Source organism: Cuculus canorus, chromosome 16, assembly GCF_017976375.1.
Source record: "Cuculus canorus isolate bCucCan1 chromosome 16, bCucCan1.pri, whole genome shotgun sequence".
Taxonomy (NCBI): domain Eukaryota; kingdom Metazoa; phylum Chordata; class Aves; order Cuculiformes; family Cuculidae; genus Cuculus; species Cuculus canorus.
The window spans coordinates 10,727,304-10,871,482 of NC_071416.1; the positions used below are offsets into that span (position 1 = coordinate 10,727,304).

The following is a 144,179-nucleotide window of genomic DNA, read 5'->3' on the forward strand; positions in this document are numbered from 1 at the left end:
TACAGGTTGGTGAGTGTCTGTAGCTGCCACCCCTGTGCCATTCAGCTCACTTTGAGCTACCTGGGGCTGTGGATGAAGGACCCCAACCACCACCGTGGCTCCTGCACCGAGGAGCATCATGGCCAGCTCAGAGGTGATCAATGAAGCGCCCAGGGACGATACAAAAATGAAAGTCTACCAGCCACCCTGGTGACATTCAGCCTGTCCCACCAGCTATTTCTTCTTACCTACCTTTTATTAGGTTTTCCTTTTCTGCCTAAGGTAAATAACCCCCCAGAATGAAACACTGGGCAAGATAATTTGAAATATTTTGAGTGCTACAGCAGGTTTTAGCTTTTACAGCTCCCATCCCTGGTGGAGGAACATAGCAACTCTGCCCAGAAATGGTGCAAAAATGTACATTGGCTTTGCCTGGATGACCCAGCAGCAACTCCACCACATCTCTCTCCCCTTACCTTGGGCAGGGGCATATTCCAGCCTAGTAAGGGTGGTATTTTTAAACCAATTTTCTTTAATACACACTGCATAGCCAGTTCACAAAGGCAGCTTTGAATTCCCCTGACTGAAATGCACTTAAGCAGCTTTTGTGCAACTTTAGCTCTGATGATCCATGATCAGACGGGTAATGCAAAGTGCCTGTTTTTTCTCCAGACTGGAAGGCAGCTATTTTCTTAGCTGAAGTGTCGTGTGTGTATCCAATATGTACGGAGAGCTGTTTAAGCATCAGTTGCCAGAACCTGCCAAACAAGGAATAGATTTGCCTTCTACATTCAAGTGAATTTTTATTTTTGTCAATCTTTCCTCTCTTATAACTTGTCCCCCTGTGAAATGTGTTGAACGGAGATAACCAGGCATAATGTATCCTCAGGGATTTGCAGTGGCAAGAAAGCAATCTTGATGTTCACAATGAAAAATGTCAAGTAGTTTTATGCCACTTATAGCATCAAATAATGATGGCTTTTATATTCTGAAAAAGCCAGACTATGCGAATTTATGTACGCCTGTGTTTATTTACTGCAACAACTGAGCAGATCAAGAAAGCAATGAGAAATCACAAACAAACATCGTCATTTTCCCTGCACACACCAGGAATTCTTTCTGTGTGGGTTTTTTTCTCCTTCTATTTACAGTGATGCCGTTAACCAAATTAACAGCTGAGAGCTCACAGCACTGTAGGGAAACACACAGGAGAACCTCTGCAGGATCAGGTTGGATGGCAGTGAGACAAGTGCCACCAAGAACTGCTAAGGTGCTGTCACAGCCAGGAGGACAAAACACATGGGATTTGGGGAGTATCTTCTGTTCCCTACAGCTACAGGATCCCCCCAAAATGTGGACCATAATTTAGCTGCAGCTTGGAATTCAGATCAACTCAGAAGAGCCCAGGCTTAAGAAAGACATTGGGAGGAAGGTTTACCTACCAAAGGGGAATAATTAGGAGAAAAGCAGCTGATGAACGTTGGATCAATAGGAACTTAAGGGCATGAATGAGTAAGAACGAGACAAGCCATTTCCCTCTCAGCTACTGGTTTCACTCTATGTCTTCTGATACCTGGCATCCTTTTTTTTCAGCAGGGATACTGCTTAACAACCCCAGGTTAGTAAAACTAAGCCCATTTTCCAAATATGTGTTGTTGGCCTGGAAAAACGACTTGTTTTAATTCAATCTCTCATGTTGATTTTTTGAATGACCAGGAAAATTCTCATTTTCCAGGAGATTTGTGCTGAACCTGCAATTTTGGGGTGGTGGGGTGATGGTCAGGAATGGACCTGAGCTCAAAAAGGCAGGTAAAGCAGAGCCCATAGGTGCAGTGGGGATTGAGTTCAGCCGGATTGCTCAGGTGCTGAGCAATGAGATGTAAGAGCTACCCCTCCTCACATTTTAATTCAGACCTAATGCTCTGAAAATTCAGCAAAAGCACAAAGGCTTGCTTTATCTAATCTGAATTCAAAACTGTCAAGGCTTGCCAGCTTTTGAGCCTGATACAGAGCTTTAAGTTAATCTGCCTGGTCTTCATTTTATATTGTATCAAAATTGAGCTCACTTTGATCTTTTCCAAGGTAAATTTCAGTCTGGGTCCATTCAAAGTCATTGTCCAGGCTTTTATCACTTAATTAGCCAGTGGGATAGCGGGAGGATGGAATTTTAGGCTGTTCCTATTGTCCATGACTCTGCTAAAGTAGGGCTGCACCACTGCATTAACCCACAGAGACACCTGCCAGTGCACTCTCTGAACTTCATGCCTTGATGTGTGTGAAGGAAAAAAAGCTTTAGGCAGTGAGATAGGGAATGCTGTAGAGCAGAGAAGGGTAAGGAAAGCCCGTAACATTAGTGTTGTCAGAGCAGTGCACAGAGAAAAGGTTAACATGAATGATCTCTCTCTGGTGTCTTATTAATTGCCTCCTTTCCACTATACCCTTCGATCGGCTGCAGGTAGGCAACGGTGTATTTTCACCTCTTCCAACAGCTGTTTAGGAGTTTTAATTACATTTGGCATATTAAGAGAAGCCTAAATCAAAACACTTGGCATGGGGGAGGTTAAATGTTGCTCTTTTGAAACAGCGTATTGTGCTTGGATTTATATCTATAAACACGATATTATGCCAGCAAACGTGGCAATGCTCAGCGTGCACTCCCTCCTTAATCCACTTCAGCATTTGCATGCTCTCAGTTGCTTTCTATGATAATTACATTTCCTTTACCTTGAATTCACAGCCGGATCTTTCATTTGAAGTTCTTCTTTCTTCCTCTCTGTGTGTAGTATATTCCTGCTCACAGTTCTTGTAATACACAATAGAAAGCAAAAACCTAATGCCAGAGGGAGTCAAGGCGGATTTTTTTTGCAGTGTGAAGTTTCCAAAAGCAGCTGACACTTGTGGGGGAATTCGGGTGCCTGAACATAAAATGTGTACTGCTTTGGACCTCCATGGTATCTGAGACATTTCCAGAAGGGCTGGAAGATGTAACAGAAAACCTTTGGCACACCCAGTTCCTCGTGGGGACCACAGCCCCCAAGGTTGGCTTAATAGAGGACACAGAAAATCATGTTGTCATGGCAATTATTCCTGCTGTTGAGCAAACCCAGGGGATGATGAAAACCTCTTGTCTCTCTTCTTGTTTCCAGTGATTTCAGGAAGGTGAAGGTGAGAGCTAGCAGCCTCCTTTGTGCTGTAAGAGGGTGAGATACTTGGAGAGGGTCATCCCCCTTCTTGGGCTACGCAAAGGATGCTCTACACTCAGGACCAGGAGCGCTGATCCTGCAGTGTAGAGGGGATAAGCTGCTGAGACCCGGGTTTAATCCACAGACAGGATTTGTATAAGAATTCCATGAAAGCTGGTAACTAAAGCTCTCAAGAGGTAGAGGATTTGCTGTGATCCTGAGCAGGATAAGCTAAGATACTGTTTCTGTAAAAAACAAAGCTAGTATGGATGCAGGCTGGAATCTCCAAATCCAGGGAAGCCCTGTTTTAGGCTGAAAACATCCCAAAAGATGTGTTTGAAAAGAACTGAGGCTTCAGGTCTGAGGAGTGATGCTTTCCTGAGTTGCAGAGACATAAAGTGAATTTGCCTCTTTTAATACAGCATTGGAGATCGCTCCATCACAGTCTGAGCCTTGTGGCTATGGAGAGGTGGGAGAAGGAGACGAAGATGTTAGAGACCTCCAGGGTCCTCGTCGGCAAAGAAGAGTGCACAAAGCACCTCCCAAAGCTGCTCCTTGAAACCCATCTGTCCCCATCTCCTAACACACTAACTGCATTCCATATCCAGGCAGGAAAATGAGTTTCCCAGATGGGTTTTGCTGCGGTGAGCTCCATCACTTTGGGAATGAATAGCCAGAAAAGAGAAAGAGAATAGATTTTTATAACATGCAGCTGCCTCCGAGCACGGGCAACGTTTGCAACAAGATCTTTCTTTAACCTGTTGAGCCTTGGGTTTGTCTTTCCTGCTGAAATGAAAAGTGCAGGCGAAGCCAGGAAGGCGGGTGTTGAAGAGGAAATGTGCAAAATGAAAGGAAAAAAATAAACAAATGCCAAACTAAAATAGCAGCAGTCGGGGAAGTGGATCCATTGAGCAGTTTATCTGTGAGTCAGATCACAATGAACCCGGTCCTGGTGCCTTTCCCACTACTTCCCCTGAGAGCCCATGAATGCAAAAATGATTGTAAACACAATTATTTGCAAATGCAATTATTTGCAAATGCTTCTTTGCTGTAACATTTTTTACCCCCTCAAGGAAACAGAAACAAAATTCAACAACAACTTCGTAGGAAGTGAGTATAAAACTCTTATCGGTTGCATTAATCTCCTTTGCAAAATTTTTAATGTACATTCCTGAAGATTAAAGCCATTTTTCACAACCTGAAGAGGGGCTGACCGCAAGCAAAAGCTGAAGCACACACGGTCTGTGCCACTCATTTTGCACTGTCCTTGTGTGACCCAGATTCACGTGGGATTTGTCACTGTTCTGGGGGATGAGACCAAACGCTACCAGGGAAGGCAATGCCTGTGCTGTGATTACAGAGGTGTTTGTATTGCTGGCTGTGCTCTGGGCTTCTCTTTGCCCTGACTGGGCTCAGGTGGGCTCTGTGTATCTTGCAGGTTGTTTTCTGCTCCGGGGAAAACTGGACCAGGTAGATATGGCTGCAGTTTCTTGCTTCGTAAGCCCCTCTGCTTATTCTGTACATGAGGCTTTTCTCCTCCCTTTCCCCTCATCACTAATAGTCATATAAATATCCTAAGCATTTTCCAATGATAGAAATGAGATGCACCTTTTAGATATGCAACAGATTTGCAACTTCAGGCATTTGCATTTATGAAGCTCCGCTAGTGAGAGCAACCTCGTGCTTAGTGGAAATATTAATCAATTAGAAACGCAGAGCATTAATAATGTTTCTTTTGCCTAATTAGATTAGCAAAACATGAGTACAGCCACTTTTTTTTATCCCTTCCAGCTCTCCAGTTTGCACATCCCAAGGAGCACCACCCATCTGGCTCTGGGATGCTCCAGAGGGAGGCATTTCCCCAGATGCCCCGAGGCTGAGAACAGCTGGGTCATGCTTATACCCGCACCCCCCAGCCCACCCTGGGGATGGGCAGGAGAGCATTGTGGGAAGATTTCTAGTTCTCCCTACAGCTTTAAATTTTTGAGGCTGGAGGTAGAGGTTTAGCAGCTTGTCAGTCTCCTCTGGGCTGCAGCAGGGACTCCCCGAAGCCCCAGCACCCACAGAGCTGGAGCACGTTGTTAGGTGAATCTTGGAGAGGACCAGATGTTCTCCTGCTTTTCCGGCGTTTGCAGGATTCACAAGAAATGTAAAACCCATCTGGGCATTCCCATAAGCCATCCCACACAGAGCTACCAAGATCTCCAGGATAACAATAATAACAGGGCTAAGAAAAAATGAGATGAGGCTTATCTCTAAGAGAAGAGCATCATTTGATTCAGAGCAAGACAAGAAGCAGATAAGATGCCAGAAACGCTCACAAATCCAGAATAATTCTGACCTACAAAAGTGTGGGATCCCTGAAAAACACTGATAAACTGTCTCAATTCTTCATCAGTTTCTGTCCTGGTTATCTGATTTATGCAGATGCAGGTAACGGAGAGAGAGAAAATGAAAGAAATATGCTGCAGTGTTTTACCAGAGAGTATTCTTAGAACAGATGCAAACGAACTGTTAAAAGGACTACACAAAACCAAATAATCTTCCCAGTTTGCTGGTTAGGAATTGTAGATTGTCATGTAAAAAAAAAAAAAATAAAAGAGGAAAAAACAGTTTTCACGTACTTTTAAAGAACAATTAACCACACACCAGAAAGCCCCAAACTGGGTTTCTTTAGCAACTTGGGCTGTTTCTCATGAGAAGATGCTCTTCTGCACAGGGAGCAGCAAGACTTTAGGAAGAGAGTTTGATGGACAGGGAGGTGGTGGAGTCCCCATCGGTGGAGGGGTTTAACAGGGTGGTAGATGAGGTGCTCAGGAATGGTTTAGTAGTGGACAGGTACGGTTGGACTCTATGATCTCCAAGGTCTTTTCCAACCAAATGATTGTATGATTCTATTCTATGATTCTATAATCGATCCTGATGGATGTAAAAAAGCACAAAATGAACAGTGCGCAACAGCCTTTCGCCCTGAGTCTACATGATTCAGAGTAATTCCCTGCATTTCCATGCAACAACAGCTCGCCCGTAGCAACAGCAAAGGGGCACAACTTAACATGACTCACTTGAGTGTTGCCTTCAGCGAGGGGTACAGATAGTGAGGGCCACAACCTGCACTTGAGCTGCTAGGGACCAATTGCTCAGTGAAGGAAATTAATTGCCCACCCTAGTTAAGTTAATAATCGACCCTTTTCGTGCATAAAGCTCAACCCTATTGCTTTTTTTTCCCCAAAGAAAATAAAAATTTACTGTCTGCATCTCCCAAGGCAAATCCACCACCAATCCATCGTTAGGAATGAAGGCATGCAAAGATCGCAGGTAGTTTACTTTTTCTATTAAAGATATTTTTCATCGATATTGCTTAGGTGACAACTCCTGGGCAGATTTTATCTGTAATGCCATGAAGACTAAGATAATTCATGATTTTTAATTTTTAACTCTGCTGAGGTAGAAGGCTGGCATTTCATCAGCTTTCACAGTGTTGCTCCCTTTGGAACAGATTTTGTATTTTTAAACCAGATGATAGCTACAATAGTAAGAGATCCCATTTTTCTTATGACTTTAAACCAGTCCACATCGCTGCGTTGAACATGCACCTCTAGACCTACAGTTTCTATAGTTCCTAGTGCATTAGTGTGACACTGAACTACTGCAGTTTTGTTGGTGCAAATCTGGAATCCAAGGCACTGCTCTGCCTTTTCCCTTCCAGAAAGCAGGAAGAGCTCTCTCCTAGCCTGAGGATGCTCGCTCTGCTGTCTCCATTGCCATCTAGTGGTACAGGGAGCATGGTCCTGCAGGCTGGAAAAGGGTATAGTTCTTCCTTTTGATGCAATCCAAACATGCCAAGTAGTTGAGTTTTTTTTTCCTTCCTGAATCAGATGAATCTAAGTACAAAAAGTGATTTATCAGTATTTACTCCTGTTCCCACCTTCAGCAATAAGGAAGCCCAGGCTGCAGGGAAGGGAGCATGGGAACAGGGTAGGAAGCTCTGAAAAACCATCTAGGTATTGCATTCGGAGCTTTTATTTGCTGTCATTTTAAAACCTCAAGGAAGTTTCCAAATAAACTCTTCATGAGAGAAAAAAAGCTCGTTGACTGCCTGCGTTTTGTCTACAATAAAAAATGTTCAGTTCATCCTGCTAGGACTCCCTTCTGGGTGCTCATTTTACTTCCCTGTGGCTTTTCCTCAACACCAGCCACTGTTTGTTTGTGTTCTTTAAAAGAATGAATCACCCTGTCAGCAAACCATAGGTGACACAGGACTTTGACCTCATTTACATAGTGTAGGTCTGGGAAGAACTCCATGGCTTTAATGGGATTGGTAGGTGGACAAAGTAGGGCAGCAAAGGTATTGCCTTGCCCTCTTCGTTCTTCTTTCCCAGCAACCAAAAGCCTCGTTTCGCCTTCAATAGCAATTATCCTGTCTCAGGAAGAAGGTGTAACTCAGTAGGAGACATCAAGTCACAGGATCTCAACGTCATCTGCTGTCCCACCAATCTGATGATGCTGTCCGCAGCTCCTGCATTCACGAAAGGCTTTAACACCACAATTTAAACACAAACCTAAATCCAAACCCTCATACTTGGAGAAAATACGACGACCTGCAGAGAAGCCTAGACCACCATGGGGTGGTCCTGACCCCAGTAGCAGGAGGCCCTGCAGGATGAGCTTCCTGGGCAGCACAGATCCAACCCACGCCTGCCAAGAGAGCAGCAAGGAAAGGGCGACAACTGATGAAAAACACACACACAAGTACCTGTGAAATACTGATTATATTTCTATGCTTTTATAGCAATATAATACTTCATATGAGACTGAGAAACATACTTTCAAATATTTTAAGTTACCTGTACACCTATATAATCTTTTTATAGAACAGGAAAGCCATGTTGCTGCTTGCTTAAATCCATGAATTATTGGTCCCACGGCAACATAACAAATGCCCAGAATCTGCGAGTTTTCTTTTGCTCTCAAAGCACCACACTTGGATAAGCTCATTTTATAAACATCAGAATTGCATTGCAATATCCATATATATATATATATTAAGGAAAACTTCTACCTTTCATAAATACCTCAATACATAAAATATGTTTCCAAGATACATTCATGTGTTTTCCCCATCTAAGGTCCCTGCTTGTACCTGAAATGTCTGTTAGCTGAGAAGAGCAATCGCTGGGCAGGACTTGGAGACAGGCTCCAAACCCAGGTGAAAATTACAAAGAAGCCTTTGGTGTTTGGGTGGTGTTGAGGTTAATTCCTGTGTCTGTGGGTCTAACCCCTGAAAAACAGGGCTGTACTGCGTGCTGTGCCCCAAAGCTGCACCAGCTGCCCATGTTCCAGCAGCCAAAAGCCACCCTCCCTCTCACCCTTAGCACTTCTAATTTTTCCTGGAGATGCTCAAGCCTCTCCCAGTACTCGCCAGAGGCTGGGAAACAAGGGCTTTGGAAATGAGAAGGTCACTATGTGGAAAGCAATCTGCAAATGGAAGAAGCTTCTTTCTCAACCGCTGTTTGAGGAGTAATGATCAACCTGGAGATCGACCACGCTCCCAGTGCCACTGTCCCCATCTGCCAGGGGAACAGCTTCACCTCCACTCTGAGAGTTGGTCCTTTGATAATGATGGAAGCAAATGCTAATCCTGTGTCCATTTATGAAAGCATAAATACACAAAATATACAAAAACATCTACAAAGTAATGTTAAGTAGCAGCTGCCAGAAAAGCACCACCAGTTTTGCAGCTCAATGGAGGTCCCATCCCGGTGAACATGGTTTATACAGTGTCAGACTCCAGGGCTGGCCACAGCCCTCCCCCAGAGCTGTACCTGGATTGTGTGGCTGTGTAAATACAGGTATATTAAGCACTAACCTCGCCTGATCCGCGTTGAAGGGGAAGCCAGACATAACACCTGCCCACACTCCACTTTTCCCCCTCGGCAAAGTCCTGGTCAGTATTGCAAGTGCACATTCAAAAGTCATTGTGGGAACGCTGCCTTCTCTACTTGCAAGCAGGCCAGTTACAAGTCAGCATCCCCCTTTCCCAAGGCAGTCTGTCACTAGGGCAAGCAATCTCTTAAACTAGCTGTCTAGAGACAAATTAAAATCATTCTGACTTTCCTCATCTACCCAAACTCAATGTCTTTACAGAGCAAGCAAAGAAAAGCATTGCATAGATCTGTACCTCATGTCTTCCCGCACCCAACAAACAGCAAGAAAGAAGTTCAAGTTTTGCACAGTACATTACAAAAGGCATCACCTTCAAATAACGCAAGAAAAAATAAAGAAAGAAGTGCCATCACGATGTAAACCCTGCAAAGAAATGAGGCAGTGAACATACAGGGCTTGGCAGCTCTCAGAGAAGGTTACCTGTAGTGTCCTGATGAATTTGTTAGACAAATCTCATGGCAAACCTCTCTCTCATTGCCCAGTAATGTGAATTTGCATAATGAAATAACCTGCTCCTGAACAAAATGAGCAACGCAGTGTGTCACAGGAAGGAGGAGGACACTGTTGGGGCTGTCTGCTTTGCATACAGTAGTTTAAGGGCCAGTCGTCCTCTTCGCAATGCAGACTTCAGGGCAGCAGAGCTCTTTTCAGGCATGGGAAGTCTCAATAGAAGTTTTGCTACAGTTGGCTTTACAATTGAGATGTGAGGGTCCAGGTCCTCTGGTGGTTTAAAGCCCACGTGCTCCATTGGAGTTACCGGTGCTTATTTCCACGAGTGGAGAATGCAGTCCTTGCTTGTCACAGACAGAATAAAGCTAAGGTAGCCCTTTCTTTAAATAGAATTAAATAACTGCATATGGCATCAGCACACAATTTTCCATGTGCTCCTGCTGTTAAGAAAATAGCAAGCACATCAGTGGTTAATTAAATTATTTCTCTTGAACTACAAAAGTGATATTACTATTAATTTAAAAACCCCTTAGGACTTTATAATGCCTTCTCATCTTATCTTTGAGACTAAGAAAGTCACTTCCATGCGTACAAGCGCTATATATCCTCTTCAGCTGGCAGCGAAGGTTTGTGTTCCTGGAGGTCACAGTTGCCATTTTCAGATGCATCTGAGCTGCCTGGAACAGATTCTGGTGGTGGGGGTTTGTAGAGTAAACAGGCGACTATAAAGAAGGCCGTCCCGAGCACCTGCAGCCATGAAGACATCTCATTACTCTCTGCTCCCACCAAACCCATGTGCTTAGCGCTCATTTACTATGAGATTTGCAGACCAGGCTTTGGGGAAGAGATGATGCTGAAGGCACCGGTGTACAGAGCCAGAGCAGGTAAAAATTTCAATTTAACCAGCCTCACAATGATGGGCCAGTGAGAATTTGAAAGCTATTCAGCCCTACATGGACACATGGAGCACAGTGATGTGTGGACCAACACCATTTGGGCCATTTGCTGGAAGGCTTTTGAAAGCTTCTTTATCACAGCAACACTATTATCTATGGCAAGTACTTGCTCGGGAGCAGTTAAAATGATGGCTTTCAGCTAATAAATAAAAAACACAGAGCTAAGCTCTCTTATTTTCAAGCAGCGATCAGGGAATGGTTATTTACAGCCTGCCCACAATGCCATCCCTCACTCTCACTAACACACTGCAGTTATATATTTTACTCCATTTCTAGCAAATATCACATTGGTAACTGTAGGGAGAGGAAATAATTCATATGGTGCAACAGAAGCTGTAGGCCTAGAAAGTAACGTGAATTTAAGACAATGATGGTGCCTGGAGCACCATTACCTGGCAAGAAGCAAATGGAGCTTTTCCCTTCCCTGAGAACTTTTCTTGTGTGAAGGTCTAATTTGGGTTGAGGGGGTAGATCAGGACAACCCAGTTTTGTAAAATTCTCTCCCAAAGCAAAATGCTGTCTCCTAAAAACCTGTTTGCTTTGTCAGAGAGTGAAGTTATCAGGCAGCATCACCTTGTAGACCAGTCCAGCGACGAGGGTGTATCGGCTCATGGCCGAGTTCTGGTAAACGTAGCAAGAACCTTGCTCGCCGCACTGGTCCTGCCAGAGCAGGCAGGATTTATCGATCATGGACCCAAAGGCAATGGGGCCAGGAATGCCTCCTGTGGGAAGAGAGAGTAGATCTTCAGTTTGGGCAGCATCTATGCATCAACACTGCAAGACGCAAGGTGCTTGCAGAAAAGCATCATGCTCTGCTGCTACCATGATTAAGCAAACTCATCCCGCAACATCTAGAGCCACAAAGTGTCCCAAATATACTGAATTTCAAGATCTGAGAGTCCAGTGGGTCTTTTGACTGTACTGACCTACATGCTGCACAAGAGTCAAGAGACGTACAATGCCTCCTTTTTTCTTAAAATAAGGACACAGTGCCAGGATGTTGTTCCTCTACCCCACCCGTGATGTTTACAGAACACTTCACTCAGTTTGCAAATGATATGCAAAGGGAATTAGTTTTTTCTGAATGACAGCAAACAAGAGAAAGCATCTTCCTTTCAACAGTTTACGTCCTACCCCCTTCTCTTCCCACTCAACGTGTTTTTTTCCTAGGTAACAGTTTGGCACACGCCTCACAAAGCCAACGGATCATACGATGTACAAATTCACTGCTCCATACCTAGTGTTCGTACTACAATCCACTGGATCCCGAGCGCGAATGATCTTTGCCTGTCGGAGACACACCTGGGGAACAAATGGAGACTGTTTAAAAATGCTGCCGGGCTGCATTGCACCTCCCTGTCCCTGTCACGCACTTGGGCCCATCACGTTCAGGATCTCCATCTGCTCTGGAGATCTAAGGTTCACCCCAGTGCAATGTCCCCTCCGCACACTGCTGCAAACTGGGACACTCTTGTGTGTTCCATGTCAGAGGATAGAGCTGCCAATGCTAAAATTTGCTTTCCTATCTAGATAGGGAAAGGAATTAGTCCTGATATCTCCAGGCTGTCAGTAACAAGACGGTTCCCGTCACACCTTCCCCATCGCTTGAGCCAGCAGAGAGGTGGATTTTGTAGTGCTGGTGGAGGATGATGTGATCCTGTGCTTACCGCAGAGTGGCAGTCAGTGCAGGAATACTGCTCAGGAATGTGAAGAGGATCACCACGAACATGAAGAACAGGAGCAGAGGCTTTTTCGCACAAGAGGAGGTGCATTTCCCTGCCTCTGCATGGCCAGGGCTGGACTGGAGGGTTTTGTCAACACAGCTACACTCATAATAGACCTGAAAAAGAAAGGTCAGAGGGTGATTTGCCAGGGAGGGCATGGGGATAGTCAAAGCTCTGAAAGGAAAGAAATTCAGGGTGGGTAGAAACCAGCTGGTTTCACTCCTGGAGTGGAGGGAAGTAAAAATCAAGCTGCATTCTTGACCTCTGTTTCAAAAAAAAAAGATTAACTTTGCCATGCAGCCTTTGAATGCTGAATGTCACCATTACCCTTCTTGAGTCTTTGCCTGTCCCTAGGAGTGGCATGCTGGAAAGATGAGGAGGTGCATCATGTTCATTGAAGACCCAAATCAAGCACTGGGACGGGACTTAGGTGCCCACTGACCTTTCTCCACTTGCCTGGGTGATTTACCACAGATTTCAGCACAGTTTGACCCAGAGTGAGGCAAAACCAAAGTTGGTTTGGTTAATTCCCAATTAAGGGAATTGAAGCAGGGCAACCTCAGAATATCCTTTGCCGTCATCCCAGGCGGTGCCTGAGAGCATCCATCCTGCACCGGTATTTTACATCAATTTGCAGCAAAGCTCAACCCTGCAGACACTTTTGCTGAGTTGGCCAAAACACGCCAAAGAAGTGTCACTGCCTTGTCAATATGCAGTGTTTTCAGACATACCTTCTTGCCATTTCTGAGCTTTTCGGACACTTTTTTGCAGCCAGCATGGCAGGGAGAGTAATACATAATGTCATCACTCCCACAGACAGGGCTGTAGGTCTCCTGTAGACAGCCACACTCGGCGTTGCAGGCTGCTGTCAGGTTTAGGTGGCCACCAGGCAAAGCACTAAGGGAAACACAAGACCAGTCAGTGGAGAGACACTGAACAGTATTTTCTAGGAGGAAATGGGTAGAGCAAGAGAGGAGAAGGCAGGTTGGTAGGAGATGTGGTGGACTCCCAGGTAGCATAAAGCCAAACCTGGGAAGGGTTTAATCTCGCCCAATTTTAACCACGAACAGGAATCGTGACCTGGAGCTTTCTATTTACCACAGCTACCTGGGGAGTTTAAGTGACCAGCTCATAGGGAAATACCACCATTTGGAGATGAGATTCCCACTGTTAGTCCATTTTATCTCACTGGATAGAGATAGAGGACTCTGGGAAGGCAGCTGAAGAGTGGAGTATCTTGCACTCAGGTACTGCTGTCTCCCTTCCTTCACTAAAGAAGGAGTCTCTTCCATAAACTCCAGCTAGATGCAAAAATTCAGACACCTCTGTTCCGAGTTTCACCCTCAGTATCTGCTGGCAAGACTGGGCATCATCTTCCACCACCACCACCACATTAACACAACTACCACCAGCACCATGTATTTGGATTTATCCTTCTATTGTAACAAGGATCATGCAGCACAAGACAGATGGGATGATTATTACCTTCCCCCATACATCTGGGTTACTCCTGCCATCGGCATGTTAGGGCAGTGAATAAAAAAAATGAAAATAGCCAGCAGACTTGACACCGTGCAAAGTAAACACAATTTGATGATTCCTGAACAGCGGAGTTTAAATTTATTCACAAGGAATCCTCCCAGGAATGTGCCTCCCCCTCCGGCTGGCACGACAAGATAACCTGAATAAAAGGAAAAAAAAAAAACCCACAAGCAAGTGGTTAGCAAGGAGTTTTCATGTCTGAATACATTAACTGCAGTGTGTCTATATGAGAATAACCCCTTGGTTGCTGCATGGCTTCTTGGTAGGAGTTCAGTGGATTTTGCTATAGTAGGTGGTCCTCTGTAACAGCTCAATAACGTAGCAGGAGCCTGGTAAAGCAGCTTTTCCTACACAGAGATCTTAAAAGAGACTCTGAGAAGCTCATAATGATGCTTATTGGACATCCCTTCCTCAGTACACAATGTGGCAGTGAGGATCTTCCCAGTTTTTGGATGCTGACAAAATATATCCCCCAGTTCAGACACTCCACTTACTTAAGGCTTCCGGAGAACGCACTAGAAGGAACAGACTACAATTATTTTGCCTTCCTCTAGAGGTTAACAGATGGTTACAGAAGTGACACATTTCTTCCTGACGTCAGTAGATACAGCTCTGGAAATGCACTTGGTACAGATGTGCTGTTGGGAAACGATCCTATCTAATAGCTGAGGATGATAATTGTTCTGTAAATGAACTGCGAAGAGTCTTTATTCTAAATAAGCTACAGTGCTCTTCTATTTCTAAGCAAAATGAAAAAAAAAAGTAGCAAAAACCTGTTTTCTTACCAAAAAATGTAGCAGCTTCAGAGGCACTTAAACTAAACTGAGACTCCAGGAACTTGGGTCCAAAGGTGGACATCCCAGCAATGAGGGTGGCTTCGGTTGCTCCTGCTAAGCAGAGGAAGATGAAGGTGGGGTTCTTCAGAAGCAGCAGTACTGACCTGGGAAGGACAAATATCCTACAGTTGAGTCACTGTGACAGTTTGATTCCAGGTCTGTCCTCTACCTTCAAGTCAGAAGAACTACAAGACAAGGCAGCACCCCACCACTTTTGTTCCTTAAGACAAAAATCTAAAACGGAGTTAACTGCAGTTTAAAAGATCAGTGAGCTTCTCCACATAACAGCCAAGGAAGGATGCTGAGGATACCCTCACCTCTCCCTGTCTACCTGCACAGAGTAGGTGTTGCTGTTTCATAGAGATGTGTCTCCACTGCAGGTGGGGATCAACGAGTTTGCTCTCAAACTCTGCCTTTATACATAACGCTTCCCATGTGCCAGCCTGCTCTGGCTCTTGTTCCTACTGGGCATTGCCGTGACTATCTTCAGGTGCCTAAGAAATGTGTTTATCCCAACAATCTTTTATACAACTGTTGGCTACAGCCAACCACCTCAGGAATCTAAGGAACGTCAACCAAACATCTAAACCAGGAGGGAATAATCTGGGACTTTTCTCTGTGGACCTCGTAAGGGCACCAGATGGGTCAGTTTATCTCATGTGCATGTTCAAAATCAGGCCTGGATACCAGCACCGTATGATATAATTCAAACTCAGGGTGCCCATGACTTCTATATGGAGGATTTCAGCAGTAATTTTTCAACATTGAAAATCAGGCTGAGTATTTTCCATTCCAAAACAGGGTAATACTGAAAGGACACTACTCCTGATCAAACTGCAACCATTTCAAGGTTTTATTAGTCCCTGATGGCAGTTATCGTGGGACTCTTGACTAAGAGCAAGGAACAAAGCTGTGTTACATACTCACGTACACACATGCTACTCACGCACCCATGTCTTCGTGAGAATAACACTCTCTGATAACCATGAGTGTTTTGCAGCTCAGAAAAAATACCAAGCAAGCCTTTCTATATGGAGGAAACACCTTCAAGACACCTTATATCCCACTGGAAAACCAAAAGCAATCTTTCTCCCATAATCTAAGCACAGTTTTACTTTGAGCTTGATGTATAAGTTGAGCAAATACATTTTATTTTCAACCCACTGGGATTTAGTAGAGCTATAGATATGCCTGAAAAACTGCCATGTGTCATTTATATGCAGAAAGACAATCCAGCTACAATTCCAGCTCTGAGACACAGAAACACCCTCAGGCACACGGGATGGTCTCAATTATCTCTTGCTATCTTGGATATTGGACTAAGAGGGTTAACACTGCTTTGCGAAGAGAATTTCAAGCTCGTTACAAAATGCCACGGTGTGACTCTCCTTAAGCCTAGCCCAGACCAGTATTAGAGGTCACCCCACCTCTGAGACAGGCACAAACCCATCACCCTCAGCAACAGCAACAACACGGATGCCATGGGATGCTCGTTGAATTGAAAGCAAGGTCCCTTAGCACCTACTGCTTTGGAAGCAATGTAAAATCAGAGAAAACCTACTGTAGTACGACTGAGCAAGAGCCTTGCTGCAGCTCGGCACCAGACTTAAGCGACTTTACCCATATAAAGCAGAGAATTTCATTATACCAAAAGAACAAAGAAGCTGAAAGACAGAAATACCACACATTCTTACACTCCGATTACAGGGGGCTTTATACAAACCATGGTCTAGTTGTTGGCATTAGTTTGCTAAACTATTTTCCAGGAATGATATTTTCAACTATGCTTTATTTAAGAGGCACAAAGCCTAATCTCTTAGCAAGAAAAATGCTTGTGGACTTTGTGGCTGATGTAGAAAATATACAATGCCTTCACATTTTTACAGTTCAAGAAAAAAAGAGAGAAGTCATCCCCTGGCACTAGCCTGACTTCATGCCTGTTGGCCAAAGTTACAAGTTAGACTTGCAAGTAGGAAAATGTAGAGGAACTCCTTTCAGTGCTAACAATAAGGATTTACTTACGTAATTTAATTTGTTTGTAGACAGAAGATGTAGTTGTGAGGAGCTACAGCACATAAAACCTTACTAAAGTCAACACAGACCTTTTCATTGCTATCAGTAGGACTTTCAACACAGCCAGAAACCACCTAACTCTTGAACAGTCTTGACTGTCCTCAGTTCTTGCATCCAAAGGGATTTCAGGAGGCTCAGCACTGCCAAGAGAGGAATCTCACTATCTATAAAAGCCTGATCCTGTAAACCTTTACTGATATGGCCACATATTCGTGCTCTTTCCTCACGTAATGGTCCTGCTGAGTAGGTTGGTACCACCTTTACCATCGAAGCCGCTGAGAAATGCTTGTATGCCCAGGACAGCCCAGACTGTAACAGTATGGACACAAGCTAATGGATCATTAACAATAGACAGATATTTATACAACCTTAGAGTGTGTGAATAGGGGCTTTTGCAGCACAAAATTGACACCTACTGTCACCACCACCAAGAGAAGGGAGGATATTCCTGTACATCCCACAGGGACGTAAACCGACGTCCCCTTACAACACACGAAGCCACAGTAAAGCCATGAAACAATCCAAGAGGGATGAGTGAAATATTGACTGTAGCTTCTCATGTTGAAGATCAGGGCCTGACAGAAGGGTTAGTGATTCTCACAAATTTTGGTGCATAAGCTTGCTAGGATAAAGCATCCTCTCCTGGCACAGCTCTATGTCTTCTGTTTGAATCCCTCTGCACTGACAGCAGGGGTTATTTCATGAAAGCAATCATCTGGAGCAAGAGAAAGGAAAATGCTATTTTATCAGGCCTTTTTCAACCCGAGAATTAAGACAGAAGTCTCTTCAGGGCAGAGGATTAAGCTGTATGGGCTGCATTCCTGTAAGCTCCTGCTATTAGGGAGCACTGTGAATACAGCAGTTCATTAAGCTCACTTAGAAAGGACCTGATAGCATGGAACAGTATTCTATTCCATCAGTATTTCTGCTTATCTTTGTGAGACTCTTACTGTCCATGCTGTGAGAAAATGTGTAGCACTTGATCCCTTACTAAAACAAAAGCAATAGTGTCCTTTGGCCTCGCTCTCCAGCCTGGCCCACGTGTCCCCAAGAGCTGCACGCACAGATGTGATCTCCTCTTTAATGCAAGTTTCCAGAATAGCAAGCCTTTAAGGCACTTCCCTTTTATTAATCAAAACCAGGGTACACAAAAGTCTGTTGGGTTTTTGTTTTCAAGCGAAAACCATGTTAAAGTCTGGACTGATCCGGATTATTTGATATGAGTTGCCCACTTTCGGGCATTTGTTCTTCAGGAACAAGGGGTGAAAGAAGATGCTCCTGAAGGAATACTGCCTCCGTACCTGCTGTCAGACAGCCTTCACCAAGAAACAGTGGGTACTTTGTTCCAAATAAGCAAGAAAAGCATCAAACACTGAACTCCACCCCTCTCTGCTACCCTGTTCATATTAGTTTTAGTCATAACCTTATCATTATTGAAATGCAGGTTTTGAATTTAATTTCCGTGCGGAGAATAAGCCATGACCTCGGCAAATGGCGCCCAGTCAAGAATTCTATTTAATAACAGTACCAAAACCTGTTCAATGTAATGGTCTTCATAAAAGTGCCTTAACCCCTGGTAAACTTCCTATGAGGTCTTGGAGAATTTCAGACCAATGTGAGTAGTTGTGTTGACACAACACAGCTCGACTGCTGCTGAAAACTCCCATACTGAGCACCTGCTTCATTCCTCCTCTGCCAGTGCAAAGGCAAACTCTGCAACCGAAGTTCAGAAGCGATTGCTGGCAGCAGCACGGGGTTTGGCAGCGTTGAATGTTTGCCTTTGCATTGGGCAGCAATCACACGTGGATGCAAACTCCTCCCTAAGAGCGGTCCTAGGAGAAACATAAAAAAGAAAAATTCCCTTTTCGACCATAAGTTCTGAAAGGAATTGGTACACAGGTACCTCTGTAACATCCAGAGCTTGCGTACCACCTAAACCCGAGCTATACAAGAAAACCCCAGCCTACAAGCAAGCTGGGGAGGCACTGTTTACAAAGGCTTGTAGTGATAGGACGAGAAGCAATGGGTATAAACTGGAGAGGGGCAGATTTAGACTAGACATAAGGAAGAATTTCTTCACGACAAGAGTGGTGAGGCACTGGAACTGGTTGCTCGGGGAAGTGGTGGCTGCCCCAACCCTGGAGAGGTTCAAGGCCAGGTTGGATGGGCCTGGGGCAGCCTGATCCAGTGGGAGGTGTCCCTGCCCATGGCAGGGGGATTGGAACTAGATGATCTTTAAGATCCCTTCCAACCCAAACTATTTTGTGATTCTATAAATAAAACAGTACCTCTCCCCCTGCCCTCCATACAACTCAACACAAAAGCAAATCATAAAAGATTTCAAAGACCCATAGCAAATGTTTCCAGGTTTAAAGATCACATTTTACTTTGTCCTTTCGCTTGCTCCCATCCAGGATCCCTTTCAACCATTTCCTACCAAACCTCCTCTGGTGCGAGTATACCTGCCAAGCAGCAGCCCTGGGATTAAGCACACTGCTGTGTCACTGCTTCGCAGGAGAGATAAGAAGTAGGAACACATAAAAGGAGGCTGCAAGATGCAAAGGCAAAAGAAAAAAAAAAAGGAAACTAAGTATAAAAGAGAAAGGGAACTGAAAGCCACTGTGCCGGATTTCTTGTTCTGTGGTTTTGCAATGGAGCTGTAAGAGTTGGGGTTTTCGTTTCCTTTCTTTTCTCATCAAAAGGACAAAACAGGAATCTAACATGAGCAAAAATGGAGGAAAGGAAGATAAGTCCCAAGAGGATAGTGAGGAGGAGCCGCTGGATAACATCTAATTGGGCCAGGTGAGGCCAGACACAGGCAGACAGGAAGAAATAATGCCACTGGGGAGAGAGCATGAGACGGGAATGCCTGGGCATCTCCTGTCACCTAAAGGTTGGCACCAAGCCACTCTCGGTGAAACTCATCATGTTGTGTATGACTGCAGGTGGATCTTCACACGGATGTGAGCTTCTGAAAACCACAGGCAGCACCAGCCCCTTGTCCCTTGCTCTCCACACAATCCCCAGCACAATTTCTAGTTCAACCCATTTGCTGAGAGCCTGCAGCTGCTGACAAGACCAGCATTTTGCAACCTTATAATCTCCCCTGCAAGAAAGTGTCATTCACTAAGTTTGAAGATGGGCAAAACCTTTCAGCTAGCATCACAGAAAGCTCAGTTCGGGCCGATTGCTCCCACTTCAGGCTTGGGGCAGTTTTCTCACCGAGGCAGATCTTTAACTGTTTTCCCAAAGTCTGGATCCGATGCTTTTTTGTGGCTCCCATCTTTCAGCTGATGAGCCTCGGACACCCTCATAACAATATACCGCTGGGATCCTGAAAATGGAGGCAAACAGGAACAAGGAGCATGTGAGACATGGGATATGGATGCTACCAAAGCAGTAGATCTGCAGGTGGAAAATGTGAAGTGACATCCTCCCTCCAGGGCTTGGCTGCAGCAGGGGAAGAGGCAGCTGGAAAGCTGCAGGGGTGAAATCCATGCAGGACTTACAATTTAAACCCTGGAAGCTCTCTCCTAGCCCTTGTATCCCCAGCCACAGGTGAGCACAAGGATGCAATCCCCAAAGCTAGTGTGAGTGCTGTGCATCCCAGCCCCACTTCCCTCGAGCCGCAGTGGGGCCGTGTACCTGGGAGGCGGTGTGGGTACCCCAGGATGGGGATGGAGATGAGGAGGGAGGCTGCTCCAGCCCCGAGAAAGCCAATCCACCATGCTCCCACCCACAGCGTGTTCTCCGGGGCTATGTCAATCCTGTAAGAAACAAAACCAAAAGGACACAAAGGAGAGAAGAGGTGGTTTGAGAGTGAGCAGAACAGCTTGGTGTGTCTCTTGCTGAAGCTGGCAGGGCAAGGGGGACACAGGAGAGGTATCAGCGAAGGAAGCCAAGCTCTGGCTTCTCCCACGGCAATCTGCTGGAGGTGCCACATCCACCATCCCTCCTGTCACACCACAGCACTGCCTGCCTTACCGGAGAGTGCAAAGCTTAATGAGCGCAGGGAATTACAGCATTTAATTCTCCTTTAATCTCTAGCTTGCACATTCACCTCTCCCCATTTCATTTCCTATGATCTTTGTTCCACCCCAGAGCTGCCCTTTGCAAGAAAACTGGTAGAAATAACCTATTCCATTCCCTGGAAACCTGTTCCCCCTTTTTAACCTATTTATTTGCCCAGAATCCTGTAAGGAGATAGGAAAAAATTACAAATAGTAAAAAGCAAGGAGGGACTAAGCATGCCGGGTAGATGCCCAGGAGGACAAGCAGCACTGCTGGTAGCACTGCCTCATCAGGGAACTCATTCAAAAAATTCACCTGCTGCTCAGAGCCTCATTAGCACAGCCAGTGCAGCGTGAGGAAGGATTTAAGCTGACAGGTTTGTCAGCAATTTTCTTCCAGCAACAGCACTAATACAAGCCACCCTTCCAGCCTCAGCCCCCCACCAAAACACAGCTGAACACCACAGGTATGCTTCCACCCAGCCCTCAGGTCATTGCTCCGGATTATTATTGTTATTTCCCCCCCCCCCAAAGGAAGCAGCATATAGCATAAAGGAAAAGGAACAAGATTATTTTTTAGCGACTTACTCTCTGCCAATTTCAGTATAAATATTTAGAAACATTCCTCCTACCAGATAACCCGCTGCAGGGCCAAGGATTGCAGCAGTGTAGAAAACAGCTGAAAGGGAAAACAAGCGGTGTTAGAGGAACAGCAGCGTTTCAGCCAGCGGAGCAGTGCTGGTGCCCGGCATCCTCACCCCACCGCCGCGGCCCCACGCCCTCCGGGACCCGGGATGCTCAGCCTCCTGCCACCTCACGCCCCTCTCCCTGAGCCACTGAGAAACTAAGCCAGACAGTTGTAATGAGTTTTCATCTCACACTTACGTCCCAGGGAAACCTTCGCATTCAACCTGGGGATTTTTAGAGCATGGAGCAGGCAAAATCGGTTCAGTGGAAAAACAGAATCATAGAATGGTTTAGGTTGGAAGGGACCTTAAAGATCATTCAGTTCCAACCCTCGTGCCATGGGCAGGGACATCTCCCGCTGGATCAGGCTGCTCAAAGGCCCATCCAACCTGGCCTGGAACCCCTCCAGGGATGGGGCAGCCACCACCACTCTGGGCAACCTGGGCCAGGGCCTCCTCATCCTCCCAGGAAAACATTTCTTCCTGATATCATCTACATCTTCTCTCTTTCCATCTTAAAACCATTCCCCCTGGGCCTGTCCCTGTACCACTAGATAAAGAGCCCCTCCCCAGCTTTCCTATAGGCCATTTCAGTACTGGAAGGCCACCATAAAGCCTCCCTGGAGCCTTCTCTTCTCCAGGCTGAACAGGCCCAACTCTCTTGGCCTGTCCTCTCACGGGAGATGCCTCAGCCCTTGGATCATCAACTACATATTTATGTAGTTACTGTTTTCTTATCTAGCAGGGATGCAGCTGACCCTGCTGCCACATCCCAACTGCCAGTGCGATGAGCAGCAGTGTTGTCCCCTCACTGACAATACACAATGTCTGTGTTAAACACGGCACCACTGGCACTTATTTTGGTTTGCTGCTGCGGAAAGATCACCAGCTTACTGATCCCAGCCTTGTGACCTCCTCCTCTCCCCGCACAGCCTTCTGATACAACAGCACGGGCAGACTGCTAAATTCTGAAATTGCTAAAAGGTCAGTCCTTTTAACAATCTCATCCAATAGAACTATAAATATTTGGCAATTCCTAAGTGATCGGTGCTACAGAGCAGAGAAGTGAGCTGAGCCTCTTCTCTTGGTGAAGCTTGGCCATGCTTTGCACCAGCAGTTTCTGAGCAGCCCTGTGACCGCTAAAGTGGCATTAAAAGTAGTGGTGTCCTCTCACACGGTTGGGCATGGCCTTTAGGGTTGTTTGCCAGAGATGCTAATGCCACACACATGCTGGGGCACGCAGGAGGGCTCTCCTCAGCTGGCGCATAGCTGGGAGCAGAAGGCACCTCCTGATCCACACAGCATGTGTGGCAGAAGTGAAAATACCCAGCTGCACTTACAGTTCCTGCCCGTAAATAATTAAAACCTCCCCAAGAGCTGTCAATTCCCTCCGATTACCACCTCAACCGTTATTGGGAATCAAAGACTGAGGGCACCTCTTGTGAAACTGCTCAGTGTGGCCTGATCGGTGCCAAGGCAGATGGACCAGCAATCCCTCCCATTGCCCAGCTCATGGCTTTGAGCTGCCACTCTGGCTTGACTCACCGATGTACACAGGGGAGTAGTTAGTCTTGACGTTTTCATCTAAATAGGTGACGCCAAGCGTGTAGAGCGGCGTGGCTCCCATCCCGTGCAGGAACTGCCCCAGCATGAAGACAAACCTGTAGCTGGAGAGGCTGGAGGCAGCCTGGGTGCAGGGCAGGCTCTGGTTCCCCCCACAGATGCCCAACTCTGCTGCCGAATGTGCCTCATATGGTCCCGTGGTGAAGTGGGGCAAGGCGAAGAGCAGGGAGCCCAAGCCCATGACCAGCACACCCCAACCCAGCCATCGCGGTTTGTGGCCGTTCCCCCCAAAATAGCTGACGAAGGTCAAGCAGATGCATGCTGCGATGTCATAGGAGCTGGCGATCAGCCCACTCTGGTAGCTGCGGAGGTCAAAGCGCCGCTCGATGGAGGTGATGACCGTGTTGATGAAGCCATTCACCGTCATGCCTTGCAGGAAGGAGGCCACACAGAGGAAGAACAAGATACCCTTGGACGTGTTAAAAAGCTGTAAGCATCCAGGGGTGAATCGCCCCCAGCCGCATGCCAGTTCCTCCTCTTCGGCCGAGACGTATTTAATCCCTTTGTTGAACTGGGTCTCCTGTCCCAGGGTGGTGGAGCAGAGGGGTTCGGCACATGAGTCAGAGGGGCTGGGTGCGCTGGAAGATGCGGTGCCGTTACTCAGCGGGGTGCTGCATGCCTCTCGCCCACTCAGGGCATCACAGGTCCAGTCAGCCTCACCAGGAGGAGGAGATGGGTGGGAGAAGTTGAGTGTCTGAGTGAAACAAAAGCTATTTTCTCCTGTTGAATTCTGGGGCATTTCCATGAACGGGAACACAGAGCCAAGCAGCAGGTCGAGGTGGGGCTGGCGGCCAGAGCGGCTTCACAGGGCAGTGAGGACCTGCTTATCCAGGAGATGCAATTTTCGTTGCTTACATCAGTAGAGAGATGGTGAAGGTCTGAGTCAGGACCATTCTGATCTGTGAAGAGAGAACTTTTACACACGGCTTTATATAAAACCATGTTCAAAACCTTCAAATAGCGTTCTTTTATTTTTTTAATAATAAGTACTAACATTTCACTGCGCAGTTCAGCTGGATGTGTGCCCTCCACCACAGGGAGTGTTGGTACTCCAGGTACTAGGGCATCACTAATGTTACAGAAAAAAAAACACCTCTAAAGGCAGTCTCCCTGCCAGCTGAAGCCACTATCCCTCCTCTAAAAGAACCCCTGGTTAGACATCAGACCCTCACTCCACCAGCCACAACCTCTGTCCCCCTCCTTCCCCCTGCGGAGAATGGTGTGCACAGCTACAAGTTTCCCACTGCTAAAAGTCCTTTGGTCTCCCTTTCACACTCTGCCAGTAACAGTTTATAATTATCCTGAAAAGTTTCCACAGTCAGATTGATTTTATTCCAAGCCCTCAGATCTGTTTACAACTATTCAGTAAAATCCTTTCTATAACTAATTAAACTACATGCCATTGCAGAGCGAGCTGGAGGGCAGAGGCAGCTGACTTTAACCTGATTACCGATGCAGACTGCCTTCTTTCAAGCCGTTCCTGTGCATCTCAGCACCTGATCAAGCTGGCAAACAAGAGCATTTTTTCCTCAAATACCTTGGGTGAACTATAAATATGAAAACAATAAGGTTTTCCCTTAAACGCTGGTCCTAAGTGCTCAACAAATGCTAGGCAAGAACGGTTTCATTAGAGAGCATCTTCAAAGCATTCTGTGTTTCCCAATGTTTTTGCCAATATCCGTTTGAGAGGTTCCCATAAAACTGTTCCTCTTGAGATGACAACCGGCCTTTTCAACAGGGAATGGGATAAACAGGCACTTGTTTTCCCAATAAAACGAACCTTGTTCAGATCAGTGTAATGCTGCTGCCTTTGATGAATAAATTAACTGATCCGTGTGTTGCTGGAAAAACTTACATTTGCTTGGTAGATAATGGTGTGACCGAGCATTGATGTGCTTCCCTGTGCCAGCAGGTCTTGCAGGGACCAGGGCAGGACCTGGCTGACTGTGATGCTCAGCGCAGCATCGAGGTCCTGCTCCCACCCCAGAAGGGCAGAGCTCAGATCATGTCGTGCAAGCAAACTTCAAACATCCATGTCAGTAGTGCTACAACAGGTCTAGTCCTCAAGTCAAGTTAAACAAATGACATCCACCTTTTGTGGCAAATAATTCTATCTTTACCCCACCTGCGGAGCAGAGCACACGGAATGTTTCAGGGTCTAGATTTTAGTAGGAATTTGATGATTGCACAGGGCCAGGGAGTGCTGGGCAGCCAGAAGGGCTTTTCAGGTCCATGCTAGACTCCCCTGGGTAACTTCTGCTTCAGCTGGTTGTGTACAGAGCAAACTTTGATGTATAACATGTAAAAAACTAACTGCAGGCATAGAAACTTTGCTGCAGTCACAGATTGTTGTAATGTGTTGGCACAAAAAGAGAACACCTTGGATGCAAGACTATATCTTTTCACTTTTTCATCCCTCTGATGTTCTTATGACTCTTACAGCTTTAAATCTGTTTTCTCATCTCTGGGTGCAATATTGGAAACAATAAATAAGAGTGCTTCAGCACTCTATTAAACTCAGAAGTGATTATTAGGTACTGGATCAGGCTCTACGGGGCGGAACTGGTCATGTTACCCTGGTATAAATCAAAAATGCCTCCTGCACAGCAACCAGCTGGCTTCAGCTGCACCCTTCCCATATCAAGCCCAAGTCTGCTGTTGTATTTGACTGCACTTGTAAAGAAGGTTGCTTAGCTGGGGACTGATCCTGCTATCACTGTTTCCGTAGACAAAAAAGCCCATCGCCGTTAGTTAGCCAGTGCAACCAGGAGCCAAGATGTCCCCAGGTGGTGCACCTTCACCCTGGAGGAAACACTCCTACTGCCTCTTCACCGGCGCTGGGCTGCCTTTTTTTATGTATTGATACCTCAATATTTGATGAGTCAGTGGAGAGATTACAGCTCTTCATTCGAGTTTCCTTAAAGTAGCAGGAGGCTGGGCCACGGGACCACATCACCCTCCCATTTGACTTTGCTTACCCTTAGTCCTACTTAAATGTAAAATCACAGTGAATCGTGCCCAAGAAAGCAAGCGATCTTTCCTTCAAGTGGCAGATGTTTGCCTGCACACAGAACCCTCCTCTGTCCCCAAAGCCCATGTGCTGGCCAAATCCCGATGGACCTGAGCTAACAACTTGTACCTGCTCCTGCTCTGTGCTGTCCACCAAGCTGCTTTTTATCTCTTCAAATATTTATATAAACTGGCAGTGACACATTCACTGGGAATATTAGCTTTCCTAGGAGCCATATGCCACTTCAGAGCAGAAAATACAATCTTTAGGGAATAAAACCCAACCAACTTCATGCACTTCCTCATCATTTTCATTCATCTGAGCCATCCATTTACTGCTTCCCATTTATCTCTGTTTTTAATGACCCAGCTGGTGATTTCTTGCTTACATTGAATCAGCCCCAATGCTATTATCTCCCAGCTATAGATTTACATTTTGCTGCATGATTTTAACTCAATTTTTTTTCAGCTGTACAGCTGGTTCCAGACTGCCAATATTACCAAGTCAACACAACAAAAGTAGCAAGGCAATGAAAGCATATGATTTGTATTTCATGATGAAATTTGTTAAATGTTTAGCATTAAATCAGTAATAAAACTTACAAGCTTTTTACCAGGCATCATTTAAAAAGTCACAGGACCAGTTAAAAACATTTTGCATCTCTGCTGAGGACTGTGATTAGATTAATGTTACAAATTAACTCATAACTGACATGCAAAATAATCCCATTTGCTGAAGCATGCCAAATAATAGTTAATCTTCCTTTCACTGTATGGTTTTTGACTTTTATAGTGCATTATTGTGGCAAATAACATCTATTCATAACTTTTGCTTTCCCTAGCTGAGCACAGTTTATGATTTACGAGTAGACTAAATTCTTTTTCCAACCCTATGGCAGACAGGGAGATATTTGCTAAGGAGCAGGAATAGGGGATTAAAAAATTATCAGATGTACTGCAAACCAGGGAGAAGCAGCCCCAGGTGCTGCTTGTGGCTGTGCGGGGCAGTCTCAGTTATTCTCAACCCGCAAGCGATCCTGACCTTCCTAAGCAAACACTTTGACTTTGGGAAAGTCCACATCCCAGTACCAAGCTCGTGCCACTCTAGAAAGAGGGAAATTCATCCAGGTTCGTACACTTACTTTCTCTTAGTAACACATAGTGAATTTTGCTCGGAACGCTTGGCTTCAGAGGATTATCAGTATTACTTCTGTCGTAGCTGATAAACAACATATGGATAAAGTGTAATCCACTCGCTGGTTTAGGAATGGGAAAGCCTCCCAGAAATGAGATAAATCCATGTCCTGGTCCTGTGAACAGGGCTTGTCCTCTAGGTGTTGGTGCAGTTAAAAGGCAGCACTGGGTGATTAGGTTCTTCACAGGCATCACTGAATTGTTGTCCCAGCAGCTAAGGAACTTTCCTCAGCTCACACAAAGTGCGAACCTTGCATTTTTTAGCACACTTTTAAAAAGCATCCCTTTGGTTCTGCAATATGGAAGATGCTGTTATTGCTGGGAGCAGCACTGGGAGCAGCCTAGAGACTTTTGTAAGCAGTTCCTACAAGAACAGCATTGTCCTGCACACACGGAAACATTTCAGGAAAGAGAAACACAACTAAAGAGCAACCAGCCGACCACATACCTGTGGTCACCCATCAGTGCTGCAAGAGTGGAAGTATCTAGAATCATAGAATCACTAGGTTGGAAAAGACCTTAGAGATTATCAACTCCAACTGCGTCTCTGGCTACTACTAAATTACGTCCGCAAGAACCTCACCTACTTGCCTTTTAAACACCTCCAAGGATGGTGACTCAACCACCTCCCTGGGCAGCCTCTGCCAGGGCTTGAGAACCCTATTACAGAAGCAGAGGATGATAGGAATACCTGGACCCACTCCTCCTGTCAGAGACGTGTTTTCACATGATTCATCCCCACCAGAGTCTGAAGCACGGAAGAGAGCAGTAGAAACTGGCTTTAAATTATCACAAGAGCAAGGATACATTTACATTTAAACAAATTCCAAATAGTAAAGCTTAGCAGCCACAAATCCTTCGCGTGTTTTCCAAGCATTTCCCATTTGCTGGCAAAAATAATGCAATAACATTCAAGAAACCAGGAAGGTGGCTTGGATAATTTTCAATTAACTGCTTGAAAATGCTTTGAAGATAAATCCAGCCAGATTTTCTGAGCTTACTTATTTGTTCCAGCTTATCTGTGCAAATACAATTGGCTGCAGCTGCCTTAGACCATCTTTAAAAACTTGCAGTGCCAATGCATAAAGCAGATTTACCCAGGCCACTACATTCTGCCATGGTGAAGATTAGCCAGACAAAAGGTTCTTTTATGCTATAATACCTAACTCCCTCTCCCTAATGTCACTCTTGCTTTAATATCTTTTTCCTACCCATAAGTCTGATCAATGCCAAGAAGGTTTTCGTGCCGGCACAGCTCTGTACTCTCCGGCCACCACTACTGCCCATAGAGCTGGGCATCTCTGTGGCTTTTCCAACACAGATAAAACACCAGCATTTTCCCAGCATTTAGCCCTGCCCAGAGCATTATTTTCCAGCATTTGGATTCTTACAACCCATTTAAGCATGTTTAATATTCAAGATAATGTCCCTGCATGACTCATCAGTCAGCTTTTCCTTTTTCAGTTAGCTCCTACACGTAAACCCTTCATTTCCATGCAGAAGATGCAGAATCAGGCAAATTTTATGTGATGCAAGAAATGAAACAAAATGAGCAAAACCCAAATGAAGAATGTGTGACGCGGTTCTTTGCTGCTTCTAAAGATAGAAGCAATAAAACTGAAAAAAAAAATGCGACATCCTGAGTTACACAATGCAAGGATAGTGAGTACAGGATAAATATACTAGAATAATACTCGAATAATACATCTACCATGGTTTAAAGGAACTTACTCTTTTTTATCCTCCCAGTTTGATCACTATGAAAGTAAAACCAAAAAGGGCAAACCAGAGGGAATGATACCCTGAAACTTTGTGGAAGCTATGCCACAAGAAGATGGATTTGGCACAAATAACATGAGGCCCTTGTGTTGCAGGTGGTGCGTCAATATTGTAGACAATGACTGCATCCTCCTCATAAACAGAGGGCAACAGTCACTGCTCGAGTAGCAAAGCCTTTCCACAGGCATCGCTGCTGGATAACAGGCTTTTGATTGAGATATCTTCTTCCACTGAAGGCTTCTCATCCACTGAATAATCAATTCGTGTATCACACCAGGCTGCACTCCTCTTGCAGGCTATTGGGAATCTATCTGTGGCTCAATCATAAGAGCAAAAGCAGGAACATAATAATGCTTGCAGCCAGAACTATTTATACCCTAATTTAGACCACTTCCCTTCCTTTTCTACTGTCAACCATTCAAAATACCTACAGAAATCTGGACTCTTCCACTTTTTCCCCTCAGAACACTGCCGGTGCCCGTGCCACTGCGGGCAGTGAGCAAAGAGCTGTTAGGAGTGGGTTTCACACGACCCCTCGCTGTTGAAGAACCATCCTTCATGGGGCCTTAATGCCTTCGTCTTTTCAAATGGATCAAACAAATCAAAATTTAGACATAAAATACAAATCTTAAATCGCCAATTTCTGCTGCAGCATGGCAAGAAATCCATGTGAAATCTTAGGCATTACAAAGTGCTGTAAAGGCAGAGATCTGGCATGGGGCATAGCCTCCACGCTGTCTCTCTTACTCTAGACAGAGGTGTTGGAGGTCAACATCCAAATTACCTTGTACATCAATATTTCTTCAGACAAGACCGCTTTCCAATCCCTATTCTCCACAGTAAGTGGGCTTTCTGGGGAAAATTATGTATCATGAGGTCATACGGCTCTACCAGCCAACAAGTCTCTAGCTTGAGCTCTTTCTGACAAGTTGTCCAACTCAACCCTATGCTGTCTTAAACAAGACAACACAGCACTGAAGAGAGCTCATTAGAAGAGCTAAATGCATCACAGAAAGAAACTTGCTGATCATCAGCATTCCCTGCAACATCCACTGTCGTCACCAAGCACAAGAGTGCATGAGGTGGGCAGAGGATGGAAACACTGCATCGAGTGGGAGCAGGAGAGAAATGGAGACTACAGGAAGGATTCAGCCGAGAGAAGAGTATTTCCCACACAAGTCCACTTTTTTTTTTTCCAGCTCAGCAAGTAATAGCTTCCCCAAACAGCCCCCAGAGCACAAGCTCACTGGTGCACACCGCTTAGCCTGGATCTTGTTTAACATTCAGCGATGCTCTCTAATCCTCTTAGGTATTAGTCTTGAGATTTCTGCCAAGCTCAGGAACCGCACAGCCTCCCAGACAGCACTTAAATGAGCTCACTGCTTGAAATGGGCCATTTTGCAAAATACAGTAGAACTCCAGCTGTTCGGTTTTTGGTTAACCTCAGATTAGCACCTAGGAAGTCACTACACATGCAAAATACAAAGTCAAATAACCCCGATTTCTATGTCTTAGGTGACTCCCTAGGAAGTCATTCTGCATTAAGAGTGGCATTTCTCTCCCTTAATTACATGTTTAAAGTTAAGTACTTAATTTGAGTTAGACATACCTACTGTCTCTCTGGTGCCCACTGCAAGGAGAAAACCACATCCAGGTTATTTACAGCCCTCAAGCCATGTCTCCACAATCACTATTTTGTGAGTTACTCAATCACCCATTACAGATAAGATCTGGAGCAGGAACAGACACATAATCATATTTCTGTTGGATTAGCCAAGCATATTACACTGAGCTTATTCTGGCCTCATGTTGGCTACCACAATGCAAACAATATTTGATCTAGCACAAAGCCAGATGGTGCAAAATTAACCCTTCCACCACAAATGGGATGTGGCACAAGGGAGTTTGCACAAGATCAATGCACAGGCTCACATAGCTGTAGGACATCTGATTGGGTGTTCACAGCCTCTAAGTTTCCAGACACCAAGCGGTCTTCATCCTCCACCCTCCAAGGATTGCAAAAGCATGATACTCTATGGAATTTCATGCGCTTAGAATAAACATAAAGTCATCTTGCAGTTAATTTGCATTTGATCATGCAACACTCTAGGTCTTGACACACTGTGGTGTACATTTGGGGATTTCTTTGAAAAGGGCACATACGTATTGCATAATCGAGAGGAAATGATGACCACTTTCAAAAGGATGACTTCTCTTCCTTCTTCAACTCAAATTCCCAAACCACTGCCATAACCACAAACTACAGCTACAAGACCTACAAGATGAAGGGCAGAACCAGACTCAAAGGGAAATGGGACAGAGTATGAGATCAGCACGCAGAGCTTTTGACCACTGCCACCAAGGATGAGTAGAAGAAGCCACCACAAAACGCCACCTTCCTTAGAAACCTCAGATCCATTTCAATGGTGAGTCCTTGTGCTGCAGGTTCCTGCAGTGGCTGCAGGAAATATCTAACATAGGAAGCACTGAAAATCCCAAGGATGGCCACAAAGCTCAACAGGTTGTATATGGGTAGGTATACCTTGGCTGTGTTGTCCTCATCTCCTTGCTTCCTCCATGGCTGGCTGCATCTAAATAAGCGAAACTCCCCACCAACTGAATGAGGTGAGACTCCACCAATTCCTTTGAGAGATGCTGATGGAAAAATGCTGAGCAATACCATTCTGTACTAACTGGCCTCTCTAAGAAAACCAGCTCAGTACGAAAGAGCAACCCCATACACACACACACACACATCAATACATAGTAATGTACGGGGAAAGGTGTGCACACAGGTGATCACGCCCTCTTCACAGGCACCACACGGTTTGCAAGCTGCCACTCTTGCAGGATGGCACATCTTTCATCTGACAGCGCTCAATCAGGTCAGTAATTCCTTCTTACTGCCAGGGAGCAAATTGTTGCCAAATGGTGTTTCTTCCTGAGATAAAGGAATAAACAGGCATATAATGTTCCCATTGTCAACCTAAAACATCTGCAGAGGGGTTTGCACAACGTGGAGAAGGTTTCTACTTTGTACCCTCCCTTTTCTCACGCACAGGGAACCACAGCCTTAGGCAGCAGCTGGCGGAGAACAGATTTACTTGGAAATCTGGAAATTGCCTTCAAGGGATCCCTGCTTCCACGCAGCAGTGGGGTGGGGTTTTTATTTCAGACTCAGAAACTTTTTGATTTTCCTTGCTAAAGACCTGCTCGCATCCTACAGCCCCCGCCACAGTGCTACAAGAAGTGGACACAGCAGAATAACCTTGTTTTTGATTATCAGCTTGAATGACGTCACTGAGGACCAATTTTGATCAGTGTTTCCTAAGAAATGATGGGCCTGACTCTGCCACTGCTGCCCATCCGTTAGCAGTTGCTCACACACATTCCAGCAGGGTTCCTGAGACTTCACCCAGAGCATAAAAAATAATTCAAGGGAATAAGAAATGACTAGTTTGTGGTAGTAGGTAAGAATATTTCTTTTACTGCCTTTCGAAAAAAGGCAATAATTTAAGTTTTAAATCATTTTAAACCAAGAATGCTGGAGACATTCAGCACGAGGGAATGAACGAGGGAACAGAAAATCCACAGAAGAGCCTGTGTCCTTCAGATGTTTGGGGGACGCTTTATGTCTGTATCATGGGTGGGTACCCTTTACCATAAATTTGGAATCTAAATATATTTTTTTCTCTCTTAATGCCATCTAGAAAAATAAACTCCTATCTCATAGCACACCCAAAGCACTTGAATTCACAAATATGAAACCACATAGCTATAAAGATGCCAAAAAGTACTTTTTCTTGAATTTTTTACAGCCAGAACATTACACAGTCAAAGTATTCTTTGGGGGAGAAAAAAGTGTTCGGCCTTGCTTTCTCAACATTTCTCAAGGGTTTGACTCCCTTGCCATTCAAACCACTGGACAATGACTAAAAAAAGCTTGTCACCATTTCATTTTCTTTATCAAAGCAACCAAGCCAAGCTCTGAGAATTCAAGTGGTGGAAGATTATTGATGCCATACAGTAATAAACCTTACCCATTAACAATATAGTTTTAGTGTAACTATACATACGTTACTGTAATAGCACAAGAGAAGAAAGAGGACTGGTGTCTCCGCTGCTCCAGGAGTTTCAAACACTGCTGGAAAGGCTCAGCGCTGCTGAACAAGGTGAACAAGAATAAACAGAGTACTTTCCACTGCTAACGTATTCCCATTGCTCATAAAACTCATTTACAATCCAGAAGCGGAATGACATTATTTTTTTACAGCAGCAACATAGCAGTATCCCAGATTTAGGAGTACTTCTGCCTGACGAGAGATTTAAGGTTAGAATAACATCCCTCTGTTAATATTGAACACTTCACTGCCTCATCTCATGCTCTCCATGGCACTAATGAGAGGTCTGATGCAAAATCTGTCAAAGTTAGCAGCCCTCTCCTAGTACTTATCTGCAATCACTCACCACAACTACTGATGCAGGATGGATGCTTTTGTCTGAGATTCATAAACCAGATGAAGTCCTTGACCTCTCTCAGAGCATTTTCCCAGGAAGTGCTTGCAGAAACTCTTTGTTCTCAAATCCCCCAGTTCAGCGTCACCACTCGTACACCAGGAGGTCGCTCAAGGCCAAGATGGAACAAAACTAATTATATTGCAGGGAAATCTAGCAATAAATCAGTTTTGAAAAGGAAGAGGGACTCCAAGATAGGAGCAGCTCTTACATCTAGAGACCCCACAGCTAGAGTGGACTTGGACAGCTGGGGAACCTGCTGAAAGACGGGCACAGGGATAGATGTGCTGCCACCAACCCTGTGGGCAAAGCCCCTAATACTGCCTGTGGTGTGGGCTACCACTGCTCCTGGATTCTGCTCCTCTGCATAAGGATCAGACCCTCACTGGGCCAAGATAATGCACCTTTTAAACAACGCACTTCAAGAGGATCATTGAAACCAAGACCAGAACGCCAATGAATTTCAGGGCAGCCCACGTCCAAAATTCCCTGTGCATGGTTAACAACTCCCGCATACTGCTTTAACACAGCAATTTTGGTTTATTAAGCATAAAATCCAAAGGGGGAATTTTTCCTCTGAAGTCGTGCTCAGCATCTCACTAACCTACCAGCAACAAGCTGTCAGCTCTGCTAAGTGCTTGTGTTACATCTTGCAAAGCTTTTCCACCATTCACTGTTACATTAAGGGGATTCTGTGAGACACAGATGTCCCAGGCTCTGAATAATGAATTTATGAGCAGCAGCTCAAGGAACTTGCTGAGGAAGAAAAGAAACCCACGTGGCACAGCAGAATATTTAGCAATCTGGCATACAAGCATCTTCACCCGGAGGTTGTGGCAAAGGTAGGTTTCTCAATTAAAATAAAGGAAAGCAAACCAAGTGCTTAGGAATGCTTTTTTTTTGGGTGGTGTGACCAAAATAAGCAGTGTAAAGCAGAGGCATCATTCACTCTTTGTTCCCCTGCAGGATGCAAAGCCCGAAATCGGAGAGCAGGATCCTGCCCAGTAAGCTCCATACTGTAAAGACACACACAGAGCAAGATTAAAGCTGCCTCAAGGGGTTTGCGATCAGAAATCAAGAGGCATTGAGCAGCTGGATGCTGATCTCCCTAAGCCAGTGGATATTTCTTTTGTTAGTGGCTGATCCCATCTTCCCCCTTGCCTGCATATCTCTAATCTCGGTAAAGATTTCTAGTAAGTAATTGCTCAGGTAGTTCCTGGTTTTACTAGATGAGAATATCTCAACCTTGCAGGAACTGCTGCTTCCCGTCTCATTTGTCATCCCAGCGCTGTGCTTAACGCTTCTGCCACTGTCACTCTGTGGGTTTGGCCCACGTGTAAGGCAAACTAAGGTCATGTCAGTGGAGTGGCTGTTTCACAGGGCTCCAGATGATGCTATTGCGCTCATCACATGCCATTGATGAGTTTCGGCTGAGCTGTGGCAGGGCAGGTGGCTGTGGTCTGTCCCTTGCAACCCACCCAGCATAGAGAGCGGCTGCTTAGTTTCCGATCAGTAGCCTTCAAACCAGACCTCTTTGCATATAAATAGCTACATTTTTTTTTCCGTTTCATTATTTGACTAACCCCCTTCTCCCCACATGTCATCCTTTTCTCACATTTACAACAGCTCAAAGCATATGCCTCTAAAGATCTCTTTTGTGTTTGCTCCGCCTCAAATGCTGTTTTAACAACAATGTGGCACTAGAGAAAGGAAGAGTGAAGAAATTAAACAAAAATATGTGCCAGACTTGGATATCTTCATGTTTGTAGCGTGTTGCCTGGTAAAACCAAACAGTCTATAAAATGGTAATAAAAAGTTAATGTAACAAACTCATATGATTAATGCCCATTTGTGCCTTTTGAGCCCTCAGAACTGAAAAAAAGGTCATGTTTTTATTATAACAACACTTTTGATTTGTGTCATCTCAACAAATAGGTTAGTAGAATATAGGTCAGTTAGGTGATTAAAGTGCTCCAATTTTGCCTCACCGTGGCGCCTGTGGCTTCTTTCTCTAACTTTCATTACTACCCTCTTGAAATAAGGATTGTTTTATCATTAATATAATTTTTTTTTTATTTTGCTGTAAGGATCACTTTGCCATGCCACTAGCTTTTCTTATGTTCTGACTCTTCTCTGCAGCTTTTTAACTTCTCATAGGAAGGCAAGACTCTGATAAAAGACAACACCCCCCCCCCAGTGAATCAATTCTATCGAATTTCGGTTAGAAAGGAGTAACACCGGTATTGAATCATCACTGGAGAGTGACAGAAAGTGGAAAATCTCAATGAGTTTGTCTATTTTGGTGACTATTCCCCATCCCTTTTGAAAGAAGACAGGATCCAGGAGCTCCTGCCATCAAACCATCGATCGCACACAAAAGCGCGCACACCGGGGGCTGAAGCGCTGCCTCCCGCCGGGTACCCAACCGCTTACTCCGGTCCCAAACCCCCTCCTGGGGCTTTTCACCCCCATCCTAGAGTTTTTCATCCCCACCCCGGGGCTCTGCATCCCTCATCCCGGGGCTCCGCACCCCCAGCATCCCGGGGCTCCGCATTACCCCCCCGGGGCTCCGCATCCCGGGGCTCCGCATCCCCCGCATCCCGCATCCTGGGGCTCCGCATTCCCGCCTGGGTCTTTTCTCCCCCCTCCCGCGGCTTTTCATCCCCACCCGGGTCTTTTTTCTCCCCCATCGCGGGACTCTGCATCCTCCGCAGAGGATGGACGCCCATCCCCGCCTCCTCGGGGCTCCCGCAGGCACCGCCCGGTGGCTCCTGCCGTGTGTATGCGTGCTTGGTGGGGGGGATGCTCTCCCGGGCATCCCTCGCTCCGTGTGATCCGCATCCCTCCCGCACCCCGCGGTGCCGGTACCTGCCTCCCGCGCCGCGCTGCCCTCTCGCCGCCCTCCCAGCGCCAATCCGCGCTCCCCGCCGCGGGGGCGGCCGCTGCGCCAGGACCGACGGGCGGTGCCTCCGATGGGCGCCGGGAGCGGCCAATGGCAGCGAGGCGGGGAGCGGGGCGGGGCGGGGAGAGGGGAGAGGGGAGAGGGAGAGGGAGGGGAGAGGGAGGGGAGAGGTGGGAGGTAGAGGTGGAGATGGAGATGGAGATGGGAGAATGGGAGAGGATAGGAGGGGGAGATAAAGAGGAGAGGGAGATGAAGGGCAGAGGTGGGAGATAGATGGAGATGGAGATGATGGAGATGGAGATGGAGATGGAGATGGAGATGGAGATGGGATGGAGATGGGAGAATGGGAGAGGATGGGAGGAGGAGATAAAGAGGAGAGGGACAGGGAGATGGAGGGCAGAGGTGGGAGATGGAGATGGAGATGGAGGGGAGGGGAGAGGGTGGGAGGGGAGGGGGAGTTGAGATGGAGATGGAGATGGGAGAATGGGAGAGGATGGGAGGGGGAGATAAAGAGGAGAGGGACAGGGAGATGAAAGGCACAGGTTGGAGATGGAGATGGAGATGGAGATGGAGATGGAGATGGAGATGGAAATGGAGGGGAGGGGTGAGGATGGGAGGTGGAGATGGAGATGGAGAGGAGAGGATGGGAGGGGGAGATGCAGATGGAAGAGGGAGGTGGGAGAGGACGGGAGGAGGAGGTGGAGTGGAGAGGGACAGGGAGGTGGAGGGGAGAGGTGGGAGATGGAGATGAAGGGGAGAGAATGGGAGAGGATGGGAGCGGGAGATGGAGGGGAGAGGGACAGGGAGATGTGGAGGGGAGCAATGAGAGATCGAGATGGAGATGGAGGGGGAGAATGGGAAGAGGAGATGGAGATGGAGGGGACAGGATGGGAGAGAATGAGAGAAGATGGGAGGGGGAGATGGAGATAGAGATGGGGAGGGGAAACGATGGGAGAGGGACAGGGAGATGGGGAGGAGGGAGGATGGGAAATGGAGATGGAGGTGGAGGGGAGAGGTGGGAGGAAGAGATGGAGGGGAGAGGATTGGAGTGGGAGATGGAGATGGGGAGGGGAGATGGAGGTGGAGGAGAGAGGTTGGGGGGCAGGGATAGATAGGAGCAGAGGAGGGCAAGAGAGGGTCCCACATTGGGTGGCTGGAGGAGGGAGATGGGAAGGGAAAGGATGGAAGAGGGATGGGAAAAGGGATAGATAAGAGCAGGGGAAGGTGAGGGGAAGGGCAAGAGAGGGTGCCATGTTTTGGGGTTGGGAGAGGAAAAGATGGGAGAGGGAGAGAGACAGGGATATATGGCAGCAAGGGAGGGTGAGAGGAGGGGCAGGAGAGGGTCCCACGTTGGGGGAGGAAAGGGGGCAAGGGGCATCAAGGGGAGGATGGGGAGGGAGATGATGGAGTGAGAAGAAAGGGAATAAGGAAGGAGCAGGGGTGGGGGCAGGTGCATCTTAGGAAAAACACTCTATTTCCCATCCTGCTGCACACGTTGCAGCCCCCATGCAGGGCTTGGGATGTTGCCCCTCATTCCGCAGCCTCTACGCACCCTCGGGATGCTGAGGGAGAATCATAGAAATTCTGGGATACATCCATACAGCAGACTGAGGGGGAGCTGTGCTGGAAGGAGCTCCATCCATGGCTGTGGTGGCCGAAAGCAGTGGCAGGGATTGAATCGTTCCTTCCGGCTGTCACAACAAGCTCACCTCGTGTAAAAGGAAGAAAAAGTACGAGAGCAGATTCACGGGTATTATTTTATCTGAGGTATAAAACAGCTATGGTGGTGTTATCTTTATTGGTGTAGTATAGTGCCGGGCACTGTGGGGCTGGGCACGGCTGGGTTAATTATTGCAGGGGAAGTACAACTCAGCTCCAGAGCTGAAGGAGCTGTGAAGGAAAGCTGGGGGAACACCCCCAAACCCCTTCGATTTGCATCAGCACAATTACCTGGGCCTTTTCCTCCGCTGTCTGGGGACTCACTGTCACAGTGGTTGGTTTATAGGCGCAGAGAGGGCCCTTGAGCGGTTACACGGGTGAGTCTCCGGGCCAGCACCCACACCTGAGCACTCCATACACTCCAGGCTATATATCACCTGGACAGAAAGAACCTCAGCAGATGTGATATGTGCAAGTGTAAGGATCTAACCATGCAACCCCCGTGTGCCTGCCAGTGCAGCCTTTGCAGCCCCCTTGGTGTTTATTTTAAAAGCTTTTTCACATCACTTGGGAATTTGGCCTGTTTCTGCGCGTTCAGAGATAAATAATTCAGGCACTGTATGTTTAGCTCTTTAAAGTGCAATCGGTTCTCCATTATCCAGAGTGCGTGGGATAACCTGGGTAATGGAAAACTCCAGCTAACACTATACAAGGCAGCGTGGAAGGCTGAGATATGGTCAGAGGTCTGAGCCCGGGGGGACCCATCTCTGCTCGGTGCAAAGGCGGCAGCGCTGCACCTTTCCCACAGCTGCCGCTGGAGCTCAGGGACCCACAGGTCACCGGGAGTCAGGGCAGGAGCTGAGACAGAAACAGACCCTGCAGGTTGCTGGGACTCATCCTGGGCTGCACCAATGTGTTGTTTGCATCACTGCCTCTTCAGCATCCTCTGATGCAGTAGGATGGAGCTGGAAAGCGCTGCCTTTTTTTTTCTGTCCCATCCTTGGGCTGCCACGTGGAGCTGGAGGTGGATGGGCTTCTTGCAGGTTTTGCTTTCACTTACTGGGCTAAATTGGGAACTGTTGAACGAGATTTTAGAGCAAACTTAAATGTGGGCGAGCCTGCTGATTGCAACATGCTGTGGTCAGAAAACCAGGAAGCATTTGCTCCATAGACGCACGCTGATGTTACTTTATTCTATATTAATCGTTTCCTGGGCACTGAAGTTAGAGCACTCTTTTTGACTGATGCCGTACAGTCACTCATGACTAAGACTCTGTTTTAAACTGTTTATATGTTAAATAAACAGGGTGGAAAGGACAGGAGACGTGCAAGAGTGAGGCTGCGTGTCAAAAGCATCCGAGTTGGGGAAACCCCACACATTTCCTGTTGAGCCGTGCCAAGCTGCCTTCATCACTGGCTCCAGGTTCAGGGTGATGTATCGCTGTTCCTCAGCTCTGCTCACTTCCCCACACACGTTTTGGTCCATCTTGCCTTTGGTGAGATTGTCCTCAGAGGTGAAAAGTAATTCTTTTACTTAATTTTGGGTGATTTTTTGTACAGAATCTTAAAATATGTTACCTCTTTGGTGAAGGAAGTGTAGAAATATGGGGTTTATCCTATGGATTTGCATGACCTGATGGTTAACTATGATAAGGGAGAAGGTGTGGCAAGGAAGAACACTTGGTAGAAATTTGTATCTTACAAAAACCTTTGCATGTGCTGGGTAGCCTATGGCAAATCAGAGTTGCCATCTCTGCTGATTCACTTGCAAATGAAAAGGAGTCTGTCCCAGGGGTAAATTAGTTTTAACTTCCATCTTAAAGCCCGTGGGGCTCAGTGTGAGCCAATGCACCCCGTGCTCTGTGAGTGGTGGAATGCTCCTCCAAAGCTTGGTGTCTTACTAGGACTGGCCTCATCTGAAAGGATTTTTGTAGCTGCTTCAGGGGATGGGAGAAGCTGAAAGGAATTTGCCAAAGCTCTAGAAAGGTGTGCAGTGTGCGTGATGCGATGAAAGCTGGTGGTAACAGGGGGTGGAAAGGATGGGCAAGGTTGGGCAGAGCCAGGGGGAGCCCTGCACTCGCAGAGCACAGACAGCGAGAGGGAGGATGCTGGGGCTCGGCATGAGCTCAGGTTGTGCCTTGCTGGTTTTCTCTCCTGGTTCTGCAAACCTGCAAAAGGGAAGTTTTTCCTTGACTGAGGCTTGATGGTGGGCACAAAGGTTTCTGAAAGGATGCAGCTATTTCTGTCGCTGTCCGTCATCAGAGCTGAGAATTATCAGGGCAGTGATGGTAATAAACAATGACAAGGAGACTGGCAATCGCATTAGTAGTATTATTACTAACATTATAATCATATTATTGTTATTACACGGGTTACTATCTCCTCGGGCTTGGGAGGCTCTAATCATTTTACTTGGACTGAAATGTTGATTTTAAGGGTCACGTTAACCCTTGCAGAGATCCCTGCCATGATTTTCATTCAGTATTTCACACCAAGATGGATTTCTGATGTGTTGTACCTCTGTCAGAAGCTTTGGGACAGGCAGGGACTGGGCTGTCATTTCTTATAAATCTCCATAAATCATTAAAACTCTGGTTTTAATGAATGCAAATTTAGTGCCATGGAAGGGAAGTCAGTCTGCTGGAGGTGCTCCCAGAACTGGAATCGCTCCTTTGCCAGTGGCTGCTGAAAGATGTTTCTTCAAGTTTGTGGTGGTAGGATTTCTTCCCACCTTGCTCACTGCACAAACCACTCTGTGCTGCTTTGCACAACCTTTAAGATGCACTTGAAAAACCCTTTCTCTCCCTTCTTTAGGTAAATTTCTATCTGCTACAAAGTTCAGTCCTGTAAACCATGTGGAACCTGAGGTGACCGTGACAATCTTTGGGCTAAATCTGTGCAGACATAAACATTATTAATGCCCCTTAAATGAAACTATCTTCATTTTTCAAAGATCCACAGAGCTGACTCGGAACAGTACGTGGCACCCGTCAGCTCTGACTTAGCATCAAGGTCATTTCAGGCTTAGGAGTTAACAGAACAATTTTGACTGTGATGATAAGCACAATATTTTTGTAACAGTTGTTTTTTTGGCTGGAAGCAGCCCACATTAGCAAAACTACCCCATGGGATTGTACGTTGTGGGTTCCAGCGAGGCAGCACTGTTACCATAAACATCTCAGCCACGCTCCGGTCCAGCTCTGCTGCTCAGGGCTGACTGTCAGCAGCTCAAGGGGATCCTTTCTCCATGCCAATGTGCTGCATCGTGCACAGGAGCTCCTGAGCTGGATGCAGGAGTCCTACAGAAATGCAAACAGTAATTAACAATAAAAGTAATTACAATCCAGATCACTACATGGGTCAGGCCCAGCTTCAAAATTTAAAGTTTTTGAGTATAATAACCTGCTAAATTCTTACTCAGAAAGGACTATAAATCGTGGTCTGTCTCCTGAGATGAGAACTGGAACGGACCACGCTCTGCACCTTACCTTCATGGGTTGCTAGACCTGAAGCTCTGCTCTGGGATGAGGATCAGCCACCTTGGAGAGCTGTGGGTATGATTGCAGCTGCAGGAATGCCTTGGCTTGGGGAGGGAGCAAGGGCAGAGATGCACCCCAATCCCACCTTTTCTCTGCTCGATCCACTGAGGGAGGAGGGGAAAAGTGATGGAAAGTAGTCAGAGAAAAGAATATAAAATGAGAGCAAAACTTTTGTGGGTGTGTGACAGCTCAGAATCCATCACTGTGTTGTACCACGCATCTATGCAGACTGGACTGTGAGGAAAATCACAGTGGTCTTTGCTTCTTGTCCCTTCGGTGTGCTTTTGGCACCATGTCCAATGGGAATATTTACTTTTCATTTGACAACAGCACAAACTCCACTGTACCAAGGAAGCACGTGCTGAGTTCTCGCAGGGCGCAAGTGAGGCGGCAGCATCCCAAATAAGATCCCAGAAACACCTGTGGTGCGTGGGAAGTGGTGCAGAGCATCGGCACCAGGATTTGGGCTTTGGCTCCAACTAAGTTGCCATGGTCAACACAGTATGTTTGTAGAGCAAGAGGAGATCGTATTCATCAGAGAAACACCCTTCCTCTTTATGTGTGTTTTTGAGGTGTAATCACCGTTGAACTTTTAGATGTAGTTGGGTGGTAGATGTCCCATCCCTGGAAACATTCAAGGTCAGGAAGGAAAGGCCTCTGAGCGACCTGATCTGGTTGAAAATGTCCTTGCTCACTGCAGGGGGGTTGGACCGGATGACCCGTAAAGGTCCCTTCCAACCCAAACCATTCTATGATTCTATGATTTTAACACTGCTTTTCTCTTGCTGGGAGACTACAGAAAGAGGTTATTTTCAGTCACCAAAGATTTTAATTTTTTCCTTAATAAAGCCGGATGAAAAATCAAGGTTATAACTGAGGCATGAACTTTTAATGACTTTGTTTCATAATCTTCTTGAAGATTCCTGTGGAACTAACTGAGCCTTTCAATTCCTTTTGTTGTTGGCTTAAAATGCTGGCACAAAAGGTTCTCCAGATCTCACACACTGTGCTATTCGCTCTGCCCCAGCTCCCCTGCAGATTTTGGTAAATGTTACCTTTGCAATGTAATGAAGTGCAGATGCTTATTGACAGCGATATCATCTGCCCGTACGGTATGGGAGGTGGTCATGAGCATCGTGTGTTTGTGAAGAATATATTCCAGCAGGATGTGTAACATGCTTAGTTAGCCGCATTGGAAAGATTTCCAGATAGCTATTGATTTTCCAGTCCTGTAATTAGTTCAGAGATTACAAACATAGAAAATATTGCTCCAGAAATTGATTTTTTTAATTGTTCATAGCACCAAAACCATGGTGTGACTGCAGAGCGTGTCACATGCTTCCTGCAGAGAAAGACTTTGAACTTTGGAAAAATATTGCTCCTGCAAACACAGGGAAGAAATCATGTGGCTAATTCTGTTCCCAATTCAGGTAAGGCCTGAATCCCACTAATTCTGACCGATTTTGAAAATCCATCCTCACAGTTCCCCTTGCAGGATCAAAGTCTATGGGAGAGGTCGGACTCTGCATCTCTGAGGCTGGATTTCACCCTGGCCGGGAGATGCCCATGTGGATCAGGATCACAGCAAGTGCCAGCCACTCTCCACCGTGCAGAGCCCTCCGTCCTCCTGCAGCTGGCAGAGGCCACAACTTGTTCTGTGGTGTCCTTGTCCCTCCAGTCCTGTGTCATCGCAAGGGTGCATCAGGCCACCAGTTGCTTTGTAGCTCCTCTGCCCAGCTAGTGCTTTTTCTTGTTTTTAACTCCCTTCTAGGATGGTGGGAAGGAGATAAGAGAGGGTGTAAAGATTGGAGATATAGGAAGGCAGGTCCGGGTTTGCGCAGTGGTCCTGTGTACCTGAGATTTTTTTTTCCCCCCACTTCCTTCCCAGTGTTTGGCACCTGAGGAGCACGGGGAGCAGCCGACAGGTGGCCGAGGGCAGTGACTTCTCCCACAAGTGTCCATGGCCAGAGGCAGATGTATGAATAACCATCTATTAGAGACATGCTATGGCTGCTCTTACCTTCATCCCATTCCAAGTCTGGAATGTCTATTTTTTCTGTTGCTTCCAGGCAACATTTTTTAATCTGTAATTACCAACTGAAGAAAGAGCTCTCTTCTCTTCTTTGGAGGGGATTTTGAGTCCTCCCTAATGAGGTGCACGAGCTGGTCAGTGCTTTGAGCTGGTGACTCAGTGGTGTCATTGCACACACAGGGTGGGGTGGCTGTTGCTTACGGAAAATAGTAGTTATGCCCAGTAAAAAACCCAAACTTCCTCTTCCACAGAAGCTGTTATTTCTCTCTAACAAGATATTTTCTGTGAAGAAAAAGCCAGGAAACACCAACAGAGGCCACAAGGGCACTGTAGTTAGAAAGGCTATTGCACTTATTTCATCTCATTGCCCAACTGTACCAGGCATTAAATGAATAAATTGAGTCACTTCTCCGAAGTGCTTGCAAATTAGGAAGGTTGGGCAGACAGCACCCTCTCCCCCCCCCAAGATAATTTCCACATTACAGGATTACATATTCATGGCCAAACAGGGAGTCAGAGAATTTGGCTGCTGTGGGATATCTTGCAGAACCTGTGAAACCTCAGGAAGAAAGATGTTTTAATTTTTAAAAGTCCTGAAGCTTAGAATAATAAAAATAGTCAAATTGAACAAGTTTCTTCATAGTCGACTGACTTGGTTGCGAAAGTGCTTCTGTCATCTCCAAGAGTACCCAGTCACAGTGCAACCTTGGCAAGTGTCTCAGGACATGGGAAGCTCTGCAGTGAAAGTAAATTTGATAAGACATTAATAAACCGAGCGTTCTCTCCTCCTTCGCCTGCGGCAGCTCCCAAACAAGTGGTGTCAGACCGGGGCATGAGTTCTCCTCCTGCAAGTGCAATCATTGCACCTGCCCATTTTTAATCTTTGCAGGAAAACGGTATTTTTAATTGTTCATAGCACCAAAACCATGGTGTGACTGCAGAGCGTGTCACATGCTTCCTGCAAAGAAAGACTTTGAACTTTGGAAAAATATTGCTCCTGCAAACACAGGGAAGAAATCTGTGGATCATCACTGGGAGCATCACTATGCAAGAATCCCATGTGGAAGAGCAGAAGATCCGCTTCATTCTTTACCTCCCAAAGCAATTATTAGGTTCACCTGGCTCCCTGGGAAGCAGGATTCATGGTGGGGGTCAGACAAGGGAATTGCAAGTGTTTTCTCCACCTCCCTCTGCTGTAGGGCAGGTGGATGTGAAAAAAACCCAAAAGTATTACTTCACCCTAATAATAATCGCAGGGTTAGTGATTCCCTCTTGCATGAGGGCAGCAGGACTGCCTCCAGGATCCCAGTGTGGGGAAAGCACTGGGCAAGCACTAGTCCTCCCCTCCAGCCATGCACTTTTGGGGTCTGTCAGCAACTAGACATTTTGGGGGTTACCCTCCACTTTCCCGAGGTGGGAGGATTTGCAGGATGACCTGTAGGCATTTCTCAGTGATCATCTCCCTTCGGAATTCCCACCGGGCTAAGAACGGGAGCAGCTGCCTTAGCCCAGTCTCACTCTCCCATCTAGTGGTAAAATAAGGAAAGGTGAGTCAAGCAGAAAGATTTTAGCTTTTGGGGGAGATTCAAGTCAAACCCATCTCCCCCAACATGCTGGGGGGCAGGAATGTCACTGACTTGATCCAGAAGGAAACAACAAAATGCAAAGCATCTCCAAGTCCTTCCCGTGGTCCAGTAGGGTTTGGGGGGCTCCAGGAATAAGCCATGAAGGAGAGATACCTGCACACTGATGGTGAACCACTAACAATCTGGACCTAAAAGCATGCATTTCTTGAGCAAAACAGTGTCTTCTAAACCACTTGTGTTGGGCAGGAGGCAGAAAGCCACAGAGCACTGCAGCAGCCACCCCTTCCCACAAATAAGCTCTTACCTTTAAATGATCCTCACTGCAGCTCTGGCCCTGATACAGATACAGCTTTTGAGCTGCCCCCCAGCCACATGCCACCCCACCGCCTTCCCGGAAAGCCTCTGTGGTCCCCCAAAATAGTAGTGGGAGGCGTAACCCACAAAGGCTGATTGAACAGACGAGATGAGGTACACGCAGGCTTCGGGAGCAAACACGCTGTCAGAAACACAAGCTGCGGGCTGGGCTCGCCGAGCGTGGCACGCACAGCCCAAAACTTCAATAATGCACCAGCCCTTAAGACCTCTTCTAGGAGGTGACTTGGGGAGGCTGAAGGAGGGCAAAGTGGGTTACTTTAAGCTGTAAAACTGTGTTTGATTTCAGCCAGACTCACTGAGCTGGACAAGAAGGGTTTCAGCTCTCCTACAGAACTTTAAGATGCTCAAGGCAATTCAGACCCAAGAAATTCTTATTTTTCCATAGGAACCAGTGCAGAAACAGCTCAGTCAGTGATGGGGGTGCTGCTCCCTGGGCTGGGGAGGTGTGGGACTCAGACCTGCTGTCCTGGGTTCAGGATGCTGTGATTCCCTCTATGGTGTCCAGAGCCCTGTTCCAGAGATCCGAGATGCAGAAAGGGTGCACTCTTACAGAAGATTTATGCTTTCACATCAGATGGAAGAATCATAGTATTTCCTGGAAGGTTAGATGATGTTTCTTTTTCAGCAAATAAGGTCAAAAGCACAAGGGGAAAAAGAAAAAAAAAAGTAATCTCTCTTAGATCAGCTGCTTACAAACCCCAGAGGTACAAGTGCTCAGCTCACATCGCTGCTCTTACAAAAAAGGCTTTCCTGGAGCAGCACGATGCTAAACTCGGCTCTCCCTGGGTGTCACCCATATAGTCTGCAATGCAAATAGCCTCAGCTGGGAAAAAAGACAACTCATCTGATTATGGTACTCACTCCCACACTGTCAGATTATAAATAAATAAATAAATTATAAATAGGTGCTGAGCAGGTTTGGGAGGGCAGGAATTGGCCAGGTGAGATGGAAATCTTCTGCCAGAAGGAATGTGGAACTCAGGGTGGTTTCTCAAAGAGCACCCACACGTTGCTGGAGGAGGGGATGCAGATTGGACCTGGCACGGGCAGAAGCTGGTGGTGGGGTCAGATCAGAGCAGGGGATGCGTGAGGTGATCCTGGTCTGTGCTCGCTGGGACTAGACATGGTCAGGTTGTGCTTGGTGCAGCCGGGACAGGGATGGGTGCTGGCTGAGGGTGCTGGGGTGCACCTGAGCCACCACAGCCCTCGGATACTCTGTGTATCAGGAGAGGGCAGCCTTCACCGCAGATGGATGCAGCTGGGAGAGCAAGAGGCATCTGCACCCAATGGTCCCAGCACAGCAGGAGCTGTGGCTTTGAAGATAAGAAAGTTTAGGTGATGCCGAGGGTGGAAAAGAGGGTTGTGCAGGTGGAAAGAAGCACCTTTTTCTCACGAAGAGACTGCTGAGGGTTAAGCACTGTCCCACCTGCATCTTTGATGCAATTCACATCTGAGCTGTGGAGGCAAAAGGGCCCCTGGAAAAAGTCTGGCCACAACTGACTGCTCCAAAATCTGCTGTCCAGCAGACATATATATATATATATATATGTGTGTGTGTGTGTATGTATGTGTGTGTATATATATATATACACACACATACATACACATATATATGTGTATATATATGTATACACACACACATACACGTGTATATGTGTATGTATGTGTGTGTGTATACATATATATATACATATATATATATTTCCCTTTTTCATTGCAAGCTCATTTACATGCAGCACAGACCACCAGGCACCGCACGCGCCACAGCCTGGGGACCCGGGTGGACATCCTGGGCTTGCATCTCCAGTGATGGTCCTGCAAACCCTCCCTGGAAATGTGTTCCCTGCTACAGCAATAAAAAAAGGTTAATGAAAAGACATGCTGGAAACGTGGAAGTACAGTTAATGGTACTGCTGTGATGCTTCATTTGAGCTGCAAAAAGAAGTTCTGCCTCCCACTAGAGGTGTCACCAGGGAAAATTATTCCTTCCTTCATTAAATGGCATCTCATTGTTTCTTCTTTTCAGCTTGCTGCCAGCTTGGTGTCATGGTCTATTTTTTCCATGAAAATAATGTGGTGACCTGGCAGTGGTGGTACCCTCCAGCCAACCTCCCACCCCCCAAACAGGATCAGTTAAAAACAGATAGTCAAAAATAGATTCACCTAGGAAAGAAGATTAAATAAGGACTGATCATAGTATGTGAATAGCTAATGAAGACACACTTAGCAGTCTCGGCATATTCATCAGCTTCAGCAGATAATCTTTGATTGTGTGTCTGCAGCTACTTTGTTCTTCTTTGCTAATTACACTCAGGTCAAATGAAACGCACACAAACCCATGTCAGAAATGAGAAGAGCAGAATGTGATGGCCATAGTGGTGACCCATCCAAAGTGGAAAATTATCCAATAGGAGGTTTTATAGCCCGTTACATGGAGCTATTTCATCTAGCAGGAAGAGGTAGGTCACCTCCAATCACCGAGGGTGAGATCCAGCTCATCGCACCATCCCACGTCCCTCATTAACAAGAGACAAATCAGAACAGTCCTGCCTGTGACACCCCTTGGTGAAGCACCAGGCACACATTTTGGGAGGATGTTTAGAATTCACGGCTACACTAATGTGCTGGTACTGCCCAAAGGGCTCGGGGCTGTCTGCACCAGCCTGGGCACAACGGCTGCGGCGTGAGGATTGAACAGGGTGGTGGATCCGCCTGGCAGCCAGCTCCTGGCAGCAGCTCTGGCAACAACTTCCACCCTTGCTGGTCACTGCGCACCTCTGCCCAGGAAGACTTTTCCCTCTTAGCAAGAGATTTTTCAACCAGCTGCTACAGTCTTGTGAAACTTCGAGTGAAAAACGTACTTCCATACACTAAAAGCTATATAAATACAGAGAATCTTTTAACAGGATTTTCTTCTTAAGCACCTTAGGACACCGATTTCTCCCTTTCCTGAAATCAAACCTGGAGCGCTGAGGGACTGCAAGGTGAATGAAGTTTTAATACTATATTTGCTAATAACTTGCGAAAGAAGAAAAGGAACAAAAATAGCAAGAAAGAGAGCCAGCCAGATGCTGCCTCACCATGAGTACCTGTGTCTTCATTAGTTTGCCACTAAACTCGTGGCACAGGATAAGGATGGAAGAGGAGTGCTGTAACGTGAAGTGCCGTTGCCAGAGGACTCTGCTGCGAGCTGGATTACGTTGCTGTAATATCTACTCTATTTCCGCTTGCCTGATCCAGCTCCAAGACCTCATTGATGGTGATTACTCTCAGACCCTTCGATCTCCACTCTTCGCTGTTCCTAACCCAGTTAACCATCCTCTTCTCGCCAGTTCTGAGTCAGGGGAAAATGTTGGTATTAGGCTACCCCTATTTTATGGTCTTTTAATTATTTCCACCTCTGTGATTATGCTAATTAGCTAACTGGTTTCTAAGGGCTGTACAGTAGCTCACATTAATTAATCACAGTGTTAGCTAGTCTCGTTAAGAGTCTCTGAGTTTTTGCATTATGATTTGAAATTATTCAATGCAAAAGTAATCTGAAGGGGGAAAAGAAGTCAATAGAAACAGACACTGTATTCGCCAGCAGCTTGGCTGAGAGCCTCTCTGATATATTTAGAAATGTTATGATTTACAAGAGCCCGCCAACCATTTACTTAGTGTCTATAAAAAAAAAAAAAGGTAAGTTTGAAGTTTCCAAATCACAACTATTAAAGGCTCCTTCTCACTTTCTTTGATTTGAGGCAGTTGACTGACACATTAAAATGGGATCAAAAATAACTGACAACACATCTCCTTCATCACAAAAGCTATAAGCAAGCACTTGCTGGAGCTACACCAGCTCTTCATCATGCGGCAAACCCAGGACAAAGCAGAAATAAAGATCTGAGAGGAGGTTAAGTTTTCACTGCTGCAAAAACATTACTCTGACAGCTCTCAGGACCTTTCTATAAATTCTTATCTATGGAGACTATTTGATGTGCTAAAAGGACTTCTTAAAATAATCAAAAAGAAGCATAAAATGGCTCACATTGAATACCTAAACTACATGCACAGGAGAATGTTTGTCACTGCAGCTATAATAGAAGATGGAAAATAACAAGTAATATTGTTAGCAGGAGAAATTCAAACACAGCTCGGTTAATCCTGCTGGTCTGCTGTATATCAGACAGGGGCAGGATGATGGGAGAGAAGACAACCATCTAGAGATCTGCAAACTGCCAGCAGAGAAGGCCAAGCTGGAGTCACCCCTTGCAGACAGCGCTGCCCGCCCACTTCGAGCCCTGCCCGGACATGAGCCATTTGCTTTGCTTCCATTTCCAACTGTGGTTTTGGGGCTTCCCTTTTTCCTTCCATTGCAGACACTCTGGGAGTCCCTGTAAGACCTCGCTGCCTGCACTACCACCATCAAAGAAGTCCTCCAAGAGTAGATGTGAAGGAGGGCAGGGCTGCATCCTTCAGAGCCCACTTCCCTCTCTAACTCTTTGCAAGGCAACAGAGACACAAGTTAGAAAGAAACTTCATACATCAGACATATTTCAGCTTCTAATAAGACGATGATGCTCTCTCCTGATGGAAATGCTACAGATGCATATAGGGAGCAATTCTCGCTCCTTTCTCCATCCCAAGCCAATCCTGCACATCAGCCCTTTCTCTGGAAAGCAATCTCTGCTTGCGCAGCATCCCACAGCCTGTTCAAGTCAGGGCCCTCGCTGGAGGAGGGTGTGCTGGTGGGCACAGAGAGGGCTGTGGCTCCAGTGGCAATGAACTAGCCTGGAAAAAGCAGTTCCCAAAGGATAGAGTGCAGGCAACAAGCCAGAACAAACACAGGAGGCTACTGAAGCTTCTACAAGAGAACCCTGGTAAAATAAGGGCACCTAAATGCTCTTCCCCAGCCACGATCAGCACTTTGCTCAACTGTTTGTGACCTTCATCAGCACCTTCAGCACAGGTGCTGCTGACATCTTCAGTGGGCGCTGATTTACCCTCTGATATCCCACGCTGGTTGTTGGAACAGGACAAACGTTGACTATCCTGTTTGCTTACAGTGAGGACAGAATAGCAGAACACAAGGATTAACTAAACCAGACCTTGAGCAGCAGCTGCAGCATCTCAGCTACCGCAGGAGGGTAACCGTTGGCTCCCGTGGAGTTTTTTTATAGCAGCAACCTCTCTGTTTAGTTATTTTTCATCGTGTCAATCTCCAGCCAGTAGTCTTCATCTGCTGCAAAGCTGAGCTCTAAAGAAGGATGTCTGGTACAGCTGCAGCGCGTGGCTCTTCTCCCATTCCTGGGCACGCAGACCTGGGCTCTGCATGATGATGAAGAGGGTGGCCAAGCCCCGATTCGGCAGCATAATTTCAATGAACACTCTGTAAACCTTTCTTAGCAGAAGGGATAAGGGTGGTGTTGCTCTCGCCTGCCAGGGCTGGCTTTGTCAAGGAAGAAGAAGCAGGGAGCCTTCATTTCCTGAATCTAAAAGGCTGGAGAGCCCCCATGACAAGGAAACCGTTAAAAAGAAAAAGTAACAATAATCCTGAGCAAAATATTGCTTCAGGGAAAAATTTCTGCTTAGTTTTAGCACAGATGTTGATATTACACACTCAGAAATGGCTATGTGGAAACGCATTTGCAATGTGCTATTGGATGGTGCACGAAAGCAGAGCTGCACTTGCAAGGGGGAAATTAAAGCATTTAAAAATTAAAAGGCATTTAAAAAACGCCTTCTGAAAGGCATTTTCATCTCTGATAAAGTTATGAGTAGTGAGACTGAGCTTCCCCAAATCACAAGATCCTTAGGTCCAAAGTCTGTGACTGCCTTGAAGCCCTGAGCTAACCCTTCACTTCTCTGCTTCTGCAGAGAGGACCCCTGGCAGGAACGAGCCAACACCTCTGCAAATCCCCGTGGGAGCTCCTCTGCTCAGGGCAAGGCTGTGCCAGGCTGACCCCTGCAAACCAGCCTCCACTGGAGGTTCCTGTCCACAAATACCTGCACCATCTCATTTGCAAATGCGGGTTCGTGTACTCAGGAGCCAGTCTGGAGTGGGGGGATCTGCACCGTGCCAGATTTTCTCTAAGCAAGTCCCTTTCCACACTGGGAGCAGACACCCATCCTGCCTGACACCGCTGGAGGTGCTCTGTGAGTAAATTCAAAAGAAAACTTACCCATACAGCACCCATAAGACCCCCTCAGGAAGATCCCACAAAGCATAAGGGGATGCTTTTCAAATTAATGGACATCATCGTTTCAAAATCCAAAGTCCTTGGGAGGAGGGAATCCTGGGACCTGTGGGATGAGGGAGCTGCAGGCTGAGACTGAGAGGAGATTTTTGGGCATCGTACACTTGAAGGCAGCACACAGCAAGGCTCATGCACAGAGGTGATTGCTCTGCACTTTGCATATTCCCTCTGTGCACAGGGCTGGGATTTTTCATTTCATCCATAATTCATATCTCGCTGCAGCGATTCTACAGAGGCAGTACAGGACCTCAGCACCGGTGATAACGAGGCAAAGACAGAGATGCTTTTCATTGCCAGACAGCAAACCGTAGAGGTTGGGTCCAGCCAGCACCTCCACTTTATCTTAATTGCCCTGAAGGCAAAGTGGAGAATAGAGAGTGAAACAAGGGCTGTGGCGGGGTTCAGGGGAGCTGTCAGTGTGTGTACAAGAAAACCCTCTGCATGGCATGAGGGTCAGCCGGGCTCAGAGCTGAGCATCCTGTCAGACCTTTGTACTTGGGTCACTGGCAGCCAAGGCTGCCAATGGCTACTGCAAAACCCACAGGAGCCATTCAAACCCTCTGTCTTGGCTGTGTTTTAGCCAGAAGTGGCTGTGATGGCAGCCTGCAGCACAGACAGCTTTCTTCCTCCAGCCCTGGACCCTTTTTTTTGCACATGCGAATGCCACCACTGACCAAGCTCAGCACTGGAAGCCTGTGCATCCTCAGCTTTTGGGACCAGGCTGCTTTTCTTTAACATGTGGTTCCAGTAGTGTTGAAGGGTGATAGTCTTTCCTGTCTCTAAGGAGAGGCGGTCACTGCGCCGCTCTGTCTGTATCAGCTACACGAAACAGCCTGCGCTCCCTCCCAGGGCTATAAAGCTTTCTCCTGTAACCTCGCTGCCTTTCCTCTCCATAACACACAGACTGAAAAACCCAGTTTGTCAGAAACTAAAGTGTTTTGTGAGATTAAAATGTAAATGTTGCACTTGGCTTTTCAGAGGGGGTTTGATATTTTACTTGTGACTCGGCAAGGAAATAGATTTTTGATAACTCTGCAGAACTGCTGCTGCCCAGCCGCTGCTGCAAACAGTCAAAACCTTAATAAATAAATCCTCTGTCAGCCTGCTCTGAAAACCAACTTGCTAGTGGTTTGGAGAAATATTGGGAATTTCAAAGCAGCCTTGCAGAAGGGGACCTGTAATTACAGCAGGCTCTCCTACGCTGCCTGGCTTTGAGTTTCTCTGCGTTTGAGAGGAGAAGGGGGGGCTGCAGAATGTCCTCTTTGACACTGCTGGCAATAAACAATATATATTAAATTCTTACTATGTTTATTGACTTGAAAATGAGGGGAAAGGGCTGTGTCAGATTGTCATGCTTTGCACTGCCTAAGTGTCACCCATGTACCTTCCCTGGAGGTGTTTAAGGAACGGGTGGATGAAGTGCTGAGGGACATGGTTTAGGGAGTGTTAGGAATGGTTGGACTCGATGATCCAATGGGTCCTTTCCAACCTGGTGATTCTGTGATTCTGTGATGTATGCCAGACTGGGATGTTGAAAAGGAGTGTGAAAATACTCCACGTGCAATTCTGGCTTGGCTTGGCTCCGGTTTGCAGCCTCAGGTCCATAAGACACCTGCAAAAAGGTCTGGCTGAACCCAAAACTACATCTCTCCCAAGGGAGTGTTGGATCCAGGTGTCTTTTCCTCTGGACTCTCTGGCTCTGCAGATACTTGCGCTGCACTCGGCATTCACTGCCGTGCATGGCTTTGGCTGTGCGCTAACAAAAGCACAGCACCATGGTTTGTGAATTATCCAGGCACCTTGTTGATCCGGACTGCTATAAACACTGATGAACTTAAGGAAAAATCTAATCAGGAGGAGTTTGCTGACTTTGTGCTCTCAGCCACCCAGCGGTGTGGTCAGAAATGAGTTGCTGGGATTTTTACATCCCCTGTTAGCACACATTTAAATGGTTGAATGTTGGTATAAGAAACTTTGGACTCGTGGCTCTCTTGAAAACTATGACCAACATCAATATTCACAGCTTCATTACCAAAAAGCATCATGAGTTTAAATTACCCTTTCTTGCATAATACATGTAATAACCTGAATACAGCTGCTGCACAACACGACCAGCAGTGCTTAGAAATGATCAGTAAATCAAGAATCACTCATAGGATTAATTTGGAAAGTAATTTCAAACCATTGAGATGTATATGAAAATGAACAGACCACACATTAATAGAGCTCGAGCCTGATCTGTAAACTTAGCTACTCACTTTTTATCCCTTAAGTAAACTAGGAGGAGTAATGTATTTATAGCCTCTTGACGTCAGTAGCCTTGCTGAAATATTGTATGTAATAAATATTCTGCCATCTCCGAAAGCCTATAGGACAAAGCAGTACCAAGGTACTGCAAAGGCAAACTCTATGTGGCTAACGTGTCTTGGTGAGCTGCCAGCCAGCTGAAAACATTGCAAATGAGAGAAAGGAAGGAAAATATAGACTTACTATTTACGTAGGGTAGAATTTTATTGACACACCTGCAATGCAAGGTCACTGGATGAAGTCTTTCACCTTTCAGCTTTGCATAGTACCTTTAAACGTTCCTTCCAACCACCACCTTGGAATCTGGTCAGCTTTATTCCATCATTTGTTGATTGCTAATTATATTCTTCACTGTTTATTTCCCCTTTCTGATTTAAAGATCATAAGATCTTGGCCCTTTTTCCCTGACCCATGCTGCCAGCATTGCTTTTTATGGAATTACAAATTACACAGTGCATCTGCATTAAAACAAAATGCGTTCATCACTGTACTTAAATAAGGATGTCATTTGTAAATGCTTTATTCATAATTAATGGAATTATTACTGGGTGCAGCCACATTCTTCATCCATGTGCTATAAGATATGTTGTAAAGTGCATTAGTAAAAGCTTTATAGATGAGGATATGACAACCCGACTGTGAAGCACATTATGTGATGTAATGTAGCTGTTGTTGTAACCATCTTTATGCAAGATTTTAAGCTATCAGTCAGCCGGAGGCTGATTGATAGTGTAAATGTTAATAATTAATAATAGGATAATGTTGATAACTAATTAATAGTAAATGATGAGTATGGATTTTTTTTTAGTGTTATGCTAATATGCATTATTCACTGAATCATAAAATCACGTTAGAGAGGAGAAAGTCTCTCTAGCTTTCTCCATCTGTATCACTGATGAGTCAACGCTACTCTTTCCCAGCATTTCCGAAGCAGTTCTTTTCATCTGGTTTCTTGGATGATATCCATGAGTTAAGAAGCATTTTTTGAATCCGATGCAGAGCTCTGAATACGTGCTTACCACAGTGATGTGTAAAGTCATGGCCTTTGGGGCACGAATCTAACAAACCTGCCCACTCGAGGCTGCTGAGACCCATGATCTGAGGCACTCTTTGCTAACATTACACGGAAATAGTTCAAAACGAAGAAATTAACACTGCAGATTTCTTTCACTTACATGTGGAATTCACCATCAATTTAAAACCATCAGGCTTGCTTACTTTTTATAGAGGATGTGGGAAGGTCCTTGGGCTGATGAGCAACCAGGAACACAGGTGGGGTGTAAAGATGGAGTGAAAGTTCTGTGGAGAGTCGTAAATGTGGCTCAATGGTGGTGTCATTTTTTTTTTTTTTCAGCTGATATTATCTTTTTTTTATATAAGTAGACAGGATCAAAACGGGCATTACGTCACGCCAGGTGAAGTGAAAGTCTGTTTGGTGCTCGGGACAGACTGCCCTGAGGATGTGAAATGCCAATAGCAGCCTCAAAAATCAGGATTCAGAAATGGATACTCTGAATGGCCCCTGGGATGCGCTGGATTCCAACAGTCCCAGCAGAACTCTTCCCTTCCCCAGCCCAGCAGTGGCTGTCTCCGTTGCCCGTCTCGTGGCAGCCCTCACAGAACCAGATATATAATTTTGCCTTCTCCGGTTTCAAAGACTAAGACGTAGGGGAGCTCTTTCCTGGTACTCAGCTGGTTTGTAGATAAACCAAGCCAAAGGCATCAAATATACTGAGCTCACTGGCATTTTCCTGGCGGCACGGTCTCCGGTGAGCAGGGATGAACTCCATGCATCCACTGTAATGATGCTGTGATTCCTTAAACCATGCTAATACCCACTCAGCTCTCTGGCAATGCACAAACGCAGCTTATTGACTGGTGTGAGAGCGATGTTTATGGAGAGCTAAAAAGTGATAGTTAGAGGCGGAGCTCTCTCTTTAAGGAAATTAATATTGGGAGATTTTTCTTAGAGGCACGAGAGCTCTTGGAGCTGATTCACAGGTTACCTTTCCCATCCCTCCTCCCTTCCCTGCCTTGGATTTTGTGTTTGGCTTTTTCAACGGTTTTCTTTCAGATAAATCCGCAAGCACATTTTCGGGTGGATGTCACCAAGGATCCACTTCCTCCCAGCCCACAGACAGTCTGTCTCTTATCTCACTTACATTAGTATCAATTATTTACAGCAAGAATGCTAAATCATGAAAACGAAGTTGCAGCAAAGCTCTGCCTTGGCTTAAGTACCCCACACTGGTTGCAGCTTCCTCGAGCCCCTGTGCTCAGCCTTGCAGAGCAACAGCCATGACTTTACTCCCCCTCTCACAACTGCAGGTGACAATAGTCACCAAACACCAAACACCGAAAAATGTTCTTCATGGGGGCAAAAGTCAAACATGGAGTGCAACAAGAAACATGTTTTATAGGGAAAGCTTTTCCGCAGTGATTAGGTTTTGGAGCAGCACAGCTCCTTCGTGCGCCTGCCAGAAGGTTTCCTTTGCTTTTTTCCCCCCTTTTTCTTTCTACAGAGGCTTCCTGACAGTGGAAAGGAATGCTTGCAGGAAGGATCCAGCCTGCCTGTCCACACAGCCCATGGGTGGTGGAGTCGACACCCCAAAGCAGGGCACCGCCAGCCTGCCTGGGAGCTTGCTGCTGTTTTGCTGCGTGGCACTGATACCACTGCCATTGCCCTCCTCCTTCTTCCCATGGGTGTAATCTTTCTACTGGGAGATCCTAATGTGGAGGGAAAAACTTGTTTCCCCACTCCCGGTGCCCGGTGCTGTGAGGTTTGGAAGGGTCTCTCACGCTGGCACACAATCGCTGATGAGCTCCTTAAACGACCAAATGCATAAGGGATTTTCGTTTTTTGATGAGTAGTATTTAAACATGAATAATTAAAATCTCAGTTAAACGAGGATGTTATACAGCTTAGGCCACTATAAACACAAGCTACTGGGCTTTGTTCACATCTTTACTCTTTGGATCCAGAACAGCAGAAGTACTTTACTTCCATTGGTAAGTGCACCACTAAGTGAGCTGATGCTTACACCCCTGACCTTGGAAAAGTGCCTAGATTTAAATTTCCAGTAATTCTTGATATTTTTCAGATAAGTCCATGCTTGCACCAGAGAAGCTGCCCAGTCCTACTTTTGCTTTGACTGCTTACCCCATATGCTCCCACTCTGCTAGTTATAACTCAAGAAAGAGAAATGAAACCACCAAGAAAATAAAATGAACAAATAAACCTTTTGAAACCTGGTTGTGCAGACCAGAGCTCGCAGGGGCCGAGCAAGTGGGTCTTTACCCACTGTAGGCTAGCAAAGGGGTTAATCATTGGCATCCTAGCTAGCCCTGAGGCTGCATAGCTCTGAGCCTATAACACAGGTCCTTAAAGGAAGCCTCCAACCACCAGTGACTTGTTCAGCCCTGGAGGATGATTTCAGGCACCTTTGAGCCTCCCTGGCAGTGTGCAGGAGCTGTGGTCCATGCTGTGGTCATGGAGCTGAAGGGCAAGATTTGCCTTGGCTGGACGTTTCCATTGCTCAGTGGATGCTGCTGGAGGTGGAAACCTTCAGCCAAGGCAAGTCCAAGCCCCCAGCCCCAAACGAGCCAGCTCGACTCTTTCTTAGCTGTCACTCGTAAGTGTGATTTTTGGGCAGATATTGGGGTTACTTGTGGAGGATAAGTGTGCAAGGGAGGATGGAGAAAAAGAAAGGCGTTTTAATTTTAACCTCCTGTGAGTCACTTCATTAGCCCTGACCCTGTTCGACCCTTTTACTGTTATATCAGCCTAACTGTTTATTTTCCTCATAAAACTAAAACTAGATCGATTGCCTTTGTCTCAGAGCCCTTTATGTGTCTTGGTACCCAGGAGCAGCCCTGCCGTTAGCAACAGGCCAGATGCAAATTGAATCTTTGGGAAGCAGGGACAGTTTGAAGCAGACACGAAGCCGACCTCTCCATCTTCCTCCTTTTCCCTGCTTAAATTTCATCTATTGCATTTAAAAGAGAAATTATACCTATTTATTTAAATACAAATGTATAATTATACCTATATATGTGCAGGGCATGTCTCTGTTGTATACACATCTATACAATCAATAGCTGTGTCTTGCTGGGGATTTAAATATTAGTCTTCAAAATCCAGGTCTAGAGCATCAGATTTATTTGAATGAAAATGTACCCTTTTTCCTTTTGCTTAAGGAAGGATGTTAATTATAGATGCAAACCCATAAATCTTCTGACTTTAGGTGAGATATTTGCTGGATTGCAAATATGAATTGGAGATGAGGGTCCTGCTCTTCCTATTATTGCCATTATTATTACTTACTGGTTATTATTTTCTATATGATCAGTATCTTCAGGTGGGTCAAACATTACTGGGGAAGAGGGAGCTAAGCCTTCAAAGGGTGCACTCATGGTGAATTCATTAAAAGGTTTTCTATCCCAGCCTTGCTCTCCTCTGCATTTCACAGTCCGGTGAGTCATTAAACACCCTGTTCAGGTCTCTTCCACTCCTCTCCATCCTGCTTTTGGTACCTCATTTCTTTGTACTGCTTTTGCCAGATCATATCAAGCTGCCTAATGTTTATTAATGATGTCCTGTGCATCCTATTGACAATGTGCTATTGTTTCTGAGGTTCTGCTTCAACACCAGCCTTGGAAAGCAGCCAAGCCAGGAGCCAGCGTGGACCCCAATATCACCAAGGGCTTTGGCGTAGGTCACTGTTTTCTTCTCTGCGATTTATTATGGCAGATCTGAGAACATCAGTAATAAGCCACAAGGGCTTGATTGAGCAAGGAGCTGAGCACCCAGAATATCAAGCAAAGAATTTACTTTGAGCAGGATGTGACAACTTTAATGTGACACCTGTGGACAGTCCTGATGCAGCTCAGCATCTCCCAGTGCAGGGCTGGTGGACTCTCACTATACATCACCCCAGAGCCTAAGAATAGCGTGTCACTATTAATTCAACACAAATTGAGAGAGGAGTACATTGCAGTGGATTTCCCAGACTTTACCAAGTACTCCACAGCCAGGAATGCGAATCAATGAGAATTAAACTTAAAACTTCATCAAGAACCACAGGACTCGCTGCATTTGCTGTTGCTGCCCTGCCAATTTCTGCTACTTCAGCCATACCAGTTGCTCTGTGGTCCATCAAGGACCAAATGAAGCCAAGTGCCAAACACAAAGGGCTGGATGCTCACAAGCAGTAACGGCAGCAAAAGGCACGGAGCTGTGCTGGTGCAGGAATGCCTACAGGGCAGCTCCAGCAGATGCAGCAATGCAGCAGGTTGCTGACCAAAGAAAAGCACGTAACAGGATCTCAAACTAAATTCATATAATGTCCTACCCTGAAATTAATAGGACCTTGTATGCCAGGACTGTAAAGACAGGGCACTGTGTAAGGTCTGCTTTTTTGAATTAGACTCCTGTGCTTAAATAAATTAAGTGAGCTGTCAGTATATTAAATGATTTAATGCCTTCTTCGGTTTTGCACTGGAATCCTAATGAAAATACTCCTCAATATAAAATGCTGGATAAATTAAACAGTGACGTGTTTTAATAAACAGTCTGTTGTTACGGTGAACCACATTAAAGTAGTGTTTATCTCTATGGTAATGATGTTGCCCTGGCTTTCAAACAGCTTCTGCTGGTTCAGGCTTTTTCTGACAAAACATAAATGTTGTGCGTAAGTTGTTCAGTTCAAAAGCGTCTTCATAGTTCCTAAGCCAAAACCTGAAATCAATGGAAATCTTGTTGGCTGTCTGAAATGGAGCTGGATTAAATGACATTTGGAGCAGAGGGCTCTTGCAGACTGAATTGGAGCTGATGAGGAAGTCACTGCCTGATGCCTTCTGCCCTGAGTGGGAAACGCAGAAGCACGCACAGGGTTAGCGGCTGTGGTCAGCAGCATCCTACAGTGCTAATTATCTAATTAATAATGTGAAGTATCCGCTGTGACTGTTGGGTGCTGGTCACAGCAGCAAAGAGGTAGCAGGCGGTGGGGATAGCAGCAATGGCTTGAATAGTATCAGAGTGAAATCCAAGCGCAGCTCAGGACCCAGCCCTTGGCGGTGCTCAGCACGGGCAGCGAGCTCCCTGATGTAGGAAACAGGGATGAGACAAGGTCCTAGCCTCCCAGCTCCAGGGATGGGGCCCTAAACTTACAGCTATTTAGAATTTGCTGTTAAAGAACCACAGAAAAATCATGAATTGGCTGTGGAGGGGCTTAACAGCCTTTCTTTACAGATCTCATTACAAGTTACGATAACAAATTACATCTCTTTTGTATCTTTTATATAAGGTAAAGACTTGCTTTTAAAGAGAAAGACCTTACCAGAAGATAAGGTATCAAATATATACAAATCAATTATATACAAATATCTATTATACATATACAAATCCATTATGAAACAACTTTAGTTGTCCCTCTTTTGGTTACCAGTTCTTATCTAAACAACTCCACCCATCATGGTATTTCTTTGGAAACAATTTTTTTTCCTGACACTGTTTTCAGTGTTTGAAACCACAGAAATAACACCCCAGTACCCAAATTAAAAAAACAAATTACAGTATCTGTATATACCTGTTTGGTCCCCAGTGCATCTGGATGCACAGTAAGGTGTTGGCTGGGGCTTGCAGACCAGTCCGGGAGAAGTCAAAGGAAGGCTCCAAGTGAGAGGTTTGTAGCCAGGGCTCCTGCTGAAGAGTTTCCATGAAAGCAGAAATTTCAGCAACTCCCAAACCAGAAAGCTGAGACATCAGGGGAGCTGCTGCAGAAAGCTCAACTGTATGAGATAGTGAAACGCTCTCGTTCTGCAATTTCCTGGGCTCGGATGAGCGTATCATCAAACTACACATTTTTACTCATGGTTTTAGCAACTTTTAAGGAATACAGATGTGTTGCATCTCTGAAAATTCTATCAAACCAAAAGAAGCAGCAGACAAGGGTGGGCCACAGGAATGCAGGTCCTTCATGTACTTGCTTTGAGCTGCACTCTTTGTCACTGTGTTTAGGGATTTCTTTATAGCACAGGGATGTAAGCTGGGTTTGTTTTGTTCTGTTTTATGGTGCTTTTCCAGCCTTTCTGCTGGCAAAGATGAAGCACTAATAACACTAAGGTGTCTGTGTGAGTCTCCAGCAAGACCAGACCAATAGCTCTGAGAAAAGGCAATTGTCCCACTCAGTGCTCAGGGATGATGGCTTAAGTACTCATTATTATTACATGATAAAATCAAAGAGGAACCACCCAATCCATGCAGTGTGGGTGTCCGTATGTGAAGTCACAGTGATCTTTGGTGGAGCCAGGATATGATTTAATCAATAAAAAAAAATTCCCCGTGACTTTGAAACGGCCATTGATGATGAAACCGCCTGTTGGGAAGTTGTTTTGATGCTACTTCTCCCAATTTAAAAAGCACACTCTCCCCACCCTGAATTTGACAGTGTCAGCTTCCAGTCCCTGGCTCTTTTTATAGCTCTGTCTGTTAGATTGAAGAGCTCTCCCTTTCTGCATTTCCGTACCCTGTCTGAATACATCTGGATTGTCATTAAGCCATCCCTTTAACCTTCTCTTTGTTAAGCTAAGCGTATTGGGGTCCTTGAATCTGTCACTATAAGGCATGTTTTGCAACGCTTCAGTCATTCTCGTCTGCCCTCTCCCATTCATCACCATCCTTCTTGAGGTGCAGACACCAGAAATAGCTGCAGTGTCCCACTAGGTGTTACACCAGAGATATTTCACTCCATTATTTTTTCAAGTTTCCAGCATTGTGGGATGGAATCCCTCCTCCCCGCAGTGACACCCTTGTTCCTAGAAGTGTGGCTTCATGTGTGCCCACATGAAACCGGCTGCTGTTTGCTTATTGTTTGTTCATGAAAGATGCAGGTCAGAGGAAGGGACCGGTCAACATACTGACCACGGTCTTTCTCCAAGTCTCATCAGCAAACTTTGATTGCAATGAGTTCTGACTTTTCTGCCATTTGTTAAAAACAATGAACTGAAACACAGCCACTTGAGATGATTCTCTGATATGTTTAAACATATCAGCAGGGCTTTCATCCATTTAGCACGTGCTGTGTTGATTTTACATTGTTCTAGTTTCCTAATAAATGAGACAACATTAAGGCAAATTCCTCGCAGAAGTCAAACGTAACAGTGTTGATGAAATGTACTAAATCAATCAAATCCATAATCACATTCTTGAGAAATTATATAAATTTCATTTAATAAGATCTATTTTCCATTAACTCATGTTGATTGTAATTAATTTTTCTCCTTAAATTGTTATTAATCAAGTCCCTTATCAGCTCTTCCATTATTTTTCACAAAACCAACATCAGACAATCAGATTTATAATTACACGAGTCATTCTCCTCATCGACATTTACGCATTGGCACAAAGTCAGTGCTGCTTCGGTCTTCTGGAAAACTCCTGGCCCCGCAGATGCTGCCATCCTGGGGCACTCCTGGGACAGATTTGAGGACTCTCAGGCACTGACTGTTGAGGACTGCTGATAAAAAAAATCCTCTAGCTGTAGTAGCAGCTGTTTAACATCCTGAGTTTGAACTGAAGATATTTCATATCATCATATTACATTGCTGCTTCACTTAGCTTTTTTTTCCCCCCAAAATAGAGAAATTAAATATTTAGTGTCTGCCTTTTATGCATTCTTTTGTTTGAATGTCTGCTATTCTGTCTAGACAACTACTTTTAGTCTCTTACATCTAAAGAGCACTTACCTATTGCCCTCAGGTCTGCTAGTCACGGGTTTCACCTAACAGCCTCCTGCTTGGGGCTGGTTTACAGCCATTCCTACTCGCTTTCCCTTCTTTCTTTTCCATGAATTTGGACCTATTCTTACTCCACTTTGAGCTTGCTTTTAGCCAGAATAACCTGCTCTTTCTCAATGCTGAGACGGTCTAGATTCCCTAGAAGGCAGAGTGCTTTTAAACAAAGAGTTGCCAAACATCATTCCCATTTTCGGTTTAAAATCCTCCAGGTGCTTAGCACATACGATCAAAACGGGGTCACCTCTGTGCTGGCTCTAGCTAGTTTCTGGATCTCTGATAAGTTCCCCAGCTTTCAAGATGATCTTGTAGAAGATCCTCCTGGTATTGTTTAAGAAATGATCTTCTAAGACATTCAGGAATTCCAAAAGCCAGTAGAGAGCCCTCCAGCTCACATCATCCAAGTTGAGGTTCCCCAGGACAGCATAGGGAAATTTTCTTAAATATTATATAGATACATGGCTAAGATGTTGGTGAAGTTTGATGGTCTTAGGAGGTGTCTTATTTTGATTTTTATTTGTATTTGAGGTCACTTTCTCTCAGATTTCTAGTGGTACTTGGAACGCAGCAATGTCACTTCTGATATTGATTGTCCCTCCTGCACCTTCTTTGCCCACTCAATTCTTTCTAAATAGGTTACAAATATTGATTTTAATATTCCAGACACATGGATTTTCTCCCCAAGTTTAACTCATGCTCTCCAGATAGAATTTGCACTCATAAATCAGTCGTTCCCACTTTTTTTTTATTGCTCAGACTTGCTGCACTGCTGTACAGGCAATTAATGTTCTTCTCACCTCCCTTGGTGTGTTCATCAGCTCTCTTCTCAGCGTCTTCATTTTCTTCCTTGGGCCAGGGATGGATGCTGAATGATTTCTGTGTTTCTTCATGCTTTCCTGTACCTGTTCTTGTCTGTACATTCCAAGTATCTCTTCTTCCAAAAGGCCACCAGCCCAAACGAGCTGGCAGGAGGAACAGCAGAAGAGACAACCTCGGCTTGGCCATTGCCAGTTGCAGCACGGCTGCCCTTCAGGTTCATCATAGCGATGGACGCAGAATGACTCAAAAAACAATCTGTCACGTGTCTACTTCGACAGTCTCCAATCTCCTGATTTCTCCTGGCAGCTGGTTCCTGTGTTGAGCCCTGCTCAGATGACCTTCTGTAGCAGTTCCAAAGGCACGCACAAACACTTTTACTGGGCTGCCACAAAACCACCACATTTGGAGAATATTCCCTCTTGCCTTTCGGTCCCCAGGGGGCTTCCAGAGCTTTTGCAAACCCCGGTGACGTAGGGCTCAGCCGAGAGAGGAAGAACTGCACGTAGGGCACCGGCACACTGAAGGTTTCCTTTCACCTGCTCATCTCCTGCCTTTGGCATATGCTTCAAGTTCTGTTGGCTTGAATGCAGCCCAGGCCAAGCTGTGCTGACCACATAACACCTCTGTGCTCTGTTGGGAAGCAAGAAAAGACCAAACAACCCTTTTTTCTTGCAGGTCCTAAAGATATTGCAGCCAAGGGCTGGAACAGAGGCTTCTGATGGTTTTGAACAGTCTTCTCTCTGGGTGATTTTACTTGCAGCTGGTGCATGGTAATATAGTCAGAGAATCTTTGTTTCAGAGCAAAACCAAACCACAGCCATCCTGCAGCTTTGGCCCTTGCTGGGCTCAGTGACAGGGGATGTGCCTGTCCCTGCTCTTGAAAATAACGCTCTCCGTCTTCTTCAATTCAGCAGAGTATTTAGGGGCAAATCTGCGAGTAGAGAAGTGGAGAAATACGAGAGAAGAGAGCAGAAAGTCTGTAAAATAAACAAGCTACAAAATGCCTCCAGGTTGCTCTAAATTATGCATCTTTCCTGTTGGGAGATGTTCAAGGTTGTCTTTTGCTTTCAACAGCTCTCCTTCCGGAAACTTACCTTCATTTGCTGGGACATCTCTGCTGTGGGTTTATCGTTACTTTTCCTTCCCTTTCCCTGCCTTTTAAACAATTTCTTTGCTACCTTTTAAAATTCAGAACGTGATGAGTGAGGTCCCCTCTCATCTGAGCGGTGGGGGAATGGGAAGGGGATAAATGGTCTCTAGTATGAGGTCAGTGCCAGCTGCAGGGCAAGGATCAACACAAGTCCCTCACGGTGGTTTCCTTCTGTTTGAGGACAGGACAGACAGACAGCGCGGTGTCTGCAAAAAGCCCGCACAGCCCCTGCTTGCTCACAGCCCTGGTCCATCACTTGAGCAGAGGCAGGAGCTTGACTGGGACAAACCGGAGCTCCCCGTCTCTTGCCAAAAAGCATGGGGACTGCTCTGGGAAAAAGCCTGTGCTGCTCATTTCCTTAATGTGATCGGTGCTCAGTTCGGTTATGAAATTCATTTTTAAATTGTAGCTTCCACTTTTTTTTTTTTTGTTTTATTAAAATGTCTAAATTTCATTACTTTGCACTTACAAAAATAAACCTGGCATCAACTAGTGAGCTCTCCTGAGATTGTGTCATCAATTTACCCTGCCACTAAAGCAGCCCCGTGTCACGCCTGGCACAGTGACAGCACTTCAGGACTGCGGCTGCCTGCAGTCACCTGCCCTGCCTGGAAGCGAAGAGGTACTTTCATGGACTTTTTTTTGATTAGGAGCTTTGGTTTCAAGGTTTCAGGGGGAACAGGAAGTTGATAGTAAATTTAATTCCTGCATCTTAGTCATTTCTGAACCATGGGTCATTAACCACACATTAGCGCTGCTAACCATTTTTCATAGGGGCTGTATCAGCCACACAAAGCGCAGCTGCTGCATCCCGGAGCATCCTGCCTGCAACACGTCCGTGTCTCAGGGGGTGGGGGACACCTTTAGCCTGTGGGCTTGACAATTTTTTACCAGGCAAATCCCAAGGGAGAGCCAGAACGGTGGCAGTCCTGAGTGTGAGCATGGCTGATAGCAAATAAAACTCCTGGGAGGGATGACTTTTCCATATTTTACATTAGAATACCTCCTTGTCTTATAAAATATCCCAGCTCCATTTCTTATCTCCCCGTGCTCCCGTTCATTTTTAATACTTAAAGCTAGGCAAAGGTTAAAGCTTCAGGCTTCGGGCATGTGGTCAAGAACTTGTCCAGCCCTAACAGAACAAGTGGTATTTATTGCAAGCATAAACAGAGGTTTTCTTTTAATGTAAAAGTCGTGTCTTGCAATGTGGAAGAATAAAACACGAGTGTGTGAAAGACCCGTCCCAAGACATCTGCGCTGCCCATGCTCAGCACCAGCCACAGCTGGCCGAATGCTTGCGATGTCAGTCTGTCCGCAGGCTTGACGAACAGCCCGAGGAAGTCAGGTCCTTTAATAGGCTTCAGGGTTTTATTTATAGCCCCTTTGAATAAGTGCAGCTGATACTTAAGATCGGCAGATTTAATGACAGTGAGCTGGCCAAAGGCCAGGTCTGCAAATAGTGCCACTAAAAGTCTTCTCTGCCATAAAATTTGTTTAATGTAAGAAATCATATCATGCAGGGGTTTGCCTGCCATTTTTATAATTAGTGGGTGAAATCTCCATTTCGCTTCTATGAGCAGCCAGAACTTTATGGGATGTGGCTCTCTTTGGTGGTGGTTTTGAAATCTATCTCTGGGTTTGGAGGGACCCTTATGATCTGCATCTCAGGGGAAGGGGACATTTCTCACCCTGGATCTCCTTGTGAGACATGGGGAACAGGAAAGAGCAGCAGGACCTGTGCCAGGTCCGTGCGATGGCTGATGGTGGAGAATGATCACACCCTATATATGCCAATCCCCAGGACAGAATCCTTCCTGAGGAACTGCCAGCCCATGAGGTGACAACTTTCTGAGATTTGCCCCAAACCCCTTCCAACTAAGCAGGAAACAGCTCCTGGGCTGGGCAGATTGGAGCTGGGCAGTTTGTGGTCCATAGACATGCAAAATGATTCGAGACTATCGCACCTTGATCTCACTTTGTCCATGTTTGATAACTTTGTGATGCTTTTTGCTGAAGGGTCATGCAACTATTGCAACTTTTTACAGACCTCTCTATCCTATACAATATCCCCAGCAAATTAACTCAAAATGACTTATTTGATTCCCTTTTTTTGCTTCCCGTAATAGAGCTTAGGTGGTTTTGCTTAGTAACCCCAAGAATCAACTGATGACACAGAGAGCAGAGTACTGTGCTTATGGTTTGGCACCATTCCTGGCAGCATCCATGGCCCTGGGAACAGCCTTTGCAGGTAAGAATCTACACTGGGGTTTGCAGTGGGAGTCCAGGCTCTGCTTGGGGAAAAAGAGAAATCTTCTTTTCCAGCCCAACATGCGGCTCACTCTGCTTCTGAAAAGGCTTTTTTTGTGTGGGGGGGGATCGTGCAGGATTGCTTTCTCTGAGAAAGCACTGCCTTAAAAAAACTACATATTTAGGATAATAAAAAGCAAGCAAAACGTTAGCAAAAATCAAAGGACTGGAAATCCCATTAGGTGTTGCATTTAGATGTATTTCAGGAGCCCTCTGTGATCTAGGCACAGTGCAACAGCAAGCACGTGGCCACGTTCTCTTCACTGTGGTCACTCATCCAGTCTCCTCCATCAGCAGAAGAGGGCTTTGTTCACCTTATTTTCTGAAGGTCCCCTCAAGATATGTGATCTACCTGCACATCCCTGGAGCAGCCGTCACTGCTTGCCCGTGTCTCCCATCACCTCTAGTGGCCCATGGAGCTGTGAGAGAGTCCGGAGGAGATGGGATTATGCTGGATGTATTTATGGGAATAGCTTTCCCTAGTATTTGCACTGTATACATCCTATGGACCTCCTGCCTTCTCAGCTATGCATAGATTTTGGTCCAGCTCCCTCCTATTACAGAGATTAACCATGGGCGAGCCCCGGCCAGCTCTGTGATTTAGATTGCCCATTTCTGTAATGGACCGAGCACTCGCCTGGCTGTGAGATGGGCTGATATTTATAGACACACTCTGGATCCCGGATAAAATGCTGTCTCTCTCTAGTTGAAGATGTGAGTGATGATTAGTGTCCTTTCCGTGGGATATGGTTTAAAGTCCAGGTGCTTCAGGAGTGCCTTAATGCCTTGCTGACCTGGGATCTACACTCAGAGGAAGCTTTAAAATTAAAAAAGGCAGAGGAAGGAAAATAATTGGGTGGATTGTGCTGAAAAAGGTGCCAGATATGGCTGTTCACTCTGTCTTTTTTTAATTTTTAGCTTTTCCTATCACATTTTCCCTCCAGGAGGATGAAAAATTGAAAGAGCCGTGCACACGGTATCTCCTCTTCAGATACAAGCGAGAAGTACACGGGCAGACATTTATTTACTGGAAGGAGGATAACTCCATCACACGGAGAAGTGAACGTGTCTCCTTCAATTGCTGCTGTGCACACGGGGTCTGGGAAGTCACAGGGGGAGCTGCCAACACCAGGGGGTTCAGGCACAGGGAAAATGAAGCGCGTGCCCTTACGAGACACTGTGTGCCCTATTTCCAGATAGCAACCGGGTGTGAAAGAGGCACCTTGTTGGCTGTACATATATTTAGACCTGAATTTCCTGCTTCGTTAGTCTTAGGGGTCCCTAGAGGCTCCTTCATGCTGCCTGGGGGGATTTGACCTTGGGAGAGGTTTGCTGGTGCAGTGCAGGGCGATGACTCGCGATGTCTCCAGCGACAGCAGGATCCGCGCTGTGCCCACCCGGATGTGCTCGGCCTGGCTCCTCATCTGCCAGGACGCAGCTGTGAAATCCCCTTTGGGGGAGGTTAGCGCTGCTCAGGTGCAGCCGCTTTGCAGTGGCAGCTGGGAGCGATGCTCCAGCGTGTCTGATAAATGAATCCTCCCCAGGCGCTGGGCAATAAGTAGGACTGGGCAGCTTTGCTTTTCACCAAACACCTTCCTTCCAGATACACGTGACGGGTGGTGCAGTGGTGTGATTGGCAATGGAGGCTTACAGCTGTATTTTGATCCCCCCAAAAAAGATCTTTCAAGATTTTGAATTGGACTGCCAAAATCCTCGAAGAGACCTAACCCCGAGCGATTGATGTGTAGCAGCCTCAGCAAGCCTTGTTTCAGGATACTGACTCTCCTGCTCTCGGTTAATGCTACAGATCCAGAGGCTTTCCCCCAAAAAAGGTATTAATTCAAGTGAGTTCCCTGTACAGCTCTGACCTGTGATCCAGACCCAGTGATCAGGAATGTGTCCTTCCCACACTGTGTACACAACCACTCTGGAAGGGAGTGGATGGTCTGGAAAGGATCTAGATGCAAGCACAGGTCCTGCACCTGAGGAGGAAGATGGCCCTTGTCCCTCTGGGCTGTCCTGCAGCTAAGGTGCACCCAGCAGAGATCTCTGGTGTTCAGCTCAGTCATTCGGATGCCTGCAGACTCACAGGATGGTTTCCGCGCATGGATGTTGTACTGATGTATAAACATTGAAACTCTTTAATGGAGAGTAGAGGGAGCAATCCAACAGATTATTTGCAAAGACTCAGTCCTGGGTGGGTTTTGTTAGAGCCCTGCTTTAGCCCTGTCCCGCACACGCCAGCGCTTGTGCTCTGGGAATGAATATAATGAAAACCCACCTGCAGCACGAGTGTTGGTGTGAGCATGAGAAGTGACCTCTGGCCACATTGCTATCGAGCAGAGGAGGAGGTACGAGCTCTGAGCTTCGAACACTGGTTGGAACACCCCTGAGCTCCTCACAAGTACATCAGCCCCAAGGGCTTATCCTTCCTCGTGCACCGGCACAGCCAGGATCCTGTGCAAGGCACCAATGCAGCCTGAGAGTCAGTGATAAATGGTCGCATCGAAATAACACATTTGCAAACCAAAAGTGATTTTGCTACAAAATCTACAGTGTCAAACAGTGAAAGCACCTGCTCAGAGTATGTTGTGCCTTGCTAGCATACAAATCACGAGCAAAAGAGCTCATTTCGCTCAGTAAAGCTGCAAGTATTGAAATAAGCTGAATTTTTCTGGCCCAAATTACTAATTGCAAATTAGTAGAATTTGTAGCAGAATGTCCTGTTTTTGCTGAACTAAACCCAACTGTATAATACCCTCTTAGCCTACTGGGCTTATCTCCAGAGCTCAAAGCTATTCAGCTTCCTTGTGTCTTTTCTCCCTCTCATTTATTTTCTATATGATAAATAATAATAAAAAAGGATTTTTAAAACAGAATAAGACAGAAGTTTTCTTTTTTAGTGCACGGTTTGCAGCGAAGGCAGGAGAACCTGAACTATTATCAAGAATGCCACTCAAATTACAATATAATTGTCTGAAAAAAAAAATCTGGCAGCTAATTCTGATTGCAGTGCACATTTCTGTGCCTGTGACAAATGATTTCTAAAGTTAGACTCAAGGACACCAAGCTTCCAAGAGGTCACTCATCTACGATGTTTATTTTACTTGCCACACTAAAAGAAGTTTTAAAACAGTTAAATTAAGAGGAAAGGAGAAAAGGAAGAAAGGCATAGATGATGTGAAAAAGATGGAAGTGTTTTGTTATAAAAGGGCTGATGCTTGGAGCCATAAAGTATGAAATACAGGAGGGAAAGCAGATTTGGGGCTCACCTAGAATATCACATTAGAGTTTAAAGCTGTTCCAACAGACTAAGCATTTGAGAAAGAATCGGAGCTGTTTGTGATAAGTTGCTCCTCTTATCGGCAAACTGTCATCTGTCTTGAGTGAGAACATTTTGTCCACCCTACCAAAACAAGTCAGAAAAATTGGATAAAAACAAAAATATAAATCAGAACGGTAGCTGGGAGCAGGGCTGAAATGATGGCAATTTCCTGGCAAGGATTGCTCTACAGCTAAATGTCAGACGTGGCAGAAAGAATTATACTTTCAACTTGAGGTCAGGAATTATGTGTGAGCATGTGGTGGCCAGACCCCCGGCCAGCGCAGCCACCACAGCACCCGCGTGGCCTCCCGTGACTGCGGCGGTGACTCGGCAGGCAGCGGTGCTGGTGCATGTCCTGGCTGTGCACCAGCCCTCCCACTGCTGTCCCATCAGAGCCTTCGCTCCACGGCAAAGAGCTCCCATTGATTTCAGCAGGGTCTGCACTGCCGCACCAGCCCCTTTCTGCTCACAGCCAGAAGCTGAAGGTCGTGGTGCCTGCAGCTTGCAGAGGGTCTCAAGGCAACCTTTGTGACTGGAGCTGAGTGTTGCTGGAGCTGCCCTGCCCCACGCCTGGCTTCCTGCAGACATTTTTCCATGGGATAAGTGGCTGGCAGACAATCATAAATTAAGTGCCTCCAAGCCCGTTTCTAAATCTAATCTTTTAGCTGCATTCTCAAAGCACCCCTGGGGCTACAGTGGCAGGTGGAGAACAGAGGTGGACTCTCTCTCCCTGAGTATGAACACAAGTGCACGGTCACAGGGACCAACTGCACCCAAAGCGTTGAGCTGCCCCTCTTTTCCACGTCTCCTGCAGGGAAATCCTCCTCAGAGGAAATGATCGGGGGATGACCTGCTCCTTGGCAGGGCTGACGAAGGACAGCCCCTCTGTCCGCTCTCTCCTTCTCAGCCCTGCATGAGCAGGCAGGCATTTAGCTGCACCCACAGTTCTTAGGGTTTCATGTCCTCAGGCCAAGGTGATAGCGTGCACGCAGGGAGATCACAGGTGCATCTGTGCCTCTGGAGCATGGAAAAATATCTAGGGACATGGGCACGATATCACAGCAGCACCTTGGCATTTGAGTTGGAGGCAAAGCAGGGTGTCTGCAACACCAACAAGGATGAGCGGTGTTGACTGTCTCCCAAGCAGAAGCTCAGCTGCCCAGGAGAGCAAATATTGCTGCGTGCTCAAGGCATGCACCAAATTTAGCTGGAGGCCCAGGGAACCTTGATGTGGAAGGGTGGAAAAGAGCCACAGTGCAGCTCACCAGCCCCTTCCCTGTCCTCCTTCCCTTCAACACACTTAACACTGTGCTCCCACCGCAGCAGCCAGGCTGATATCACTGGAGGCAAGACCTGAATCAGATCCTGAAAAATCAGCTATTTAGATGCACCAGAGCTCTCAGCAGCTGTTAAACCACAAGACACAACCAATTGCAATTTGGAAACAGAGACAGAATGAGGGGAGATTTGGAGACGCCCTTTTACAAAATCACCGAATGGGGAAAGGCAGATGCTGGGCAGGAATGAGGTGTGTGGTCTGTCAGGCTGTAAGTGGTAAAGATGTGGCGAGTCAAAGGCTTGGACAGCTTGGAAGAGGAGCCACAACTTAAAGCGGGTGAGGGAGATTTCTCTGCCCCTGCTAAATAAGCAGCTGAAGAGGAATCACTAGAAAACTCCCTCACCCCCTTTGCTGTTGGGGAAGAGGGAGCTGGAGTTGCTGCAAAGGCTCACAGCCCCTGGCACTGATTTCCTGCCCAACCCACCAGGATGTCACTGCACCCCGACACCCAGCAACCCCGTTCCCTGGTGCTGTAGTTCCAATACAACAGGGTGTGCTATGTTGGGTTTGCTCTTACGTTACTCATTTTGCAACGGTTTGGTGCTTAGGGCACTGGAAGTGCTTCTGTAAATCCAGATATGTGAGCAGTAGCTGAGCCTTTCCTTCAACCCAACCAGGAGCAAAACGTCCTAACACACGAAGGCTGGATTATCGGGCACTGCAAAGCCCCGGTACAAGTGCTGACAGCAAGTGCCCATCTCCGAAAGACTAAGCGGCTCGTAACAGGGGTACTGGGATAAGGGACAACATTATTCCCTTTTGGAAATATCCCAACAGCAAGGACATCTGAGCTGCCCTTTAAGCAGAAATCACTGAGAGGCTGGTGCAAACTCGTCTGGTAAGAGTTATCATTTAATGCACATTTTGATGCAAGAGGAGGAGTGACTCAGGCGAGAGTTAATCAGGGCTGTGCTGTGCACCTAACACACATATATACCGCATTTGCAGCAGTGTGTAGAGGTTGTGTATATCTATCTATCTATATATATCTCACATATACAGGTATTTTGTTATCTGTGCCATGCGGGCTGGGGAGCAGACCGGCTCTCCTCTCACCACGGTGGGGTGTGAGATGCCACACAAATTCTCTCCATCATTTCTCTGGAAATCCTGGCAAGCCCAGGGAAGCCTGCAGTTAATCAGCATCGCGTCGCTGTGCACTGCTGCGGGCAGTAGGACTTCACTGCGGTGTTTCGGGAAGCCCTGGAGCAGCCACATAGCCCAGAAAAACACATTCCCCCCCAGCGCCCCAGGGACAGCTGAGTGCTCAGAGCCTCCTGGGCTTCATCTGCAGGGTCCTGCACTTACTGGTGAGACCTCCAAGCCCTATTTAGAAGAACTTCATTGTCTTTTCTTTGCATTGTAATGTCCTAAGGTCATGGTTGGTTACAAAAGAGCTGTAAGATCAGCCGGGTCACAGCCGATGCCTCTGCTGTCAGACACACAACGGAGCTGAACTTCTGCTTCGGTTGCTTTTAGTTGTGCTCTGTTTGCTCGCAAGGATTATCATATTCCCTGCCTGTATTGCACCACTGACAATAAATCCAAAGCAACCGGGGTCCAAATTTTTGAAGAGGTTTCCCGAAGGGAATGTCAATTACCTTTCCCTTCTAGCACCGTCGATGTCCTCTGGCACTTACAAATCCCATTTTTAATTTGAGAAATGCAGCTACTTGCTCTAATTATTCAGCCTGCATGCTCAGGTGAGAAAAAAAATTATTTAGTAGGCAAACTTGAAAAGGCAAGGGGTGGTTTAAACTGGTGCAGCTCTGTGATTCCAGGCGTGAAGTACAACCCCTAACATAGACAGTCTTGTGTGTCTGCGATGGTTTGTGTGTGAAGGTATGGAAGGGATGGGAGAACATTGTAGACTAACTCTTTTGGGTCAGAGGCATCTGAGGTTACTTTTGCTGCTGGGGATTTGGTTAGAGAAAATAGCACCACGACCTGGATGGGTATTTCTCTCTCTGTCCATCACAGTTACTACATTTGAGCCCACTAAGAGACCTATACTTTCCCATTGTGGTGCATGTGGCATCATCAGCTTTGGAGGGGGAAACTCCAGAGCCTTTGTGTTCAGAGGAGAGACTTCCTTCCCCTGATCTGCCACCACCACAGGACCAAGGGGTACTCCTGGTGCTGATATGGAAATGCAGGGAATTCCCTGGGGAGGAGCTGCCCTCCTCTGCCCTCAGGTGACTGTTCCCCTCTCAGCACTTGTCCTCCAGGTGCTTTGTCTCACTCTATCCTCATCCCTTCCCCAGCTCTCCCTTCATGTGCTGCCACACTCCTTCCACATTTAGATGCCAGTCTGTCCTTGCTCATTGCTATTCTTCATCCATCTCTTTAGCTCTGCTTGGTTTCAAACACGGATGCTTTGTCAAGGTGCCAGGATCCCCTGGCAGAGATGAAGGTTGGTAGATCAATGGCATGAGTGCCTCCTAGAGCATGAGCATCTCTGCACATCTCGTATCTGGAGAGAGGGATCAGATGTGCTAAGGACACTCCCTGCAGCAGCACTTCCAGATTTGCAGTCCCATCTCAGTTGCCAGATTTACCCGAGCACTTGTCTTTCCCCTGGGCTCACCAGCACAGCTATGAGCACTGTAGTATTTAGGAACCCACAGCTTTTAAAATCTCTTTATCCTCTTTCCTATGATCCCCATTTTGTTCTTCCTTCCATCCTTCTGTGTTCACGGGCAGTGCTGAGCTCTGCCTCTCCTTGCAATTCCTTGTAGCAGCACCATGTTCCTAGACAACTTGCACATGAGCCACACAGGATTTTCATCTAAATCACCCCAAAAGCAAGGCCAAAATCCAAGGTTCATCACCCTAAAATCACAACCAGACCACAAGCAGTGGCACCTACTCAAGGTAATGCAAATGCTTTTGTAGAAATGCCTCCGCCAAGAACATGCCCCATCGCTGACAAAAGGGTTTGAGGGCTTCCCATGGTCTTCCAGCCTAGTCCCACAGGACAAAGAAGTGCTATCATCCTGGGACACAGACTCTGGATTTTGTGGTTCTTATTATTTGTAAAGAAAATAACTGTTTTTCTCAGACCAGCTCATTCGGAAATCTCAGAAATTAGATGTCATTACTAGATGTCGTTATTCTGAAGGCATAAAGGCATACCTAGCCAGTAATCCTGCTACCTGCGGGAGAATGATTTGATTCCATCTTTGGAAATGTCAGACTTTATGGGTGAATAAAATACATTCAATTTTCTTCTGTTTATCAATATTGGGTGAAAACAGACAAGAAATTGCTTATAAATGGATAATGTCAAGAGAGAGGCAATCTGTTTGTTACCCCTAGCACATGCCCGACACTGGCATAGCCACAGACACCTCTTTATAGTGCGTAAGAACCATGTAAAGCAACAAAACAAGGCATAGATGGAAGAAAGAGTAACCTTTGATACCTCTCCATTTACTGCTATTGTTGTAAAGTAGGTCCATGTCCTGCAGTTGATAATCGCGGTCACACAAAATGACACGGCCAAAAAGCCACTGTAGAATCTTGGTTTTGAAGGGGAATTTGAAGACCCTTGTAAGGATGTGCTCACCTGAGCCCTGAGCCAAAGACAAAGCAGAGACCTGAGACTGAATTAAAGGAGCTCCATGCCCTGCAGAGCAGCCGATCAGTGGCCCGTGGTCAGAGCAAGAGGGGGCAGATGGGGCTGGTCCAGTGAAACGCAGGTTGCTCCTGTGCTTGAATTGCTGAACCCAAGCCAGGTTGAAATCTGGGCACGCGGAAAGGATGTGATCCCTGACAGCATGGTAATGGTAAAGGGAAAGATTCCAGGAAGGAGAACAGAACAGCGGTGAATGAACTTTTCAGATAAATTATAGCTAAAGAGGAATGAAACATTATAGTTTCAATTACCGCTGTGCCCATCCACGCAGGTAGTAATTCAAACAAGTAACAATTGGTGGATTGTCACCCTCAAATCAGACACATACCATTTAATTCCATTTACTGAGGGTTCACTGACTGTATTTTGAATCAAATACAGCCATTAATGTGCAAAGATCTGAAAAATGCATGTGTCCCTTTTACAAATGTGACAGCGAGACACTAATTCCTGTAAAACCTTTTTTTCTTCAGGTTGGGCTGTTCCTATTGCCTTTAGTTATGCAGATATTACTTATTAAAAGTTTTATTATGCCAAGCTGGTTCTTTTGAAATTACTTGTGCCTTTTTGTTGAGGGCATATGAAAAGCACAGCCAAATCCAGTTTTATATTCCATCATCCAAACTTAGCAAATTAATTTGAATGCAAAAAAAGCTACTTTCATTAAAACAATTAAATCCTTACTATTATTGCTTTATCTGGCTATTAGGGCACAAATATAAATCATCAGTAACAGGAGCTAAAAGCTTTCAGATAGAATTACTCTAACATCTGCCCCATGAAATGGTCAGAGGAAGGATGATGTGCACCGGGCTTCTTCGTGGGCAACACCGCTGCCTAAATAAAAACTTGACATGTGCATAAAGTGAATATTATTGTGCTGCCTTTTTTTTTTCCCAGAAGAAAATTAGTGCTTGCCTACGGGCAGAGGGAGTGGGAGAGATGGTGCTCGGGATGAGAAAAGCTGGCACCTTCCTCAGGTGATGCCTCCTCCCCTGCGCAGCTGTCACGGCGTGGGTGTGACCCTGTCTGGGTTTTGCATCACTTGAACTGTGCAAAGGCACTGTGCAAAGGTAAATTTATGCCCTCCCTTATCCAAGACAGAGTTTCATGGGTGAAAATGTCCTGTTCTATGTGATATGGTTGAATGGTTTTGGCACAAAGATTTTGGGGATCATCTGTAGAGTGCTTTTGCATTCCTTTTAAAAATAAAACCTGCATGTATCCCATGTGTCTGCACCGTCACACGCTCCCCATGAGCCACAAAATGTGTTACCTAATAAAAACAGCCCCTTCCATGAAACTGCACTTTCTCTTACAACCTCTTTGAGATTGCATGAAGGCCAGATTGTTTAAATATTATTGGTTATTGAGTGGATCGTCAGAATGGGACATGAAATTTCAAAGGCTTCTCTCCTCCTGCTCTTCATACCATTCCAGGTCACACTTCCCTACAGGTGCTCCCTGTTGACTCAAGGACACTTCCAGGCAGCAGAATATCAAAGGAGCAGGAACAGACAGGCCAGCTCATCCTACACATTTTAAATTGCTTAAAAAGACCCAGAAGCCTTTTCACCAAGAGAGTCTGTGGCAGGGAATGAAATCAGTGCTCAGCATGTGGCTTAGACAAACAGAGTGGTCATTAGCGACTGTTGTCATTGTCACACCGGTGTAGACTGTTAATTCAGCCCAGGAGTCATTAAAAACAAGTCTCAGCGGAGAGAGGGGAGTTTGTTAACGCTAAATGACTTAGCAAAAAATGAAGATGACCCTCAACATCCTACTTTGCTCTGCTTGTAACCTCAGAACAAAAACTCCCAGGAATTTTCTGGGAACAGGATTAGGCACTAATTATTTTCTTACGCTGATAACGACTAAAATCCAACCCTGCTTTTCCTCACCCCAGAGCCAGGCTAAGCCCCCCAACCATTCAAGAGGTCCTCCTCAGAGGATGTTACCATGTCCAAAACTCTCACCCCGAATTTTCTCCTGGGTTGAGAAGGTGGTATCGCTATCCCCAGTACTTCTGCCAACCTGTGCCGTCAGCTCGAAGGGAAATTTGTCTCCGTTAAGCCCCTACTTTGTGACTATTGCCATGTACTTGAGAGCGAAGGGCTCACTCTGGTCCCACTCCTGCTCCAGCTTGAGCACCAGGGCTTTAATTGCCTCTGAGCCTGCAATTAAAGAGCAGTATCTGCTATGCTGCATGGGTGTCCCTCCGCTAGAGTTCCTCCTACCAGGTGCTTTTAATTTATTTGTATTTCCAGCAGCGATAATTGAGTTATCAATTTTGTGCTCTTTTGGGCCAGAAGCAAAGAGATCAGAGAGCTATTTTATACACCTAATTATAGATTATTTTCCATAGCTATAAAACCACAGAGAGACAGATCCAGAAAATGTGTCGCGAGGTGCTCTGTGTCCTCTTCATCTCCAGTGCCTTCTTATTGCTCCCTTAGACTCCAGGCCGAACATCCTCCAGACAAAACAGTTGTCAAAAGCAAGGGACACCTTTTTCCCTCAGGAAATAATCTCTCCCCATCCCAGCAGAGAGCTGCTTAAAAATCAAATTGAACTTATACTTAAATGATCTGTTTAAGCCTTTAGCATCTTGTAGAGCGAGGCAGAGATTTATTCCATTTCTGTGCAATTTGGTGATAATCTGGCTCATAATTGTGGCCTGGGGTCCTGCTGAGGAGAGAAAAATTTGATTTTCTTTCCAATTCTGTTTTTTTGAGGGCTCGCATTTGGTATGACCCTTCATGCCCCTATTAGCTCCCCCATCCCCGGGGCTGGCGGTGGTACTGCAGAGCCACCCTCCATCCCACGGGGGTCCCAGCTGCCTTCAGCATCCCCGGATGAGCCAGAGCTGCCTGGAGCATGCTGCAGTGCACAGCAAGTGCTAAAGTCCAGCAGATCCTATTTTTATATTTACGGAAAGAGATGGGAATCATCTGTGTGTTGGTATTAGGTTTCTGGTGGTGACACGAAGAGGCCATCCAAGATGTATGACCTAGCAAATGTACTGTAATGCACACATCACATTTGCTCTCTGAGTAAATAGATATTGTCTAGGGTACATTACATCCGTGCTTTCATGTTTAATTTAATGTAAGTGAACTACCTTAATTTCTCTAAATTGTAGTAATAAACATAATGCTAACAGTGATATTGCTAATAATTTATTTTGCAAGTGATTAATCAACAATGAACTATTTTAATTACCTGTTTTGGAATGCCAAACTCTAAACTCATTATGTGTCATTATATAAGTTCATATGTGTGTGTGTACACACACACACACACACACACACACACACATATATATGAATTCCAAGGCTAATCAAAATTAATAAACTATTGGACTTGGTGAGTTCATGGAGCTGAAAGGGGATCTGCTCTCCTGTGCTCCTCTGCCTTTTTGCCTTTCTCTTTTGCATGAAGAGAATTAGATTCCAGTGCTTTAAGCAAGTCATTTATGCTCTTGAAAAATATATTACCCAGAAAAAGTGGCAAAATCCCTGGGTCCCACACTGCAAACACAAGTGATGCGGCATGGGCAGGGCAGCGTCTGGTGGGAGCAGTGGTTCTGCCACGGGGAAATGCAGAGTAGGACCCTCCACTGATCTCTGTGCTGGACCTCGGAGCTCCCTGGACATGTAACCAAATGGGAACTTGAACGGAGAAGGAGAAGATAATGCAGATTTCATGTCCTCAATTGTTCACAACAATTTTTTGATTAAATTAACAGATCTGGGGCACAACCAAAGAGTTTTCCTCTTTGTCTGGGACTGGGGCTGTATCTAGAGACACTGCAAGGCACAAAGCTGGCAGCATTGGGGTATTTAGCAGCCGGAGCATCCCCAGGTGCCCTGAGATGAGGCTGGGCAGAAACAGGAGACCACCTCTTTGACCTAAGACTCTAATCTCAGAGTCAAGAGGTTCTCAGCCATCCATTACTGACCAAACCAGCAGCAATGGTCCTCAGCACGTTGGTGCTCACACGGCACGTGCAGCATGAAGAGGCAGAGGAACTGCAGGAGAGGGAATCTCTAACTGCAGGGTGAGGAGCGAGACAGTTCTAATGGCTTGTAGCTATGGCTTGAAGAACAAAATGATTAATGAGAGCAGTGGCACGAAGGAACCAGAAACTAAGTAATGAGACCTTTATTTGATACATAATAGCACTGGGACCTTCTATAAAGAGAATACCAAGAGTAGGGCTAAGTTTCGCTGGTTTGGGAATGCATTAGGAAGGGGGAAAGTATTGCTGACTTTGCAATCAGTTGCCTGGGCTGTACACAACCGGCGCTGCAGTGTTGTTCAAAGTAAGCTTGGGACGTGTTAATTTGGTCATATATTTTCAGGCGGTGGAAAGGCACCCTGACATTTTATTTACTCCGCTGTGTGGATCTATGTAATGCTGTGGGTTTAAAACATAGTGTCCAGAGCCTATTTCTGTCACCTGATGGTTGAATTCCAGCTGGGAGATGAAGAAGCCATTACACACATAACAAGAACTTCCAGCCAAAAATTACTTATAGTTTCAGTTGAAGGAGAAGAAGTTGGTGATAGTTTAGGTATGGATGTCAGAAACACAGCAGTTAACAGCAGAGATGAATGAGAGATTGGGAGGTGATAACTTAGATAAATTGGTGTCTCATCCATATTAAGGAGACAGCTCATCCTCAGTTGCTGCCAGATGACATGAACAGTGGAGCGTATATGGATACTAAAATATATTGGTCTTAAAGTTAAATCCCCAAGAACCATCAGAAATAAGTCTCAGAAGCCAAAGCGAGATCTGATGCACACTGCAAAAATATGCAGTCTGTCAGAGCACACTGATCTCTCCATATAACTTCCACCATTTGTGGGACAATTATAGAGAAAACGATACTGTGATCTGTAAAGCAGTTCCTGGAGTGGTTTTATTCACTAACTCAATGCTATGCATAATCATTGCCAGCAACATCTCCAGAGGTGTGTGCATAATGGAGAGACATCAAGTCAATGAGTCAAAACATCAGAAAATAAAATTCAGATGAATATTGCATCCAAAAATTATATCATCTGTCATTTAACACTGTCTGAAGACCTCCTTATTGGAATAGTAAATCTAACCCAAAAGTTACCCCCGGTAGTAATACCGTATTGTGCTGTGTTTAGCATCTACAAGGAAGCGGGGGTTTCTGCAACTTTAGCTGGCTGCCAAAGGAGGTGAGCAAGGGTTATAAACCCCCTCGGGGATCTTCAAACTGAAGTACCCAAAAAACTTGGCGGGCGGGGGGGGGAAACTCAGGGGGACCCTCTGGGATGGTCTGTTCTCCTTCAAAACCTGCCAGAGTCAGTAGTGACTCCCCAGCATCACCCACTTCCCTGGTTGCATAGATATGTGTAAATATTTTTCTTCTGGAACCCAAATTAGCCTCCAGAAAAGGCATCGTATCCAAATGTAAAATTAATTTGCCCAGGCCGACGTTATACTTGACTGGATTAGACCCTTCATTCCTCCCTGTTCCAAACACCCATTGAGATAAGAAGTTTCCCCTTTTGAAAATGCAGGTCTGGAAGACCTTTAAATCCCCTAACTAAATTCTTATCATGCCATTTTCCCAAAGCACCATGTATAGAATTGTCTCTGCAGTACAGCTCTAAAGGAACAATCCCCGACAGATGCATGCAGCCACGGCCAGGAGTATCCGTTCCAGGGTGCTTTGGCAGGGGTATCACAGCATGGGCCATAAGGCAGGTATATATAAAAATATATATGTAAATATATAGAGATATTTTTTCTAATATATACACACACACACACGTATTTGCTTTTTAGCAAAGTTTTTATTCTAGGCTTGATTTTCTCTTAAACCATATGAAATCATAGCATATCCTACCGTAGTAAAGGATAATAAAAATTTGCCAGGTTGGTTATAATTTCCCACAGGTTCCTAGTCGTAGGTACAGAGAAAAAGAGAGGTTTGCTCCCTCCTTTTTTTTCCAGCTGCTCGTATCTCCACTCCAGCAGCCTCAGCTGCGGTGAGGGTGATGCCACCCCGCATACAAGCAGATGCAGGTGGGAAGAGCAAACACTGCGTAATGAGTCCGAGTTGCTCCAGGGTGTGAGAATGAGCAATGAGCATCTCTGCTGGAAGCTAAATCAGGAACTTGGGTGAGCTTTGCCACTTTGACAACAAATCACTGGGTGTGCTTGAGGGTTCATTTCTCACTGGAAAACACCAGTGAAACGAGTACTTTGTCGCTTATCTCTTTATTGCTCATCAGTGCTTCTTTGCCCTTCATTTCTTAGAAAAGGCACGGTACTTAAATGGGATGAAGGGTAGACTTTGTGAAAGAACTAAGCCACCTCTTTAATCCCGAAGGCTTTGTAAAGGGTTCATTTTGCTCTCAGGGAAAATATCAGTCTTCCCAGTTCACTTGCCTCCCTCTCTCCGCCATCCATCTAGGTTGTACCTGACAGCATGCTTGCCATCCTTTGAAGAGGTAGTCTCCTCTGAAAAATCAATAGTTAACATTGTCTTTAAATACTCTGACATTTACCTTTACTGCAGTTTTCATTTCTTTCAGTGATTCCTCAGATATTTGTATTACTCACGTATATCCCTTCTTTCTCTGCCTGCAGCCACTGACCAGGGGCTTCGCAAGGATGGCAAACCTGGTGGTGTAGCTCACAACCACAAACGAGGAGACTTTAGCAAGATAATTGAGAGGACTGGAACTCCCTGACAGAAGCATCTTTAATTTATGGAAGGCATCAAGTGAGAATAATTACAAGCAAAAGGGTAGCGTAAATCCCTGAAGAAAATAGATCCTGAATGCAGTTTTCCCAACAAGCAAATCTGAACGCTGGCCCAAAGGTCAAAAATAAAAGCCTGTGAGCTTCAACCTCCCAAGCCATCCACCTTTCCTTTCCTCTCTTGTCAAGAAATTGTCTGGGGGTTCATTTAGAAAGCTGCTCGTTCAGAGCAGGGCTGTTTGCAATCTGGGAAAGTTAAGCAAATTAGCAGAATTATTAGGTAAGAGGCAATTCTCCACAGCCTGCAAAGCACCCGCTTGTTAAATTAGCTCACACGAGAGAGTTGCCCTGATCGAATGATGGTTGCAGTGTTTGCAGAGAGAAGGCTGTGCAGGCGTTTTCTTTGAAATAACACTGCTGTATTCTGATGGAAAAACAGAAGAGAGGAGTTTGTGCAGATTCCCTGGCAGGGTGGGACAGGCTCCCTGGACAAATGTAGTGGAAGACGCCGTCGTCTTTTATACACGTTCCTGCTCCCCAGTTCCTGCTGCAATAATAATGAAAGAAACTAACAAAGAAGAAAAGCCCAATGACTTTAAACTAGCTACTTCTAAAAATAGAGAGGGCTGCAGGAGAGCCGAAGCCATAAGACCCCTGGAAGCAGGTGGCTCACTGTACCTGCTCCCCCTTGGGACTTACAAGGACACCTGGGGTTTTGCAGCCTTGTCATCCTGGGGCGACTTTGGAAATGAGTAGCACAAACAGAAATTGGAGTCTTCCAAGAAGGCAAAGAGAGGGTGGCTCACACATGGTTTCTGATCACTCAGTCTCATTTTTATATACTCTTTGGCTATTGATTTGGTATTTTTATACCTTATGCAGTGCACTTAGTACAGAAAAAATGGATTAACCAAGTAAATGTGCTTCATTAGCGAGTCTCTGATGGAAGATGTACGTTAGTTTTCTGTTTAAAAGACGTGTCATATTAATCCACTCAGGAATCAACTTGTCCATGCTTGGAAACCTATTGACACCCCACATAAAAATTTTCAATGTCAAAATGCACGCTGGATATAACAATCAAAGTCTTAAAATGAAGAAAGCTTATTATTAAGAAGCCTTTAGCACTTCCACCAGAGCTGAGAATGAAATGCTCAGCCTCAAAACGAAGCAAGGATGACACCAGTCTTAACTCCAGCTTCACTTGCAGGAGATGAAGCTGTCTTAGTAAAAGTCATGGAATCACACCCATCACTTTCTAGCTACTTTCTATCTGTTCCTTGGTTTCCCCAAACCCTTTCTTTTTATTGACTGCTTCACACATCATTGTCTGCTTTAAAATGAAGAAGGATACAACTCTTAAGCCTCTACAATGGTAGTTTTGGGCTCAGGATCATTACGCTTGGGAAGTGCCAGCTGTTGAACACTGCCCTAGGGCACTAATGGCACAGCTATTTATTTTTCTTTCTTTTCATTCTTCTTTCTATGATTGACAGATATCTCAGCACAAAGGGTTGCTGCAGGTTTTGTCCCCCCCAGGCTTTTGGGGCTCATTGGGCCATGCTCCTTTCTCACAGAAAGATAGATTATGCCTTTACTTTCCAGGTGATCCACTTTTCCTCCTAAATACTTAACTATCACGTCCCCCAATTCTTTTCTTTGTAAAAAAAAACCCTCTTGCAAAGATGGATGGTGCAAACTAGCTATGATCACTGTCCATCCAGGAATAACGCTGCCATAGTATTAGACAAATGTGCTTCTGTCCCCAACCCCAGCTCTGTGGCGCAATCCTACCTTGCTGCCCTGGGACTACACGGAGCATCACAGCGTTTATTGCTGATGTTGGACAATAAAACACAACTACCTATAGCTAGTTGAGATGCCTGGGCCTACCTGAATGTCACCAGCGTAGGGTAAGAGCAGATGAACGTTAAAATAGACAGTCTGCCCAATCCAGGCACAGCATTTATGTAAGAGAATCATTTACCTGTGGCATTGATGAGCTATTTTCTGTTGTAATTCTGTTTCTTGAATACCCCAAAATGACAGATTTTATTCCTTGGGAGGAAAAAGAGAGCTTATCCACACCCCAGTCTAGGGTGTTACTACAGCTCAGCACTGCCGCAGTAACTGAGGTAATGTATGAATCCGCCAAGTTGCTACGACCAGCCACGCACGTGCTGTCTGGCCACGTCAAACACAAAGTAAAGGACGTCCGCTTAAACCTCAGCCAAAGAAGTACACGTGGACATGTGTTATCTCGCGGTTGCAAATAGCTCAGGCTGTGCAGGCAGTCGCTGTTGCACAGCTCACCGGGGCTGGGCGGCAAAGGAGCAGCTCATGCCAGGAGCCGGGGTGTCCGTCTTCTGTTCTTGCTTGGATGTACAGAAGATATCACCATCAGCCCTTTATTCCTATGGAAAACATGTGCAGTGCACCTCGCTGTTTATGTTTAATCCAATCTAATATCCTACGGCTATCATATGCACGATTACAGCAGTCATTTTTAATTAGCGGTTGTGTCAATGGTGTTGACATTTTCATCACTTTGGGGGGAAGTAGAGGATATTTTCCTGTAGGTGAAGTCCTCCCTTTGCGGTTCTTTATTCCTCCAGCTGCATCCGGTCTATGAAAGGGCTGTGCAGCTTATTAAACAAGTGCAAGAGTATTAAGCCCATTCTCTGTGCAAGTAAATTACAGCAACTTATACACCACCAGACTCAAGGAATGCAGAAATTCAAATTCCCTCCATTCTATGGCAAGATTTACAATCTTATTCTGAGTGCAATATTTATTATTAACAGAAGCCCTGGCAGGACCTGGGAAACATTGGTGGTCCTGTGATGAAGAGGATGCATTGAATAGCTCTCTGGGAAGTGGAGTTAGACATGAATGGCTCAAGCCAGTCATTGCACTCGGTGATAAACACCCTGCTGGAGCTATCATTCACTCGGAAAGAAAGAAGAAGGCAGATCATTGCATTTATTTGTCATATTTTTTCAAGAGTCAATAAAGACCCACTAGAAAAGGCATGGTTAGTAGCAGGAATATATATTTTTTTCATCTATCTCAAAAATACCTTTGGCTCCGCAGCTATACATAACACCAGCGGGTCTGCCTCCTGCCCAATACGTCAGGATGAATCTTCCTCCTAGATGATGGTCCTGGTGTAGACGCTGCTCAGATTGTACAGTTTTTAATGTCTTTAACCATCTTTAGCTTTGTATCCTGATAGCCCCTTCAGGCTATATGTCAATGCCATCTGGGAGGAAAAGGAGAGACTTCTGCTCAAGTGCCGCAGTAACGCAGATCTCTTGACTAAAATTGTGCTTCCTTCACTTGACAAACTGTCAGCACAGAACAATTATCTGCCTGTTGGTTTGCTTGTCCTTTTTTTCCTCTCGTCTCAGGGAAAAAAACCCAACAAACAGATGAAGGAAAAGGATGCACATAATAGAACTCCACAGACAGAATCCAGCTGATCTGGATGATCCAGAATCATCCTAGCTGATCCAGAATCCACCCAAAGATGCACTTGCAGATGTATCAAAGATAGAACTGAATTCCTTCTTTATTACCTTTTTGTCACCTTCTTTTCCTACACTTGACTTGACTCTCAGGTCTTTGGGACAGATAATGTGCCTATTTTTATCTGTCTTAAGTCCTGTATAAATATGGATATTAGAGTATTCGTGTATTTAGGCTGATGTGTTTAGCAGCTCTAGATTATGAATTGGTCCTCAAAATAACGTTTGCGTTTGCTGACAAAGGTCTTTTGTTACAGAAGAGGGTCAAGCAAAAAAGGATTATTCCTGCTAATTAGTCACTGTTATTTAATATTTGCACAAAAGGTTTTCAGGACTGAGTCCTCAGGATCACCCTGTTTGAGAAGCTAATAGGGTTTCCAGGAAACTAGCAGTGTCTGGTGGCCATCAGAGCAGCCTCTTAGTGGATATGGAGGAGAACTAGATTCGATGAAGTTAAGGGTGGTTGGCTAAAGGCTTATAACACCTTAGCCAGGACCTGATCCTGGAGTTTTCAAAGTCAGTGGTAAAACTTTCCACTCAGAGCTGTGCTTTACGGGAAACTGGCTGAAACAGATCCAGTTTGCAACCATGGGCAGTTTCACGACCTGGGCAGCTCCCGGCTGCAATGAGCAGAATTGAGCAAGCTCCATTTACTCCAAAACCCTCCATTTTCATCAGGAGGGATTTGGGAGCGAGCAGGGCTGAAACACAAACTCTTGGGAAGGATATTTGTAATTTTTCACCCATGCCTTCGGTTTGTTCATATATTGGCAGTCTCTAGAGAGTTCCCCTTAAGTCTACCTGCTGCCTTCTCCTTAGACCTTGTATTTCCTCAACTAGACTAGCTGTGCTGTTACAGAAATTCCTTGCTAAGTGAATTGGTCATTCCATAAAGATATAATTAGGCAATAAAAATGCTGGGAGAAATCTTCAAGCATAGGTGCCTGAAGGTGGGATCCACATTTAAGCATTACATATGTGGCCCAACCTCTGTCATCCCTATGTATTTATATCATCTCTTGATTCAAGACACTGGAAGCTTTTCTGTTATTGAAGGCTCAGGTGGCTTTGAGGGTACCTCAATATGGACCACACTTCTTTAAGGAGAAAGAGTTTTCATTTACATTTCAACATTCTACAGTTGAACTTGAAGATCTTGAAGGTCTTTTCCAACTTAAATGATTCTGTGATTCTGTGATTTGTTCAAGTTACAATGCTTTCACCTTCCCCATTTGACATTTTTTTAGTAACTTAATTATCACTACCAAAGAAGAATTTTAATAATGGTGTTGTTTACACTGGATGCAGCCCTAGGGAACGAGAGAGAACAACCCAGATTGTGGGAGCAGGAGGGAGGAGTGTGGTATTTTGGAAACCCAGGCCACAGCCTGCTGGAAGCATCTGTTTCTACTCAAGCTTTTCCTCTAGAGTCCCGATATCATTCACAGCCTAGACTGCTAGCAATTAGGGACTTGTGCTGGGGATTCTCCTTCCCTTGCGCTTTCATCCCCGTCCTTCCTTTTTCCTGAATCTCAGGATGGACAATGACAACTTTAAGGTGACGTTTTCTCAGTGACTGCTATTCATAGTCATTCCCGTCTCAACCAATGCCTTCACTTGATGCTTCTGAGATGGAAATTAGGAGGTGGGATTGGGTAGTGCTCAGAAACCAGCACTGCTAATTGCAAAACAAATAATTGACTGGGAAAGACAATGTGTCAAGATGTGACTTGGAGCTACAAAGGTGGTGGCCACTTGGCTGTTTTGCCAAGGGCAGAGCTGTGCTGTGTGGCTGTAACTGGAAAGCCATGAGCATCCTTACTACCCACAGCGGCAAACTGTCTTTGTGATACTGCGGGGCGTTGGTGGAGCTGCTCATTTTCCTGTGTTTGCAAGCACAAATGTCAGCCAATGCATATTGTGAAGGCTTGGGTCTCTCCCATTAGGCCAGGTCAAGGCCCTTTTGAGTGCATTGTTGGGTGTTTGTAAAGATGTTACATTTGTGAGAAATAAATAAATAAGCCAGTAATTTCAGTTATTTCTTTTACATATTTCCAAGAAATCAGCTGATGGCATGAAGGAAAACATTTTTCTCCAAGAGTTCATCTATAGCTTCCCGTTTTTGCTTTTTTTTTTTGTTGTTTTAAAGTCAGAAATATTTGTGATCAGTTCAGACACAACCACTTCTCCTTGCAGGCGTCTCGACACCTCAATAGCGATGAATCACATAAAGAGAAGAAAGTCACACAACAACGTTGTACCTACATCTTCTCAGCAACAACCTGGAAATGTATTGGCCATCTCCGTTGTACAGATCCGTGCACCAGCAAAAGGGGGTTTCACCATGGAAGATGGTCTCACTGTATAGTGGCTGTAGAGGCACGGCTCACGTTTAGTGAAGTTTTGACCTCTTAGAAGTCTTTTCAGCGTGAGGACTGATCACTGCATCTGAAAGAGAGAGCTGGAGACCTGAGCTCTCAGCTCCATGCGCGCTTTTCAGTCTGAACTTGCTCTCAGGCAGAAGTACTGGGTATGTGCCTGATCTAATTGAAGTATGTGGGGGAAATAAACCCATGTAGACTTCAGTAGGATTTTAGCTTGGATGATTAGGCACTGTTATAGTGCAGGAAAATGAGCTGGCAGAATTGAGTAAGCACTGTTTTTCTTTTAGCTGGGAAATGGTGCTCCTGCAGTTGCATCGCTCCTGATGTCTTTGCCTTTTAAATACCCAGTAACATAAATATTAGATGCATGTTAAGCTTCAGACCCAGCAAATTTCTCCTTATCCTAAAGCACACGAACGCTCTTGGCCCTACTGTAAGAACATTCAAACAGAACCTGAAGGACCAGAGATGTGGAATCAAGTGAATCAAATTTCAGGTGTGTGAAAAGAGACAAATCCCTGCACTCCCTCATGCCAGGGGTTAACCCGGGCCATATGTTGTTAAGAAGTAGGGACATGAATAGTCTCATATCAGAGTTTTGCATCCAAATGGCTCATTACACCAGCAATATCCACAGTTTGTGATAGTCCTATAGATTTACGATGGTTAGGAAAAGATGATGCCCAGCTTACTTTCTCACAATCGTTATTACATGGGAAAGGGAGCAATTTTCTTTAAGTCCACTAACATGATGTTAATGCTTATGAGGACCAGAATGGGGTAGACATCTTACAAGTCTTTTAGGTCAAGAAAATCAAACTTGGGACCCCTTTTTAGGAGCATAGCTTTTATGTTCCTGGCTAGTACAGCCTGTGGATATATATGCAATCTGGGGCAACTAGGAAGCAGCTGGTATTCCAAACTTATTCCCAGCTCTGGTAGCCCCATAGCAACCCATTTCTTCACTAGGGCCTACTGAATGAGCAGCTCGGCGCATGGTACAAAACACAAGGAGGGAACTTCAGACCAAAACATTTATTCTTCATTGCAGCAGATGAAACGCGGAGGCACGGGGCTCATGGGTGGGCACAAGTGAATACATAGGAAAATGCACAGCATTTGCAGGTGAAATACACAGTCCTGAATTACAGCTGAGATCAATACGGGAGGACGACAGAGATTATCAATCTTGAGTGGTCTCCGTTAGGCAGAATTGACTGGCAACCACATAATGACTCAGGCTCAGCCCACCAGTTTAGAGCTTGAGTGATAGATCTGCAGATGCCAGTCATCATACTTTCCTTATCGGCAGTGTTCACGTGGCTGATTGTCTTCTGCTACCTGAGTTGCCTTGGTCCAAGGTGTGTCTGAGAGATCAATGCACAGCTACAGCTGGTTGAAGGGGACCAAATCCATTGAACAGTTGATTTGGTTCCATTTTACCAGCTTTAGCAAAGCATTTGGCCTCATGAGCTGCGGCCAGCAAAGAGGGGAATTCCTCGGGAGCTTTTCTTTCCCAGCTGCCGGGACCTCTTCTGAACTTGCTGCCTGACGTTGCACTGGTTCAAATGGCACTTTCAGACAGTCAGGATTTATTTAAGCTTCTTAGCAGCTACGGCTGAAGAGCGGGTCTGAATTAAAGAGGCAGGTTTAATAGCAGTGGAATACTTTGCAGCGGTAACCACCAGCCTGGAGCATTTTTAAACCTGATATTTGGCTCTGTCTGTTTTGAGAGCCACCTTGCTATTACAGCACGACATAAGTAAAGGCTATTGTTTTAATCCAGATACATTAATTGTTACCTCCTGCCATCTTCCTTTCAGTGTTTCACGGTCTGCTGTCCTCCTCCGTGCCCTGTGTCTCAGTTTCTGAAGTGCCACCTAACACACAGCAGCAGGTAAGGCAGAGACATTCTCTGCTATGACCAGCCTGCAGACACGTAACTCTGGGCTGCAGAGCTCTTTTCCCTTCAGAGCTCTCCTTGGCAAATGGCGAGGGAAAGGACTGGAATACCTGAAATCTTTTTTAGAGATGAGCAAACTCTGCCTCCCTTCCCTGCAGCCTCTCATGTTTTCTCATCGGGCATTAAATTCAGTGGCTTCAGCTGTTCTAAGATCTGCTTGAGACAAGCAACGGCTGTATTTGCCATCACCAGAAACCAACTGGAAAGAAGTGGAAAGGAAAAGAAAGAGGGGAGAGAAATGCAAAAAAAAAAAATGGCTTTTCTTTCTTGCAATCTCATAATCAAGCAATTTGTCCCCAACTGGCAAAAACGAGCCCCTGCCACGCTGCCGATGCCCAAGTCACTTGCACGATGGTTCGTGTTGCAGCACTTGGGAGTTGATTTCTCCTGGAGAGCCCTGCAGCATGACCACCCCACTGCTAAAAATAACTCAGTAAATCAAATTTAAAAATCGCAGCAGCTCCGATCATTTCTGCAGTGGGAGCCAATAAAGTCAGGCCTTTCCTTCTTAACCTAGAGCCACGCGCAGATATTGCACATTGCCATGTGCATAACCTATTTAAAGAATTTATATGCGTCATAAGGCAAAGGTGACTTTTCCCCTCTCTTCCTTGCAGCCCACCATGCTGCAAGATGATAGTAGGAAAAAGCACCTGTGCTTATAACCGCTGCACGCAGAAATAGTGCAAGTGGGCCAGCGTTACAGCTCCCCAAGAAATACAGGCTTTGCATTGTAACAGTAAGTACTGCAGATCACTTAACTGCCCAAAACCGTTACTCTAAGCTGCCTATAAATAAATGGAGAGAGAGAGAGACAGTGGGAGAGAGAGAGAAAGAGAGAGAATAGCTTTTTAAAAAGAGCGCAACAATTAATTTAATCGAGTTATCTCTAGGTACCTTTTCAAGAGACAATCAAGCCAAGGAACTAAATGGAAACTTAGACAGTGAAGACCTGGAAGTATTAAATTCATCCTTTGGTGAGTTACAGGAGGCAAAGGAAAGTAATTATTTACTGGTGATTGGGGAGAGGTGGACGTGCCACCAATGACCAATGTTGCACTGAACCTGCAAGCTAAAGTCTGATGGACACATGGATATGGGGTCAGCACGCACCAAGCTGCCTGAGCATCACCACCACACACTAAAAACGTACTCTGCTCCCCCGGTATGCTTGCTTCGTCCCAGTATCATCGATTTAGGGAGAATAATTTAAAAGCAGTGCTGTGGGAGAGTGAAGCAGGGGTTACAACAAGCATCTCCTGCCAGGGACAAATGCTCTTCTCACTCCCCCCGCTTTGCTCCGAGGGGTGCCCAGGAACACATTTGAAATCAATGCGAGTTGGCATGGATGTTCTGTAACGTTTTGTTTAAATTCTCTGCAGTGAGTTATGAGTGAGGTTTTTCTTTTTAGAAAATTAGTTTTTCTCTCCTGGATGCCATTTATCAAAACTAATGATGTCTCTCTGGTGGTGAGGCTTTCCCGGCAGCTGAGAAAGAGCAGCCCACATTATCGGCTGGAGAGGGATGTAACAAACACACCGGGGTTTGTAGCCTCCCGGCAGGGAGAACACAGCTCTCTGCCAGCCCAGGTAACCACCAGGCTGGGCTCTGAGCATCCCAGCAAGATGAATTACAGAGGTTTCAAAGGTCTGAGCTGTGTTGAAACTCCTGATCTCTCCTGCGAGCAGTGCTCGTCCCCTGAGTGCCTGTGGCCCCACAGCCCTGTGCGATGTGGGGGTACGGTGTGCTCAGCACTGCAGGATTCAGCAGGTGGGATCTGGCTGGAGAGCTTCACCAAGCCCTAACAGCCAGGCGGGGGCTCGGTGTCCCTCTCCCTCCCTGCCTCTGCTGATGTTGCAAGTGCAGGCTGTGACAGCATCACGCCTCAGGTTCAAAAACTCATGACAGCTGACACCACCAAATTCAGCTTTGCTGTCCAAAGTGAAGCCAGGTCCAGTAATTTCCTCGTGAAACAGGGTCTCACACTGGCAGCTCCTTTCTGGCCCCTGGGGCCAGGATTGGGTGCTGGTGCCACCCTTCACAGGACCCTGCTCCTGCCGACAGCACCAGCACACCGCCAAGCCGGGCAAACTCTACATGTGCTACAGGGTGGCACTGGAGAGCCAAGGGCACACTGAGCAAATGACATGTTAGAGGCAAATCAAAGCCAAAATCGCCAAACAAACCTATCATCACTTTTCTCTCTCTTTCAACTACTGCGTACTGCCTCTGTTCTGCTTTTGGTCCAGATGTCAGCGATGTGGTTAATAAAGATGGGCATAAAAATGGGCAAAAGCCCCACATTACCAAACCATGGCAAGTAGGATCAGTAGAATGCAACGCAAGAGGATCTGCTCTGTTGAAGACCTTTCTGCTTTAGCCTCAATATTCTAATAAAGATATGTTATAGACAGTACAGAAAAGCCAAAGAATTTATCAGCATTTGTCGATATTCCTAATGAAGCAGAAGATTCAACATGCAATAGAATTAGCCTACAACGAACCTTTGCATAGGGCCCATCCTTCTGAGTCCAGAAATCTCCTGCCTATTCCAGTCCAATACCCTTTTGAGAAATGAGCCTCCCTCAAAGCTATTATCATTATAAGCTAAAAGGCCAAATGAGACAAAGTACTGCTGCTCTTCATCTGAATAAACAAATCATTTTCAGATCAAACGCATTAACAATTTATCATTCTAAAATCCAATCAAAAGGGAAAAACAACAATACAGAACATTGATTTCCTACAGCTTTATCTTAATGAAGTGCACATTCCCTTTGTAATTAGCTTTGGAAGGTTTTTTCCCCCCTTTCCTCGAGCTAATGTGTTATTTGATTTCCATCCAAATGTTACTAAATCGGAGGAAATTTCCCCAAAATGAAGTGGCTTTTGATAATGCAGGAAAATGTTTCCTCCCTCGCTTTGCTATTTTTTCCACCAAACAGCCATACTTGTACTGCAGATGATTCAACTTTATTGCATGGTGTCTTTGCAAGGATGCTTAAATCAATGCCACAGTTGCTGTATTCTGCACAATGTGCCATTTGTAAACCAGAAAATACAACCTCGCCACTTTTATCCTTTTCCTTACAGGCATCAAATATTAATTTCACTTATATTATTACAGGGAAAGTGGACCATGTTTTATTAACATTTCTAAAATTACAGATATTCAACCCAAAAAGCAGACTCCAGACGAGGCTCGGGAGTCTTCCGCTCAGATTTTATTTGACTTAATTAAAAAGCACTCAGTTCTTTTGCGCACTAAAGTAGTTGCTGACATTGCAGTAGCCACTCAGTCTTTCAAACCAAAACTATTACCTGAACTTAATAAACTGTCTGTTTAATTTATACACCTCCGTGAACTCACCTGTCTCCCAGACACAACGTGGTCCTTGCTAACGGCTAGCGAAGGCAGCACCCTGATGGCAAACTCACCAACACTCTGGGGTAACTCAGCTGCCCCACAGCATCATTTTCATCACCTTCTCTGCCATTAATGCCATCATCCAATATCCAGGACCAAATGATCCACCACACATTGCTGGAAACACTTTTTGCCAGGCCACCTCTCTGCTCCTTCCCTAAATCTTTTAAATCTTCTTTAAATGATGCTGAACAGAGGACCATTGTCTTCGTCCTGCTTCACTGAGTACTTGCTGAAATGCAATGGCTAATTTGATAGTCTTGTTTTATTTGAATATATTGCCGAGGTACACGGCAATATCCATGTTAGAAAGTAAAGCCTCGAACCCTATAATTATCACTTTATCCTTTAGTTATACAGAAAGTCGAAAGCGATCTTATCAAAGTCTTTGTTCTTAATAGATTCTCTGTTTTAATACAAATTTTGGTCCTAGGCCTCATTTAAGGTCTCATTTTGAGCACAGACGTGATCCGCTCTGGCAGCACAGAGCATCGATACCTGGAGGGAGGCGCAAATGCTCCGGCTCCAAGCAGGACTGAGACAGATCCTCTGAAGCTGTTTGCATGAAATGCAAGGCTCTCGGCAGGTCTCTGGGAGCTGCATCTCTCCAAACCAGCAGTGGAAATAGTTGTGGGGTTGGATTTTTGTTTTTTCAACTCGCACACTGAAAAGAGAACAAAGCCGTTCCCTAATACAGTTTGTGCATTTTATGGACCAAACAATTAAATAGGTTTTAAAATATCTGCTGACTGCATAATTCCATACAGGGGAGTGTACTCAGCGTTTTTAAACAGCAACTGATACAAGATACCACTTAATAGTGCAAAACACCAGCAGTCCCGTTAAAATCAATAGAAAATTAGATGCTATGAAAATGCAATATGTGTCCAATTAGTTATAATTGGAGCAAATGGTGATGCAGATAAACTTCTGGAGGAAGATGTATTTGTCCAGAACGCTCCCTGCCTGCTTTCAGCACAGCACAGTATCGGCAGTGGCGGGCTCTGCTGTATCCTATAGGATGAATGATGATCCATCTAATACACGTATGTTAACTGTTATCTAATTATGGAGTTGCTCTGAGCCTGCAGGACTGCTTTGGTGCACCACTGTGCGTGGTGAAAAATGATCTTCTGTCACACTGAAACCTCCCTGTTGGACTTGACAAATTATGCCAGCAAACCTGTTTAAGGACTAAAAAATCCTTGGACATGGTGACAGGCAGAGAAAGATGCTGTTTGGGAGCAGTTATTTATTTATTTATCCAGCAGGATTTAAGCTCAGTCACAGGAATACTTTTCTCCCTGCCTGTCTGTTGTTATATCAGTTCAAACTCCTTTTCACCAATTATTTTTCAGGCTTCTTTCAACTCCTAAAAACTCAGCCGCATTGCAAAATGGGAACTAGGTTATGTGATTCTAACGCTTTATTTTTAACATCTTTGGTGCAACATATTGGCTTCCTCTTTGTTTCATCTTATGACTAAAGAAAAAGAGTAAAGATCCCATATTGCAGCAGCACAAAAGGTGCATCCTCAGCCAAGCGTCACGTCAGCCCCTTCACGCCCTCGCAGAGGGTGGAAACATGTCACTTGTAGTAAAACAAACATCATTAATTTGAGAAGGGGGGGATTTTTTCATATAAATACTATTAAGCGTCACTTGTTTTACCAAAACTATTGGCTCAGAGCTAAGAAGCAATAACTTTCATAGACTGGTTTGGGTTGGAAGGGACTTCAAAGCCCATCCAGTCCCACCCCCTGCCATGGGCAGGGACACCTCCCACTGGATCTGGTTGCTCCAAGCTCCATCCAACCTGGCCTCGAACCCCTCCAGGGATGGGGCAGCCACCACTGCTCTGGGCAACCTGGGCCAGGGCCTCCTCACCCTCACAGCAAAACATTTCTTCCTGATATCTCATCTCAATCTCTGCTCTTTCAGCTCAAAACCTCCCCCCTTCATCCTACCCCTGCACTCCCTGTTCCAGAGCCCCTCTCCAGCTTTCCTGCAACCCCTTTCAGTCCTGGAAGCTGCTCTCTATGGTCTCCTCACAGCCTTCTCTTCTCCAGGCCAAACAACCCCAACTGTCTCAGCCTGTCCTTGTACGGGAGGTTCTCCAAAGTTCAAGTTTTATTCCCATTTTAAGTTAATAATTCAAATTATTAAAGATCCATGGCCACACACACAAAAAAACCCCCACAAAACCCCAAAATCATGTTTACCCAGCCCTTAAACCTTTTTGCATTGTTGGATACTGTTACTTAAAGCATTAGGGGAACTGTCTCTCAAGAAAGCAGAAAAGAAAGAAGTGGCAGCTTTTATTTGTTATGCTGACTCAGCCCAACGGTGGAACAAGAAACGTTAAGACCCAATCCATAACTTTTGTGGCTGCTCAAAGGACGTATTCTTCCTCGACACTGATAAAAGTTTAATATGTAGTTGCCCGGGTTTTTAATAAACTTGTCAACAAAAGAGCAAGGCAAATTGATGGGGACCTTCCCAGGAATAAATTCAGTTTCAAGTAGGCCAAATGAGCGTGGAGGACAGGGAGGGGAAGGCGCACAGGCGACTTTTGCTGGTCTTTGCAAAAATGGCACAATAGATTTTAGCGGGTGCGTCTTATTGTCTCAAAGACAAGGCTTTAGGACAAAGCTGGCTTAATTTAAAGAAAGCAAAGTGGTGTGGCTCCCCGTACATCACAGTCCTGACACCGCTGGCGAAGGGAAGAGACAACGCCTTGATATAAATACGCCTCTCACCCTGCCTGCCCCGTGCAGCCCAGTCCCCGGCCCACAGTGGACCCGCTCAGGGCCAAGCTGCAGCATCACTCCCTGCTTTTTATCGCCAATCCCCTGTTGCATGTATTTCAGAACATTCCCTCCAGGTACTGACGGCACAGCCATCTCCTCTGCTTGGCCAAACCACCCCCGTTCCCCTGCTCCATCTTTTCCCTTCAAATACTCAATACACGCAAAACACAGTCCTTTTCCACTGCCATTACGGGAGCTGGATCACATTCCTGCAGCCTATAACTACACGCACCCTTCGTGTACAGGGACCAGTTATATTGCATCCACAGGGATGAAGCTACACACGTTGCGCACCTTCTGCATGGTTAGGAGTGAAATTACTGCATGAGATTCATTATTTTCTACTAGCCTCAATCAAGCGGTGCCTTAAATTAGTAAGACTTGTGGGTTTTTTTGTTAATTTGTTTACCCGAAGTAAATACAAATATTAAATCAGAGCTTCCAATAATCTCACTGCCAGCAAATTAACCCCCAGCGTCCCAGAAGGGGACACCAGTTCATCATCTCAGCAACTCCTTGTGACGCTTTGCTTCCTGCGCCGCCAGCTCCCTCCCAACACCTTCCTTTGCTTGGACTGAACAGCTTCAACAGCTGAAGGCCAAGTCCTGCCTCTGACCTTGGTTACTTCCCAGATTGGAAGCACTGCTCTGGCCATCATGATGAACTTTATTCTTGATTGCTCTTAGGTCACTGAATTCCTGCTCCCATAGCTTTATCCAACTCCCCAAATGCCAGGGTTGACTTGCCTATGTAAGGGCTTTGCGGGAATGGCTCCTGTCCTTACAGCTGCTGGGTGACTTCTGCAGTCGGTGGTCACGAGTCCCACGCCTCTTGGCTGCCCAGATGCCACCTAATTCGGTCCCACCAGAAGGGCAGCTGAGAATGAGCGCTATTTATAGCAGTTGTTCCCTGGTCCCCCCGGGCTCATCAGTCTGCCCAGGGCTTTTTTAGATAGCGGCACAGGTCCGAGCACAAGCCATATCTGGGCATGGCGAAGCGTTTACAGGCACGGCCGTGTGCTTCACGGAGAAAAAAAAGGGGGGAAAAAAAAAAAAGGAAAACTCTGCATCTGTTCGAGATGTCAGTCGCACTGCTTCCCTTGAGCCCCAGCGCGTAGCTTGCCTCGTGAGCACCACCAGCAACCGCTCCAGCTGCTTAAACCTTTAGCTGTTAAATTGTCCTTTATTCAAGGCAAATCTGTGTCTGAATGAGTTCCGCTTGCACACAAGGATACCCACCATCAGCCTCTGCTCCTCCGTAGAGACCACGAGGCAAAAATACAAACTAAACCAGGGGTGCACACTGATCTTGGTTAAACAGTGCAAGCCGAAATGCCTTCAGAGCATCATGGGGTGCAGCAGTGGTCAGGAAGAGGCAACCCACAGGGACACTGCTCCACCTGCCCATGCAGGTGACCACTGATGCACTCATGGCTGGGCAAGCCTGGGGGCTGCACTGGCATTGCATAACCCCCCTGGTGCTGGCAGAGTCACCGGCAGTGCAGCACTGTGCACTATTCTATTGCACCCAGGCTGGCAACCAGCACCTGTGAGGCAACGAGCAGCCCCGTGGTGCTGGAGCATCTCATGGATCGCATTGCCCAGCTCACTCCTGCTCAGATATCCCCTAGGCAGCTACAGCCCCGCGAGGTCCTGGTTGCAATCTGGCCTTGGCCACTTTACACCCTGCACCCGCGCAGAGATGTTGGGGAGTCCAGACAGTCCTTTGCACTCCAACATAAGGGCAGAGGGAGCACGGTCCAGTCAGGCTGTGCCATCTCCCCAAAACACACGCTGGACATCACCGTACAAGCCGTACAAGCCAACAGCAAAGCAGGGAAGTCCTCACAAACTCAGAATAAGCTCATATAGATCACTATAGTTGCATCGGCCTGGCTTGATCTCCTCCAGGTTAAGGTCTTAGGGGCAAGTAACAGCTTCAACAATTCCATGGTGAACATCTACTCTGTCTCCGGGGGAAACTGAGGCAGGGGAGCTACGCGACTTGTCTGCAAGCCCAGCAAGCAGGCAGTGGAGCCCGTGCCCTCAGCTCCCATCTTTGAAGCACTGGGCTGCTCTTGTCACGAGCCCCCGCATCCCAGTGGGAAAGTATCTCACAGCATCACTGTGCACTTGGCCGAGGTCAAGAGCAACTTCAGCATCAAGCAGCAAATGTTAAAGCTACCACCTTTACATACTTAAATCAGCCCTGGGCTTTCAGAGGAGGGATCAGAGCTGAGGAGCGAGGATATTTCTCTTGCGAGGAACACACCACCCCCTCGCCCACAGTCACTGCTAAGTGCAAGATGTGGTGAAAGTCTTTAAAAATAGATATATTCCCAAGCAATTCATGCCGCTTGCATCTGGCAGGGCGAACCTAGCATGGAAGCTCTTGCTTACTGACTAAAAAGGATCGTTAGCAGCTCGAGGCTCGTGCAACCTTGACTGTCTCCTCCTCTCTTTAGGGCCTTCTCTTGTTCTTGGCCTAAACCAGTCCTGGGAAACACAAGGGAAGCCCTGCCCAGCTAGGCTGGTGTCAAAGGCAGGGAAAGATACTGCAGTGCAGTGCTGATCTCTCCTGCAATCGGACGTGCAGACTAGCCCGAATGCTGAGTCAGCACAATTTCTTTTTTGATTGGTTGATCTGAGTAACATACTTTCAATGTATGCTAAAGGGGCAGCAATTAATACATTTCCCCCCTTTCTCCACCTTTTGAAACCGCTTCAAATCGAATGCACAAATCTCACCCCCAAAAGTCACTCTCTGGTCCTAAATATTCGGAGCCTCTTTCATTTTTAATTTAGGGCATTAAAAAAAAAAAAAATTTGCAATCTAAGCGATGCTCACTTTGATCGACTTGTGCTGCTGCAGCTAAAATATCTGTCCTGCAGGTCAATCTAATCATGCTTAATAGCAGTTTATTCTTCAACGCAACATTTTTCACGTTGGGTCGACAGTTTTAAATGAGATTGCTGATGCACCCCTTTACTAATGCTTTTACCAGGGCCAGCACATCCCTTGAAATACTTGTGCAATAAAATGCTTTATTGCTCTTGATGAATGCACTATTAAACTTGAATTGCAAACATGCCCCCCTTCCCCCCTTTTTTTTTTCTTCAAAAGAGGGTGCTGGAATTTATGGGACCACCTGTCTTCCGGTATTAAGTAATAGTAACAACAGTAATAATAGATCATCAACGTAACAAACACACAAAACTAAAAAAAAAAGAAAGAAACCCGCTGGGAAAAACCACATGGCACAAATTTGTCCCTGTGCTCTCGTGTGCATGTGCAAAATATCCATCTTATACCTGCCAGTAGTTCCGCTTACATGCGGAGAATTCATCTTAAGAACGGCTGGGTTTTGTGAGGCATAGAATAGAAAAATTTAACTAATTTGGTCCACTGGATTTACGGCTTTTACAATACTCAAAGCTCTTCTTTCCGCACCTGCCACTGCACAGTCCTCACTTTGCAGGATGGATGGGTGCACTTGAGCATCCCGGCGCTGCCTCGCGCAGCGGGTCCAGCATCGCCGCTCCTCGCAGTGCGCCCACGATGGCACTCAAGGAGAGGATTAACAGTTTATAAAGAGCAAAAAGAGAAGTGGCTTAATTTTAGCTACCGATTAGAACGGACCTAGTGCATTGTCATGGTCGCAGTTTTAATCCAAAGAGGTATAAAAGGGAGAAGGAGATGCCACAGAGCGGAACGGCGCAAACCGGTTGCTGAAGGCCTGCAGCCATCATCTGCTTCCATCAACACCAACATCATGGTTCTGCGGGGGCTACACATGAACTCGTTTCATTTTTAACATCACCCAAGCCTGGGTGCCGCAGGACATGTTCCATGGCAAAGCCTCCCCTGCCACCTCCGCTCCCATGCTGCGAGACGGTGCTCAGAATTATAGCTTTGAAAATATTTACATAAAAAATAAATCTGAGCACTTAGCGACTTCCTAAAGTTAGCAATTCCGTGTGATTAACAGGCGTATTAATTCGGGGGGGGGGGGAATAGATAAAAATTGCATTAGCAACACAGGTATCTACTGTAAATCAGACCACGAGCACCTTAGCAAGAGCAATGCACAGCGGTACAGGCGTTTTAGTAAAAGCCATGCTGAGGAAAGAAAGGAAGGGAAAGAAAGGAAGAGAATGAAAGGAAGGGAAAGAGGGAAAAAGGGAAATCAAGTGAAAAAAAAAAAACCAAGGAAGAAAAAGACAAGGAAAGAAGGCAGAAAAGGAAAAAAGGAAGAAGAAGGAAAAGGAGTAGAGGTGGGGAAAAGGGCCAGCAAGGAAAGGAAGGAAATTTTATCCATAAACTATATGTAACATATAATTTAATGTTATAGCCAGAATGGTTAGAATTGTCTTCATTTTTCATCCAGAGATTCAAGCTAACATTGGTGATTTACAAGGGAGTGAAACTGCATCTCTGTTTGGGCACCAGAGCTTTCCTGCTCAGGCTCAGCTAGTTTTCCAGCATCCACTAGCTTCATATTTAAACTGGCGCCCCAAAATGGGACCCGACACCCACAGCACCCATCCTCGTGGGGGCCTGGGACCATCCTTGTGCAGGGTGGCTGCTGGTGGGGCTGAGCACAGGGGATGCTGCATCCCTGCGGCCAGGCCATGGGAGACCCACCACGGCCAGCCAGGAAAGCCCTGGCTTTGCAGGGCTTGGTTTAACCAGAGCATCCTAAAGTGCAAACAGGATGACGTGCAAATCAGCCATTCTCCAGCACAAACCTCACCTTCCCGAAGCCACCCGGCAAAGAAAAGGCTCCTCTGCTCAGAAGGGGCTCAGTGCTTCCCATGTCTCCACCAGCCACAGTATTTACTTTAAACAAACAAAAAAAAGCTCTTAATAAATCCCACTGAATCTTACACATAGGAAATCTCCCTGATTGCCCAGTCTGCCTTTTCTAACCCGCTATTCACGAGCGCCTGCTTACAGTTAAATCCCCTTTGGCGCATGTGTAACAAGTGGCAACCACACTCCCCATTAATAGAGCCGGATAAAGTCTCTGCAAAATCTAAACTCGGAGTCTCCCTTGCTCTCCGCACCCAGGAGAGGATGCCGCAAGAGGTAAGACTTGATTAACCTTAGCGTGGGATGGCGAGGCACCACGCCTTCCAAACGATGCCTTAGGAGCCCATTAGCCAAGAGAAGAGAGGTGTTGCGATTGCAAAGAGGTCCCACAAAAGAAAAATGTTGCTTTCAGCTACCCTGAAGAGACAGGAAAGTAAGTTTGGGGAGCTAGGGAGGGGCTTTCCAAAGAGTTTGGCTTTGCCTGTCACTACAGGCACAGAAGCATGAGGATGTTTGGGGCTGAGAGCTTTACACCCTCAGACGCAATTCCCATCTAGGCAGAACGTTACACTTGTACTTAAATCGCATTTCTTTCATTTTGCTTAATTATTGTAGGATCCTGGAAAAGACAGCAAACTATTTTACATTGGAAAAGGTTAAAAAAGAAAAGTGAAAACCAGTGAAGACTTCCAGAATTAAAGGAGCTGATTTTCTTATTTTCCTTTGGGAAAATAATAGCTGTATACTCAGAGCACTCCTCTGCCTTTAGCTGACTTGATGGCTCATCACACCAACAAGGACAATCTTCCCTCTCTCCAGCTTTAAGTACAAAAAGTTTTCACATGGGAAAGAGTCAAAAAGTGGAATTTTCATGTTAATTTGAAGCTAAAACACTGTGCATCTGGATCACAACTGTTGTATCCTTCTCCCCTCTCTTCTCCCACTCTCCATCTCCTTTTGTTTTTCCTAGATTTAAAGATCAGCCAGCTCAGTTTGCCATCTAGCCTTATTTTCAGGAAAAAAAAGCATTGACAGGGAAGCAGGAAAAAGGAGCGATTGGCCTGCATCCCTGTTAAAACCCAGGAGTGGACAGCCAGCTTTCCTCTGGCATCGCCTTTCAAAGCCCATGCCGCAGTCAGCATATTGAATATTTAATGTCCTGATGAGCATTTCCACCTGCTGACACAGGCAAAGTGACAGAACAATACACGCGCTGGAACAAGATCATCAATTGACTCCCCAGTCGGTCTGCCAGGTCAGGCAGTTAAAAAAAAAAAATAATATAAAATAATCTGTCTGTCTTTCTCCCCCACTTTGCCCAGGGTCACACAATGCTCCTCTGAGAAGGATTCCCACCTGAAATACATACTTCTTTACATTCCATAGCTTGCCAGGTTCATATGGGCATATAAAGAAGTATGTCTCTCAAGCAGGTAGTTTCAATATGCGCATTTATATGGTCACAGGAGGAAAAATAGCGCTGATTTACAATTTACAGCCCGAGAGTGAGTTATGGCTCAGTTTAAACCAGCAGACTTTCCTCCTGCCCAGCCCATGTGCAGACACATACACCTCCCTCCCGGCTCCCACTCCTTGCTGGTAATCCCAGGCTTTGCCCTCAGCAGGTGATGGATTTTGGTCGCTGGGAAGAGGAACTGGATAATCTAGCGGACGCAAAGCGGCAGCGGTCCGGTGGCTGCCCTGGCAGGGGCTCTTTGTCAGGTAAACGGCACAGAGTCAAAAGCCAACCTCCCACTCTACCTAAAAAGTAGGTGTTTCATTTGAAATAATAAACTTCCAGCAATTAAAAAGACCAAAATGTGGTTTAGTGGAAGGGATTCACTTTCTATGCATATAGATATAATTTTAGATAAAGCCACATAGGGGAAAGTTGAACATATATTAATTTCCAGTTGCCTCCATCCTGCAATTTGGAAACAAAAAGCCAATTTGTGTTCAGAAAGAAAAAAATCAAATGCCCAGCTACTGATCTACAAACGACAGTGGAAAGGACTGCTCTATTTGCCAGAGTAAGAAAACTCATCAGCTCCAGACAAGCAATTGCTTTCATCAGTAAGTAGAGATTAAAGCATAGGAAGAAGAAAGCATCTTACCTAGTGAATCCAATGATTTTTCCTCTGCTGGTCACTGTAAGTGAGACACTACCTCGCAGATAAGCAAACACCCAAAGACAGCACACGCCTTTTGGGCAGTTCAGGGTATTTAAAAACAAAAATAATTAAAAATTGCTTCTAATAAGTCATCCGGTTGAGCTCCGCGTCACCTAAGGGTTTTCATGGAGACACCTGCAGATATGCAACAGAAAAGGCAGCCAAAGCCAGGTGCCAGGAGCTCAGGCCAAAGTCTTTTTGAGTTATTTCAGTTATTTCCACAGCCCCCATGGGATGTGTGCCCGTGCACACTGCCGCACGCCTGTGCACCCATGGGGCTGGGTCCCGCACGCAGCCACTGCCTCTCCCCCTCTCCCTCGCCTCCTCGCAGCCGCGCTGAGCTTTAAAGCTCCATGAACAATGTGGGCCGAGTGGCAGGGCTGCAAACGCCGCTCGGGCTGAATAGGAGACTATTATAGGCAGGATTTAGGCAGGGAGCGAAGGCAGAGGTCACGCCGGGCACTGCCTGCTCGCTGCCTGCACGCTCAGCACGGCGGGAGGGCACGCACACCTGCGTCCGCCACCCCTCGCCCTGCCACCGCCAATCGATACCAATTTACAGGCAAATGCAGAATGGCTGCCTTCGTGTTAATGAATTTTACCGTTTCTCACAGCCTTCTAATGAACCCTTTAAAGAGGGTTTAAGTAAACTTAGCAAGTGGCAAACTAAGCACTTTGGAATACCTAATTGCATCGATGCTTTTCCACTGCTTTTTAAAATATCACTGCCAGCTGGGAAGTAAATATTTCCCGGCACTCCATCGACTTCTCACATCACCAGAAAGCAAAGGCCGCGCAAAACTGGGGTGTAAATCCCCTGTGCTCAGCCCCCAGCCTCCAAAACAGCTTTACACCACTCATGCAACACCAGCACATGCCTCTGTCCTGGCTCCAGGCAGCTCCCTTCCTCATTCCCTGAGTTTGTTGGCCCTTTTAACCATCATTATTTCTCTCATTTCAAGGCAAATTTCAACCTTTAGTTTGGATTAAGGGGAAGAGAGATGGAGCTGTGGTACCATTGTAATGCATGACTGCAGTGAAATTAAAGCAAAGGGAGAGCTGAGGAGTGCAAGGGAAAGTCTGAGTGCTTAAGATTCAGAAAAAAAAAACCACGGAATGAAAATCAAAGTGCTGGTGGGGGGTTTTGCACAGCCAAGGCACTCCATGGTATTGAATTTCCTTCAGACAGACAACAGTAGGACAGCTACTGGTGTTCTTGGCCCATTAAATAGCTGCAATAGATACCAAATTTGCTTTCTTCAAATGCATTTGACATAGGCTGTCCTGAACGGTCCCCAGCTTCTGCAGATGAGCGGGACAGTGGCTGTAGGCCACTAAAGAGAGGGCCGTGTTAGAACTAAAAAAAATGATCTTTGAAATCCTTACTATAACTGAAGACAATGACGCAACCACAGCAGCAAAGTTCATCTTAGAGATTTAAATTTGCTTTGAGGCTTTGTGGAAGCTCATGCTTTCCAGGATTGTGTCTTTTGGTGGAGGAACCGAGAAATGGTGTGATAGTGCTTTTAACAGCGACACTAGAGGCTTCATGTGGTTCCCATCCTGCAGCTACCACCAAGAACAAGTGGTGGTGGGTGAGCATCACTCAACATCCTCAACCCACCTCGGCATGCTGAGCTCCTGGGCTTGCTCTTAGCAGAAAATCACACGCAAGAACATTATGGCTCTTCCAGGGAGAAAAATGGATGGAGACCTACATAGCACAGAGGCCAAGGAGCAAATAAAAGGGAAGGGAAAAGCCGGAGGTGCTGCCTGGAGGCAGATGGGGAAGGAGGATGGTGGGAGGGATGGAAAGCAAGGTGCTATATATCATATCCCTGCTCTGCCCCAGGCTCGAGGTGCTGCTCAGGTCCAGGTGACAAAGTTGAGCTGGAGCTGTGCAGCACAAAACTTTGGGGACTTTTGAGACAGCCCATATTTCGGGCTAGGCACCGGAGAAGAGAGAGGGAAGCGGGGACGAGGCAGAGGCATGCGCTCACCCCAGTGCAGCCCGCGGCAGAGGGGTTGGGCTGAGCGCAGGGCTCAGTCCTTGGGAGACACAGACACCACCATCCACTCGAGAGAAACCTAGCGATTAAACTGACAGCACAAATCACAGATTTCTGCCTATACAATTACACGCGATTGCTGAGCGTACACTCTCTCTGACACAGACGTATGCCTGTACCCATACTCTAAACATAGCCTGGAAATGCGTTGTGTTTGGATGATATGTTACACCTGCTTATATATAGCATTATTATACCTATGTATAAAGATGTGTAAAATATACATATGCATGCTATAAAATACCTAAATTTGTATGCGTGTGGGCATGTGCCACAGTATTCATCTCACAATACTGATGTCTATATATTTATGTGACTAGGTATCACCACTATCATATAAAATATAATGACCATAGTCAACTCTGAGCTGCAGAAGCAATAACAGTCGATTGATGTATGAAGTGTAACCTGAATTCCAAACCCTTGCAGGGAAAACCTAACTTCTCCTCCTTCACATATTCCCTTTCTAATCATCCACAAACCATGCGCCTGCAATTAATGCTCATTTCTCGGCATTTTAACAGTTAATCACCGCAGCACTGAGATCATTGCAAGTTAGTCCAAGTTTAACCACATTTCACCCTTTTGCTCTGGCTGATATTAGCTCATAGCATTAGTTCGCTGCAAATAAATAAATAAAGCCCCGATCCCCCCCCAGGTGTCATTAACCAGCCTGTGTCTGAATTAGGCATTTAAAGGCCGGTTTAACCTTGCAGAACGGTTGCATGTCAAAGTTCTAACATTTCAGTTCAGATTATTCTAGTGCACTGCTTGCTCTGCAGTTTGTTAGGGTTGATTTTTTTTTTTTTTTTTTAAAACGCAGAGTATGGCAGAGCAGAACAAAAAAAAAAAAAGGGGGGGGGGGAAAGGGAGGAGGGGGGGGGGAAGGTCTCCTAACCCATCCACAGATGAACCACACACCCTGCACATCCCCGCACAGGCACACACAGGCGGCTCACACACATCCATTTGCCGGATGCAAAAGCCCACGGTTAAGTCCCCGGGTAAGTTGGATGGGCACTCAATCCTGCTTTGGGCAGAAAAAAAGTGTTTAAAACCGTAGCGGTTAAAGGCAAAGCAGGGAGGAGAAGGGAGGGGGAAGGAAAGGAAAAGGGAGAGGAAAAAAAAAAAAAAAAAAAAAAAAAGACATACCAGTTAGGAGCTTCTGTTGCAGCAGAGGACTCACCAGAGCACTAGCTGAAAGCTGAATCAGCTTTCGAGAGTTAGGGATGCATAGAGGAGGGTCATGGAATCACAAGGTAATAATGCGCTTCATGCTGCAGCCGTCAGCCTTCTCCTTATAGCCAATCTCTAATGCAGGAAGGGAAAAAGAGAGCAGGCCCAGGAACGGTATTAGTCCTCACTTGGAGGAGGAAAAAAAAAAAAAAAAAAAAAAAAAACGAGAAAAAAAAAAGAAGCTGAGGCAAAGCGTCCCCTCCCCGCACCCCCTCCCTGCGCCCCTCGCCCGGCCCCGCTCCGCCTCAGCCCCGCGGGCGGTCCCGGCGCTGGGGGCGCCTCCCGGGCCGGGGGCAGCGCTGCCCCGGGGTGGGTGAAGGGAGGGGGGGTGGGGGGGTGAGGAAGGAGGGGAGGAAGACCGGAGCTCCGGGCAGCGCTGGCGGCAGCCCGGCGAGGCAGGGGTTAAAGCGAAGCAAGCTTGCCCGCCCGGATTGCAGCACACCTTGATGCGAAAGGGCTGCGCCTGCACGAGTCCCTGCGCACCCCCCTTGGCTTTGCCTCCTCCTCATCACCCGCTCCCCCCCCACACTCCTTATCCCCTCCCCCCCCCTTCCATCCTCCACCAAAGCTCCATCCCGAGGGTCAGGCTGCGAGGAGGGATGCACACACAAACCCTCCGCGGTGGGAAGAGGCAGAGGGGAGGGGGGGAGAGCCGGTCAGAAAGCGAGTCCACCTTTCCAGTGCTTATATACCCAGCGAAGCATCCGAAACACGCACTCGGGCGAGCGGCCCCTGCTCCTGCTCTTCCCTCCCTGACCATATTTAGTCAAGCACGGCAAAAAATAGCCTGTCAGCTGGAGGCTGCGAGCAGGAGCCCGAGTTCAATCGCTCCTCGCAGCCCATTGACTACTGGCCCTGCAGGGTCCTGACTCTGCCTTTTTTTTTTATTTACTATTTTTAGCTAGGCCAAATCAAGAGAGAGCTCATCTTACTACTCTGCGCTGGCCCGAGGTTTCGCGGGGTCCTGGCTATGTTTGGTAAGCGCTGGCGTTGGGAGATGCAGAGCGGAGACCTTGTCCGTGCCGGAAGACCTTTGGCTCCTTCATGTATTTATTCGTTTCCTTTCCTTTTCTCTCTTTCACTGGTGTTTCTTCCTCTGCTGTCAAAAAAAAAAGGTATCCAGGTGAGAAGGTTAAGGGGTCCTGATTTTCACCTTACAGAAGGAAAAACTGGGATTCAAAGAATCGTAGAGTAGTTAGGGTTGGAAGGGACCTTAAAGATCATCTAGTTCCAACCTTCTTTCCATGGGCAGGGACATCCCACTAGATCAGGCTGGGACCAAGTCCCTCACCACGAGGTCCTGGGCACCTTGTTATCCCTGGGCACCTTGTTGTCCCTGGACACCTTGTTGTCCCTGGACACATCTGTCCCCTTATGTCTGCAAAGGTGTTGAAGGCTGAGAAGGTGTTGGACCTTATGCACCATGTGGGGAGCACTGGGGAGACCCCTTGCCATCCAGGGAAACCCCTGCTGCAGTGGTGGGTTAGTGTGGGTCACCAACACAGCGGTGTCTGCTGGGTCTTGAGGTCATGGGAGCTTTGCAGCCCCCAAAGGTTACACTGAGGAGGGGCAGCACAGGCGCTGTCCTTGGCTTGCAACTGGAAAAGCAGGTGAACATCTTGAGAAACTCAAGTTAGACCCAGCTTCAAAGTAAAGATGTTCAGGGCAGCAAAGCCCTGGGGGGGGGCACCTTGGATGAATGATGACAGATGTGGCATTAGCTGTGAATACCGAACCTGTCCTGCTTGTTTGCAACAGACCCCCCTCCTGGAGCATGTCCTGAATCCAATGCCTGTCCCCCCACACCCTGCCCAGACCAGGTCTCTACACTGTGTTCCTCGTCAAGGCTCACCGAGAAGGACCACAATACATCATCACACTCCGAGGGCGCCTAATGCTGCTGATGGACCACCGCTGTGGGCAGGCTTCATGGGATCGGGACTGGAGGAACCGGTGTCTGACAATGCATACTTGGGTAGTGGTGGCTGGATGTGAAGCCAGGGTGGGAAGTTTTCATGAACCCCAATGAGGTGCTGAATACCCACTGCTCCCATCAGCAATCGGTGAACATGGAGCAGGATGTGACAGTCACCTGCCCGCAGGGTCTGTGCATTTCTGCACAGAGACCCAACAGTGGCGATACCTCCACTTGAAACACCCCTGTGAGACTGTCAGGCAACACTCATTTGAGGTTGCTGTACTTGTTGGGAGCTGATAGCGAGTCATCTAAGGATGGGAAACGCCTGCAGGAACCACCCCATAGTGCCACGAGGTGGGAAGGGCTCCCAGGAGGTCCCAGTGGTGCTTCCCCGTGCCCTGATGTCTGAGGTCCCCAGCTCCAACGACAATGCCAGAAATAGCCACTACAGCTGACGCGTCTGCTCTCTGTCCTGGGCTGCTTTGACTCTTTCTCTGTCTCAGCCAACAGCTCTCCTAAATCCATGCCGGGAACTTGGATTTCCCTCTGCCCACCCCGGTCCCAAGGACAAACTGTTCCACGCTGCCACCATTCAGATAGCTCAGGATGGGGGGTGTGGCAACAAAACCATGAAGTCTGATGTTCCTGAGGTGCCAAAGCATTCTCTGTAGTGGCCACAACTTGGAGCAGCCCTCAGGAAGCCCCAGGGACCGAGCCTGCCACCCCCTCCCAGGACCAACAGTAGGGAGAGAGTCTGGAGTGCTTTTTCCTGCTTCTCACTTCTCTGCTGCAATGTGGTCCTTGTGACGACCAATGTCTCCTTTGCACCTTCAGCCCATTTCCCTGCAGAATGGCCAGGAATTTCCTGCAGTGGTGTAAACCGCATCCGTTGGGGTTTTTTTCTCCTTCTCTTTTCTGTCTCTGCAGAGATGTCCAAGCTGCTTCACCTCCGGCATTGCCAGGACTTTCATGGCTTTGCCACCCTGTGCCCTTTTAATATCTGAAGACACAGAAGCTCTTCTCCAACCTGGCTCATCCCAGGGCCGCCCAAAATTCATCCAGGAAGGCCTTTACGCAAGGCCCCGCCACCAGAGGGGGATTTCAATGCCTGTTACCCGCTTGGGAGCATTTTGGGGTTTTTGAGAACTCGAGTGCCAAAAGCAACAGGTTCTTGAGCTATTTTCAGCCCCATCTAAACTCACATAGTCCCTGGGGGGAGCAGCTCCCCGTGCCGCAGTGGGACCCTGCACTGGTGGCAGGGGAGCTGCTAAGAGCCGCTCGCTCTCGCAAGCGCAATCGTGCCCTTCTTTGGATTGAGTGAGTTGTTATCACATCCCTGACAGGTTCCCCGGGTTGAGAATCCACCCCGACACCGAGATATGTTGGGAACAGGAGCAAACTATAAACAGAGATGAACCAAAAGCAAATCTCTGAGATGTGAATTAAGAGGTTGGTTAAAACCCAAACTCGCTTTTTGCAAAGAGATTTCTTCCCTGCGCTAATTGATTTACACCGCACTCACCCTTGAGCTCACAAGGACTAAAATATCTGCGTTCCTCTCCAAAATGCAACGGCATCTCTTTATCAGGACTTGGTTTGGAGCTTGCTCTCTGTGTTGATAACGCTGAGAGTGTGGCATGCAGAGGGTGCCAGGAGAGGTGAGTCCTCAGTGTGCAACCACCCCAGCCTGCTAGACTTTATACACACACACACATTTGCATACATCCATAAATATATAAATATTTACATATATGTATATGCATCTGTAATAATTACATATGTATATGTGCATGTAATAATTCTGCATTAAAGCTCCTTTCGCCAAAGAAACCTGAGGAAGATGCACGGCAGGCTGCAAAACTGAACCCAGTTCAGAATGCTGTGTGAGAGACTGCAACACTCCAAACAAAATGCAAGATGTTACTTTAAAAGAAGCAGGCTTGGGCTTTTGAATTTATGTAACCTAAACTGATTTTGTCTGTTTGAAATTGTTGTTGCGTGTTGAGAATCTCAAAGAGGCGAGGAGCTAAGCTGCAGACATTTCCTTTGGAGTCCAAGATTACAAGCCCCTTTACTTCTCGTTGCAGCTCCAAAGCTGTTAATGGTTTGCTTCATTTTATTAACAGCAGACAAGAAAAAAAAAAAATTCCTCCTCAGAGCATGTGTGAGGTGACAAGTTGGATAATAACAGCTCCTTTGGAAGCTTTTATAGTACATTAGGCAAACATAGTGAATGTTTATAGACTTTTAAAAATGCTGATTATATAAAAATGCATTTATAGCCTTCTAAAATACCAAGCTACTGTAATATAAATATTTCTAATAATAAAAACCTAAAAATGCAGATTATTGACCCAATTGGAGCATTTTATTTTTAATATTGATTTCCGGTTTTCTTTGGGCCAAAATCTGATCTTGAACCAAAAGACTGGACCGTACCCTTTGATAAGAGTCAGATCACTCAGATTTACAACGTCTTGCAGAAGATGCTGTACTTTCCTGGGATGAAGCCAAACTGACCAAACCATACACTGTGTTCACCCTCCCAGCAACCCCAAATACCTTCAGCTCGAAGGAGCTCTTGGAAAAGCTGGGCATCTCTCAGAAACCTGTTGGCCCAGCCACCTTCCACCTCGCTGGGGGTGAGGAGGCTCTTCTTTCACCCGGAGGCTGGTCTTCCTCTGTTCTCCACAAGAACTTGTATGAATAATTAATCTTTTATTGGCAGAGAAGCTTGAATGTGGCTCTGTCCTGTTTCTGGCTGATAAGGTTGCTGGGGATGTGCCTCCTCTGCTTTCTTTTGTCTCTTCTTCTTACTTTGACCCAAAATTCCATCACTGGGTGGAATTAGCTTTTGCCAATGGCAGTTGTCTCAACACAGATAAATTCTTTCCAGAAATTAAGGTCTTGACACACTGGCACATCCTTACCAAAAAAACAAATACCCCATACACCTAGTGAAAAGATGAGTTATTCTTTATTTTATAACATCAAATCTTTTCATGGCTTTGTCTTTTATTGATGACTGGCGAAGACCAACTTTTGGCTTTGGAGCTACCTGTGAAATCCCCTAAGCCAGCATGAAAACTGGCTCTTACATCACACGGCTGTGACACCTGAGGTAGGGTTTTGCCCAAAAGACGCGTATTCCTTTCAGTTTCATCTTTCTAAAGCTAATTTTTTTTTCCTTCTGGTAATTTAAATTCATTTTTTTAAACAAAAAGCACCTTTTTTTTTTTGCACGAGGTCTCACCTCCCCATTCACTGAACCCATTGCAAGTTCTCACACTGCTCGTGAAGATCTCAGCCCCACCAATGAAGCCAGACGGAGGGAAGCAGCTGCCTGCAACTCTCCCACCAGATGAAAGCAGCGACTGCATCACCATTTTGCAACGTCATGGTGCTTAAAACCCCGTGTCTACTAACTTCTCCCAAATGCCAACTCCAGCCTTTTCCACTGTACATGGATAGAACACATCTGTGTGACGCACAATTCATGCAATGTGGTGCAAATGGTGTTTCCCTCCTTGCCGCAAGGTTTTTCCTTTTGTTTGGTGCTCCTGGCAAGAGAAAGAAAAACAAAATTGTTTTCAAAACAAAAAGCAGTGTTTATTGATAGCACAGTAGTAACACCCTTCCCTTTCAAAACCGTAATGTGTGAGACAGCAATGTGATGCTCTCCCTTTTGTAACTGGGAAACTGAGTCAGGAGAAGGAGTTGCTTTGTCTGGGAAGCAAGGACACAGCTGGGGGTTACTGGGGCAGCCTGGGCTGCTTCCCTGAACCCTCCTGGTAAGCTCAGCCACCTCTGGGTCTTATCCACATCTCACTGTTGGCAAATGAAATGGTGACATTAGAGATAACTTAGCCGATTACCCACCAGCTGACTTGAGTTCATTCACATGTCGCGGGCTTTTTTCGTCCAGCAAAATGTAAGGGCTGGGGTTTTTCTTTGGCTTTTCAGAAGCTGTGAAATACAGCCGTTGGATGTTATCGTAACGATGAAATACGGCTGTTTCACTGGCTGGCTGGGAGGTTTTCAGTCTCTCTGTATGCACATATACGCAAAACCAGCACCTTGTTGCTGCAGATTGTGTGTGTAATATAATGCTCCTTGTTTTGGCAGATATTTCTCTGAAGACGGCAACCACCTCACCTCCAAACACAAATGTTTTTCAATTATTAGAGAGTTTTTTTCCCCCCGCATTGTCTGAGCAATATTAACAATAGGTGAAAATGCAGCAGAACAAAAGATTTTCATAGCGGTCTATCTGTTTAAGTATTTATAAAGCACCAATCTCTCAGGTGCCTGGCTCTTACTGTGGTTTTAAAAGATTATTATACTATCATACTATAAAGGAAAGAACAAAGGACCACTCATAAATTTAACCAAAAAATTGTATTTTCCAATCTGTGCGATCTCTCTGAAACCTGGGATCTTCTTTTGTGCCATGGACATTTATGTCTTCTCCAATGCCCTTCCAACAATGAGCCTTCCAGCAACAGAGATCACATTATATACTGTGGTTTTGTTTGTGGCAGAACAAAATTAAATGAGTACATAAATTACTCCGCTCCTGGAATAAAGAAACAGGCAAAAGAGCATTTTTTAAAATGGCTGGGTTTTTTTCTTGATAGGATGAGTTAGATTTCCTGAAACCATGTGCAAATTAAAAAGTTCACAGTTCAGGCTTATTGTGAAAGCTAAATCTCAGCCTCATTTTCAGAGGCGGCGTATTTAGGAAGACACATTTGGATTTCTATAAGAACTTGTAATTGGTTTCCCACGTCTTCCTTGAGCAAGCATGCCTCCTGCTCCCTCCCAGATTAACATGGGTGGTGTTTAACAGCAAAAAGGACGCTGGTGGCTTGGTGCACGCTGCAGAAATATCTCTTGACGTCGATGGAGCACTGCAGCGTTCCTCTGTGAAGAAATGCTGCCTCGAGTAACTCATATGGAAAATGCAATGACGCCCTTTGCACCTCCAAATGCAACCCTCTGTGAAATACCATCCTCAGCAAGGTTTTGAGGAGCAAGAAGAGCATCCTTGGATGAATTGAGAGCTGTGGCAAGGACACCGGTGGTTAGTGGACCAGTGGATCCAAGTCACCTTGAGCACCTTCACACCACCCCACCGAGCATCACGCTGCTCTCGGCTTCTTATCAGGTTCCTCCACTGCAAATCTTAGGCCAGGAGCTTCTGGAGTCACTGCTGATGGCTGGCCAGAGCCAGGGCTGTACCAGCCTTCTTTGGGAACCAAGGAACTGGGGAGGATGGGAGAGAAACCAGATCAGGAACCAACACAGGAGGCACAGGCTAGTAGGAAAAAAAAAGAGTGCTGGAAGTGCTTCACGCTTTTTTGCTCAAACACATCTTTTTCTTGCGTACAGGATAAGGTAACAAGATGCATGATTTATACAGCGCAGAGAAAGCAGCTGTTCAGAGGATGTGCGGGAGTTTTCAGGCAATCATGTTCAGTTCCTGAGGAGTCCCATTTACAAACGCTCACCGCTTCATTTTACCTGCTCCCTGCCTCTCGTTTCCCTACAGTTATCTCCCCATCAGGCTCTGCTGTGCAAATGCTTTAGGCTGTCATTCAGTCTTTACTTCTGCCTGCACTTGAGTTCCCTGAAGTTGTTGAGACTGCCTGTGTTTGAGGGTCACCCCACCGCCTTTCTTTAATAGATGAGACTGATTCTGAGCTTCCGACAATTTCTGAGCCAAGGAAGTCCTGCAGCACTGTGTCAAGGGTGTTAAAAACAAGCAACCCACTGCAGCTGGGGGCATCAGAGAGACTCCGCTGCCTGCCCAGAAACAGGCAAGACATTCTCCAAAGGACCTGTGCCAGTGGATTTGTGCCCGATGCTCTGCTGAGCCAAGCCGTTGTTGCTCACATCAACCACTCTCTACAAGTTCACCTTTCCCACGGGGTCTGTGTTCCTTCCTGCCAAATGCATGACACAGGATTTGTGCTGCTGGATGCTCTCAACCTCAGCCATAAGGTTAAGATCTCCTTCTCTTTTGTCCAGGGCTGGGAATGAAATTCCATCACTTCTAGATACAGCATTGATGGTGCAGAGATCACTCGACTCTCTGGAGTTGGCCTGGGAAGCACAGCACGTACCCTCAGCCCTTCTGCAGAATTTCTAAGCAGTCTCGAATTAACTGTTCTCCTGCAAGTAACTCACTAATAGATGTGATTAGCAATTAAGAAAAACATTATTATCTGTCATACGGAATTGAGGAAATATTCATTGCGAGCCTGTGCATAGCAGCAGTAGGAAAAGGGTCCAGGAAGGCTAAGAAAATATCAGTTGGACAATGTCAAGTAGGTCATCATAGGCAAAGACATAATGATGGGAGAGGAAGCCAACAAGATGATCCATGAAAGATGGTAATGAGCAGCAGTGCCAGCCAGCAGAGAGTGCACCGTGTTGCACTTACAGGAGAAGGTAATTTATTATCAGAGATGGGTAAGAGTTCTTTTGAAAGATCCAAGAATCCTTTGATAAGTCAGGGGAAAAAAATCAACAAAGAAAACATAGGCAAAGCAGTGAATAAAAATAATTTAGCAAAACAAGGTGCTCTGTACTCATCATGACAGGTAGTTAAAAAATTTGCTGTTCTGCTTAAACTCTGCCTTGAGCAAACCCTTCATCGCTGGTCTAAAATGTCTGAGGAACTTTTAATGCGGTCCCTGCCCCTGCCAGACCTTCAGCGGCAATTAGGCACCAACCCATGCGGATAGATAGGTGCGTGGTAGCATTTCCAAAAGCACAAGCAGCGAATTACATGCTTACTTCTGGCAAAGCACTTCTGAAATGCAACTGAACTTCCTTCCACACCTTAAGAGACACCAGCGCATTTGGAAATCTGCTCCTTCCAGGTACATTGCTGCGCCTCCAGCTAAGCACAATGGAAGAAAACTAGTTGTAACCAACTAGTTCTGGAAGAGCCATGTCAGAGGTGCTGTATTAAGAGATGGTCAGATGGCATCTAAACCCTGATCAGATATCTCCAACTGGAGATTTCCCAAACAACTGGGACACAACAACTTGATGGGAGAAATTGTGTGCTTGCTACTTTTCACACTTACAGTCACGGCTTTGCTTCCTTTCTCCTAAAGAATATGGAGCCAATATAAGGGAAAGTAAATGGCATTTTATTCCTCAAGCTGCAGAAGTTAGGTTAGTTTTCCATGCTCAAACTGCATCAGGGTGCAGTATAATCAAGAATAACTGATTTCCTCTTGGGGTTGTTGGAATAATTGCTCTTTAGGAAGGACACAATTAACTATTAGATATGTTTGGACAGAAAATCAGATCATCTGATCTAAAATTGTAAAGAAATTCCTTTCTGGAACACTTCTGGAAATGAAGGCTGTAATGCAAATGTTGTTAAACTGACTGGCATTGGAGGCAAATGTAAGTTGGTTGATTTTTGTTAGGACATACCCCTCGTGAATCATGAGCTTACACAGGCTCATTTTTGCCCATTCTTTTCGGTCATGCTTCTCTATTTATTTAACATTAGCCAATTTATTCAAGTGTAAGTTAAGAACCAGTGGATTATAATAAATATTTATTGAAGTTTAACAAATCTGTAGGACCTGTATGTATATTAATCCTCATTATAAGTGCTGTCAGTTGCCACTTAACCTACAGTAGCTGTCTTCCAAATTTATTATATTAAATACATATTTGAGATGACTAATTTACAGCATTAGCAGAATACATTTATGTCACATCCCATATTCCCTGCCTTTGCTGCCTCCTTACAGAGAATCTCGTGGGACCCGGCCAACACCCCCCAAGGCTGGCAGCACAATGAACGTTGTGAAAATCCACCGACCACCTTGTAGATCAGGAGTCCTGAGAGAAGCAAACCCCAAACCTGTGGAGGATGCTGCTAAAGCCAAAGGTCTCCTTGGGGGTGGAAGCAAGGAGAAGATGCCGTAGTCACTTTCATCATGAGGCCATCAGGAGTCCATACCTTTTCCTCAGACGTGTTTTGCTGCAGCCTGATAGAAGTCAACAGCCTTCTATCTGCTACTGCTCCCATGAATGCAGTTGAATTTGGCTTTCAGGTTCAGAACTTACTCCAATGCCCACAGATTGTGAATGCCTAACTACAGTTCCTCAGGAATCCATGTCAAGAAGCCTGAGGGTCCTGATCCAAAACTCACTGCAGTCAATAAAAGCCTCATTTTGATGCCATTGACACAGACCCAGATTTTCTTACAAGTCCATCCAGTAAAAGCACCTGTGGTTTTCACACACATCTGACTTGGGCTGCAATTTTCCGAGCAAGCACTACATCTCTTCTTGATATTTGTGCTCGAACCGAGCGTGCACCACAGTGTGCAATGAGGTGTGTGCCCATTCGAAGGCAGAGGTGAGGTGTGTTGTTCTGCAGTAATGGCATGGTAACTCCATTAGAAATAATGGTAATTATATTGTGACTCACCTTAACGCTACCACATTATATCCTAATGACTCTTCAGTTAATTCATTTTTATTGGCTGTGTCTTGGAATGGAGCTTTGGAGTGTGCTGCTAATGCACTGGAAATTAAGAGTGTACATGGGCTCGTGGGGTGATTTGTCCTCAGCTGCATGTTGGTGCTCCTGCCTACAGCAAAGAGATTATGAAATCAGAAGGACTTTAGGCAAGGAATAGGAAATGCGGCCGTATCACGGTAAGTAATGTCACCCTTGTTGAGACACAGCGGGAAATGTAAATAGCGCTCGTGCTGCAAAGAGCTCCCTGGAAAACTCAAGTAGGTGTTGTTGGACTCAGGAAAAGTAGAGCAGGAAATGAATCATTGCCTGTTTTGTAGGGGATGGTGACTGTGGGAGACACGCTGGCAGCACGTGCCAAGAGCAACTGCCTGGGTCTGCCCAAGCTGCAGCCCCAGTCTGTCTGCTAGGACCTTCTTCATTAACCTTTGTGCTAATGAGAGATAATGACCAGGCTCTTGGCTGAAGCCGGAGCTGGAGCCTTCCCTCCTGCTCCTTTGTTTACAAGGAAAGAGTTTCTGTCTGTCATCTTTGTGGTTCATTATGATCATAATTTATTTGGGGACAGTATTTTTGCAAGGTGCAAATTGCCTCCCCCCAGGGAGGACCTGGCTTCAGAGTCACATCTCCAGCGTTCAGGTTGGTAGCTCTCCAGCCATCCAGACTGATGATCACCGCAGGTATTTTTAGAAGGTCATTCCGAAGCAGTACTTTCATCTAGCGATTTTATCTTCTGCCTTTTAGCAAATATTGTTATTTTTTCCCCCTGCTGTTTCAGATGGTGACAGGTTTTAATGTCAACATCAAATTACCCCATATTTCTCAGTCCAGTTCCTGAGCCAGGACCTCTGCTGACACATGGAGTCACATTGATTTTCACTCTCAGCAGAAGGACCAAGACTCTGTGAGCCTGGATGAATAAATTTCTGTCTTCTATTTAGAGGTGGTCCCTTGAGACCATTTTTTCAAGCAGAGGGATTTTCCACTCTGCAGGACAAACAGTGCCATTCATAGAAAAAATATGTTAATGGAAGAGAGCTCCATGCCAGAATCTCTCTGCATGTGTATCAGCCTCAGGAGCAATGACAGTGCAGCTCCAGCAACAGGTTGCTTCAGCCAGACGGACTTGGAAGCTGCAAAGGAGAAATGACTGTGTTTCTACAGACCCTAAAGAAATAAAAAGCAATATTCTTTCTCTTTTAACCTGGGTCTTTTGTTTTCATTTTCTTTAATTGCAGGCATCAAATTTACAAGGGCAAAGTGTCATTTTCCTCTTTTGAATAAAAGAAGACATCTGGGTTTATAGTAACTGTTCCATTTAATAACAGCTATTTTATGGTGGGGTTAAACCTGTGGGCTGAAAACCCTGAATAGTGTCCATCCGTTAGGGTTTGATGTAAACTGACATACATCTCTTAAAAAAGCAAACTGGATTGCAACAGCTGATGATCTCATTTTGTTGAAGGACTTCTATTGCGTTACCACTAGCTCAAGGCTGAAGTCTCCAGCAGGAGTTGGAGACAGCAGCAGGTTGGCAAGGAGCCCTGCTCTGGGGTGGATTTGAGCGTGGGGACCATGCCAAGCCCATCAGCCACATCTTGCAGGGCAGCAAAGCATAGTGATGCTTTTGAAATCCCAGCTAGGAGCTCATTTAACCCCACATAGCTTAATTCTCCTCTTATTCTTAACGTCTGTGAGAACAGCACCTGAAGGCAGTGAAAGGCGACTCAGGAAAGACTGGGTTGGTCTTTTCTGCAAGGTCAAAGAGAGTCAGGCAGATAGGATGCCATTCCCCCTGCACCACAGCTCCATCCAGGCAGCGTGAGAGATGAACCAGCCTTGATGAGGTGATGCAGACACTGTAGATGGCCAAGTGGTGATGAAGCTTCTGAAAGCAAGCTCAGTCTGCGCCTGCCCGGCGCTGCCCAACTCTGTCACCCAGCCCTCTTCCTGGTGCCACTGTGAACAACGTGTCTTGGTGTCATTTTCCCAGTGCAGGAAGGTGCCCTGATGGCTACAAGGAGGACTGGAGGATACCACTGGTCCTCCCACAAGTCTTGAGGTCAACAGATACCGCTACTAACAGTGACAGCTCCTAATTCAATGAGGGGCCTCATACCCCCATGAAGTGGTTTTCATGCCACTAACGGGAGATGTACCTCGGTCCTGGAGGCATTCCAGTCCTTGGAGAACTATTAACAAATAATTTTGTCCAACATGTCCTAAGGGTATTAGTTACATGTACTGGTCTGCCAAATAGCTGTTTCTTTATGGTTTGGCATGCAGCATTTCATTCAGAAGAGAAGATAATTGTCTGGCTCAATAGTTGATCTATTTTCTGCCCAATGATGGTTTCCCTTTTTGAAAATTGATGATCAATCAGTTACATCAAGGATCAGCAGGTATAATATGTTTACCACACATTATGTTTATTCCAGTGTGGGAGGAATGCATTAGGCTTGATATCATTCAGAGGGGATATTTCTGATGTAAAACCATGCTGTATTAATGAGACTGCACATCAAAATGGATGGGTCAAATTGAAATAGAACAAATTGCAGACTCCTACTTAAAAGTCACACTGGAACCTCCAGCCTACATTATCTGTACAATGCAAACTGAGCTCATTTTGGCTCAGATATGTTTACATTCTATTGGAAAATATATTAACTGTATTTAGTGATAGTCATGTAAAAGGTTGCACAATATTTTTTGCTTGATGCCACCCAAGACAACTGAAACTTGAGCTCCAGGCTTTAAGACACTACTGTAATGCAAAGCCTGATATTATCTCTGCAAGACAGGTCTGGGCATGAAAGCAAAGCCTTTCCTCTTTTCCAAAAGAATCACAATGATTTAGGAATCGTTTCACCTCCTTTTGTTACATTTCAAGTTTTACCTTCTATTTTAGTGAGTCTGTCATACTGTACAGACAAAAGGATGTTCAGCTTCTGCTGCAATTAAAGAAAATCACTGCAATGGATAACATCAACTCAGCAGATTTCTGTGATCTTGCTTTCGCTGCTCCTTGCATACTGAACTAGAACCAAGCCGGTCTCCAGGCTGCTGCTCTGAGGAGGATTCGTGTCCCTCAACTTCAGCTCCCACAGATGGGCACTAAGTCCTTCATTTAGTCTCACTGCATGATGTTTTGTGCCATGCTAGCTTAGATACCTGTGCTAAGCCTATTAATTTCTTCTGCACTAACCCTGGGAGCAAACTGGGCAGGAGGCAGGCAGTGGAACAACTTTCACCTTGACATATCCCAAGAAAATCCCACAGGAGGATTATGCTTTTGGTGCACCCATTAGCATGCCTGGCCCGTATCCAGAATTTCTCCTGGAATTTCGAGCTGCAATCAGCTTGTCAGAGCAGACCCACTCCTGTCTACAACCACCATCACCCGGTCGGAGCATCCCCCTGCAGATGGGGAAGGAATCTCTCTGTTGCTGTATTTCACAGATTTAAAGAGCCAGCAGAGACCTCCTTTAATATTTTATTTCTTCTTCTCCCTTCGATGAGTGAGCTGTGGAGAAAATCACCTACAGTTAAAGTTAGTCCATTGGAAACCATGAATATTATGTTGTCCTTTGTGCAAGAAAGGAATTAAAGAAATGGATTTGGCCTTGATATTTTCATTTGAACTTCTCTGCTTGAGCTGCACTTTTCTATTACCTCTGTGACTCTGCCTTCGTTATGTTATTAAAAGAGAAGTAATTTATGATTGCCAGTCTTGCAGTCTCTAATTATTTCTGGCTGTGCATCACAATTATTAACTTGAGTATCCACCCTTTTTCTAGATGGATGAAAGACACTCAACCTCTTTTAGGTGAGTTACTCGTACGTAACCATGAATCCACCTTTGCAAGCTACTGTGTCCGGTTAAGAGTGACACTTTCCCAATCTGATATGTAGTTTATACTTGGTGCAAGCTAAACTTTGGGTTTACAGTGAAGATGACTCGAAGTCACTGGTTACTCGAGGCTTGGGTTTAGTACCTGGGTGTACAAAAGCATCTGGCACTGTTCATAATCTCATTCCGGAACAGGCAATAAAGTACAACTCAGCATGAACTAGAATATCAACATATCACTGCTGTTCTCCTTTTTGTCCCTAGATTGCATTGGTTTTCCATTTGCTTCTGTCAGGTAATGAAGACATCCGTTCTCATCCCAACAGCTCTCTGCAACTTGCTTTCTGAGAAATGGAATAGCACCGTTTCAGCGATTTTGATCAACGGAAAAAATACTGCACTGTATTTATGGAGGTCAGAAAAGTCATTATATTCAGGACATTTCTATGAAAAGTCCCAAGGAATGGATGATAAATGGGAAAATCAGATTTCTGGAGTTAGTTCAGATACCCCAGAGATGTTTCACAGGCGGATCTTGGATAAGAACATCTCAAGCAGAAATGCCCTGGCCCGGTGTAGTGCTCATGAAAAGGAGCAAAATTCAAAAAAAGGTTGGGGAAGCCCCCACCTTTCACAGCAGGAACCCCAGGGCCCCTGGGGAAACTCATTTTGTGCCAGTGAATGTGCTTTCTCCAGCCCTTGATGGCCCCCCAGCCCCTCTGCTGACTCGTGATGGACTAAAAGCCTGGGAAGTGCTCAACTGAATTCCAGACTTCATCTGTATCAATCATTTTCCCATGTAACAGCACTAAAATATGCTACCTGGCCCAAACACAGCAATCAAAGTGCTCCATGCCAAACAACACATATCTGTGAGTGAAGCCAGCCTGGACGGATTTTTGGGTCCAGCCTCTCACTTTTCTGCAACAAGACCATTTGTCTTTAAAGCACATCTCTTTTTTATCATCTTTAAGACAAGCCCTTAAGGTAGGTGAACCTACACACGCGGAATGAAGGAGGGGATACCTTTAAGCATTTTGCATTTATGGTTATATGTAGCTTTATTGCCTAGTCAGTAAAAATCCCTGCTGATTATGTCACTGCTGAGGCAATCAGGTGCCAAAAATATTTTTTTTTATTTCATCTGAGCAATAATCATTTTCTGCCTGAACACTAGACCCAGTTATTGTTTCTTCCCTTATGTTTTCATTAATTAGAAGGAAGTGGAAAGGTAACAAACGACTCCCTGGATGCTGAAGTGTACATTTTTCACTGTCAGGTTATAAGAGGCAATGGGCAAAGACAATATATCCTGTCAGATGTGAGAGTACTTATTGTCAGCATGGTTTGTAAAAATAGAAAGTGAGGTAGCTTTTCTGGATAGAGTTGGAGCTATCTATGGATGGAGTTTAATCTGACTAATTATGACTAAAGGCTTTGGCAAACAACATCGTGTAGCTGCAAGAATACTGGCTGGTGCTTTTTTTCTTATCAAGTCCGTGTGAATGTTAATGTGTGTAAGTGTAAAATCGACTTCTATTAAATCTTCCAAATTGCCGAGCACTTCTTCACCCGCAATGCCTCGCTTCTTCATAACTGTGCTGTGGAGTTGCTGGTAAAAGTATTAAAACTCTTCGAAACAGTCATATATCTTCCGGTTTACAGGAAGTGCTTTGAGTGAATAAAAAAAAAAATAAAAGAATAATTTCCAAGGAGCGCATCTCTCTTGCAGCAGAGCAGAGAGGAGGAGGGAGTTTCAGCCGCAGCTGAATGGCTTGCTGGGCTCCATTTTAGGGAGCAGCTCCCTAAATCCTGCTGGCGTTTTGGGACATGGTTTAGTAGACGTGATGTTGGGCTGACAGTTGGAGTGGATGATCTTAGAGGTCTTTTCAACCTTAATGATTCTTTGATTCTGTGAGATGTTGTTCCTTACTGCAGAGGAACTCAGGAGCAAACCCTGGGACCTATGCCTTGGAGTGGGAATTTCAGGGAACTCAAGGAGCTTCATCTGACCCTCTCTTGTCAAGATACAATACCTCATACCGATACGGGGCTGGGGGGAGGGAGAAGGAAGGGGGACCGTGTGCAGATGTCCAAGACCTCCAAGACCCCCAGTTAGCTGGAATTCATGGATAGCCTTTACTCCTTGAGTGAGGAGTCAAATGGTACATGGAGATGAGCACTGCGTGGAGATGAGCTTTGCCCTTCACACACTGAGTATTTTCTGAGCCTCTGCACCAGCGGCACTGCCCTCCCCGGGGCCACCACACCACTTCCCCAAGGTCGTCTCTAAAAGCTGGCAAGCTAAAGCAGAATCTGGAAACAGGCAAGAAAAAGCAAGCTGAAGGTTTTCTGACATAGAAGCACAGAATCATAGAATGGTTTGGGTTGGAAGGGTTGTTAAAGATCATCCAGTTCCAATCCCACTGCCACGGGCAGGGACACTCCCACTGGATCAGGTTGCTCAAAGCCCCATCCAACCTTTATTTTGATGATCCACTTTGCCGGTCTGAGATGGGTGTGAGAACTTTTCTTCGTTTGCTAACTGATAGTTACTGACTTAGAAGCAATGTTAATATGTGGGAAACGGCAACCAAGTTACAGCTCAGATCCTCACTGCATTAACTTGACTTTTCTTCCCTAGCTTCAGTCTGGTTGGAGATCAGCCTAGGCAAATTCTGGCCCAGCTCTCTTGGCAGTGTCTGTCCATAAATGCTATGCTAATATTTCCAATGTAAAGCTGTGAGTATTTCACAATTTCACATCCCAAAACAACTGTGGTGACTGCTGAGAGCATTTGCTTGATGGCATTGCTGCTGCTTGGATGGTTCTTGGAGACGTGCATTTGAAAGAAAAATAAGAAAGAAAAAGAAAAAGAAGAAGAAAGAAAAGAGAGAGGGGGTGTAGCAAAAAGAAAATTAAAATTCATCTGAGTTGAATAAAGATTTTTATCTTCCATCCCTCCTAATCCTAAATGTGAAAGGTCAGTAATGACAGTGCGCTATGAAAAGGCTGTAGGGTTGATATAAAGGAGACCAACAGTAAATTTTAGCAGTTTTATATAAGACTGCGGCTCCAGCATGGGGAATTAGATGATGCTGACCTGAGGGGCAGACTCAGAGCCCGCGATGGCTGGAGAAACCTGGGCTGTGGTCCCAGTGCAGCCCATGGCACGGAACAGAGGCTGTCCCTTGGGTCCTCCTGCGCAGGGCCCTGCTTCCCCTTAGAGCATCTCTTTGCCAGCATCAGGGAAGTCAGTATGACCAGAAAAACCTCTCCGTTCCCAGTACTGTGCTAAAATTGGTAAGTGGGCCCTGTCCTTTCTGTTATATCATAAAACACATCTATAAAATAAAGAAGGGAAAAAGAGAATAAAATGAGGAAAGTGGTATCGTGTGCAATCAAGCTTTTTGCTTGCCTGAGAAATGGTCTTTGGAGTTGTCTTTGCACCATATGTGACGGGTTTGGAAATGAAAGATGAGGACTGAGCAAACCGTGAGGCCATCAGAGTGCTCTTCGCCCAAGGACATCCCTCCTCAAACCCACACACACCGCTGGCAGGTGCCAATCACTGCAAAGAGGATATTTTACGGCGACAAGAATGTGAAGTCTCTTGCGACATTCTGCAGTTTTTATTTCCACTCCCTAATTCTTGGCGGCTGTTAAACATGATGGACATTGAAGGCCTTTTTCCAGCCCATGCTCAGCATTACAGTTCTCAGAGCCAGCAATGCCTGCAGTAATAAAAGGTGATTGTTTCCAAAACTGAATATCCCCTTCGTTTGGGTCATTCTTTTATTTGACTTCATTAACAAAGGAAAGGACCTATTTAAATATAATTTCATCTTCCTGGCAGAATATAAACAGATGTCATAAAGAAAAAAAGAAAACGTGCTGTTTTCAACTCAAAACTTTAATGCTAAATTGCATTAACTAATAACATAAAAACACCAACCATCTGGCTTTTTGGTGGGAGAACTCTAATTCCATTAGGACTTTAATAAATGTACTGCACTGTAGAGACATTTTACTTTGATAGCCTGGGCAAAAATGAGCAGCGTTTACAAGATTAGTGTATGCAGCAACCCTGGGATCTCTCCCTTGGAATGGCTTTAGATGGAGCCAAGGGGACATCACTGAAGGACAGAGATGATGTCAAAAGCACTGGCACTGGGGGATGTATCTGGGTCCTTCATGTGCCCTTGGGTGCCATGTCCTGGCCTGTGAATGTGCTGCTACCCAGGGAAGGGGAAATAGTTGGTGGCTCTTGCACTAGTGGGAAGTCCAGGCTTTTGGTGGAGTTGCCAGAAACCAACCAGGAAAAGAAGTGGATTGCTCCAAACCCCAACATCTTTACAGTTATCTCTCTGATGTGACCAATGTCATTCCTAGTGTGAGTCAGTGCCATGGTGGAATTCTTCTGCCTCTATCTACCTCCTCCCAGCCTCGTGTGCTCTCCTAATACTTCCCATGGAGTGTCTTGCCCTGAGCAGATCCTATCTTCTCGTCTGAGGTGCTCTATGCCAGCTACCTGTCTGTCCAAGTTCTTGTGCCCTCATTAATCACTTCTTCTTCCCTTTTAGGAAAAGAAAACACAGCATAAACGCTGTCCTACTGACTGCAATGTCCATGCAAACGGCTCATTGATTGCATAAAATGTGGAGCCTGAAACATACCCAGTTACCAGTAAACTGAGTTTTTGAACTGGTTAATCACAAGTAGCATTAATTTCCCCAATGCACGGGCAGGATGAAGGGTGCCGAGTCCCATTTTAGAATGTTATAAAGATTAATTAATCTGCATATGCTGAGAGGCATAAGGGCAGTTCTGTGTCTTTCGGTAGGGTTGATCAACAAACCCTGACTAATGCAACAGGCTAGTTTCTGGCACACCAAGCTTCCCTGGCTGAGTAACAAATGGAAATCAGTGAGGGGAAAACCTGATGGCATTATTTTTCACTGAGGATTAACATGCGACACAGAATTGTAGGTCTTTCTTTGTATCTGTTCTGTTTTTCTGCAACACACTTGGAGCAGATCTCCACCTCCCTTTGTACCTTGGCTGATCCCATGGTGAGAATGAGTAAGCAAAGAGGGCAAATAATATCCATCCATCTTATTATTAATATTTTTAACAGAATTTATTAATGATGGGCATGTTTGCATCATTTTAAACGATATGTTTTCCAAATTGGTCTTTAACGCCAGATGACCCTCGTGACCACCTCATCACAGTAATTACTGGAGCTTCTTTAAAAGGCATCCTGTACGCAAAAATGTTTGTGAGTGAAAGCACATTTCCGTGTAGGTATCTTTGGAACACAAAGTCAATTTGCAAGGAGCTGCAGTGTCAGATGAAGCTTTTAAAAAGTTGGCCGTCTTCCAGATTTTAATTTACATCATCATTAATACTGACTTACTCCAAATATATCAATCAGTTTGAAAAACACTATGTCTCATTCCTGGTTCAGGAAAGAATCTTTAACCAGGCAAATGCTTGAGAACTTGCTTAGCTTTAGGCAAGTGCTTGAGTCTTATTGAATGGCTCACTATTAAGCACATTTTCCACTGAGAGTTGGAATTAAGTTTTCAAAATGCAATATCCAGACCTGGTTTTAGAATGGATTCCCCGGGAATCCCCTGTATGGGACACGGGTGATGCTCTGCACCCCACAGCCCCCAGAATCTGAGCCTGAGCCACCCTGGGGCCAACGTGAGGATTTCCAACAGCCTGTTTGAGCTTCTGTTTAGACAAAGTGGCACAACCGAGCAGATGTAGCTCTTTTCATTAATGCTCCTTATTATCAGCTGAAATAGTATTTCCCTCCGCTGCCAGCATTTACACAGCACGGTGTTACTGTCAGCCAGGAAACCCCGCAATCCCTTTAACCCGGCGAAGGATGAACTTGTTTTTTTTCAGATACGGAAAGCTATAATAAAGCCATCCAGAAAATGACAGGTTACAGAGCTCTGTGATTTGGAAACTGTTTCTATTAAGTTGCCTTCTTGTCTAGTGGCGGCAGGAGGGATGCTGATACTTACCCTGGGACCCAGCCGAGCCCTCGAGCGCGCTGCTGCGAGAGTGGCTAATGCCCTGTCTCCCGTGATCCTTGTACTTCTGGCTGTTAATGCTGGTTCTCTGTAATACGTTGTAAAATAAACAGCCTTTGGGTTTTCTACCTAAACCCACAATACAAAAGGGGAGTTGACTTGAATTGCCTGGCTGAATCATTAGAAAATGAATGCTTTGAGGGGGGGGAAAAAAAAAGAGAAAAGAATTACATTAGCGATCCCCCAGCTTGCCTTTGTGTCTTTTCTCTTTCAGAAATCTCTCATGTTGCTGCTCTCTGCATTTTTCTCACAGTATTGATACGTGAAATAAAGCATAAATAACCTCCCTTTCTATTCTTAAGCCTTCGATCCCAGATCACTCTGAGCCTCTTGCCGATAAGACCATTTTCAGCATCCGTTGGCCTGGAAGTAGCCAGCACTGGTCAATGAGCTTAGGAAAAGGGCTGAATATTTGCCCTGTCACCAGCCAGGATGTGCTGTCATCCCATCAGACGTTTCTTTGGTCTTCTTCCAGGTGGACAGTGGGAATCTTTTTGTTCAGAATAGAGCGTCTGTGGGATGTGTTCAACACTTTCAGGGGCTTCAAGGCCATGTTGACATGCACCAACACAGGGACTACCTTGCTGTTGCTGCTTGGGCTCTGTCGGCAGGTGCATTTTGGTGAAAATTAGTACATCCCAGAACTGCCCACATAAATAGCTGCTTTTACATTAATTGCACTTTCTTCTGCTCTGACACGCAAAGGTTTCCATTCACAGTAAGGTTGCTGGTAAGAGTATAAAACTGATGATACATAAAAGGGGGAAAGGGGATTACTTGGTCCTGATTTTACTGCCGTCCACCCTTTTTGGTGTTTATGTGGCCTCCCAGAGATGCTGTTAGCCCTTCCAGTGAGGTGATTGCAGAATGATTGCTTTTCAAGGTCAACAATTTAAGTTTTACCACTTTTTCTCCTAAAGGACAAAAGAGCAGCGGGCAGGTAGGCAGGGATGCATAGATTAAGAAGCATGATCAGCTGTTAATTAAAGTCCTTTAAGAAGTGGAAGAAATTATTTAACCCTTCCCATCACCAAGTGAAGTTCCTAATAGGGGCAAAGTAAATTTTTCATTTCCAACCCTCTTATTCTTGTGTGTCAAAACCTCTTATTTCCATGCAGTCCCCATCAAAGTACCTTGTGTGCGCTGCTCCTCGGTTTTTATTAGGAGTTATTAGACAGAAACTTCATTTTTACTCAACATTTCCTTACCAGTTCAGTGTGTAATTGGATTTCCTCTTCCCTTTTGGGAATCAAACAGCAAGCATTACAGATTATATATATATATATATGTATATATGTATGTATGTATATATATATGTTGTGTGTATATATATATTTATAAAAAACCTAAATACAACTGGTGGAACAAAAGGACACAGGCTCATTCAGACTTATTTCCAGCATCTCCCTTAATCAAATATAAAAATTCTGTCCTATTTTTCACCTCGCCCCTGCTCCTAAACTGATACCACAGCCTGCTTCTCAGTCCTACTAAGACCTGGATTTTCAGCTCAGGAGGAAGGAATCCAGAGACCTACAGCTGGGAGAAAACATTGCAGCTTGCTTGGGTGAAGTATTTCAGACTTACAGGAGCTGTCCTGTTGCCCTGACTATCTTGCAGATTGAATTTACTCCCTCCTCTCTGGATGGACGAGTCACGGCTTCTTTTTTCATGGCTCTGGGTTTTTTTTTTCTCTGTTTTCCTTGCTGCTTTCCTTGCGTTGTTCTTTTGATTGGCAAAACAAGCCAGTTCTCTTGCCTGGGTTTTGGTGGTGGCCTGGAAACCAATCAAGAGGGAACAGTCCTAGATCCAATGGAGAGGACAGAGGGAGCTCAGGGTCTCATTAGAGTTAGGATATGTGGGGAGGAGTGGGCTGCTTTTCTCCCACTCAAAGTCGATGAGGGAAATTCTGTGGCTGTTGGGAGCAGGTGGTTTTCCCTTCTCACTCCTATTCTGCCTTTCATCCCCTACACCCACATTTTTTCCATGAAAGGTGCCTGTTCCTGTGCATAAGGGCATCATTCACGTGATGGACCATCAGGATTAAGCGGCAGAATAGGATGCATTTTATTCTCTCTGGAAAGCCCACAGGAACCTCATAGCGTGGGCTGTGTACAATAGGGCTGAGAAAACATTTCAAACCTCTGTGATTTATCTGCCTGAAAAGACCACTGTGCTCTGGTTCAATTCTCATCGAGGCAGTAAACTAATTCTGCAAGGGTCCTGTCCAAACTTACATTGATTCTGATTTTGTTGAAAATCATCCATTAGCCAAGAATTACTACCAGTGTTAGTGGAAATGCTGTAGTGTCATTAATTGGAATTAATGGATGGATAGTTTTTATAGGAGATTTGAATGAAGGCAATATTCCTTTCAAAAACCATTTTATTAGAAATTTGCTTGCCAGCTGTAAAAGGCAACACAACAACAAGCCGTTCCACAATGCTTTATCCATGGCTTGATGTGTTTTTAATTAAGGAAAAGCAAAGCACTTCGAAGTGGTTTTATTAACAAAAAATAGCCCTATAACAGATAGCTATTTATTTACTGCATAATGGGGAACTGGGATCGAGAGAGGCTGGGAAGGGTCACAGCAACACTGTCCCTGTTTATATACTGGACCCTGAATATTCTCTTTCATCTGGACTGCAGATGAAAGACTGAAAGGACTTTGAAAGGACTGCAGGTTATTTTTGGTGCCTTATAAATTGTTCCATTCCCACACTTCTCGGGGGTGAAAAAGAAGAGGATAATCTGCTCTTTTCTAAGGCCAGGTTATAACCTCAAATGGTTAATATTGGAAGTGCTGAAGTAGCCCCAGTCCTGGCTGAACTGGGTCAAGCCTAACTGAGAATGACACATTTTCTGCCCTTTCGAAAGGAGCATAAAACAGGAGAAGATGCTCTGATGATGCTGATGCAACCGATGATGCTCCACTGAAGCCAGAGGAGATCTCCTGATCCATGATGAGTGAAGATCTTCCGCCCTGCCCTTCTCATCTCATAGGGATACAAGACGCTATTTTATATGTCTCTTCCTTGGCATTTGGAGCATTTTGACAAGGCAGGATAAGGCTGAGGTTCTCTCTTTATGCTTGAGGAGGCAGAGTTAGAGGAGGTTAAAGGTGTTCCTTGAGACTACAGAGCAGGAGCTCACCAAGCTTATTGGAAAAACATCACCCTCCCATCAAGAGAATATGTGATGGTTCCCTATAGCATTTACTTTAGCTTTTAAACAAAACCAGATTGTTTTTTTAACAGTTTCAATGCTACCACAGCTCCCTGCTCTCTTCCCTTGCCTCTCTTTTCATCTTGGCTTATCGATCTCCTTGCCTTTCCCATGAAAACACCTCCGCTGGCACAGTGTCAGCATCCTGTGTGCTTTGTATGACCTGTGTGCAAAGATGGTTTTTTTCTGTGTTTCTTTTAAATGTGGCTCTGTGTGTGTTTCTGAAATAGCAAAGACTGGAGTGAGTGCGTCAGGGCCTCGCAGGAGTCATAGCGGCAGGGTTTAAGCAGAGGTAAGGAGAGCCTCTATTAAGTCATGTGTGTATAAATGGGGAAATTGGACTTTGAAACAGTTAAAGAGAGTAGTTTGCTCATCATTTAGGTGGATGGCTCATGCAAACACAGCGTTCACACCTCGCATCCTTGACTTGCCCACCCTTGGAGCTCACCTGGAGCAGCCATCCCCAGGTGCCTGTCTGCAGGGAGCGGCTGCCACACATCAGCGTGATGTCAGAAACCATTCCAGTCTTGGTCAAGGACATTCTGCACAGCCAATCCTGTTTGGATATGATCTTCTTCCCTTTCTCTTCCTACAGAACTCTAGTATTGCTCTCCAAATGGGTGAAATTTCCCCTAAATCTATACAAAACCACACATTTTAGTAAACAGCAAGGAGCACCCAGCAGCGCATCCCCTTGGCTCATGGAAATCTCACGCCTGTCATTGGAAACAGAGGTTGGGACTAGTTTCTGCAGATAAAAAGCTGCTGATGGGCTTCACATGCAGAAGGGATGCAAAGGACACCTTGATTGTCCTTGGATGATGCAGCGCAGGGCTCAGGCAGGCACCCGTGGGCAGGGCTACCCCTGCCTGCTCCTCCGCTGTGCCACCAGCCGTGACCCTGCGCACAAGAGCCGGGCAGGTTTCAGAAAGCCAAAGGGAAGCACAACAGGAATGAAATGAGGTTGTATGATCAGAATCCTAATTAAGGAGAAAATATTGGAAATATGCCATATTAGAAAGGCTATTACGATTAATAGTGACAATACCACTCTTGGGAAATAGGCAAATTTACACAGTAGCTATACATAAAATTTACTTTAGCATATTCCCCTCTCTACCTTGTTTGCACACTGTGATAACAAATTGCTTGTATACTGTATGATGGTATTATTTTTAAATTTAAATATTTGAGCCTCTGATTCATTTTGCAGGGAGAGAAAGGCATGCAGAGGTCTTAGAGCTACAGAACAAAGTAAATGATGTGCTGTGATATATTTAGCAAGTGATAATGTGAAAAAAAACAACAAAAATAATCCAAGTATATGTGGACAGGAAGGTAAACACAACAAGGAAGGGCTTAGTTTGGGATTTCCCTAGGAAGAAAGAAGAGCGATCCTGCATGTAAGACGTCAATCTGTCAATCATGGTACCATGTTTTAGAAGTTATTTTATCCTTCGAATCTTCAGTTTCCTTGTTAAAAGAAAAAAGGACGGGAGGGAGGGTCAGTGAAGTCTTTGGTCGGTATTGTCACAATTAGGAATAACAACTATTTTTTGGTGGCAAAACGACATTATTCGCCATGGCCGATTCTTCATGACATTTGACAGAATCATTGCCCTGACAGACGAAGCAGCCAACAGATTTCTTTTGTATGTCTGTATGTGTGCATTTATACCTAGACATACATGTTTATATACCTCTGCAATATATGCCATGCATACATTCCTCTCTCTCATTGTCTTCTCTGTCTCTGTATGTACCCATAAGCATGTAACAGAGAGGAAGGCGGTCTGGAGAACGATGCTCGGTCGTCATTAGTATGGGATAGCTGTGGAGCTCTTTCCTTCTGTGAGTAATTAAAAGCTGCTCTGTGCTCTGAGCTGTAGGAGCCAGAAGAGGCTCTCATTGGCATGCAGTCCTGCAGCACCCGGCGAGCTGGAGCGCGGTGGGGAGCCCTGCTGCATCCCATCCCATGCGAGGCTTCTGGTTTGTGCAGGAAAGGATGTTCAGCCCTGCACCAGGCTGAGCTGCCAGGCTGGATTCGGTGCTGCGCTGCACTGGCAGGGATATGGGGGAAGATCCTCAGCTCTAAGGGTCCTGCTCCACTCTAGTGCTGGAGAAACCACGTTTCTCTCGGTTAATGATACTGGTTGAGGAAAGGGAAAGAATGGATTTCTCTTTGCACACAAAAAGAAGTTGAAGTAAAAAAAAATGCATGATGGAAGCTATGCTGCAGTGCAGGAAACAAGCAAACAGGCTGCCAGGGCTCCTCGTCGGGATTAGTCCCAGGGTGAGGCTTTGTCCCCAAAACCAGCTTCATCAGTGAAGACACTTTCACCTGGAAAGGAGACAAAATGGATTCTAGACCCTTTGTAAGGATAAAAAGGTTACCTATTCCATCCCAAGCTCCTGGGCCGGTGCTGGCATGTGCCGGGGCTATAGTGCACGAACCCTTTCCCAGCGCCACAGGAGGAGCAGCCCCTGCAGGGTCATGGTGCTGCATTCACACACTGAACAATTAGTCACGTGAAAATCGATTTTCCCTCTCTTTTGCCTTATTAAGGGACATATTAGGGGACATGTCCTTACCGAAATACAGCCAAAAGTGCCAAGTCGTATTAATCCTCATTGGAAATGCAAGAGAGATCCCCAGCTGGTGTAAACTGTCAAAGCTCCCTGAAGCCTACAAAGGTTTTGTCATTTGGATCAACTATATCTTGCCCCAAAGGCTTTAAAAGCAACAGTTTGCAACAACAGTACAATGCCTATAACTGATCATTCTCAAGACACCCACCTTCTTATTTAATAAAGCCTTTCAAGTCTCTTTGTATTTTATTCATAGGAGCTGTAAAAAAATCCAAGGACTTGGTATAAAGACTCATTTATTCTCTTCTACATAACGCTATAAATTTACACTGCATTTGCAAACTAAAAGCCCATATCTTAGGGCAAACCAGAGCTCCGAAGTGAGAGCAAGAATGGCTTTCAAAAGGCCAATCTGTCCCAACTAAAGATTATGTCGAGAGCTAAAATTTATAGCCACAAACCCTGAAAATGAAGAGAAATTAGTTATAGACTTTAGTTACATTATTGGAGCTTATCTGGCTTTTTCTAAAGAAAACCCATCTTTTATTAGTTTGCCAATGAGGAGCTGTTTCTGCACTCATCCCTCTCATGAGTAAATATACAAGGAGGGGAAATGGGGCTGGAAATGTGTACTGTGGGGCAGATACACCGAATGCCATGCATCGTCAGGGCGAAACTCATTGCACGTAGCCTTGCATCTACACCGGGATGGCTTAAAACACCATTCACTCCTCTTCCTTGTCCTGTCTCACCAGAGAGTATGACCCAGGTGCCACAGGCACCAGCACTGGGATCTCCACAAGGAAGGACCTTCACCCACCAGTCTTTCTCTCCTCCCTTCTGTCTGCAGCTCCCTAACAGGCAACAGGGGTGGTTCCACCTGACCTGACCAGCAGAGCCACCAGTACTTCATGCACATCCTGGCCTTTGTCTCTCACCAACCCTGTTGCATCCATGAAATTCCCCCAGTCCCTGCTGCTCATGCTCTCCACTTCATTCGAGTAAGCTGCAAAATGGCACAAATCCAATGTGATCAAATGCTTTCTTAGTGTCAATCTTTTCTCTCAAAGGACAGAAAGGAAAGGGTATGCAGTGTGATATTTATGAGGCTGTCAAGCTCACTGCTCTCACCAGAAAGTGCTCTCAGTTTTCCTTCCTCGCTGGGGAACGGACAGAGCAGGTGCCGGGGAAGGACAGCCGTGTTCTCGGGGGCTGAGCATCATCTGTGAGGCATCTTTCCATTTCTAATGGGCATGGTGGCATCACGCAGAGTCTCACCCAGCCACCAGCCTGGCCCCAGTGCTGACAGGTTGAAAGTGGAGGGGGTTTTTTTAGCAGAAAGGGTTTGCAGGCGCATAAAGTCCCACTCCTACCCTGTGTTCAACCATGGCATCCAAGTAGCTTGCTGCAGGGCAGAAGGAGATTGGTCTGAATTTTGTTCTGGCAGCTTCTTTTTCCTACTTCCCCAGAGGACAAACCTCCTGTCTGCTTTCTTTTTCAATGTTGTGCCGCATACACTTGAGAAAACGCGAGCAGGGGACTGTGCTTCATTCTGTGGTGTGAAGGTGGTGCAGTTTGTGTTGGGCTCTATCTCCTAACTCAGTGAGTATACGTACCCTTGCTGGAAACTAACACACTTAACACTGTTCAGATTTGGGGAAATTACTGTTTGCTTCTTCTCGTCTGCACGCTGATAGTTTGCCGTGGTGCTTCCCTGCAGGAAAATGATTGAAGCAAACTATAAGCAGTGCCTCTAAAACCAAAGGCCAGATCCTCATTGGCTGCACATCAGAACAATTCCTTTGACTTAAACACACATTTACAACTGCTGAGAAGCCTCCAAAGGAGAGGACTGTAATTACAGCTGTATTATAATGCTCCTTGCCACATCAAATGGAAGGCTATTGACAGTGAGCGAGGACCTTAGAAACACTGATAACAATGAACTGCAAGTCCGGTTCTCCAATGTGATTCCCCATAATCCATGATTTATGAGCCCAAATTAGCTACCTCCTCTTCAGGAGAAATTGTCCAAGGGCAGCTTTTCTCAGAGTGCTGTGCCAGGAGGATGCCAATATTGTATGTGTTTCTGAGTCGTATCTGACCTGCCATTGATCTTTTGGGGTCACAGATGTCCTCCAAAGATTTCCTTTAGGCTCAAGAAAAGAAGTGTAATTTGCTCTCATGACGGTTGTCCTGCTTGCTCCTCATCTGAGGAAAAACAGCCACTCCTTTAGGGCCATTGCCAGGAGATGTAAGCCTGACCCTTTTGCTCCATCTTCTACTTTCCATATCCTCAGCGATAGTGGAAAGGGTGGGGTTTTGAGCTGTTCTGTTAGTGGTTTTGGCCAAAGAGTTTGTGAGTGTGCTGGGTCTCTTGGCTGGCTATGGTCTCAGGCATGTTGATCTGACATTTCAGAGAGCAGATTAGGAGACCGCTCCTCTGGTCCATGATGGGAGCTCATAGTTCCTCCTCTCAGGTCACCAGAAATGTCCAATCTTCTCAGTCAATGATAGGGGCAAATGTTCTGAGACAATCAAATTAACAGTTGTTAAGCTTGAATGAAGAGGATGATGGCAAGAAATGTGTGAAGAATATTGACCTTTAACACTGAAATTTTCTTCTCTTTTCATGCAAAAGCACCTGAAATGCTTGGCCTTGGTTTACACCTCAAGGTTTTTCTTTTTCCCTCCAGTTTTAAGAGAAAGGTCAGCCAAGCCTTAGTTCTTACAGGCTGGGAAAGTGATAGCTTGTCATTTGATAGGGATTTATGAGCTAAGTTTAGTGACCCTTTCTATATTGTACATGTGCTTAGGGGGAAAGGCAGAACGCCATACTATGGCAGCAAAAAGGCTAATATTCATTTCAACAAAGCTTGTACTGTGCTGTTCAGAGGGAAAAGCCCAAAACAAATAAAAGAGACCCTAATCAGTTATTCAGCATGTGACCGTGCTGAAAAGACAGTCTCTCAGGAACACAAAGAGCAAAATTCCAAGATTTATTAATGTTATCATGCTTTCCCTAAAAGGATAATCAATGTACCCAAAGTCTCTGAATCAATATTTGTCCTCCTCAAGCAGGGTATGGTAAAGAACTATTCCCAATAGCACACATTTCTGAGACTTCCTTTTGTTGCATAACATTTCAGTCAACTGCAGAATGAATGTCTCCGATAATGATGATAAATAATTCTAAAGCCTACGGTGGTCTCTCATATAGATGACGCAAAAGAGATACCCTATGTGCTTGGTAACAAAAGCTCAGTCCCAAGTAGACTTGACCTTATGATCTTTTAAATGTATGGCAAAGACTTTATCCACTAGATTTAGGTTAACAGCTTTGGGAATTTGCAGGTGTTAAATTAACCACGAGAGACAGTTTCCTAAGTGCAGCAGAAACACACTGAGCATGATAGGGAATAATAATTAAAAATTGAATTAAAGTGCTGTAGAATTTAAGAAAAAGTATGTGGCTTTGCTCATACAAAAGTGGCACACACTCAGGAAATAGATTTGATGTTGTGTGATAGCCCGGGGCAGTAGTTCAGGCACAACTCATTCAGTGGAGACCTGGCCATGGCCCATCTGCCAAGGCAGAGACCTATTTCACCCAACAGGTGTGGATTCTGGACAACCCAGTCTCCCAGCCACTGTCCTGGTGGTAGGCACCTCCCACAGGAAGAGGACTGGGCTCTCCGAGCAATATGTGCTCCATCCCATAGTACTATCTGCAGTTCAGGCAGATCCAAAGCTTTATCTCCTGCCTCCTTATTCGTAGTCCTTACGCAGAGCAGGGACTATGTCTTGATGACTCTTAGCTATTTACTTGTCAACTCATTGACATGGTGTCTACGTCCACTAAACATATGAGTAATTAAATGCTATTTCAGTCCAAGCACAAAACCTGAAGTACATGAGAGTCCCCAGAACACGATGCGTTTCCTTTTCTCACCCACACAGTCTTCTCACTTTCCAGGTGTGCTACTTCTTGCAAGCATACTCAGCACAAGAGATTAAAGGTTTATGCAAGTTTGGCCGAGATTTAGGCTTACAGATAGCGCCAAGTACTATCTGCTGAGCTATACTCTACATATGTTTTGTAATTATCGCTTTAGCGTGGTGCTGAGTAAGGCTGGAGAGAGATTTTCTTGCTCTTGGCTCCTTGCTCAGTTCCTCCAAAGCCATCAGATTATGGCACTCTCAGGAAGCTGAAGCTGAGGGCCAAGGTGGTTGTTAGCAACTCGCACTGCTGAGGAGAATGGGGCATAAATACAGACAGGGTTATGGGGATAAAATTCAGCGTTTCTTCTCCTGTTGGGAAGAAACATCTCCCAGGGCTGGTTGTGGAAGTCATCTTTTGAGGTGCTTCAATCTATGATGAACAAAACTGGAAAATGAACTGGTGGGAACTGGGCTTGGATCTGCTAGGTCAGTCTCCAGTGACCACGATTCATGTAGCCCCAGTACATAACAGTCTCCTCTTCCTAGCAGTCACTCAGTAATGATATTGGAAGTTGCCTGGTTATTGAAGCCATAATTACCACATAATTCCCAGCCATAAGATCTCATGATAACCCTCTCCCTTGCAGAGGGGAAAAAATAACCTAGTATTTTATTTACCCTGTCAACATGTGGAACTTGCCTTACAGTGTAATTACATGGTCAGTAGTTACATGGCTCTCTGGTTGATGGTGTCCTGTAAACAAATAAAGACCCACAAATTCCACCTGTGGGGATTCAGGCACTACATAAACCCGACAAGACTTTTAAAGCCTCCTCAGCCTGTGCAATACTGCACCCACGAAACTGCATGCCCAGTTCTTGCCCTTTGCTCCTTGCCCCTTTTGCTCCTTTGTGCCATGCAAATACCTTCTCCTTTCGAAAGCATCTAATCCACACAGTCTGTACCTCGGGTATTCAGTTAGCATTGCAGTGTGGTCTTCAGGGCCCAAACAGAGCTCAGCATCTCCTCTCTCTTACACCTATATTAATGAACCATAGAATCATTTAGGTTGGAAAAGACCCTTAAGATCATCAAGTCCAAAACTGTGTATTACACACACAATTCATTTGCAGCCTCTGTCACAGCAAGCCAACAGCCTACCTAGTTCATCCAATTTAGTGATGGAGAACAGAGTGGCTCCCTTATGGCCCCCAGAAAACTCGTAGTAGAATTGGGATGAGGAGTTGAGTTTCTAGAAGCCCAATCATCCTGACCCCCAAATCCAATCTTTTTCTTTGCTGGGGTATTGCTTTTGGTGATGCCACTCCCTGCTTTGTTGCACACCCTGGGAAGGTGCAGCAGGTGGCAGGGGGGAGGGCTGAGATAAATATGAAGGGCTTTCTTGTTTTGTTTATTTATACGACCTTAAAGATGATGTCTGTGCATACTGATGAACATGACAGAGAGAAGCTGACAGAGCAGTACGTTCTGGCTACCACAGAGCAAAACCAAAATTACATAAAAATATCAATTGTAAAATTACTCAAATCCATTAGCTTAATTAGCATCGTTAATCAAGGCAAAACATTTGATACGTCATGTACTTTCACAAGAGATAAATGAGCCTTTGATGAAAACACAGCAGGTTGCCCTGCTTTTGAATCTGCCAGTGGCTGCCTGGACATGGAGGTGAGGCTCAGCGGGGCACAGGGCATGCTGGCAGCTTGGTGCAAACACTGTCCTCCGAGCAAGTTTCCAGCTCAGTGAGGGATTGGCACCGTATTTGGCCAAATCTGACCAGAATTTAATATTGTCTGGTCCATCTGCAACAGTGTAAAACTGCCTGGTGGGCTACACTAGTGCAATATCATCCCTTGGTCTTAACTGGTTTTGAGACAGGGTTAGCAAGGATATAGCAAGGATATTAATAATTCCTGTAGCAATTACAGTGATAAATTCAAAGGCTGTGCTACATTGTCTTACTTGAGGAAGGGAGGTTCACTGAGCTCACGCTTTTGTTTCCTAGGGGAATCTCTGGGGAGAGAAATAGTTCTCTATCTATAAACCCCTCCAAGGAGAAACACTGGAGAGATCTTAACAGCATGCAACGGCACATGTGCAGGCAACCCATTCCCAAGCTCAGCTCTATCTTGGGGGGTAGTCTAGCTTCTCATCTTTCTTCTTCTTTCTAGATTCTTATCGTGGTCAATCAGATCTCCAATGTGCAGCTCAGGGAATCGGTGATTACTGCATGACTTTCTTCGCTTTGCGTCAGGACTTAATTGTTGCTCGTTCCCTCTGCCCGTGCCATGGCACAGAATTGAATCTTCTCTTCGGCTCCTTGTAACCAGGCCCAGGTACAAAGGCTAAATTCTTTATTCCCAACAAAAGCCTTAGAGAGAAGATTCACCAGCTGTGGCAGCACAGTGTGTGTCTTGGTAAAAGAAATGAATGTCCCTTCACTCCACAACTGTCTTTCCAGCACTTTATCTGCAATTGGCCCAAGCGCAGTCCTCAGCTATTTGTATTGCTAAATATAATAAAAGAGAAGTCAGCAGTTTCTGAGGGATACACTTCCATAAAAAACAGTTCGATGGCATTTTCTGCATTAAACACATTATTCAAGGGCTTTTCTCCTTTCTAACATCCAGTTTCTGCTGGGTATACTTGTGGATGAAGTTTCCCTCTGCACAGAAGACACCTAGATTGTTACTGAACTGCAAAATAGCTTATTTCAGTGGAAGAGATGGAGTTGTATTTATTACCCTAATTTGATTTATTAACCTAATTTGTTGTAATTTGACAATTACAACAGTAATTTTCTGCAGTGACTGGGAAAGGAGGACCCAACTAAGAGAGTTTCTGGCTATTTGCTTGTTTGCCTTTTTATTTTCCTTGCCACTAGATGGTTTGGATGGGCACGGGTGGAACTAGCAAGGAAAGCCAGACTGGAGAAACCCAGGGGATTTAAGGAGATGTGCTTCAGCCTTGCAGGCAAAAGACTGACGCACTGTCTGCCCTTCCAAGAAGAGCTTTTCTGGCCACCCCTTATTCCTTTCTGAGTCTAGAAGGCAACGCAGCTTTTCTCCCTTGCTTGTTCCCACACTGTCTCGTTCGATGGAGGGTACCTGGAAAATGAAACAGCTTCGGGAACAGCGAGGCTTGGCTCTGATTTAAGTGCAGAGACAAGATCTGAATCTCACCACAGAGATCCGAGAGTGCTCCGAGAGCTGGAGGCTGCAGGTACATACACTTCTGCAAAGGGCATCCCATCGCTGGCAGCTTTGAACCTGGATCTGTAAACCCTTTCTGGCTTGCAGGCATCAGCACTTAAGAGAGACAGATCAGTTTTGTCCTGTCCTTTGCACGCTGATGTAAACACTGTGATGATAAAGTAATCAAAAATGGGTATACTTGACTGTAAGCCTTAATTAACTATTAATTAAAGTTTATTAACCCACCAGCAAAACTGATTGTACGAAGGAACGAATAAAAGGGCTGCAGTCAAAGCAGTTAATGTATCACTCATTTTTATGTCGAAAGAAGGCTCATCATTTTCTTGAGATGGCCAATATGTAAGGATCCCTCCTTGATAAATCAGTCTGGCCATTTTCCTACATGCCACTGATAAGGAAGTATTTACGAATTTATTCCTAAATTCAAAGTATACTTCAGGCCTTAATTTACTGTCGTAATTATATCACTGGCTCAATTAGTCCCCAATAAAAACGTTATGCTATTGTATCGCAGAAATATAGTGCCTTTGAAGTAAATAGATTCACTTGCAGAGTAAGAAATCTTCCTCTTTATTATGTTTTCTCATCTGCTACTTATGGCCACCCTTGTCTTAAATTGCCCTTTTTATTCTGTTCCTTGCCACTGCAGTTTGTGCCTCAGCTCCGGATGCTCACGTAGAGTGAAATACTTCTCTCTAGCCTTGGGGCTGCATCAGGAAGCTTGGTGGTTACTTTATCTCGTTAAAGCTTTGCCAGCCTCATTTGCATGGTAATTTGCATGCACTGCCTCCAATGTTTGCTCTGCCACACAAAGGCTAGTGGGTCTGTAGGTTTTTTTCTCGACTTCCCTGCTTTGTTTCCTTCTTGCCAGTGATGGAACCATGTTATGAGCTTAAAGGGAATACAGCCGTACTTTTTGTCCTATGTATTTTCTCCTATCGCCTTTGACAAACCCTGGCAGTGCTCCCTGCCTCACTCTACCCACCCCAAACCAGCTGAGACAGACACAGAAAAATTGTCCCCAGGGTACCTGCAGAAAAATCACTGCAGGATCTGAGCTTCACGATGTTTGGGTGAGGGAATGGGGCAAGAAGGAGCTGCAATGGATGCGAAGTCCTTGTCTCAGAGAGTTCATCCTCCAGACAGGGCAGGAAAAGTGGTCAAATTGGACAAGCAGTGTGTCAGAGGGATGAGGTAATAGCACAGCAAGAAGAATTTGGCAGGAAATCTATGAGCTGGCTAGACAGCACAGGACAGAGATCCGTCTAAGAAATGGGAATGCGCTGCCGTGAGCAGGGTTCTTGTGGACATGGAGCTCTTTCAGACATCATTTGGCATCACCGCCTGTCCTCACTTCGGCAAGCCTCCGGAAGCCTCTGGGTTAGGTTTTCAGACTCAGGAACTGAAGAACCTTCCAACTATTCATCCAAAATGTTGTTCAATGTATCTTTGATTGACTTCTGAATACAAAATACCAAGATCCCTTCCAGATGAGAACCAGGCTGAAAAAAACAACAGTAAAATTAGCCCTTTCTGATAAAGTTCTCCAAGTCCAGAGCTCTGAGCTAGGTGACCTTGGAAGGACGTATCCCTGGGGCAGCCACTAGCCTGCGATTTCTTACTTTCCACTTTTAGCCTAAAGAAGGAAGGGTTTGCAATGAACCCATTCAAAGATGATCCTCTCCCACAGAATCACATCTTAATTCTGGCCAGTGCTGGCTGCAGAGCTGGCTGAGTGCACAGCTGCTAAGTGTGACAAGCACCAAATTGTGTATTATCTGCGTCTTCTCTCTAGCAAACGCGACTGCCTGCAGTTCAATACGTTTCAGCTGCCGGTTGAATAACCAACATCAGTGTCACTGTTTTCCCCCAGCTCTCAGCACGGAACACCGAGCCATGCACGGAACCCAGATTCCTCATGCTCTCTCTGTAGTCGATCCAGTCATATCCCCAGGCTTGCTGGGTTCCTATTTTATCCATCGCGGGAGCTGACATGCCAAAGGGTATGATAAGTCTGCTCTTCCCAGCTGTATTAGAAGAGATCTCCCGCCAACTTCTGCTCTTCAACAGAATTACCCCTGAACTCCTGCAGCAAACAGGGCTCAAGCCCCACGTCTCCCTGTTTATCCCTATGAAAGTCCATTAAAAATGGTCCACCGTTTTCTCCACTGGCAGTGAAGATGCAATGGGGGAATAGTCTTGTGTGCAAGTGCACAGTACGTGAAATTAATACTTCATTTATTTGGTTTATCAAAAACAACATATTTGACATTAAACATTAAAAACTTTAAATATTTTAAACCCAGAGAATATTATTCGTCTCCTTTTCACGTCTTTAAGGTAGATGAGATAATTGGAGCCTATCATTTTCCCTTATCTCGCATAAAAATGCTAAAAACCAAAGTCAAAAGAAAGTGAAATTTCTCTACATATGCTGTATTTTTAATGTCTGCCTTATTTATTTTAGCTGACAGTCTCTGTGCCCGGGTCCATGGCTGCTCTCTGTGTGCAACCTGTATTTATCCAGGTGGCTTTGTGCCTATTAAAAAAAGGAATGTAGCAAAATTAATGTATCTTTTACAGCAGGAGAGCTGAATTTATTGGTCTCACCACGGAAATTAATTTAGCACTCCCAGCTCTCCCTCGCTGGACAATAAAGACACAAAATGAAGCTGCCACACAAAGTTTTGACAAAATTCACAGTCATATGAAGGAAAAAAAAAAAACAGGCCATGGGTAATTTACCACCAAAACTGAATCAGTCTTTTATGTCAGTGATGCACCACTGATACCATGATGGGAATTTCCACCCAGTGACCGAAAAACCTACCTGGCTGAGTAAATAGAAGCGGAGGATAGAAAACAAACAAGCTCCTAAACAGATTTATCTTCATTTTCTTCAGTTTGAAAAATAAATCTGGATGATAAAGTAGACACTGGGGCTTGTGCAAGGCAGCATCCTTCAGCCTCCCGCACCACTGGCACACTGTTCCTGTGCTGGCGGGTGTGAGTGGAGCCGGAGGATGCTGCACACGGAGGCCCAGTAGTGGTGGAAACCACAGCTCAGAGGAAGCAGAGGTTGTTTTGCCTTTCATCTGGTCCCACACCAGGAAGAATTAAGCCAGCACATCCTCCGGATCAATATATAATATATATGCCGGTCCCACCTATCTGTCTGCACCCTTGTTTTAATGTTTCCTAAATATAAACCATCAAGTATCTACTGTAAAAAAAAAATAAAAATACCTAAACAACAAAAACTTTTTTGTATTGGGGTTGATTGGGCAGCGGGTGGTGAAAGATTTATCTTGGCAGTAAAGCTGGAAAAGGGCTATAAACCTTAGTGGAGTGCCTCTGCGCCTGGGTCCGAGGGAGGCTAATTGTTTGTTTGTTCTTCGTGTTTATGGTTTATCTGTGGCTCAGCTGACAGGAAACCTAAACCTGAAGGAAAAAGCACATCAATCGCCATTATCTGCCTTCTGTGCATGCACTAAAAATAAAGCAAGGCAAAGGGGCAGCTCGCACACCCAACCCATCACGTTGCCAGCTGGAGTGTGCCTTGCTCTGCGATGTACCAGGGATGTAAGAGGGGGAAGGAGGGAAGAACACGCACTCACCACCATTGAGTTTGTCTCCCTCCCGAGCCCATCACTGTGGTGAGGACATCGGTGCTGGCTAGATGAGAAAAAGGCAATTGGTTTTTCCTGCACTACTGCCCCAAAAATAAAGAAGATTGATCTAAAAGCAAGTGCCACAGACTTCAAAATTCCCTTGGGATTTCACTCCAGTGGTTTCTTTTACCCAAAAGGCGCTTGGGTGGTGGAGTGAGATCCATAGATCAGTGGTTTTGGTGTGTGATAAGCATTAGTGCAGTTTACTGTCCTAGGCACACCCCAACACGTGCCTCCTTTCCTCCCTATCCATCTATGGGATCTGTGTCCATCTGTCGGAGGTTTTGTACTGCTATGGCACAACAAACCCACCTTGATGAAACCAGCCCGAGATGCCACAGGGGGTCTTGAGCCCCTCCAAGGGATGGCATCCTGCGAGAAAGACAGCGCTGCCCCCTCGCCTTCCCCTGCCCCGCGGGCACTGAGGATGAATGCAGGGTAGGTGACTCC

The 144,179-nt window shown here is 45.6% G+C and overlaps 1 protein-coding gene and 2 long non-coding RNA genes across 8 annotated transcripts; 1 reads left to right on the forward strand and 2 right to left on the reverse strand.

The window, feature by feature from the left end:
- Positions 1 to 7,896: 7,896 nt before the first annotated feature.
- Positions 7,897 to 36,495, reverse strand: SLCO4A1 (solute carrier organic anion transporter family member 4A1). 3 transcript variants are annotated; one of them, XM_054081815.1, is made up of 12 exons: positions 36,373 to 36,495; positions 22,930 to 23,906; positions 21,287 to 21,377; positions 20,334 to 20,455; positions 19,911 to 20,022; positions 14,565 to 14,719; positions 13,723 to 13,918; positions 12,969 to 13,134; positions 12,181 to 12,353; positions 11,751 to 11,815; positions 11,087 to 11,235; positions 7,897 to 10,304 (listed from the first exon to the last, which is right to left on the reverse strand). In XM_054081815.1, exons 2-12 carry the CDS (start codon positions 23,750 to 23,752, stop codon positions 10,155 to 10,157), a joined length of 2,202 nt encoding a protein of 733 aa, XP_053937790.1. In that variant the 5' UTR covers positions 23,753 to 23,906; positions 36,373 to 36,495; the 3' UTR covers positions 7,897 to 10,154. The 3 variants fall into 3 exon arrangements, with proteins under 3 accessions (XP_053937790.1, XP_053937792.1, XP_053937789.1); XM_054081817.1 differs by having other exon boundaries at positions 22,930 to 23,920; positions 36,373 to 36,473; XM_054081814.1 differs by lacking the exon at positions 36,373 to 36,495 and adding an exon at positions 33,457 to 33,613.
- A 24,102-nt stretch (positions 36,496 to 60,597) lies between these two features.
- Positions 60,598 to 107,170, reverse strand: LOC128853833 (uncharacterized). 2 transcript variants are annotated; one of them, XR_008452638.1, is made up of 3 exons: positions 107,105 to 107,170; positions 106,579 to 106,737; positions 60,598 to 64,686 (listed from the first exon to the last, which is right to left on the reverse strand). It is a non-coding gene; the product is annotated as an uncharacterized LOC128853833 (long non-coding RNA). The 2 variants fall into 2 exon arrangements; XR_008452637.1 differs by lacking the exon at positions 60,598 to 64,686 and adding an exon at positions 93,629 to 94,229.
- LOC128853832 (uncharacterized) lies at positions 106,344 to 110,867 on the forward strand. 3 transcript variants are annotated; one of them, XR_008452636.1, is made up of 4 exons: positions 106,344 to 106,430; positions 107,564 to 107,785; positions 108,421 to 108,615; positions 109,508 to 110,867. It is a non-coding gene; the product is annotated as an uncharacterized LOC128853832 (long non-coding RNA). The 3 variants fall into 3 exon arrangements; XR_008452634.1 differs by having other exon boundaries at positions 108,421 to 110,867; XR_008452635.1 differs by having other exon boundaries at positions 107,564 to 107,639; positions 108,421 to 110,867.
- Positions 110,868 to 144,179: the final 33,312 nt, after the last annotated feature.

Coding starts and splice junctions, on each gene's coding strand:
- SLCO4A1 (XM_054081815.1), bottom strand. CDS start 23,752: ATGGAAATGCCCCAGAATTCAACAGGAGAAAATAGCTTTTGTTTCACT. Junction 14,720..19,910: donor ACAGTTAAAGATCTGCCTCG/GTGAGAAAACTG, acceptor TGTCCTTCCCAG/GTCAGTACTGCTGCTTCTGA. Junction 11,236..11,750: donor GATTGTAGTACGAACACTAG/GTATGGAGCAGT, acceptor CTCTTCCCACAG/GAGGCATTCCTGGCCCCATT.